The sequence below is a fragment of the Lactuca sativa genome, chromosome 5 (genome assembly GCF_002870075.4).
Source record: "Lactuca sativa cultivar Salinas chromosome 5, Lsat_Salinas_v11, whole genome shotgun sequence".
In the NCBI taxonomy this organism is placed as follows: Eukaryota; Viridiplantae; Streptophyta; class Magnoliopsida; order Asterales; family Asteraceae; genus Lactuca; species Lactuca sativa.
This window is the reverse complement of record NC_056627.2, coordinates 264,338,224-264,482,402: the sequence shown is the minus strand read 5'-3', so window position 1 is coordinate 264,482,402 and position 144,179 is coordinate 264,338,224. Positions and strand designations below refer to the sequence as shown.

Sequence of the window (144,179 nt, the reverse complement as noted above, 5' to 3'; positions counted from 1 at the left end):
ATCAGCAAAAAACAAAATCAAAAATAAAGCAAGAGTAAAATCAAGACTTATAGCTTGGGAGAAAGAGACCAGTTGTTAGAGAAAAACTTGACAAACACACTTGAACAAACGTTAGAATAAGTTTATATTGCGGAATTTAAAGTTTAACTCAAAGGATCATAAAGCTCAACAATAATAAAAGTTAGAGTTAGATAGTTAGATGATTAGACGCGGAAATATAAGGAAATATAAATGACAACAAGTATTATATCAAGTATACACTTAAGTTGATTCTTAACAAGGAATGCAATCAGACCAGGTTAGTAAGTGAGATCAAACTTAGTGATTAAGTCATGATTCACTTGCTCCGTAGGAGAGATTTAGATCTATTATATTTCAGATCATGTTTAGTTGAGTTTTGAGAGTAAGAAGTAGATGAGAGAGTAAGTTATGAATTTCAAGAGTATGAGATTGAAGATGCATAGATGTATATTCATTCAGAAAGAGAGAACTCATTTTTATAGAGTCTCAAAGATTACAAAGGTCCTATTTGTTTAAAGTTACCATGCAAGGCACATTGGATAAAAGAGAGTACAATAAGAAAAACAGATAAAACAATCAGACTAAGTGCTGATGACGATGACTGAGGTTGCGGTACTTGACTGCGGATGAGAGAGTGGTTGTAGATAAGTTAGAGGTTGAGGTTTGAATGAAGTTTAAGAGGGTCACTTCTATGTTTCAACACCAACTTTTGGAGAGCTTCCTCAGCTCCAAGACTCTCCAAAGATAAACCTGTGGATTCAACAGTTTTTGCATAATCAATTTTTGCAAAATCACAAACAATGTCTCTCAAAAATGTGCTGGCCCTTTCAAATGCAATTTTCATCTGGGGATCCTTCTCTGACTTGTTCCGAAACACACTTGCTATCAGAAAGACTTCATCCGGGTTCATACAGGGAAAGTCAGCTTAGGTTCGGACATAGTCCTGATTTCTTCTACTGAGAGTATACTGGATGAAATTTGCTTTCATGAATTTTTGAGGCTTGAACTTCTTGACTGCAGTGGGCCTGTCATTCGACCAGATTTTCTCAATTGTAGACCCATGCTTGGCAAAAATATGTTGTGTCTTTCAAATTCTAAAGGCAACCTCTTATCATTGAAAAGATTGCGGTCAAAAGATTCAAATACTGTGAAGCATTTTGCGTTGGGAGAGATGGGAATGTCCCAATAACCGTCATGAGGGGGTTCTACGTATGTGAAGTAAGACTTGTAATCGTCATCAAGTAATCTTCTGTGTGTATTGACCCAGGAGTTGATGAGGGATTCATCCATTGTGATGTCAAAGTCATTTTCCCTCCAGATCAAGTCAACAAATTTAGCTGATTTCCAGTTAGCTTTCTTTTGTTTGGTTGCGAGTGAGTCGAAGGAGTGTTCGGATGACATATGAGAGGCTAAGTTTTTGAAATGGGAGGTGTCACCGGTCGTTTCGCATAGGGATGAGATTCTCGAATTCTTTGTTGTTGCGGTGGTAACTGATGGCTTGGACTCTTTTGAGGAGAGGGAACATGTGTTTTCTTTTGTGGAGATGGTTGTGGAGTAGGATCTATTCTTGAATGATGGGATGCTGATGACTAAGATTTGTTTGAACGGGAGAATTTAGATGTTGGTGCGGATGAGAATGTTGATGAGAGATGCAATCCGAGTCTTGGTCTTCACTTCCCCCTCTTGAGGATGGAGCAGTTAGTACTTCCTCAAGCCATTGCTTAAGACCATCAATCTTCGCACACACTTCGTTGAATTGAGCTTTGAGTGCATCAGCAAGTTGTTGAGTTTTTGGAATTGTGGTGTTGAAAAGCAGTTTATGGATCTACTTGGTGAATTTTAGAATTTCCTGGCCATGAAATTTGGATAATAAAGAACGGCGTAAGTTGTTAATGGTTGACTGCAGGACTGAAATGGTGGACTCATACGCATTATGAGTTTCTTCGACAAGTTTCCTGGATTGAGTTGATTGATCTGCAATTATCGATTAAAGTTCTGACTTGATTGTGGATACCTCTGAGATGAGTCACTTTGTCGTTGCCAAGAATTACTGATGATCAGCTTTGCGGTTGGTATCCAGGGCTCGAATACCCATTTCAACTTTAACTGAGATTCACTCTGTAGTAAGACGTTCTCTGGCTTCTAGTCGTTCGACACGGTCAATGAGGGACTGCAGTCCAGGCAAATCTTCTTATTACGGTTGAGTAGATTTCACGACAGCTAAGATCCGATCAACTTTGTCTTGCAAACTCAAGAATTCTTTTCTCAATACAGCTAACTTCTTTTTGTTCTTCTTCTCCTTAGGCTTAGAGGTTGAGCGCTGAGAACCGCTTGATTCTTCATCTTCATCAAAAATCATGAGATCATCAGAGGGATCAGGTTAGTTTACCTCATTTATGTCGATGTCGTCAAAACCGAAGGTTGGGGCAAAACTAACTTCAATCTCGGTTCCATCATTTTGTGATTCTCTAACATTTTGAGTTGGAGGGGGCTGAGATGGACCTGCACCACCATGAATGGACTGAGTATTGCAGATTGTCTCAGCCATTGCAGACAACCAATCCTGGACCTTTAGAATTATGGTTATAGTGTTTGCATTGTTTATTGCATCAACCCAATACTTGGCTATAGTGAGAATTTCCTGCTGCTTTTGTTGAAGTTGCTTGGTTTGTTGATCTTTCCTTGCTTGAAATGACCTACGGAAGGTGGCATACTTCTTGGCTTTGAATTCAGTGGTTGGTTTGTAATGTCCCCAAGAATTATCAGATTCATTACCGTCAATTCCTTGAATACGCACCGAGTGTCCCTCAGGTCCACGGATCCTTGCACATTTGTGCTCATCGTGCCTAAACCACCTGTATTAGATGTAAGCAGAGTAGGATTACTAGAGCTTCCTCGGTCTCCTTGACATGTGGTCAAGTGTGGCCTCGTCTTTGTTCTGGCATGGGCTGAAGAATTGCCATGCGGTTGGGAAGGTGTATTGAGTGTTTGGATTACATGATCTAGAATGGAGCGCAACTCCTATTCCTCAAAGAAATGAAGTTTGGAAGCCCTGGAGATCTTAGGGCGAGAAGAGACAATTAAATCCTCTTGGGATTTAGCTGGGGTGAGTCTCCACTTTTGGATGAAACAGACACACTTGTTGTGGCTAAGTGGTCATGAAGGGTTGAAGCAAACGGGTCTGCGGCAACCCCAAGGACTAGCGGAGCCTTTTGAGAGACTGTGGTATCTATCCGGTCATGCATTTGGCTAGAGGTGGGTTTTGTTTTTCTTTTCTTGAGAACAAGAATTGGTACGGAGTCACTATCAGAGTCATCATCTATATTCACTGTAGGAATGGGATTGGATTCATCATCTGAAGACACAACATGTCTAAGTTTTCGTTTCTTGGAGGGTTCAACTTTTTTGGATGCTTTACTTTTCATGGATGTTTCACCCTTTTGGGGTGTTACATCTTTCCTTGCCTTGCTGTAGGGGCCTTTCTTGGGTTTAACCAGCTGTTTGAGCCTTTTTGCTAAGGGAAGATTGGATAAAGTAGTAGAAAATGGAGCTGCGGAACGCTCTGGTTGATTGGGTGTTGTAAAGGCTAAAATGTTCTAACTGAGTAGAGGCGGGGTAGAAAGGTATGGGTCAATACCTTCCGTAGCCTCTATATGATCTGTCACTTCTTTGGTCTCAAGTCCAACAGTAGTTAAAATGTGAATGGGTAAGCGTCTAATAGGTCCAAAAATATATTGATCTTTAGAAGGTACGTACTTTTTAAGATCATGAGTGACGAAGAAGTTGATGTCATTCCCCATGCTGATCTTGGCAGCATGATGAAGATCGGTGATGCAGAGAGACCAGAACCTTGCAAATGTGAGCTCGGTTGGGTTTTCCTTTGGAGTTTCCTTAGGGATGTAATGGATAAAATCATCCCATAGGATTTCACCGTAGTTGATATCGTTGCTCGTGAAAATGCTCCATACTAACTCGAGCAATTTGAGGCCCATGTTGTTAGTGCCTCCGGTTATCCCTGATAGACTGCGGGTCACAAAGTGGCACACGAACTACCATACCGCTGGGAGTTGATTCTTCTTGAACTCGCCAATGCCCTCAATCTTCTTTTGGTATCCCATCTGGTAAACTGTAGAGATGATGTATGTCACACTTGGTGAGATGAATTTGGTAGAGGGATGCACCAACAGATTGATTGCAGTAAGAAACTTGTATTTGTTCAGGATAACTAAAGAATCATCCACCAAGTTCAGATGAACCTCTTGCAGGTTGTTGAAGGGTCGATATGTTGAAAAGGCATATTTGAACAATGTTGAGATGGGAACAACATCAGTGAATGAGTTGAATGGTCCAAATAGCGGATGATTGGAAATGAACTTGATCATGAGACGGATGGGGTCATTGTAAGCAGAATGAGCGTCAAATACTACCCTAAAATTGCTAGATGCAATTGAAGGCGATTGGCTCGTTGTAGCAGAGTCGGAACCAGTTGGTTGAACAGATGCTGATGCCTTCGATTCTTTCCTTGAGACGCCTGATTTCACCATTTTTTGAAAAAAATTGAAGAACTTGCAAAAAAAGTTTGAAGTGCAAGGGGGTGAAGAAGATGAAGTTCGTCTTAGAGAGTTTAGAAGGCGTAAAGCTTTCTTGGGGAGGAAAAGAGGGTTTATAAGGGGACGGATTTCAAAAAAGCATCGTTTTTACCCTAAAGAAAGCGATAAAGGGTGAAAACCTTTTTTATTTAATTAAGAGAATCATTATCAGCCACAAAAGTATTAACGAAACATTTTTTTTATTTTCCAAAAATGTGGCATTTAATGAAATGTCAGGCCCAAAGTCCCACGTCTGAAGAACGTGTTGTGAGCGGCGATAGTCCGTTGAATAAAGGTGGAATTTGTATTGGATTTGACATTTTAGGTAAAGGTGAAAACACAGTCTAAGGAAAAAGATTTCTTTTATGGGAAACTATTTTATTTTGGCATCATACCTAAAATAGGTCTGACAAAATGTTTATTTGAAAAGAAGAACTGAAACGATAATGTGCTACACAATGAATGTTTTTTGAGAATGTTTTTCTTATTTAATGAAAGATCATTAAATAACACACAATCTTTCAAGAATTTATGAAGTAGTTGAAAGTTCAATCAATGTGATTGCGGATTGAGAGATCATTGCGGATGGATTCATCCTTGAAATAGATGGTTAGATGATTGCAGTAGAAGAAACTAAGAGGAACACGTGAACAAAATCAAAAATAACAGACAAAACGGAACCTGGGATTATAGGTATCATATGGAATTGCGGCACATAACATATACTGTGGTACATAAGATGTACTGCGGTACATAAAGTATACTACACTATGTATGATATATATATTCAATTGGGACCGCAATGTTGACCAAGTATGGTCTGCGGTACCTATCCATTCAAAAAGAATTGTGGGTCCCGGTTCATCATTCCTAACATTTGGAAAAAACTGTTGAGTTTTGTAGAGTCAAGTGACTTTGTGAATACATCAGCAATCTCTTCATGAGTGTTAACAAAAATTAGTTCAATGTTACCTTTCAGAATGTGGTCTTTAATGAAGTGATACCGTAGTTCAATATGCTTCGTCTTAGAGTGATGAATAGGATTGTGGGAGATCGTTATTGCACTCTCTGAGTCATAGTAAATCGGTATCATCAATATCCTATATCAGTAGTCCATGAGTTGCGTTTTCATCCTATATCAGTAGTCCATGACTTGCGTTTTCAGCTTTTGCGGTAGACGGTCAGACACAACTTTGTTTCCTTGATGACCAGCTGACGAGTCTTCCACCCAAAAATTGACATCCACCTGAGGTGATTTTTGGATCCAATCTACATCCAGCATGATTCAAATCAGTGAATGCTTGTAGGCTGAAGTCGTTTCCTATGGGGTAGTAGAGGTCAAGATCTTTGTTGCCCTTTAAGTATCTGAGAATCTGCTTAGCTGCGGTCTAAAGTGATACTTTCGGATCGGCCTGGTACCTTGCACATACGCTTGTTGCAAAGACAATATTTGGTCTACTTGCAGTGAGGTACATCAACGAGCCAATTATTCCTCTATAAGTTTTGTGTTCTACTGATTCTCCGGAAGGATCAGCAAATATTTTATATCTGAAGGCCATTGGAACCTTGGCTGAGGAACAGTTGTCCATTGAGTATTTCTTCAGCAATTCAGAGGTGTATTTATCCTAATAAATGAATATCCCTTGAGGGACCTATTTTATTTGAAATTCTAGAAAGAACTTAATCTCTCTATTCATGTTCATTTGAAATTTGTTGGTCATGAGCCATGCAAATTCATCCACCATCCCCTGATCTGTGGATCCGAAGATGATATCATCCACATATATTTGTACAAGCATAAGGTGATTACCGTATAAAGTGGGATCAATCACTCCTATTTTATATCCAGAAGTGACAAGAAACTCTGATAGAGTCTTATACCACGCCCTTGGTGCTTGCTAGACCTGGCAATCCGTATCTGCATGTCGTGTATTCCTGTCAGACACGAATTTACACGACACTAATTTGGTAAACACGAACACGACACGAATTATAAAACATGTTAGGGTTATCAAACACGAACACGACACGTAAAAAATTCATGTTACACGTGACACAATACAAATAGACATGTTTTTTTAGCCGTGTTACACGAAAAAACACGAATAGACACGTTTTAATGGCTTTTTTAAGCTAGGGCTATAAACTATTTATTGACTTTTATGAGATTGGTCCCTAATATAATATAAATACACAATTTAACCCTAAAATATATATGGGTATATACGTGTTTACGTGTTTGTACGTGTCACATGTCAACACGAATTTCTATTGTGTCTTATACATGTCTAAACAGGTAAATTCGTGTTTGAAATGTGTAAGACACGAAACACGAATTTAAAATATGTATCAGACACGAATAAACACAAGACACAAATTTCTAAAACACATACATGGAAAACTCATATCGTGTTCGTGTCGTATTAATCGTGTCGTGTATCAAATTTCCAGGTCTAGTGCTTTCTTTAGACCATAAACTGCTTTCTCAAGCTTGTTGTCGTGATCTTGGAGTTCATGACATTCGAAGCCAAGAGGTTGTTCAAGATAAAGATCCTCTTTTAATTCACCATTTAGGAAGGCACTCTTTACATCCATTTGATGTACTCTGATGTTTTTGTGAGTTGCATATGCTAAGAAGATGCGTATGGCCTCCATTCTGGATACAAGGGCGTAGGTTTGGTCATAGTCAACATCTTCAAGTTGACTATACCCCTTGGCAACTAGTCTTGGCTTGTTCCTAATGACGACACTGGATTCATCCAACTTGTTCTTGTACACCCATCTAGTATCCACGATAGTGTCACCTTGCGGCTTTCGAACGAGTTACCACACCTTTTTTCTTTCAAATTCTGCCAGCTCTTCTTGCATTGCTGTTATCCAATCGGGCTCCATTAAAGATTCTTTGATCGTCCGGGTCTCAACCAAGGACATAAACGCTGCCTAGTGACAGTGATCAGATAAATATTGAGGATCGAGTTTGGATGCTTGCTGATGGGTTTCTGATGATTTGACTCGGTGGGTGGTCCTTCGTCCATACGTGTAGATGGGGTTGCAGATGGTCAGCGGCTGTGGTAGAAGGAATGTCTTCAATATTAGAAGACTCTGCAGTTGGAGACGGCAGTTCTCGCTGGACTTGATAGCAGCCCGCAGAGTTATCTTGGACTGTTGGGACATGATCAACATTTTCTTGAGCAATAAGGAGAGGTTCCCCCTAGATTGCGGATGGGAGTTCCCCTTGAACCTGAGAAGGTTCCCCCTGGATTGCAGATGGGAGAGTGATAACCCTTGGGTCGGTTCTTGTGTCAATGTCTTCAATATTTTCATCATCTGAGTCCAAAAAGACATTTGAGGGCTGAGATCCTCTGCGGAGAGGAACTGGAGCTACATCTTCAAGTACTGGAACCTTGATGGTTGTCTCCTGATCCGGAGATGAACTTTCCCCTCAACCGGCGAGGTGGAAATATTGAGTTATACTTCATCAGATAGAGTAGGAACAGAGACTTCGGCATGTTGCTCTTGAGCTTCCGGTGACACAAGAACTTCGGATAACTTAGCAATCTCTACGGGGTCAAAGAGATCATCATGGTTTACTTCAAATAATTTTAATGGATCCGAAGAAGCAACAATATCACTTTCCAGGATTGCTTTGGTTTCGGTTGATGGAGTAGTGTTGCGGACGTAATGGTCATCGAATTTGACGTCGAAGCTTTCGACTATTAGTCTTGTGCATCTAATAAGAACCCAGTAGGCTACCTTGTTTGTTGAGTAGCCCAGAAAGATGCCTTCATCATACTTTGGTGCTAACTTGTTAAGATGATCTTTGTTGTTGATCACAAAACATCTACACCCAAAGATGTGGAAGAATCAGACATTGGATTTGCGGTTGTTAAGGCCCTCATATGGAGTTTTGCTGAGACGCTTGCACACAATGCTTCGGTTTTTTAGAAAGCATGTCGTGGCCACTACTTCGGCCCAGAAGTAAAGAGGAAGATTGGCAAAGTTAAGCATAGATCAGGCTGCTTCCACCAGAGTTGGGTTTTTTCTCTCTACTACCCCATTCTATTGTGGTGTGTAAGGAGCTGAGAAATTGTGACTCATACCCTTTGAGATCAAGAAATTGTTTAAGAGATGATTGGTGAACTCGGTTCCGTTATCACTGCGGATGCGACATACTGGCAACTTGATCTGCAGTTCGATCTCCTTGATAAAATTGATCAACACATGCGGTGTTTCTGACTTGAGTCTCAGAAAAAAAAAACCATGTGAAACGAGTAAAATCATCCACAATAACCAGTATGTATTTCTTATGATGGACCGCAGAGATCAATATGTAAAAGTTCCAGTGGTTTAGAAATAGAAGAAGTCGGATGACTAGCTTTGGACTGTTTGCCACATTCATAGGCTGGGCAGAGGGTATCATTGTGATATTTTAGAATTGGGAGACCTCGGACAAGTTCCTCGGTAACTAGGTTGTTGATATAGCGAAAGTTGAGATGAGCTAGCTTGTGATGCCATAGCCAGCTAACTTCTGATACTGCTTTGGATAAGAAACATAGTTGCGGTGTAATGCATGTGTTTCCGGGCTTGCCATTTTTAGCAATGTAATGTTGTAGTAGTTGAAACGAGGTTTCTGAATATATATAGAACGCCCAAATCTGACTTCGTATGAGAAAGTTATGATTTATCGAAGTTTCGACTTACCGGTATGCAGCATGAAATACTCGATTTGAGATCGATCGGTTTTTAGCCGAAGCATTCTAAACGAGGATCGAAGGTCTCGTTGTTGGTATCGAAGCGATAAAAAGTTAGGTGAGAACGGACGTCAAACAAAGAAGTTATGAATTTATAACGAAAGTTTCTGTCCCGGCCTATTAAAAATAAATAATAAAAATAAATTCAAAATTAGCCGACGGAGTCTAAACGAAAGTTGTAGAGCGTAGTCTCACCTTCGCGTGGATATAAAGAACGTCGAAAATGGAGTTCGTATGAAGAAGATATGAATTTCCGAAGTTTATTAATTAATTTGTATTTATTTTTAATCTTTAAATCCGGCATTATCCGAAGGGGAGTCAGCGGTCCGATCTGAAGTACGCCCCGCGTACACCGAGGATCTCGACACTCGCAGCAAGTGGCTTCGGATGACGAACGCAGTGACGATTTCGGACCTGTACGCCCCGCGTACAGGCGTACGCCCCGCGTACGTGCGAGGCTTAGCCTCTATAAAAGGCTTGCGAGGGCAGCCGGGAGTTTTGTTCATTTTCTCTCTTCTCTCTCCCGTTTTGCATCGATTTGCGTGCCAGAAATAACCCGAAGCCCCGGTATCATTCTCGAGCCCCGAGGCAAGTCCCGAGATCCCGAAGATCCTGAGAAGTGCGGTTCCCGAGTCGAAGCTTTGCCCGCGAGAAGTTCGATTTTTGTGAAGATCTTCCAGATCTGCTGAGGATTACTACTTCTGCAAGTCGTAGTGTTGTCCGATCGTCTTCTGATCAAGTGAGTGTATACTACCTTTCATAAACACGATAATAATACAAGTATGGTTCGAGTGTATTAAGTATATTGTTGTTTATATGTGTGAGTGTGTAGTTACTTTCTTCTAACGCATGATTATGAAGTATTTTATACGAAATACGTGTTATGTGTAGAATTTGCTGTTATGTGTGTGAATGTATGTTCACCCTCTTCCATCTCATAGATCTGAATTGCTTTCTATGAAATACGTGTTACGTGGGTATGCCTCATCTGTTATGTGGAATATATATTGAATGAAAATGATATACAGGTTTCAAACTATGTATGAAAGTATATATTTTATCTACTAATATGTTGGGTAGAACATGGGTAGATAGTTGGTGTGTAATAAACAGATGAGAGGCCTCGATGTTGTTGTTGTTGTTGATCTAGTTATTCAGGGGAGTATGGATAACGACCACGGACTCTTTCTAGACAGTCCAGTGGAACGCTAGCAGGTTCATAACCTGTAGGTGTTGTGAACGATGTGTTCACCGGTGTACTCTATCCCCCTCATGGTTGCCTTTAGGATATCTATTGTTAAGGAAGCCCCTTAGCAGTGATGTCCGTCCCGATGAAAATCCTAGATTAGGTCCCTTGAGATAGATGTTATTTTAGGGACGTAAAGTGAGGATAACGGGAATGGGTAATCGGGATAGTGATTGGATGGTGAAATTAAATATAATTTATTTATTGTGGGTTGAAAACCCTATATGCTCACCAGGCTCCCAAGCCTGACCCACTCAGATTTATTTGTATTACAGGTAGTGGCGCGAGGGCATAAGATGGTTGAATCATCAAGTTGTTTTGTTTACAAGTCTGTATATGTATATATTTGTTGAATGACTTGTAATGTTATCGTTTATGCTTTATGGTCTGTATCGGAACATGACATCCCGAGTTTTGATTATATAATGAAAAGGCATCTCTTGATGAAATGCTTTGATAAATATTATTTTATCATGTTTTATTTTGGGAAAAATTCCGCAACACTTTTAAATCAAAAGGATTTACTCTGAAATTATTTTAAAAAGCATAAATGAAATCGGTCTTTTCTGGCCGAGATTTTGGGGATGTCACATGCGGTTTCCTTATGATCAGAGAGACGTTCAAAGGATACATGGTACCTTCGGATTTGGATTTGATCAAGTAAATGCTTCTATCGCTTGTCATTACATAGCAGAATTCACAATCAAATTCAACCTGATGGCCTGCCTTACATAGTTGGCCAACACTGATGAGATTGTGTTTAAGACCTTCCACATAAGCGACCTTTTGGATAGAGAAATTTCTAATAGTAAGAACACCATAACCTCGAATTATTCCATTCACGTTGTTTCTGAATGTGACTTTTCCACCATTGCAAATTGGCTTGAAATCTCGAAGGTACTCCAACCTTCTGGTCATGTGCAAGGAGCAGGCATTGTCGATTAACCATTCTTCTTCTTGTTCCTCCTTGCACATAGCATGAGAATTACACGGTTAGTTTGGGCATCCGAACGAGTTTGGAGCCTAGGACAATGGATGATTTTCTAATTGATGCATGAGTCGAGGTTGCAGGAATAGGTTTCGTGTCAACTTTTATGCCAAGTCCTGGGTATTTGTGAATTATTGGAGTGTTGTGAGATTTAGAAAAGTTACGAGGTTTTTGAAAAGAGCGAGATTTGACATGAGATGACCCTTTTTGATAACTACATTAATATGCATAAATTTTATCATTTACCCTGACACTTTGCTTGGCCAGCAGTCCGGGTGAAGATAGCCCTGTCAAAAATACCCATTACCCAAATTACCTGCCCGATTTTTTCGGGTAACGGGTAAATCGGGTATCGGGTTAATTTTTTCGGGTAAGTGGGTAACCCGAATTTTTTTCGGGTCGGGTAAAGGGTAAGTTGTTTGGGTTTCGGGTATACACGATTACCCGAAATATATATAAGAAATAATGTCCCTTTATGAGTTTATCTAACCCTCCCAATTCCCAAATCCCAATTTCCCTCGTTCAGGCTCGTTCTACTTTCCCCACGTCAAAATACCCTCGTACCTCATCCGCTTTTCGTTGGTATTCGTCACCAATGGATGACTATATTGAAGTAGAAGATAAGACGATTGAAGTTGACAACCCAACCAATGATCAAGTTCCACAAGAAAAATAGAAAAAAAAATAAAGAATTCAACCCAAGATCGAAAGTTTGGAAAGAATACTTGATATCTCAAATATTATTGAGTAAAAAATCTCAATGTTCAAAGTTTAGCATGACATACTTATTTCATTACATTTATTTTTAGGTGCCATTAAAAAATTAAAAAAAAAAATCGGGTAATACCCGAATTACCCTTACCCGAATTACCCATACCCGAATTACCCGAATTTAATTTGGGTAGGGTAACGGGTAAATTTTTTTATATGAAAAACACGAATTACCCGACCCGAATTACCTGAAACCCAAAAATTTTACCCGATCAACACCCCTAGGTGAAGAAGTAGGCTTGTGACCAGTCCGAGAGAAGTGAGATCTGACCGTGGTGCTATTGGGATTTGAAAAGGTACGTTTTACAGAAGTGGGAGCACATGTAGATCTCTTGGAAAGTGATTTCTTAAAACTTTGATGTGATTTTAAAAGTGTTGGAGTTGGTAAAATCCCCTTCCATTGTAGGTCATCTGAGGAATAGATTTGAAAACCATTGCTTCGAAAAGACATTACTTTGTTTTGGGTTGTGTCATATGTTTTTGAAATCGTTTTAGAAACTGTACATTCTCATTTGTTTGTTTTCTTGACTGAAGAATTTTTTGAAAAGTAATTTGAGAAAACAAGCTTTTCTGGACTCTTAGATTTTGGAATTTTGACTTGTTTTTTATTTTTAAAAAAGATTTCCCGGTTTTTGCCACGGGATCAAATTTCCTCTTTGAAAGCCTTTTTAGCCACGGTTTTTGGAGAACCACAGTCATTGACGTCCAGCTGCGGTTTCCTAGAAACCTTTGATAATTTTTGAAAACGAGGACTTGATTCATCCGAGCTAGAGGATTCAGTGTTTTGAGAGCATTGACCTACTTCAAAGTTTTCTATGGGTATTTCATGATGAATTGGATGAATAGTCATAGTGCTCTTGACAATGGTCTGCGGTAAGGAAGATTAGACTACCACAGAGTAAGTCTACGTTGAGACTTTTGTGAGACACTTGATGATAGGCAGATGGACAGACTGTTGTTCATGACTGTAGTGAGAGATACCGCGGTATAAGGGCAAAGCTGGAAAATCCATTGAGACTTCGGGTCCTTCCACAACAATCTACTCATCAACAACTGATGAAGTCTGAGAATTGGGATAGATTGTTCCATAGATAGGAGTTTGATCACTTGAGTGACCCGAAAATTCAGGCACAATTTCCTCAATGACACAATTGTTACTCAGATCATGAAGTCTACCGAAGTGATCTTTGATATCTTTGGGAAACGTTTTGTTATTGACTAGGAAGTGGAATTCTCGGTCAGGAGGGACATAGGGACGGTCCTTGTTAAATCGGGGTGATGAGTCCTTTGCGGTAGAGTACCCATTTGACCGACCCCAATTGTATGTGTTGTTTACGGTTCCATTATTTTCAAGGTTTTCAATAGCTTCACTTTCATTCAAGAGTTTTTATATTAAAAGATTTAAACGTACAATTTCATTCTGAGCTAAATCTCTTTGGTTCAAAGCTATTTCTAACTGTGTTTCACTCAACATTCTTGCATCTTTCTCTAACACTGAGTCCTTTTCTAACATAGCTACTTTGAGTCTTTTGTTATCCAGTCTTCCTCTTACGTGAAACATCTCTTGGGACGCTATGTTCTTCTCATCTGGAGCTTTGTTATAGTCTGTAAGGACGGCAACACACGTGTCATTAAGATTGTCTATGAAGGGTTGACAGTCATGCATGCTATAATTTAGAGTTTGAATCATCATCTTTACCTATTCGACGATGCTTAGAGTCCCATCCTTTCCCATGTAGCAGTAGTTCTTTTCCAGCTTTGTACTTCCATCCTCGTCCGCAGTTGCCAGCATGCAAATCTTGCCTTTTCCCTTAACGTTGTTGATGTCTTCATCCTTATCTCCGGATGACCAAACTTGATGGTCCCTTTTTACATGGGCTAAATATGCCCTTGATTTTTTTTCCTTTTCATCCAATTCTTGAGCCATTCTAAGATAGAATGCTCTATCTTTCACCACATTTGCTTTGCAGTCTTTGGCAAAATGGTTCTCCTTGTTGCATTTGTGACAGATTACAACATCATTTTTATCTTCTGAAGAGGTACCAGATTCAGTTGAATTGATGGGCTTTGGTGCCTCTTTGGGTTGAGTGGTCTGAGGTTGTGGTGGTGGGTGAGTGTTTTTGGAGAAACACGAATGATTGTTTTGAGGATTGATGTTGCGGTTGAAGGGGGGTTTGTTGAACTGCTGATTTTTTCGAAAATAAGAGGGTGTTAATCGGTTGAACTGTTGGCTAAAAAGAGCAATTGCATTCTGGAATTCTTCTTCATCATCATAGTCTGAGTCAGCTCTGTATGACTGCGAAGGATTGTCATACGAGGGAAAGCAAGATTGAGTATGTGGTGCTTGTGCTATGAAAGCAAGTGGTCCTCTGAAGTCAACACAATCCTTAAGTACGATAGATTCTTGTGCTTGCAATTCACCATAGAGCTTGTAAAGAGATAAAGAATGGATCTTTCTCTCTCCTTGGACTATCATTTTATCAGTCGTCCAGTGTCTTCCCAAACCATTAAGAAATTGAAGGTTTGTCTCATGGTTTCTTCCAACCGTGCCAGCATTAGATAACTTAGTGACAATCAGATTGAACCATTTGAAGGAGTCTTCCAAACTTTCATCAAGATGAGCTTTAAAATTGTTGAACTCATTGACTGCGGTTGTGAGCTTCTTATCTTAAGCTTGTTCTGTACCCTCATATAAGTTCTTGAGAACATCCCAGATCTCTTCTACTGATTTGCAGTTTATGATAATGTTGAAGTTTTCGGTAGCTACTCCACATGAAATCTCATAAAAGCAATAGCGTTATTTTCCATTTTCTCGAGATCATATTTGGTGGGACGACTCAGGGCTGGTTGACCTCCTCCTAGTCTGGTTGTGGCGCCATCGGTTTGAACAGGTGTAAGAACAGGGATATGTGGCCCTTCTTCTACAGATCTCCACACATCTCTACCAAGTCTCATTAAGTATCTCTCCATCCTCCGAGACCAATGATGATATTCGTTTGCCACCAATATTATAGCTCTACTGGTGGCAGTGAACCGAAGTTCTCTCCTAAACTGAGATTTATCCTCAAAAAATTTCAAAGCTTAAGAAAAAACTTGAAGACAGTCAGGTTCCATCTTTCCTTGTTCTTAACTTTGAAATTTTAAGTAAAGGAACCTAAACTTTCCAGGATCCTAAATCAATCACTGATTTATGAACGTTCATCTTTTAAATTGACATCTATAAAGAAGTTTTGAAGATTACAATTTAATCATCAAACTTCTGAAGAAACTTTCAAACTACTTAAAAAGTTAGTTCTTATCAAACCATTTTGTTTTAAAAATTGTCCACTGTTTTTAGGATCCTAACTATGCAAAGATCTTAGTATTGTATTATCCAGGAAACAAAGAAAGACAAAAGAAAGATTAGCCATTATATTCAAAATAAAAGGCTTACAGCCTTACATTAGTCGAATGATTACATCAAAAAACTACCCTAGTCACCTAAAAAAAGGCCTAGACCTTATCCTGGTCATCATCGACTTTCTTCTCCCCTCCCTCAGTAAGCTGCAGTACAGGATCCTAGATGGGGGGAGCAGGCTTTCCAGTCATCTTGGCCAGTGCCTCGAGCCAACCGTCCACGTCCCAGGCACCAACATTTTTAAGATCCTCTGTAAGATGGATATTGGCCTCCCAACAGCCACCACATCGTCGACCTTCACGTCAGAGATCACCTCCTCCTTCTCGTGTATGTGCTCCTCCTCTCTCTCGGCCTTCTCCTTGATGAGTAGCTCCACCCTCCTCTGAAGATCCTCGTTGGTCGCCGTCCACATCTTTTCCTGACCCTGGAGGGCTTGTTCAGCCCTCTCTGCCCGAATCCTTAGGTCAGCGGAAACAAGATCAGAGACATATGATAGAGATGTAGTGAATCAGCAAAAAAAACAAAATGAAAAATGAAGCAAGAGTAAAATCAAGACTTATAGCTTGGGAGAAAGAGACCAATTGTTCAGAGTAAAACTTGAGAAACACACTTGAACAAACGTTAGAACAAGGTTATTTTGCGGAATTTAAAGTTTAACTCAAAGGATCATAAAGCTCAACAATAATAAAAGTTAGAGTTAGATAGTTAGATGATTAGATGCGGAAATATAAGGAAATATAAATGACAACAAGTATTATATCAAGTATACACTTAAGTTGACTCTTAACAAGGAATGCAATCAGACCAGGTTAGTAAGTGAGATCAAACTTAGTGATTAAGTCATGATTGACTTGCTCCGTAGGAGAGATTTAGATCTATTATATTTTAGATCACATTTAGCAGAGTTTTAAGAGTAAGAAGTAGATGAGAGAGTAAGTTATGAATTTCAAGAGATATGAGATTGAAGATGCGTAGATGTATATTCATTCAGAAAGAGAGATCTCCTTTTTATAGAGTCTCAAAGATTACAAAGGTCCTATCTATTTAAAGTTGCCATGCAAGGCACATTGGATAAAAGAGAATACAATAAGAAAAACAGATAAAAGACTAAGACTAAGTGCTGATGACGATGACTGAGGTTGCGGTACTTGACTGTGGATGAGAGATTGGTTGCTGATAAGGGAGAGGTTGAGGTTTGAATTAACTTTAAGAAGGTCACTTATATGTTTCAACACCAACTTTTGGAGAGCTTCCTCAGCTCCAAGACTCTCCAAAGATAAACTTGTGGATTCATCAGTTGTCCTTTTCCGGAATCCCCGAGTCTTCACTGTCAAATCCATGGTTGATCTTTTAGGAGGAAGAGAAGACGAACTCTTCTCCTTTACCACCAGCTGATCTTCTGACTTGGTCGTATCAAGATCAGTAAGAGTGAATCGGGCACTGGAGCGAGTGACTTTGGATCCTGTATATCACAAAAGACTATTAATGATCTTTATCACAAAAAAATAACTAAGGGTCCTTACATGTCGACATGAGGTCAGTGGCGGAAGAGCTCTCCCGCAAGGAACTTTGATTGAATCGGAAGGATCTCTCGACTTCATACAAGGCCAAGAACTTCTCAATCTTCTCTTCAGAATCCTCAGTGATGGGAACAAGTTCCTCGAGTTTGAAGGCTGCAAAGAAATAAACAAAATAATAATAAGATTTCGGGATCACAAGGAAAAGCATTGAAATCCTACCATTCTTAACCCATTATGTGGGTAAGAGATCCCCATTGGTAACAGAGTCACGTTTCACAAAGAGGTATCTCCCTTTCCAAACTCCATTGTTGTGCTTGGTTTTCAAGACTAGAGGGGATCTAAGAGTTTTGACCTTGAGGAGGAAACAAGAATTACCAAAGGTTGTGAGGTCATACATTCAATACAGTTCAGAAAGGCTTATTTTGAGGCCTTTTGCATGGTTTGCATGGTCGATCCAATATAGGATCCTCCACACAATTGGCATGGCCTGGATATACGAAATCCTAGTCATCCTAAAGAACTCGGAGATGATCCCAGGGAAAGGATATCCCAAGCCCAAGGAAAAGGGTACTCAGGAAAGCACACGCAAGTGGGAGACATAAAATCAGGCTGAATGAGAGGATTGAAGGGCCTAAATACAGCTTTGGGAGGAAAGGCTCCACTGATTCTTAGATACTCAATGTCATCATCGCCAAATGAACATGACTCCTCATAAGAGAGGATCCATTGGTCGGTAAAATCATCATCAGGAAGGGCCAAAATGCTTTTACGAGAGACAACCATTTTTCGACCCATGGTAGAAAGAATAAAAGCCTGGAAGAAAAAGAATTGCCTTCTAATCGCAACATAGCATGAGAAAAGCAAAGAAGAACGGATAGAAGATTATGAAACTGATCACTCGTATTTATACTAGACCAATGAATATGATTTTACTAGTAATGGCTAGTAAACTATCTGTCGCATTTCAAATTACCTAGCTGCTAAGGGTTAAACTAAAAATTACTATTCTCTCTCCTTTTATCTATTTACTTTAAGTTATTCCTTTAATATTTATGAAACTAACTCCTACATTTTCAGGAATAACTTGGGGGCAATTGTTAGGGCCAGGATCCTTACAATTTTTAGGATCCTCAAATATCCAGGATCCTCGGCTACCTCAGGATCTCGGCTAATTACCATTATTATTTTTATTAATATTTATAACAGTCATATTTTCGCTATAACTAACATGTATGCAGAAGTAGTCAAGGGAAGACCAATTTTCAACAAAGAATCATCTCAACTATGCAAAAGACCCAGAATACTTGGCCATAACGTTCGTGAAGCTAGTCATAGAGGATCCCAGGAATATTGGACATCTTGTTAGCTAGCTTAGACTATAAATTGAAACTTGTATTCTGCAGACAACACACGGTTCTAGAACCTAAGCTTACACTGCGAAATTGCTTACTTATTTTTACTAAGAACTCCTTGTAATCACCATTTTATATCAATAAAATCATCAAGGCAGGTGATCAATATCACATCGCAAGGTTTTGTGTTGGAGATCCTAGCAATGATCAAGGGCTTTTTGTAACATCCCAATTTTCAGGTATGAATTTCAAGAACTTTTATACATCATTTAAGACCTACTTGACGAGTTGGAGGCCCCAACTCGTCGCGTAGAAACTAATCAGGCTGCGTGGTTTATGGAACCTACTCGATGAGTTGGAGGACCCCAACTCGACAAGTTGAGGTTGTGCATGAAACCCCTAATTTTTAGGGTTTGCACTCTATTTAAAGGAACTTAAGTCCCCTCACCGGCCTCCTTTATCACTTTACAGTCCATAGAAACCCTAGTTCGAGCCCTATACCTTCTTGAGTGTGTGTCAGAGCCTTGGAGAGTGATTTTGGTGTGGTTGTGAAGGAACTTGGGTCTTGAAGAGGTTGGAGAAAAGGGAGAAGCAGTAGATCCGACATCTACTATGTGTTAGCAACCATTTGGAGGTAAAAAGTATTTACCTTGGTTTTCCATTTCATAGATTTCCTCTTATGAGAGTATATGGTTATTTTTGTTGCTAAATGGAGTCATTCTCGGGTTTGAGCTTGTCATGAGGACATGGTCTCAGATCTGAACTCCTCTAGGCCCCATGGACATAAAATTGTCGACTTTATCTAGTATTGACCCTTCTTCATGCCCTAAACCTCTTCCTAAGCTTAGTTTTGGTAGTTTTAGCCTCTTGAGGCCTTACATGCATGTAAATTTGGCAACTTTACATTATAACTATACCCTAGGGGGCTAGATCTACAGTTTGGAGCCTTGGGTTCGCTTAAAAGTGTCTGGATGAGAAAAGGGCTGAAGGAACTACACGAGCGGCTTAGCCAACTCGAAGAGTTAGATAAGGGTTTTCCCGCTTTCTGGATTCTGAGTGAACTCGGCGAGTTGGTGAGATAACTCGACGAGTTGGTTAAGGTTTTCCCGATCTTCTGGACACAACATGGACTCGACGATTTGTTTGGAAACTCAGCGAGTTGATTCGAGTTTTCACAATTTCTGAGTTCTGAAGGAACTCGACGAGTCAATAAGCTGGACTCGACGAGTTGGGTCAACATTGACTATTGACCTTGACCCTGACCGTTGACTTTTACTTTGACCAAGATTGACCAAGTTTTACTTTTAGGGGTATTTTGGCAATTTGGGATTTTATGGAATTAGTCATATGGTGGTTATAGGCGGTTGAGTTCGGAGTTGTGATTGGGAGTTGGATATTATCACTACAACACTGCTTGTGAGGTGAGTTTTCTTCACTATACTCAAGGTTCTAAGGCACTAAGGTCGGCCTTTTGGATTGTTATCCGGCTTTATTATTAGTGAGATCTGTTAGATAGGTATCCTAGTAGATAGGATGTTTTTATGTGGTTATGATCGGTTAGATCGGTATCCTGGTAGATAGGATGTTGCTATGCTTAGTGATCTATAGATCGGTTTGACTGTCTGTAGACAGTTATGTGATTATCTGATATATGTGCACATGACTAATTGATGGTTGAGGCTTTTCTGCTTTGTGAGAGAGCCAAAATACCGGGGCATTCCAACCCGATGGTTGTGTGCCGAGAGTATTCCATCCCGAGGATGATTGGACTCATAGTATGTAGGCATTCCAACCCGATGGTTGTGGGCCGAGGGTATACCATCCCGAGGATGATTGGACCCATAGTATGATGGCATTCCAACCCGATGGTTGAGGGCTTGGGGCATTCCAACCCGATGGTTATTTGGCCCTATAGTATGATGTTATTATATGTGTGTTATCTATTATGCGGGTATTTTGGGGGAACTCACTAAGCTTCGGGCTTATAGTTTTGGATTTAGTTTCAGGTACTTCAGATGATCGCGCGAAGGCAAAGGCTTAATCGTGCACCTCCTCACAATTCATGATTTTTATTTCTCGGATACTCTGATATGAAACTATTTTGAAAACATTTTGTAATAAGTAATGGTTTTTCGATGCTTGAAAAAGTTTTAAATTTTTATGAATTTTATGGAGGTTACAAGGTGGTATCATATCCTTGGTTTGAGCGAATCGGATGAACACTCGTGTGAATCCAGTGTCAAACTAAGAAAAAGATTTTCAAAATGATTTTCAAATATTGGTATTCAAAATACTAAAGGAGGATGCAGAGTGTACGATCAACCGGAGCTAGTAAGTAGACCCCAAACCCCAAAATTCTATGCGGTTATTTGATACTGTGATATGTTAGATCAACATGCTAGTGATAGGCTAGGGATCTTCAGGAATTGCATGATAGAACTGTCTGATTATATGATGCCTGAGAGCCTAGGGCTTTCTTTATATGAAATTGACATCATTACTGTGGTTGCTTAGTGTATGCATCATAGTTGTACATAATTAAGATCTTAAATCCTGAGAATGTTTGGTTTGGACTTATTTCCTATTCTCGTTTGATGAAGGGCTTAGGGTAGGATCAAATATTCGAATGTCTATACACTACTAGAAAAACAGCCTTTTACGACGCTCATTGCGCGTCATAAAAGGCTTAGACGACGCGCAAATGCGCGTCAAGGAAGGCCCTGTCATAAAGAGAGATGACGCGCATTTACAACGCGCGTTTACAACACGCAATGCGTATCAAGGAAGGCCCTATCATAAAGGAAGACGACACGCATTCGCGTGTCGTAACCTTACGACGCGCGTGTTAATGACACGCAATGCGTATCAAGAAAGGTCATGTCATAAATGAAGATGACACACATTTTTGCGTATCATAATATTAAATGTTTTAAATAAATATTATTTATAGATTTACTAATTTTCAAATTAAATAATACATTAAAAATCTCATACTACAAAATAAAATACCATAAATAACAAAGATAATTCATTTCACTAATATGTCAAATACAAATAATTATTCCAAAAGTGAGTAAATGTTATAAAAAAATGAACTCATTTATATACAATTGCATTATAGGATTTATGTAAGAATATAAAAAAACATAGAATAAAGAGATAAATACAGTTAAAGAATGAACAGCAGGTCCACTGAGAAGACGTTGTGCATGTCTCATAACAACTGCCAAGGCTACTGGTGATGGTAAGCCACGAGCATTAGAAGGCAATTTTGTTGCACTACTATCTGATGGGTGATGCCCTGTAAAATATCAAATAAATCATGCAAATAATTAACAAGGGATATTTATCATCAAGAAATATTTTTATCAATACTAAAAAAAATAGAAATACAAGAGGTGTATCACATAATGAAACAAAAAAAAATGAAAGAACAAGTGTCACCTGCATATTTGGTTGTGATACACCAATGGGGGTTTGACTTTGACCCCTACCCCAATGGAATTCAATGCTGGCTATTTACCAGTGGTCCCACCAGTATTTTCCAATTTGTGACCTGAAATAGATCAAAAATATAATTAAAAAAAACAAGTAACAACAAAAATATAAGAAAACATTGGAAAGGATTTTGGTATTTAGTCTTACAGACCTTGACCATTCTGGTATAAACTTGAAAACTTTGTTAATGAATGATCTACAGAAAAAAATAGATTTTTTTTAATGGTAATACTGAATTTACAAACAATAGTAAATTAGAAAAAATAACCAATAAGTTTTAGTAGTTTAAACCAACTTAATGTCAAGTATAGATTAAGGCTATAACCTAACTACAGTTAAAAGCATGAGGTATAAAGTGAAAACAAGGAAGTGGGAATACAATACGATAAGCACATACTCATAAAAGCAACTACGAACTTTGTCACATCCATGATGAATTGATATAAGTAGGAAAAAAAAGCATCAACAAACTGAATCAAGCAACTGAGGGCATACATGTCTTTTTAGAGATGAATGTGGTTAGATTAAATGAAAGAAGCAAATACAAACCAGACAAGAACATACACTTATGGTATAAAATATCAATGTTATTTGGTATAAGAACAAAAACATTCATCTCATTTGCATTATTTAACAAATCATTGTGTCGTGTCACTCTCTCCTCATGTTACATACACCTATTTTTTATGCCGTCAATGACCATGACCTTGTCAACTGCCATATCATACTCATCTATTTAATTTTTACCCCTTCCAATTTCATCAGGTATTAAGTATTAAGTATTAACCAACAAACACCTACCTTTAGTTTTTCTTTCTTCTAGCAACGCATCACAGACCAATCCAAATTCCAAAGTTAAAAAGCTTAAAGGTCCTTGTAAACCAGAATCTATTAATCAAGATTTTCATACACCGTTGTTTCAAGAGGAAAACTGCAGGTAATCAATGTCCTACTTTTTCTGTTGATGCTATACTACCATTATCTCTAATATAATCAAATTAAATGATTGGTAAGTATTTTGAGTTACTTACCTTACCTCTTCATCATCATCAAGACAAAGACATGCAATGACATGTAGACTACTGATCCACTTTTAAACAATGCTTCAGGTACCTATCATCCAGAAAAACAACAAAACAGACAAAAATTTACACCAATCCCATCACAAACAAAACTAGTTGCTATTATCACAAATAACAAATATAATATCCTCCAGACAGTATTAAAATGTAGCAGCATCAAAACATATTATAAGATGTAAAAGTTAATAATACGAAGAAGTAAGAAGTAGACACCCACTCAGATAAACAAGGGCAACTCAGGCCTACTGTAGACATTCTCCCCTTCATCCTCTAAAACAAGATAAGCCGCGACAAGTGCATCCAGAGCCCCAATATACAACGAATTTTAAATCTTCCAATACACCTCCCTCACCTTCCTGGCCAGATGAAACAGCCCCTGCAAATAGTAATAATACGTCTCCTTGTTTTTCATCATCCATGAGATCCTTTCCTGTAGCAACGAGGTTGATTTTGCCAATTTTATTGGCCTATGCATCACATCAGAACATCAAAAAAACAAATCCATATCAACATGTTGCAACATAGTAATAGTAGGGAATGCAAAAGAACAAACATGAAATATATATATATATATATATATATATATATATATATATATATATATATATTCCGTCCCCAAAGGGTACAGTACTATTTACTTCCAGAGAGTGATTTTGCACTATTATGATAAAACATCTCCTCGCATTGATTTCTGAAATAAAGAGAGAATATTACCTGTAAAGTAATGTTCCAAATGGACTTGTAAAGTTCAATTATCAAACCTGTCATATTATACCAAGATTAAATTCAAAACCAAATTTTAGCTTGACTATCCATCATTATACCGTAACTGAGAACTAGGGACAAAAATAGCCTCAGGGGTATTTTGGGAAAGTTCCATTTTAATTAAGTTTTTGTATGAAAATATGATTGCAGTTCGTGAATTACCATAATAACACCTCCATTGTTGGTGTAATTCAGGAAAAAGCCTACAGGAGCATTTTAGGAAAAATGCTTTTATTATTTTTGTTTCACGGTTTTAGACTATGAGTCAAACTCTTTTTCTTTTAGTATAAAATATGCTACGTTATAGGTATTTACAAAGAAGTTTTTCAGCAATAAAAGTCTAAATGGGTCCCTCAAGCTCACAAGGTCATCAATTTCTTTAAATACACCAGCAATATTCCCAAACCCCGGCTTTATTTAACAACTCTCTTAGGTTCCAATATAGAAGGCATGAAACCATTAAGCAGTATTAAAAGTTTAAACAACCATCTTGGTCTTAAATCCCCTGTTTCCTATTCAACAACTCTCTTAGGTTCCAATATAGCATTATAATAATACATTGTCTGATTAAAAATTACAGTCCTGCATTTCCCTATCTCAGTCCCTAAATTTCTTAATAAAACAAGCATCCCCAAAAAAAATTAATAGCAATCTCCTCCTACAACTATAACCATAAAAAAAGGATTCTCCATAATCGAACCAAAATTTCCTGCAAATCTTTTAAATCCACCAAATCAGATCTTCCTATCTTTTATTATTAAAATATCAAAATCCAAAAAAAAAACGATAAATTAGTAACCAACACAAATTATCCAACCTAGCATTAGATCCATGATTCGTGGTTTTACTTTTACTATGATGCAACTCTCATTACCTGGGGATGTAGGTGCATACCAAAACACTGAAAATTCATCATGTGATAATATTTATATATGTTTTAAACTACACTACAGAGAATACCGTTTTTCAGGATTTAGACAAAATATATTTCAAACAAGAAGCATCAACTTTGGCGTTATTGCTAGCATTTGAAACGCCAAAAATTGAGAAATTAAGCATGGCATGGATTGAAGACTACTACTCTAGAGAATATAGATTAGAGATTCAAATACAGCCACCTTAGGTACTAGTTGCTTCTTTTAAATCATATTCTCCTAAAACCTAACCTCATTCACTCACTATTTCATATTTGTAATACCATGTATATTTTTTAATAATTTGTTGAAGACACTGAGGAGATTGCTATCAGTTAAGTGGGGTGGGACACCAACTTTACCAATACCATAGGAAGAGGAACTATTACTGTAACTCCATAATCAACAAAAGGGTTGTTTGGGGATCAAAAGATTTCACAATTCTAACCTGCATTTTAAAAAAATAAAAAAGAGTTAAATTAAAGGCACAAGAAAAAAAATAGGTAAACTCAAGTGAATAAGGGTCTCGCTGAGAACAGTTGCCTTCTGTGTCCCTGAGAACATGTACAAGAACAAAACTTCATAGTATTAAACGAAACTGCCAATAAAAAAATATATATTATGTTAATAAAGCAAGTAAATTACCTAAGTGCCCTTGCTATCTTTTTTCTGTTCTTCAAGAGGATCAACACTTGAAGCTTAACCAAATCAATTTCTAGGTGGCAAGTTTAGCAAGTTTGGTCATATAAGTGGTGTCAACTTCCCCTGCTTCAAGGGCACTAATTGCAATCGAAATGACATTAAATACACCAACAATATTCCCAAACCTCAGTAAATAACAAGAAAAACAAGTTCAAATAGTCTTTCTGTTTTCTGATTACGTGTGTAATTTATGTTACAGTGAGTGATACACGATGCTTGCTGTGAAATTACAGTTGCCTTTACCAATCAACCTCTTCTTCGTCTAAGGAACTGGTGAGTTTTTGCCAATCAACCACCACAATGATGCTGAAAACCCTAATCGGAGAAAATTGTTGCAAAATAGTAAAACCTTCGGAATTGTTGATTTGAGGTCAATGAGATTTAATTACCTGGTTGAAACTTGGGATAAGGATATCGGAGATGCCTTTTGGGTTGGAGCGCGAAGCTTGAAGAGACATCAATAGATTCAGATTTGACGTATATACCATACCAACATATTAGAACAGTGGATAGAGAGGGAAGCAGTGGATTGGCATTTGTCAAACAACGATTCAAAAGGAAGTATGGATTTCTTTGATGTATACGGCATTGTTCCGGGATATATTGATAGGTGAAGGGGATACGAGAGAGTTAAGTGGAGGTGTACATGAGGTTGCCGGACCATAGGCTGTCGGACGTGAGGTTGCCAGAAAGGCCAAGCGAAGCGAGGTGATATCATCGATTATTACAGAGGCTAGAGAGAATCGAGAGAATTTGAGAAGCATAATAAGTCGTAACAACGATAGGTACATTTTTCATGTTTCTTCTCTTTTCGTCTCTGTCTCAAGGGACTAGGGATTGAAATGTATTGATCTTCAGAGTGACACTAGAGCAGAGATCTGATGAGACGATTAACAAGTAAGGTCAAGAGTAGTGGAGAAGCAGATAGGAGAGGATGGAGAGGGGAGAATCGATTGTGAAGATTGAAAATAGAAATAGGAGTTATACGTGTAGCAAGGAAGTCACAACCCCTAGGGCTTTGTCGGGAGTCGGTTCCACGTTATTATATCGAATATCTGATATCTTCGTGGTATATTTTAAGTATGGAGGTTACAAGACGATTTGAGGCCAGATCCAGGTCGGGATCAGGAGGTGGCAGCCAGTATAGGCCAACGTTGACAGAGGATCGTGTTAGGGAGATCATCTGAGAGGAGGTGATTGAGATAGTCCAGGGTCAGATTCTGGAGATGTTTAGGTCTATCAAGACCACAATGATGGAGTACTTTGATGACAGATACGCAGCCATTGCTGAGACAGCTGCGGTTGCAGTGTCCATAGCCGTGGCGGTTGTAGGTGCGGGGGTAGGTCAGGCCTTTCAGTACTGGGACTACGATAACATGAGGCCCTCGTCCTTCGATGGGGTTCAGTACCCGATCATAGTCATGAGATGGCTATCGGACGTGGAGGGATGCTTTTTCACATGCTCATATCCTACTAACCAGAGGGTCAGGTGTGCTCTAAACCTGCTGAGGTCCGGAGCAAAGGACTGGTGGAGATTTATGACAGTTTCGTTTTCTAATGAGCAGAGAGTTGCGGTTACTTGGGATTAGTTCAGGGAGACGTTTTGCGCTTGCTACATTCCACGGGTTGAGTGAGAGCGGCTGGCACAAGAGGTTTGGGAGATGAGATAGGGTACGGAGTCGGTGACGGAGATCACCCGCATGTTCACTGAGAGGGTGATGTTTTGCTTGGAGTTTGAATCCGAGTAGGCTCAGATGACTCGTTCTCTGTGCATGATCAAGATTGAAATCAAACAGTTCGTTGCTACTCATCGCTGTGATACTTTACTGGAGTTACAGGAGGCCGCTAGGCGGCGTGAGCTTGAGATTGAGTTGCAGTTGAGAGAACAAAGTCAGGACCCGACACAGTCACAACCTGCGTCAAAATGATTTAGAGCCGCTGACTCTATGAAAGGGATCCAGAAGGGTCGTACTTGTGGGAAGTCCGGCAAGGTGCATGATGGGGTTTTTCTTCTTCAGGGTGCCACAAGTGTGGCAAGCAGGGCCACATTGCTAGGGATTGTAGGCAGCAAACTCCAGCTTCTGGGGTCAAACTTTTTTACCATTGTGAGCAGGAGGGCCATATGAAGGCGCAATGTCCCTTACTAGCTGCCAGACCGGCGCAGGCTGCAACGCCGGCTACACTGACGATTATTGATAAGGGTCAGGGTAGAGAAGAGCCCCCGAAGGCTCAAGGACATGCTTTCCAGCTTACGGCTGAGGAGGCCAGGACAACACCGAATGTGGTGGTAGGTATGTTTCTATCCTTTATCTTATTAATTATTTTTGTTTTATGCTTATGTGTTTGTACCTATGTTAGGTACGTACTTAGTGAACTCCTTACATGCGTTGGTATTATTTGACTACGGGGCGAGTCGGTCACTTATCTATCAATCGTTCATAGGGAGTTCGGTTTGCTTGTAGGAGAGCTATTGTCCGTTGCGAGTCACTATCACCAACGAACACGATATTTCTGCTTCTTCAGTCTATCAGGGTTGCGTTCTAGAGATCTTCGAGTTATCCTTCCCGATATACTTGATTCTGATTCCCATGGGGGATGTATGTGTGATTGTGGGTATGGACTGGCTGAGTCGTTTCGGTGCCATGATGGACTACGAGGGTCAGCGGGTGGTAGTTCGAACCCCAAGTGGGGGAGAACTGGATATCTACGGCGAGGGCAGCAGATTGGGTTTTGGGTTTTGCTTAGCTGCCAGGGCTCGACAGTATATTCATCACGGGTGTGCGAGTTATTTGGCGTATGTGGTGGATACGTGGGTTAGGGATCAAGTTTCAATTTCGGATGTTCCGGTTGTTAGTGAGTTCGTTGATGTGTTTCCGGAGGAGTTACACGGAGTGCCTCCAGAGAGGCAGGTCGTGTTCAGGATCGACCCAGTGCCAGGTACAACCCTATCTCCAAGGCGTCGTACCGATTGGCACCAAGTGAGATGCAAGAGCTGTCATCTCAGACGTAGGAACTGTTGGGCAAGCCGTTCATCCGTTTGATCAGTTCCCCGTGCAGAGCACCGATTCTCTTCGTCGGGAAGAAGGATGGTTCACACCGGATGTGCATTGATTACCAGGAGTTGAATAAGTTAACGGTGAAGAACCGTTATCCACTCTCGAGGGTATATGATTTTTTCGATCAGTTGCAAGGAGTATTTTTTGTTCTCCGAGATAGACCTGAGGTTTGGATACCACCAGGTCAAGTATAGGGAAGAGGACATGGAGAAGACCGCATTCCAGGCTTGTTATGGACATTACAAGTTCGTGATGATGCCGTTTGGGCTCACCAACACATCGGCAATATTTATGGACCTGATGAATCAGTTACGCCGACCGATGCTAGATCGCTCAGTCATCGTGCTCATAGATGATATCTTGGTGTATTCCAAGACAAAAGAACAACATGAGGAGCATCTTCACGAGCTTTTTGGAGTTTGAGGCGAGAAAGGATTTATGCCAAGTTCTTGAAGTACGAGTTTTGGTTACAAGAGGTTCAGTTCCTTTGAAATCTCGTTAACCAGGAGGGGATTTTGGTCGATCTGGCCAAGATCGAGGCAGTTATGCGATGGGAGGTTTCGAAGTCTCCCTCGGATATCAGGAGCTTTTTGGGATTGGCAGGGTACTACCGGAGATTCATACAGGATTTCTCCAAGATTACAGTATCCCTCACTCGTCTGACGAGGAAGAGGGTGGATTTTCGGTGGGGCCCTGAGCATCAAACTGCATTCGAGACTCTGAGACAGCGACTCTGCGAGGCGCCCATTTTGACACTCCCTGAGGAAGTTGAGGATTTTGTGGTGTTCTGTGATGTATCTATCACCGGATTAGGAGTAGTCCTCATGCAGAGGGGATGGGTGATAACCTATGCTTCGCGGCAGCTAAATCCGCATGAGTCAATATATCCCACACATGATCTAGAGTTGGGAGTGGTGGTGTTCGCTCTCAAGATCTGGAGATGTTACGTCTACGGGGTCTGCTATACCATATACACGGATCACAAGAGTTTGATACACATTTTAGATCATCCGAACTTGAACATGAGGCAGTGTAGGTGGCTGGACGTAGTCAAGGATTATGACTATGAAATCCTCTACCATCCGGGTAAAGCGAATGTTGTGGTAGACACCCTGAGTCGCAAGTCAGTTGGATCTTTTGTTCCAGCTACATATATGAGGATATATGTGGATTCTCCACTCATGAGCTTGATTAGGGAAGCTCAGGTTGAGGATGTCTGGCAGGAGAACTGGAAGCTTGAGAGGATCAGGAGCGAGATCACCCAATTTGTGTAGGATAGTCGATGATTGTTGACCCATTGTGCTCGAGTTTGGGTTCCGATGTCTGGTGGGGTCAGACAGATTTTACTGGAGGAGGCTCATAAGTCTCGCTTCTCTATTCACCCAGGGGACACCAAAATGTACCGAGATCTGAGTTTGAGTTAATGGTGGTCGTGCATGAAGACGGAGATCACTTGGTTTGTTGAGACGTGCTTTATCTGCAGGATGGCAAGGCCGAGCACCAGAGGCCGCATGGCAAGCTACATCCTCTGGAGATTCCCATGTGTAAATGGGAGTAGATCACAATGGACTTTATCACCAATTTGTCGAGGACGACGAAGGGATATGATGCTATATAGGTCGTCGTGGATCGATTGACCAAGAGGGCCCATTTCCTGGGCATTCGAGAGAGTTCATCGGTTGAGAAGTTGGCCGAAGTATATATCCGCTAGATCGTTGCTCGCCATGGGGTGCCGGTCTCTATTGTCTCAAACCGGGATGTTCGATTCACCTCTCGTTTCTGCAAGTAGTTCCATGAGGAACTGGGCATGCGGCTGCATTTTAGTACAACTTATCATCCGCAGACAGACGGTCACAGTGAGCGGACCATACAAACCCTCAAGGATATGTTGCGGGCTTGCGTTATTGACTTCGGTAGGAGCTAAGACTCCTACCTACCCCTTGTAGAGTTCTCCTATAACAACAAATTTCACTCCATCATTAGTGCTCCACCTTATGAGCTGTTGTCTGGGCGGAGGTGTCGTACCCCAGTCTGTTGGGGCGAGGTTGGAGACAGGGTGATGGGTCAGACCGAGGTGGTTCTGCAGACTACCGAGATAATTCAATAGATCAGGAAGCGGTTGCGGACTGCTCAGAGTCGGCAGAAGAGTTACGTTGACCGGCGCTAATCTGAGTTGGAGTTTCAGGTTGGTGACATGGTACTACTAAAGGTCTCACCCTAGAAAGGTGTGATTCGCTTCAGGAAGAGGTGGAAGTTGGGTCCCCGCTACATTGGACCCTTTTGGATCATTTTCAGGGTTGACAAGGTGGCGTATAGATTGGATCTCCTGGAGGAGCTCAGTCATATTCACAACATTTTTCACGTCTCGCAATTGCGAAAGTGCATATTAGATAAGGACACAGTGGTGTCATTAGATGATATTCAGGTCGATGAGCGCCTGAATTACATGGAGAGGCCAGCGGTCGTTCTGGAGACAAAAGTGAAGGTTCTACGTAACAAGGAGGTACCTTTGGTAAAGGTATAATGGGAGCATCGAAGGGGATCCGAGTGGACTTGGGAGCCAGAGACCGAGATGCGAGAGCATTATCTGGGGTTGTTCACCACAGCAGGCTTCGAGGATGAAGCCTAGTTCAAGTGGGGGAGAGTTGTCAAATGCCAATTTTTAGGTATAAATTTCAAGAATTTTTATACACCATTTAAGACCTACTCAACGAGTTGGAGGCCCCAACTCGTCATGTAGAAACTGATCAGGCTGCATGGTTTATGGAACCTACTCAACGAGCTGGAGGACCCCAACTCGATGAGTTGAGGCTGTGCATGAAAACCCTAATTTTTAGGGTTTTAACCCTATTTAAAGGACCTTAAATTCCCTCACCGGCCTCCCTTATCACTTTAAAATTCATAGAAACCCTAGTTCGAGCCTTATACCTTCTTGAGTGTGTGTCAGAGCCTTGGAGAGTGATTTCGGTGTGGTTGTGAAGCAACTTGGATCTTGAAGAGGTTGGAGCAAAGGGAAAAGCAATAGATCTAACATCTACTCTATGTTAGCAACCATTTAGAGATAAACAGTATTTACCTTGGCTTTCCATTTCTTACATCTCCTCTTATGAGAGTATATGGTCATTTTTGGTGCAAAATGGAATCATTCTCGGGTTGGATCTTGTTATGAGGACATGGTCTCATATCTGAATTCCTCTAGGCCCCATGGACATAAAGTTGTTGACTTTATCTAGTCTTAGCCCTTCTCCATGACCTAAACCTCTTCCTAAGCTTAGTTTGGGGTGTTTTAGCCTCTTGAGGCCTTGCATGCACGTAAACTTGGCAACTATACATGTTAACTACACCCTAGGGGGCTAGATCTGTAGTTTGGAGCCTTGGGTTCGCTTAAAAGCATTTGAATGAGAAAAGGGTTGAAGGAACTCGGCGAGTTGCTTAGCCAACTCGACGAGTTGGATAAGGGTTTTCCCACTTTCTGGATTCTGAGTGAACTCGGAGAGTTGGTGAGATAACTCGATGAGTTGGTTAAGATTTTTCTGATCTTCTGGACACAACATGGATTTGACGAGTTGTTTGGCAACTCGACAAGTTGACTCGAGTTTTCATGGTTTCTGAGTTCTGAAGGAACTCGACGAGTTGGGTCAACATGGACTGTTGACCTTGATCGTTGACTTTGAATTTGACCAAGGATGACCAAGTTTTACTTCTAGGGGTATTTTGGTAATTTGGGTTTTTGATGGAATTAGTCATATGGTGGTTACAGGCGGTTGAGTTCGGAGCTGTGATTGGGAGTTGGATATTGTCACTACAACACTGCTTGTGAGGTGATTTTTCTTCACTATACTCAAGGGTCTAAGGCACCAAGGCCGGCCCTTTGGATTGTTATCTTGCTTTGTTAGTAGTGAGATCTGTTAGATCGGTATCCTGATAGATAGGATGTTTCTATGTGGTTATGATTGGTTAGATCGGTATCCTGGTAGATTGGATGTTGCTATGCTTTGTGATCTTTAGATCGGTTTGACTGCCTGTAGACTGTTATGTGATTATCTGATATATGTGCATATGATTGATTGATGGTTGAGGCTTTTCTGCTTTGTGCGAGAGCCAACAGACCGGGGCATTCCAACCCGATGGTGGTGGGCCGAGGGTATTCCATCCTGAAGATGATTGGACTCATAGTGTGTGGGCATTCCAACCCGATGGTTGTGGGCCGAGGGTATACCATCCCGAGGATGATTGGACCCATAGTATGTTGGCATTCCAACTCGATGGTTGAGGGCAGGGCGCATTCCAACTCGATGGTTGATTAGGCCCATAGTATGCTGTTATTATATGTGTGTTATTTGTTGTGCGGGTATTTTGGGGGAACTCGCTAAGCTTCGGGCTTACAATTTTGAATTCTGTTTCAGGTACTTCAGATGATCGCGGGAAGGTGAAGGCTTGATCGTGCACCTCCTCACATTTCATGATTTTGATTTCTGGGATACTTTGATATGAAACTATTTTAAAAACATTTTGCAATAAGTAATGGTTTTTGGATGCTTGAAAAAGTTTTAAATTTTTATGAATTTTATGGATGTTACACTTTCCTTGTAAACCGTTGTGTCACTTTCCTTTATCATTTGTAGTTACATAATCTATACATCACAACCTCTCATTCAATTTCGTTGATTAACACTTACGTAACTTTTGACCAAAACACTTAATAAGATCACAAATCTCGGTGGGATTCTTATCGGTTAAAAACACTCCACTTAAGGAATTAGGAAGTCTCATTTCCCAAGGAGTCATGCCTTAATGAAGTAATGGAGAAGTTGGTAATCGTTGATTCCATACTTTGCATAATGGGCATAAAGTTTTTTGAACCTTTCTCAGTATGTATGAAAGGCTTTTCTCTTGTGTTGCTTGATCCCAATAATCTCTCTTCTTAGGTTTGAGGCTTTCATTTATGGGGAATATTTGTCTAAGAAGAGGCATGAAAGGTCTACCCAAGTGTTGACCATCCCAGGTGGAAGATCATAAAACCAGTCTTTAGCTCCGTCTTGCATTGCAAAGGAGAATGCCCTAAGCTTGATTTGATCCCCCGTCACATTGTGTGGTTTCATGCTAACACACACAACATGGAATTTAGTGAGGAATTTGTAGGGATCTTCATTTTCAAGGCCTCTAAAGGTTGGGAGTAAGTGGATGAGCCCAAATTTTAGTTGAAGGTTTGTGGCTACTGGATAGATGATGTAAAGAGGTTGTTGAGTGACCTATTGCCTTGCCTATTGGCGAAGGGTTTGCTCACCTGGGTTTGGTGGAGGAAATTGTTGTTGGTACCTTCCTAGTTTTCCATGGTAGAAGTAAGAGTTGAGGTTTCTATGGGTGTAGAGTCTGGGATGTTGTGAGTTGGTGGGGAGGGTTGAGTGGTGTTTCTGGATGAAGTTGATTGAGACGAGAGTTAGGGAGTTTCTATTTCGGTTTTAAATACACTTGAGAGGGGTACGTCCTCCCAAATGTTAATGAGCGGAGGGGTGGATGGCGAGAAAGTCCTGAAAACATGATGCTTCTTGCAAAGCTTTACTTGCTTTCGTAACCTCTTTGCAATCTTTTATATCTTTGTGTCAATCGGTAGTGATGTACCTATACGAAAAGATCTAGGCATAAACAATTAGTAACACCATGTCCCCGACACATACACCAATTTGTTAGGAGTGTCAAAATCAACAAATAATAGAGGTACAAAATGACTCCAAATACACTACTATATTGCACTAAAAGGTAACACAAGGCAAGCACGGTCGATTCATAGAGAAATGAGACAAATACTTATACTTGTTTGGATAAGGAACAAAGTAGTCATAAAGAAAAGGGGGCAAGAATGCAATGATTTGAAAAAATGATTAAAGAAACAAATAAATAACTAATTAACTAAAGTGAATTTATATTTTATATATAATCCAACCTTATGCTTGACAACTTAGCAATGTGATTCAAAGATCATATGGTCTTCGCTTAATTCTACCTAAGTTGGTACTTGAAAGTGTTAATAAGCTCTAACACTTCCCATTCACCAAGTTGTTAAATTCAAAAAAAAAGCTCTTTGAAAGTAACCCAACCTTCTAATTTATGTCTAAACAAGCTCTTAGATAGAAATCAAAAGGTTGCATTAATTTTGATGTGAATGTTCCCAACAACACTCAATACTCCTCACAAGCTCGGGAATGTAAGAGTGTATGAATAAGATTTACACTAAATTCATTCAATAGAAATCATTTTAGTGATTTTTACTTGGTCAAATTCACAAAACAATTACAAATTTTGCAATTTAGATAACCTGAATGATCTAACCCTAATTCAAATGACCAATAATAACTAAAATTAGAATCAAAATTCGATTGAAGCGAAATCAAATTCATTAGACAAAAATTTAAAGCAAACATCAAGTCTTATGATTGAATCACAACCAAGAAGTCAAAACATAAAGTCGGAGAAACTAGAGTTCTACCCACACATAGCTACAACAAAATCACAAATCTAGAAAATGAAATTAAAATGCTTACAAAGATGAAATCTAATGTTCACAAGTGTTAATGAAACTCAAACTGCTCCAGAAAATCGCATCCTCTACTCCAGAACTCGGTAGATAAAATAATGAAGTCAGTGGCCTAATTTTATGAAAGATGAGAAAATGACACTAAACCTATGTCCATGTTTCCACGACCCGTTGAAATTTATACTGCAGAAAACACGACTCATGGAGACTCACAAAGTAGGATGCTCAAATTAGTTGAGGCTTTAAAGTACATTGTTGATATGGATCCAAATCCCCATTCGTGGAAACTCATGTTTTAATTTTCACAGCCGTGGAAGTCTCTGTATGGGTACATTCTTCAATTTTTCTACGATTTCTTCCTCCCTGATCTGAAAGTCGTGAAATCTTTTCTGCATCTTCTAGTCACCTCCCTTTGCGAGATCCCACCTCTAAAAGTCACCGAAATATAATAGAATTGTACGAGTGAAATTATATCATGAAATGTCCTGAAAAACATATAAAATGCATGAGTTTAAGTTTAAATGCAATGCAATGATATTGAATAAAAGTGCAAAATAAGAGCATAAAATGCACACACACACACACACAGATATATATATATATATATATATATATATATATATATATATATATATATATATATATATATATATATATATATATATATATATATATATATCGTGAGGTCCAATAGAGAAACATTATTAACAAGGAATCAAGAAACCAATCGTGAGCATCGAAATTTAAAGCGATCAATGCCCAAGGGAATGTATGTGCACTTGTACATTGGACGCACATACACCGGATTATACCATATAACCCACCTCTTTACTAAAAAAATCCACCTCTTTTTTCGTTTAAATTTTTTTAAGCCACGTTTTTTATCGGAAAAAAATGAATATATCGTTGTTCATAATTTTTCATCATCTTTCCATAGAGATCCGTATTGATATATAAAAAACATTTTTTTTCGAAAAAAAACTCACTTTATTTTGTTGTGTTTTCAGTATTTAAATTTATTTTTATCCAAAAAAACTAATTATACTAAAAATTTTAATTTTTTTGTCCTCTATTAATTAACATCAACATCGATTAAAAAAACAAAAAACATCGATCGGTTCAGATTCACAATATCGATCGGTTTAGATTCACAATGTGAATTTGAATTGTAAATATTTCAATTTTAACATATATAATGTGAATCTGACTTACTATTATTCATATTGTGAATTTGTTGTGAATCTGGTTATGAGCAGATTCACAATATAAAAACTAAATTTCGTTTTTTATACATAAATATAAATCTATGTTTAAAGAGTACCAAAAAAAGTAAGTTTTATTATAATCTGGTCAATTGTAAAAATCTACAAACCTTCATTTTGTCGTTGATCGTTTTAAATTCCGACGTTTTATATTGATTCATTAGTTGTTTGATTAATAATGGTTCTCTATTTGAACTTTCACTCTGTGTGTGTGTGTGTGTGTGTGTGTATATATATATATATATATATATATATATATATATATATATATATATATATATATATATATATATATATATATATATATGGCTAGGTTATTTAGTTTCTTACATTTATTGTGTGTTAGAATGCACCAATAGAAATTAGTAAATTAAATAATTATTTAATTAAATAAATATAGATATCGAATGATTTCCATAATTATATGTATATTAAATAATATCCATAATTATAATTCTTTTTATGGAAACTAATCAAATCCGTCATTAATGTCAATAATAACAGTTTTTCAGAAAGAATTTCGCATCTAGGTTTTTATATATGAATCTGTATTTTGTTTCAGGACTCACTCACTTAAAATACAATAAAGTTGCATGGAATATAAAGAACGAGAGTGTATTCTACTATAATACACTCTCATTCTGCTGGAATACACTCTCATTCTTCTAGATATTAATTTATTTTGAAAGAATATTTTTGTTGACATTAATTACGAATTTAATTCATTTCCATAAAAATGAGTTATAAGTATGGATAGCATTTAATATACATATAATTAATACTAAATTTATATTGGTGCATTCTAGCCCACAATAGATGTAAGAAACATTTGAACATATATATATATATATATATATATATATATATATATATATATATATATATATATATATATATATATATATATATATATATATATATACGGTGAGGTTCAATAGAGAACCATAATTAACCAAGGAACCAATCTTTTTTTTAACTTTTAAAACTTATTTTTTATCAAAAAAAAAATACATAAATTCATAATTTTTTATCCTTTTTCCAATAATATAAAATTCGAATTTTTTTTTACGTCAAATTCACAATGTGAATCTTCGAAAATTCACAACGTGAATCCGAAAAATATTTTTCACATTCATAATGTTAATATATGAATTTAGATATTTTTAGATTTTTTTTTCGATAAAGAATAAACTCTAGAAATTGAAAAAAAGATTTTGGTTCCTTAAAGAACCCATAATTATAGTTCTCTATTAAACTTTTTCATATATATATATATATATATATATATATATATATATATATATATATATATATATATATATATATATATATATATATATATATATATATATATATATATATAATCAAAGTCAATGTTAAGTTTAACTACAAAAATATTCCATAGAATTGAAAAAAAAAATTATAAATTATATGAAGGGTATTTATCAAGCATTTAATATAATTAAATTATAAATTTGGTAATTTACAAAAACACTTTTGAAAAAGATTAACATTAGAGATGGTTTTGAGAAAAGATTTTTATTAAATAAAGGTGAGTATAAAGTTAGTTTTAGAAAATATAAAAAAAAAAAACTTTAAAATTTGCATTCACTGAAGATAAATTTTATGAGTCGTATTAAAAAGATTATTTATTTCAATTTATACCATCATATTCACCTATTGTACTCTATTAAAACTTTTTAAAGAAAGAACATATGGGAGGATAATGAGGGGGTATAATTGGCAATAAAAAGAAGAGATTCTCATGCCCGACAAAAAACGATGGATACGAGAAGCTCAAATCGAATCTAAAATGCGAACCCATTAAAATCATTTTCGTCAACAGATACTTTTGTAACGGAATCTAACGGCTGTCACTTAATAGTTTTTTAAAATTAAGACATCGTACCTTTTTTCTTTTTCTTTATCGTCATTTAGGCGATAAAAAGGCATCGTGTTTTCGGGGTTATTATTATTATTATTTTTCCATAAAATCATTTTAAAGGTTTTTTTATATGTTGCTATGTTTATTCTTCTTCTCTTATAGTACAAGATAGTGGTGGGTTACATACGACGGTGGAGGTACCATATTGTTCCTCAAAAAGAATTGTTATATGTGTGTGTGTGTGTGTGTGTGTGTGTGTGTGTGTGTGTGTGTGTGTGTGTGTGTGTGTGTGTGTGTGTGTGTGGGGGGGGGGGGGGGGGGAAACAAAAAAACCCTAAAAATGCATAAAAAAATACATAGAGATAACAAAAAAAAATTTGAATTTTTGTGTGTGTGTGTGTGTGTGTGTGTGTGTGTGTGTGTGGGGGGGGGGGGGGGGGGGGGGGGAACAAAAAAACCCTAAAAATGCATAAAAAAATACATAGAGATAACAAAAAAAAATTTGAATTTTTTTAAAAAAAATCGCAGCTTTTTATAAAAATTCGCTGAAAAAACAAATAAAAAATCAATTTTTTTTATAAAAAAAAAAATTCATTTTTTTTTCACCGATTTTCTTTAAAAACCTGCGATTTTTTAATAAAAAATGTCAAAAAAAAGTTTTATGATCTCTAGGTATTTTTTTTTATGCATTTTTATGATTTTTAGGGATTTTTTAGGGTTTTTTTGTTTTCCAAATAACCTTTCCATATATATATATATATATATATATATATATATATATATATATATATATATATATATATATATATATATATATATATATATATCTCTATTCTAATAAAAGAATAAGTTTATTCTCATTTTGACATGTGTCATCCTATTAGGTCCCCTAATTAATATCATGTCACTTGTCAACTTATTTATTCTCCACTAGTTTATAACTCGTGGGAACCACGGTTATACAATTAATTAAACTTTTAAAATAAAAACTAAAAATTATTAATCAATTATTTTAAATAAATTATTAATTAAGAGATTTTTTAGTTATATAAATTTTAATTATTGATTTAAATAAATATGTGAAATTATATCATTTTATAATTTGTATTAAGTTTATTTTAATTTTTATTCTAATGTTATTAATTTAATGTTATTTAAGTGGAAAATTTAAAATTTAAAATTTAAAATTTAAAATTTAAAATGAAAAATCAATAGATTACAAATGGCATGCATTAATTAGAAGATATCTCTATACTAATAAAAGAGTAGTTCTTTTGCCATGTGTCATCATATTAGACCTCTTAATTAATGTGTTGTCACTTGTCAATCTATTAGTTCTCTATTTTAAATTTATTAGACATCATCATTAATGTGATGCTATTTGTCAATGTATTTATTCTCTATTTTAAATTTTAAATTTAAATTTTATATTATTGTTTTCATTAATTAACAAATAAAAAATGTCTAATATATATTAAAAATTAATTTTACATATTTATTTGAATCGACGATTATAATTTTATATAACTAATAAAAACATCTTTTAATTAATAATTTATTTAAAATAATTGATTAATAATTTGAAGTTTTTACTATAAAAGTTTAATTAATTTTATAACCGTGGTTCCCACGGGTTATAAACTAGTAATATAATATGGTGACACATGGTAAAAGGAGAATAAAATATGCATTAATTCGGGTGCTTAATAAGATGACACATGTCAAAAGGAGAATAAAACTATTCTTTTATTAGATAGGAAGATTTCAAATTTCAAAATTTAAAATTTTCATTGTAATTACATTAAGTTAATAACATTAGAATAAACATTAAAATAACATTAATACAAATTTAAAGGTCACATATTTATTTAAATCAACATTTATAATTTTATATAACTAAAAAAATTTCTTAATTAACAATTTAATTAAAATAATTGATTAATAATTTTGATTTTTTTGCTATGAAAATTTAATTAGTTTTAAAACCGTCGTTCCCACGAATTATAAACTAATATATATTGTAAAAATTTTGAAATCACCAAACTAGTACGGCTTGGAAATTGGAAAATTTGGCAAGAGTGATGTGGAATTGTGGATTGTGGCATAGGGTTTTTAACTTTTGTTTTTGGGGGCAATGTGCGAGGGTAAGTTGGTCATTTTGTCCTACGAGACTTTCGTTAGATAAGTAAGTGCGTTTCCAAGAGACAAAATTCATAAACACAAGATAAAGATGTAAAAATGACATGTAAATCAAGTAATAGAAGTTGTACTTTTTATGGGAAGGCGTTACCAAAGATTCTTGTGACGTATAAAATGGAAAGGAATGGGGCCAAGGTTCATAGTTGGGAGAATCAATAGGGCACGTGTCATGTCGAGAAACAGTGATTCCCACTACCCCATCAAGCACTCCCTACAGCTTGCTGTACTCAATTCATTCAACCAACATTTGACTTTTGACACCCTAAATTTTATATACAAAATCTAACTCATTCAAACAACGTAAAATTATGTAACTTTTAATTTCATCCGTAGCCGTGTCAATGGGTGTAGCAATTTGGATGATGGTCAACACCCTTCAAATTTTTAGGGCCTTGTTTTTTATATATACATTTTTATATTAGTTAGCTTTTAACCACTAAATTTTAGTTATAAAGCTTCGAATCTAAAAAATAATACACATCGTGAGTTGATGAATAAATATAGAGATTTTTAAGCTTGAAAAAACATTTATTTGAGAAGGAAATCATTCCACATTGTTGCTCAAATAAAAAAAGGACGAAAAGTCTGTATAAATAAAAAAAAAATAAGAATCAAATACAATCCATTTAAATAAAACGAGTTAATTAATTAATTGACATGCTTTTAAAACAAATATTTTTTCTTTGTTTTTAACGAAGCCATAAAAAAACAAGATAGTTCAAATTTTATTATTAGTGAGCCTTTATTAGTTCCAATTATATTATTAGTGAGCTAAGTCTTGAGTCTAGTTTTAGTTTGTTTAGACTTGTTTTGTAAAATGAGCTGATATTAAGCCGAATTTGAGCATGGTGGATTATTCACAATCCGAGCACGAATTTTATTTATAAGGCTTGAATAAAGCTGAGCTCAAGTTTTTATAATTTTAAACGAGTCAATCTTGAGCTTGATTATCGTCAAATCTCTTTTTTTTTAATCTAGGGCCTGGAATCGATTTAAATCAGCCTTGATTTCACCGATATTACATACAAGACGTGAATTCTCAGAACTTTTTAGTATATATTTAATATTGTTGGACTAGAGCCATTTATTGGTTTTTTAAAAGCGACTAGTTCTGTATATTAATTTCGAGTGATTGAAAGTCGATGCCAACAAACTTCATTGAATCAAAATTTAAAAAGGGCCATTTTAAATAATATTTGACACCATTAACCATCCGATTTGCCAAAAATAATATCATGTCTCATTGTATAAAAGAGAAACAACAACACGAGAAGTTAATATATATTTTGATTTTATTATATTACAAGATAATATGATAAAACATTTATATATTTATTTTATTCTTTTGAAGAAAAGACAAAACTATCCTTATCAATCTACTCTTGTAGCATGTGGATGGATTGGATGATGTGGTGTTGTCATGTGTGACCTCCTCACCAGGGTATCTTTTGTCCCATTCCCATATTCCCTTTCTTTCTCATGGGAATCTTCTTTAACATTATTTCTTACATATCTTGTAAAAAATTAAAAATTCTAACAAATTGGTAAAAACAAAAATAAAAATTACAACAATTTGTTAATTTCGATCTGTTCCTTGTGGTCTCGACCCTTGATCATAGACACATAGCATTAGGTGTTATTATTGGAATATAAGTTAGATGCATTACAAAGAATCACGTGTTTTTTTTTTGTTAAAAATACATATAAAAACACTACACATGAAAAGACAAAATACAATAATACATTGTAAGAGGAATTTGAGTACATGGGACCATAAATACTTGGAATTATTGAAAAATTCCCATGCGAGAGAATAAAACCTTTTTCCATGAAAATGAATACGTATACATACATTGAATCATACCAATACCATATATGTGTGTTAATATTGATTTGATATTTCTATTAGCTTTGGTGTTAAAAAGAACTTATGATTTATCATCATGTTTGAAAGAAAAAGTACTAAAGACACTTGTACTTAAGATTTGAATTTAGTAGATGATCCAAATAGATATCCACAAATAGTTTATAAAAGTCATATTCAAATAAATTCATCGGTTGATAATGTGTTATTGTTTTCTTTTTCAACGTCTTTATTAAGTGGGTAGCACAATGCATGGTGTACTTTGAGTCCAATGAATTCCACTCACTCACTTGCTTTGATTTATCTTTTAGCAACCTTCTATTTTCGTAGATTAGTTACAGTAATAGTAGCACCCTTATAAAATATCTAACACTATATAAAACTCATTTGAGACATAAATTATGTACTATATGTCCTATTTTTAAAAAAGAATCGATGTCTTCTTTGTTTGGATAGGATAAGAAAAAGAATTACTATGGGATCCACTCATGATCTCACTATCTTGTTGGGTTGAACGGTTGGAAATAAACAATCCAACGAATTATGTTGTCTATATTTATAAAATAATCTTTGAAGTGAATCAAATCAATAAACAAAATCCATATGATATAAAACTTTATATCAAAAGTATAGTACTCTATTTTAAAACGAACAAAACACCATTATACAAGTCATATTAGTCAAACAAATATTCGTCTCTTATCCGTTCAATACACTCTAACAGCTTTCACTGATTATTATTATTATTATTATTATTATTATTATTATTATTATTATTATTATTATTATTATTATTATTATTATTATTATTTCTTTAGACAAAATTACATAAAGTCACAAATATTCATTTATCAGGCGCACTTGAAAACACTGAACTTAAGTGATGGTGTATTGGTGTTGGTGTTTTTTGATGTGACACTGAAGAAAACAATTTTTGGTTTTCCTAACGTTTGTCATGGATTTGGAAAATTAGGTAAGTTATTAGAGATGCTTCTTGACGATTTAGTAGACGGATTGTCATCTTCTAATATGTAAGCCGGTTTCGATTTAGACACAACCGCTTTGTTTATCATCATATTGAGTTTCCCCAACAATTACGCATTTACCCAACAAAGTTTCAAGAATCTTTGTTCATTATCCTGAAAATCATTCATCTTTTTTTTTTCAAGTAACGGGGTGTGTGTTGTTTATTATATAAATTAAAGATAAAAAAAATCAATTTACATGGGTAACAACTGAAACCAAAGGGACCATCTTCATCAATAAAAAAAAGGTTAGGGCTGAATTTGTGGTTTTTTCTATAAAACACAAGGACCATTTATGTAATTTAGTTGATTAACAAAGAAGCAAAAAAAAATTAGGTAGAAACAAGTGGAACTGTACAAGAAAGATAGATTCTCGAAAGTGTCGGCCGGAGGAATCGGTTCGCCACATACGATTACGATTTACGAACGGTGTGGCTTCGGTTGTAACTGGTGGGTCCCACCCTAAAGATTCCCCTTTCCAAACAAAAGCCACCCGTCCATTTCCCAACTTTTATATCCCCTACAACACGCACTGTCCCCTAAAAACTCATTCCCAATCATCAACCGTCCTTTTTACCCATATTACCCTTACTCACCCAACACATTTACCACAAAAAGGGTATTCCTGTAATTTGCACTCCGATCATGACCAAAGCTTAAAAGATGATTACGTACATAGCTTTACACTTGTTGGTACCAACAAAGATATTGGATTAAAAAAACAAACAAATTGTAAAAAATAAGTACATGATAAAAAAGAAAGATAATATCCAGAAACAGAAAGAAAATTATTGTGCAACAGGAAAAATGATTGAAGCATGGATTCTTCTTTTTACATGCTTACACAAATCATGAAGGACAGCCAGCAAAAGGGTAACTTTTTTTTTCTCAAGATCATGCATGTAGTAGTGACTTGTACGTCATGCATTAGACGTTGTACCTGGTCAAGATTTGACCATTCTTGAACTAGAAGTAGGGATTCCAAGAAAAAAAGGTTGCCAAAAGAGGAACAACTCAAGAAAAGCAGAAGACTGCTTTCGGTTCTTTAAACCACTAGGCGCAAGTGTGTGTTTGTTGGTGTATGAGAGAGATTTATGAATGATGTTAAACAAAAAGTGGGTTAACATTCTATGATACATCAAAACATATATATATATACACATGATTTTTGTGAACAAAAATAGTACAAAATCTTAACAAGAAGAAAGAAAGCATCCATCCATTGTTGATTTGAGGTGGCTATTGGCTAAGGCTTATTTTTGTTGTTTGATGAAATGAGGTGACAGAAGCTTTGTGACTGTGAAGCCAATGAAGGTGTCGAGTTTAAATAGTTCCTTTAACTTGTCATCACATAAAATCCTTCGTTTGTCGGATGGATCCTGTGGAAATAGCAATGTACTTTCATTTATTTGTTTATTATAAAGTTATTAACATCCAACTTTATTTTCTTCTTATTAGCTATTACAATTTACAACCTTCTACTTTTGGACTTTTTCTTATTAAGACATTGTACTTTAAAAATATAACTAATTATAGCAATGTGCATTCAATTTTTTTTTCTAGGGTTTAGGTTGAAAATATTCACCATGTACTCATCTAGATTTAGTTACTAAACTTTTTTTTGGACACGCATATGATCATTTTAACTTTCAAACTTGTACTCCTTACCCCTCTTTGGCCAATTTTGCTTTACAAATTTGCCCAAGTTTTAATTTTTGTTACAAATTTGGTCTCAACTTTTTCTTTGGGGGTAAATTTGTATAACTTCTTTACAACATTTCTACAAAAAAAAAAAAATGGCAACTTTGTAGAATTTTTTTTACAAATACATGTAAAAACATTTCTTGACATTTTTTTTAAAACTTGTTACAACTACATCTTCGTAAACATTTTTACAACTTCGAAAGATTTTTGTAAAAAATTTGTAAATAGTTTTTACAAATTTTGTAAAAGGAAGTTAGAAAAAATAATTCTATGTGGTTGGAAAAAAAATTGAAAACAACCTTTGTTTTTACAAATATTTTACATCTTTTTTTTACGGCATTGTAAAAAGCTCACAAAAAAGCGTAAAAATTTGTAAAAACGAAGTTGTAAAAAAATTCTTGTTACAAAAAAAATTGGCTAAAGAGAGGTAACTCGTGAAACATGTGATGAAGATAAATTTTGAAAGCTAAATGATCATGGTTAAAAGTTGTAAGGCAAATTTCAACCTAAAACCTTTTTCTTATTAGGATATTATACTTTGAAAAATCTATTCAATTATAATATCAGTGATAATTGCTTTTGTAGTTGGATGACATTGCTATAATGGATAGATTTTTCAACGTACAATTTTGTAATACAAAGAAAAGAAAGTAAAATGCTAGAATAAACAAATCAATGGAAGTACATTGCTATTTCTTGCATTTTACCCTTTCAAATAAACTCAGATAAAAAGAGTAAGTACTAAATTCACACCTGAAGATCATTCCTTTTGATATATTCCCAAATTCTCTTCACAACTTCAGAACGAGATAGTTCAATTTCACCTGTACCAAAGAATTGCACCAGTGCTTCTGACATTGGAAGTGGAATAACAAATCCAGAACTCTTTGTTTTTTGCTTCTTTTCCTTTTGCTCTGCTTCATCTAAAAAAGAACAAATATAAAAAAGTTAGTATTTTATCTATAAAAATAACCAGCTACAAGTATACAACATCTGTTAATCTGTTATTAATACCTTCTTTCACTCGTTTATTTTGTTTCTTCTTCGCTAAAGGCTTGACTGAAACTGGAGTTTCTGAATAAAAACATGTAACTAATTATCTGACAAAGTAGTATAAATCACATGACTTGATTCATCTTTATCTTTATATAATATAAACATAGGATAATAGTTAATACTTAATAGTTAATACCCTGTTCTTCTTCTATTGGCCATATATGTTTGCTAAGTGCTTTATTCATTTTAAACATATCAATGGATTTCACACGGAATAATTCGTGTAGCATTTCATCACATAAGATTTTTCGTTTGTTTGCTGGATTCTGTAAATCTTTCTCTTTAATGTAAGCCCATATCTTCTTCACAACCTGAAGCATCAAACAAAGAGAACCTCAGTTAAAATTGTTGATTTTACAGAAAAACTTGAAAGCATAATGTGAGTGATGATATACCTCAGTTCTAGCCATTTCAGACTCTCCAGTAAACTTTTGAAGTTGAGGAGAAAGTGCACATGGTTTGCTAAAACCGCCTCCCTTTTTCTTGTGCTTACTTGATAAGACAATTAAAGTAGATTATGATTTATTAAAAAGAAAGATGTGGAGATTAATCAATCAAGCTACTCTGAATAGAAAACAGTTGATCAAGATTGCACAAAAGGTAAGTAGTATGATAGCCTTTGATTAACAAGATATATCCTAATATGCTCAAATGACCTTTTTCGATGATTTGTTGATCCATATTATCTTTGGTGAAAGTCTGCCTATCATTAAGACTTAAGAGAGTTCATTTATGAATTATCTTGGAGACTTGGACAATTCCTTTTTGGTAATCTCTAACACTATTTCAAGATAATCGAATCACATTCATGCTTTCAAGAACAAGATTCAAAGCTAGTTGCTTCACTGGTTTCTCTTTGTTTGACAACTATAACTTCATCAGAACACCATCTGTCCCTCTTAATGAGAAAAATTCAAAACAACATTTACAATTAAACCTAGACACGAACCAGCATTCGACAAACAAGACCAATTATATGTTACTCACAAAAGCTTGGGAATATTGATCAACAATTTCACATTTTATATCAGGGAAACTAATCAGGTTCAATTTCAAATGAAATAAATGCAGCTACACCAACCCTATAAATTAAACAATAACACATAAAGACGCTTACCTGTCTATCTTCGTCGATTCGGCATCACTTTCTTCCTCTTGTTGGTCATCATCTCCTTCCTTGGAGGCACTTCCACCATTAACGCTCTCTTCCACCTTCGCATTCCCCGATTCCTCAGCGTCTCCCTCCGCGTTATCATTCGTATAGTGAGACTCAAGATACAAATCAATTTGTTGTCTAATGTAGGGTTTTCTGTCGGATAAATCAATACCCAAATCTTGTTCCATTTTGCGGCGGACGGTGGCGGGAGTGGCGGTATCGAGGTCGGATGTTCGTAGAACATGGTGCAAACGTTCCAGGAGTTCGGAATCCGTCAACATATTGGATTGGATTGGTTTGGAAAATGGAAATGGAACAGTGGGTGTTTGATTTTGGGCAAGGGTTTGGCATGCAGACGAAGCAAGGGATGATTAGAACGAGGGGTCTGAATGAAACTAGGTTAAGTGGGGATATTCTCTAACCCTGCAACTCTGCACACATTCAAGAAACCTTTATTGGTAACCAACAAAAATGCAATTTTTTTTCTTTCTTTTTGGATCATCTCGTGTTTTGATTTTTGTTTATGTTTTTGGATAATGTTGTGTTTTAAAATTTTGTATTTTATTTGCAACGTGTGTTTATAAGAACTATGTCTTATCCCGTTGCATATGCAACATATAAAAATAATACATTACGAAAATTCATATAATATAACAAATAGATAAGATGGTGATAGTCTGATAGATGTATAAGGGCGAGAGAAAAAAGTACCCCACATGCATATGGTCTAACTCATATTTAGCAGAATTTTTGAACTTAGTGCTTCTAAATACAAGATCAAATCTCTATGAATAAATATATTTTTTTTATCATTTGGTTTACATATTACATGACTTGTAATGTGTTATACAAGTAATACAACAAGATTTATCTAGGATGAGGTCCGTAGGCAATTGCTACAATTATGGATAGAAGCGTCACACATGTCCAAAGATTGTTGGTTGAAGAAAAAGTTTGTTGAAAGCTACAGGATAACTTCCAAAACAAGAGATGGAGGATGAATGGCATTTTGACGCACTCTATGTCATAAGAAAACAAGGTACCATTCATGGAAATGATGGGAAGTGTATTGATAATGAGAATGGCCAGATATTGATTTGAAATGCATGAGTGACGATCAGAAGAAACTACGAGGCTAAGGAGTAGAAAAGGGCTAAGGAAGTTGTGTGATACTTACAGCCAACAAAACATTATTGTCGATCGTTTAGATTGAAAACACAATGACCATGTATGCATCTTCATGGTGTTCCTTGGAGGATAAAGTATTTAGTAGACTCGAACAACATAAAAGAAATTCTGCAACAAAAGATAGGGAGAAAATTGCACGTATTTGATCGAGTGTTGATGCACCTGAAGATCCAAATGACACTAATGCTGGTGAGCAAGTAGTTACTCAATCAAGCAAAGTGGGTGAAACTATCAAGCAAAGTAGGTGAAACTGAATCACTTCCTCCATAACATAGGTAAACGGAAATAATCTTGAATCCAGATTCTAAGTATGCTAATGTAATCATATCATAATAGTGTAAAAGAGACGAAGATGTGTGAAGAAGCACCACAAAACTCAATTTGGAATAAAGCGATGGAAGAAAAAGTTACAACATTTGAGCATAGTCATACGTGGGAACCGGCAAAACCAAGATATATCAAACCCATTTATTGTTAATGATTCATACAAAATAAAGTGTCGTCCGGATGCATTAATCGAGAGACACAAGGATTGCCTAATGCTCGAGGGCTCTCACAATGATATATATTATACTATGATGAAATGTCTAGTCCAATATCATAGTTCATTATTGTATGGGTCGTGCTAGCCCTTGCGGAAAGTGAAGACTAGAAATTGTGGCAGAGGGATATGAAAACGCTTTTTTGAATGGAGAGTTGGATCGAGGGTCTACATAATTAAATCAACCAAAAGGTTTATGAGGATGTAGTTAGTCCTATTTATGTGAGCAATCTGAGAAAATATTTTTAATGGATTAAAGTAGACACCAAGATTTCGGTATGGTAAGATTGCTAAATTTCTTACTTGAAGCAGTGATTCAATGACGCAAAGTAACTCAAGTTTTTTCATCAAATAAAGAGAAAGAAAATTGGCAATTGTGTTGGTCTATATGGATGACTTGATCATTATTAGGGATGACATAATAGAAATTCATGAAATAAGAGAAAATATACCAACGTCGAAAAATATACTTTAGGAATTTGGCATATTGTAGTGCAATCCAGTCTCAACATTGATCGATCCAAATGTCAGGATCTATGCACACAAAGGTGAAGAGTTGGATGATAGAACGATGGAGCCAAATGACAGGATATGTGCACATGAATACTAGTTACGGGTCTAGGTTGGGTCGTGTAAGAAAAAAAAAAGATCTAAAGTTCCTACAATTGTACCTAAACGAGGTCTTATATCTTGATATATTTTCACAAATGTATCATTACTAAAACTTGAGTAAATTACATGAATGGTCTCTGTGAATTTGGGTAATTTGCATGATTGGTCTCTAACATTTTTTAACTTGGACGGTTCCTATGGTTTGCTTTTGTTACGTCGTTGGTCCCTAACATATATAAAATGACTAGTTTACCCTTACATTTTATTTTTAAGATTTTTGAAAATCTTTATCATTCATTTATATTTTTATTATTATACAATTACTAAGGACGTACAACCATCCAATGCACATGTATAACCATATTACCGCACCACCTGGTCCCTTATGTATTTTCCAACCAAATAGCCTCCTCACCTCATTTGGTTTCTCTAGTGAGCTCAAAGAGTAGTTGAATGGGCCTACCCTCACCATTCACCAATTACGGATTACACCACCTCTTCAATCCATAAATCTATTTCTCCTTCACCTTTCTAATTTTACTAGTGCAAAGAATAGTTCTTATCTACGACACTTCTCGGAATGCCACACCCATAATACCCTCACCTTCTTAGTAAGAGAAGGAGAGAGAGAGAGAGAGAGAGAGAGAAAAAGAGAGAGAGACATATGGAAGCTATGGTTGTCTTCCATTCTTAAGAGCTTCACCAACTCTTTGAAAAACCTATTATAGGTCTAGATAGATTCATCAAGCTCGCCGGAATCCATGTGGTTAAAAGCTTAAGAACTCAATCATTGATCGAAGTCGAGTGAGATGTTTCTTGTGGTTGGCCTTCTTCGTATATCTATCACTTCCCCTGGCTCTCATCCTTTATTTTACAATAATTCATTTATATATGGTTGTCTTCCACTCTTAAGAGATTCACCGGCTCTTTGAAACACCTATTATAGGTCTAGATAGATTCATCAAGCTCTCTGGAATCTGTGTGGACGGAAGCTTAAGAACTCAACCATTGATCGAAGTTGAGTTATGAGATGTTTCTTTTGGTTGTCCTTCTTCTTAGATATATCACTTCCTCTGGCTCTTATCATTTCTTTTATAGTAATTCATTTGATTATGGACGTACTTAAGCCGATAATGGACTTTCAGGCAGCTGAGTGAGGGGTGAGAGATGAGTAAGGGTTGGCGTTTTGGGGAAGTAGAACTTGGATAGCATTGTCGATTTGCTTCTCATATGGGGTTTCAAATATCATCTTCTTCATTGATCTTCTTCTCATATGGAATGCATGGGTTGTTTTCAAGTGAACTGAATCTCTTACAAGAGATGAAGATGATAGTTGTAATAATGGAGGTTTCCAACAAGACCTGCAACTAAAAACCAAGTTTCTGATTGAACTTTCATCTTTCCCCTTTTTCCTTTCCTCTCGATTTTTCAATCTCACACATTTTTTCCTCTTCTTCCGAATCTAGATCAACTATCCTCCCAAGTTGAGATCGACGATGCCTCATTCTTCTCTCACTGGAAACCTAATAATTGTTTTGCCTACCGTTCCGATGAATAGAAAACCCAACATTGTTCTTGACCTTACGTTCTCAAACCCCATCCCAGATCTCAAAAGAAATTCTGACGATATAAAGCCCAACACAATTTTGCAGTCAATCAGTTTGTCTCATCTTTATATTCTTTGATTACAATCAACATTCAAGCTTAATTTTACTTGTTTGATTCGTAGTCAATCAGTTTGCTCCCAAATTGAGATCGATGATGCATTCTATCTTCATTGTTCTTGTTTTTCTTTTATGAACATAAGGTAAAATAATGTTTGATTGTGGGATTGTTCTTGATAATCAACAAGGAAATAGCAAGGTTACATAAGGATGTGTGGTTGTTACGGAGGTGGTGGTTGTTGTCGGAGATAGCGGTGGTTACCGGTTTTAGGTGGGGTTTGTGTAGAATAGTGCGTCCCATTAAATAAATATAAAAAGAAATAAATAAATAAATACATCAATAATAAAACTAATTAAAAAGGGAAATATCCAATAAAGTCATAATATTTTTTGTCAGTTTACGGTTTAATCCCAAATTAAATTTTGTTTACAAAGAAAAGACAAATTATCGGCTAAAACTTCGGAATAACCCTTCGTGGCCGGTTTCACTGATTTAGCCACTATCTCGTTTTTTTCGTTAATTGATCCAAATTTTGGGGCTTTTTCATTATTTTTTTTCTAATAACCAAAATATTGAGACTTTTCTGAAGATTACCTTTAAACTAATGTATATTATGATGGGTATTATGCAAAACATATAAAATCATATGTGTGCATGCAACCCCAATACTAGATCTATGTTTTCTCAAATTGAACATACAACTTTGAACAACAAAATAGAAACCATAGAACACTAGCATATAATCAAAATATACAAATAGGATTGGAGAAACATACATTTAAGATTGTTATTATAAACAATCTTGAATCCTTACTTGAAAACCTTTGGTAGCAAGTGTCACAAGTGTCGTGCCTCTAATGGTTCACACTCAAACCCTAGCAACCAAGGGACGTAAGAAGAAAGAGGAGAATAGAAGCAAAAAATTGGAATTTCCTCTAAGGAATAAGGCATGGACGAAATTAAACCCGAAGAGGGGTTTATATAGGTGTTAGGAAGATATTGGATAAAGCATGTATCTTCAAGATAACATTAATCTCTTAACTTCCTCTGTAAGGCATCCACGGCACCCTTAGAGCCCAAGGAAACCCTAGAAACATTCTATATTTCGTTCCCCCTCTTTATAGGAGGTTCTAGAATTCCTCAATGCTCAACTATTGAACATTGTCACATTTAGTCCTCCTATTTTTAATTAATTCAATTAATCCCAAAATTAATCCAATTAATTTTTAGTTAATTATTAATTAGATAATATTATTTCCAATTAATATATTATTCTCATAATATATTAACAAATTATTTATTTTGATTTCTAATTAATTTTATTAACCATATAATAAATTAATAAATCATTATCTCTCTCTCTCTCTCTAAAAGTTATCATATTCAATTGCTAGGTTTGAGGGCAACCCAAAAGGACTACGCTACCACCAATTCAAGTTTATACCAGTTATAGTTATGGGCTTAGACACCTAATCCAACATATTATATGATCTAAGTTAATATGTACCATTCCCCATCTTCTTTATTGCGCTCTTTCTAGGCTCACTGTGTGTTTTCTCGTCATCGTCTAACCCAACAACAAAAAGCTCACTCATAAGCATCGTTAACTCCATCGATTTTCCAAAATCATCTGCTCACAACTCTAAGATCATCTTTTAATCTCCAAATAAGGAAAGGAGAAATGTTATTTTTTACCCATGTTGATTTTTTAAGCACGATGGTTCATTCTTCATGGTTTTCTAGCCCTTTTGTAGGAAAACGAGGGTCAAGTAAGACTTGAGCCAGGGTATCAGTCGTTAAACCTTGTGGGATTCATCTTTTGTTGTTAACAACAGTATGGCCAACACCATTAGTGTATGGGTTGGAATCATTGTTCGATTCATGGGTAGCTAATAGGAACATCCGAGTGTTGGAACCATGGTTCGAGTCATGGTTAGGTAATAGGAACATCCACATGATCAGCAAAGATTTTCTCCTTTCTTCAATTGGAGATTGTGTAACGACCCAAAAATCAAGGGTAAAAATTTCATTTTTAATATAGCTAAAACATTGATACCATTTATTTAAAACATTTCAAATCATCATTAAGTAAAACATTTATCAGAGTCCATCCCAAAATCATTCATGACGGAAATCGTAGGTGTGTGCACTGTGATCAGTTCGATCCCTTCCTTTTCAAAACGATGATACCTGAAACAATAAAGAAAACCTGTAAGCACGAAGCTTAGTGAGTTTCCCAGAGCATACCATACACACAATCCACATAACATATATCCTGTTAGCTATAAAAGCTACATGTACCACATAAGTCATGCATACATAAAACCTAAGAAAGCCATGGGCTACCCCACATGGACTTACATCCAATGTCATGGGCTACCCCACATAGTCTTTACCTAGGACTGCCATGGGCTACCCCACATGGTCTTTACCTAAGACTGCCATGGGCTACCCCACATGGTCTTTACCTAGGACTGCCATAGGTTACCCCACATGGTCTTACATCCAATGCCACAAGCTCCCCCCGGGGTCTTCCATGCAAGTATCACAAAGACAACTAGCATAACACATATCATATAAGCACTAGCATACCACTTAGCATAAAGCTAACTACCATACCACATATCTCTACTACAACTAGTATACCACATAACATAAAATGGGCCGGCCTTGGTGCCTTAGACCCATTGGTATGGTGAGAAGACTCACCTCGCACTGCAGAAGCTTCCCGCATGAATTCTTTAGTTGTTGCCCTGCCAGCTTCCCGAGCTGTCACTACCAATCAATATGCCCAATTAGAAATTGGGTCCCATACCATAATCCTTAATCCATCCATGGGGTAAAATGACCCTTTTACCCCTGGCCCAATATGATCCCAAAACTAAGGCCCAAACCCAAAACAAAAGTTCAACATTATAATGTCCATAAAACCATCAATGGCCTAATTTTCCAAATTAGGCTCGCACCATTCTAATGGACCTTATACTAAAGCCCAATATTCTCCTTAGTCAATAATCCAGACCCCAATTGGCCTACGAAGGCCCACAACAACCTAGTCTAAGAATTGGCCCAAACCGAGGCCCACAAATGTGAAGTCCATTTCTATATTGGGCCATAAGGCCCAATAGGACCAACTATTCCAATATTGGCCCAAGATACATTCAGACCCAACAAACCGCAAGTCCAGACCCAAAACCTTTAGGGCCCACAGGTCTGAAGTCCACTAAGGCCCAAATCCTCCTTAGAGCGTACGCCCAACATACCTCTTCTGTATGCTTAGCGTAATGGACAAATGGGTTGTACGCGCAGCGTACTACATAGTACGCCCAGCGTACAAACAGATCCAACCCAAAGTCCATTAAGTGCTTAATGCTTCAAACCAAGGGACCAAATTACATATCTGAGCTCTACTTAACGTCTTAATCCACAAAGTCACTAACTTGGTGACTCATATGACCCACATGAATCCAAACTCAAAGTATAGCAATCTACTTCCATGAAAATGACCATAACTCTTGCATGAACCCAATAAGACCTCCAAGATGGAAACTTTCTTGCCTAAGGAACTCAAATAGCTTTATGGGTGGCAACCCTAAGTCTAGAAATGAATTTGCACCATAAAAATCCGTTCTTGAAACCAAAAAGGGACGATATCCATGAGAACCTAGATCTATGTAGTAGAAGCACCAAGATGAGAACTTTATACCTTCAATAGGCTGGAAATGATGTGAAACCTCTGGATCTACAAGCTCTTTTCAATCCCTTGCTTCTTCTCTAGACACCTTCTTCTTCAAAGCACCCAAAATACTCCTTTAATGGCCCTCCAAGCTCCAAAATCACTCAAATGAGGGCTAAGGGGCGATTTCTAGGGTTTAGAGGGGTGGAGGCTGAAGATATTAGGGTTAATTTATGAGATTAGGAGTTTAAATAGGGTCCAAGACCCTAAAATAGGGTTCAGATCTAACTGGAGTACACCCAGCGTACATATGGTACGCCCAGCGTACTCCGGGGAACATTCACGATCCTCCTGCTCAGTACGCCCAACGTACCGCCTTCTTCACTAGTACGCCCAGCGTACTCGGCTAAGCCTGAAACTACTAAACTTTCGAAGGCCATAACTTCTTCGTTATAAATCCATTTTCGACGATCCTTATATCCACGGAAAGGTGACAAGAAACCCTACACTTCTAAAATCTCAAACCTTTCTTAAGACCTTCCAAACAAAATTCCATTTTCCACAAAAGCCCGAACTGCCACTTTACCGAAATACCCCTCGGCTCCAAAACACGAACTGAACACCCGGATCACTTCTAATACATCACCCGCACCCAAAAGGGACTAGATATTACCTTACCAAGAGCCATAATCCTTATAATAACCGACCTTCGAGCCACCGTCTCAAACTAGGAGTCAATTCAGAACAGAGCTTTACAAATTGAAAGATGATAGCAGAGTTGTGAATGGATGATTTTGGAAAATCAATGGAGTTAACAATGATTGTGAGTGGGCTTTCTGTTGTTGGTTTCGACGACGACAACGAAAACACACGGTGAGCCTAGAAAAAGAGCAAGAAAGAAGACGAGGAAACGTATATATTAACTTAGTGTAACGTCCCAAAAGTTAAAAAGAGATTTTTGGATTTAAAAATTCAATCAATAATTAAAACCTTTATTTCAAACCATTAAGGGCCTGTTTGATTTACTTCTTACTGGGTCCAGTAAGAGATTATTTCTTACTCGGTCCAGTAAGAATGTTTGATAGTGGCCTTTTTACCCTCTTACCCGGTCCCCATAGTTCTTACCGAGTCCTCTAAAAAAAGATGTTGACTGAATCGTATACACCCTTATTCCCTCGTTTGTCCTTCTCCTTCTCATTAGCTCTATGCGAACCACCTCCATCGCTCTCCTTCTCCTTCACCGCTCTAGACTTCTCTGCCACTCCTCTTATAGTCTATCGATTTCCTCCTCCAATGCCACCAATACAGTATATCAAAAGGAGCCTTAACCCAATATCCATCGAGTCTCTCTCATCGCTCTCAATCTCTTTGTTACTGACCATATTTTCTCTGTTCTCCTCTCACTGTTCTATACTTCTTCTCTATTGATCATCACCATTCACGACCATCAGCTCTCTTCAACATTGATTTTGCTTCTTCGTCGTCGACCATCAGCACCATCTTACATCGACCATGCTTCTTTTACTTCTCTGTTCCTATGTTGTTCAACGGTTCGATGCTTCTCCATGAACCAACATCTTGATTGCCCAAGAATCCATCATCTGTGATGGCTCATTTTCTCAAAGCTACTAAAGGTCTGATTCAGTTTTTCTTGCCCTGATTTTTTAATTTGAAAAAAACTTGAGCTTAATTGGGTTCGAAATAGGGCAATTTGTTTACTGGAATGATGTATGATTGTGGGGTAAAGGCTTCAGGGATGATTTGGGATCATTATTTTTGGTGTGAAATGATTATTTTTTGGTTGTGAATTTGAGTTTAATGATCATGATTCATAAATATGATTTTTGTTTACAGTGTTTATTTCAAAAGTCATCGACAAGCTTGTCAATGGATCTTGCTGTTTACTTTGTTTATTTACAGATTATATGACATTTGTTGATGTTTTAAAGAAAAACAAATGTGGTTGTGAAAGAAAAATAAGATTATGGTTTATAACTTTTGGCCAATTCATGCTACTAATGATAAAGGTTGTAAGTTTGAAGAGTTATGTAGGAAAGGGCAAACATAAAGCAATGGTTAGGTGTAGATCTAGTGTGATTGTTTACAATCATATATAGACTTTGGTAACATTTGTTGTGTATAGACTTTGATAACATTGTGTTTACAGACTTTAAAATTATTTATGCTTAATTTGATGTTGTATGATTATTCATCAATTTTATCCAAATATTTTATTAAACAGATTCATTTTACCCGGCATAAAACAAAATAAAAGGGTAAAATGGTCATTTTTTATAGTCAACACAGTCAATCAGATGCTTAATCAAACAATATAGTTTCAGTCAGAAACAAATACAGTTAGAGCTTCAGACCCAGTCAGGTCCTGGCTCAGTCAGATCTAACTCAGTCAGCAACTATCAAATAGCCCCTAAGTAACATTCATTTGATTTAAACTATACAATATCATAGTTAAGTTTACAAAACTGCGGAAACGAATATCTTCGATGCCTGTGTACAGTCTTGTCGAACCCTTCTCACAAACGACCTGCAAAATGTATAATCCACAACTGTAAGCATAAAGCTTAGTGAGTTCTCAAGTATACCACATATTCCACCATACGTACAATGCATCCAAGCAAACCTTGGCTCTATAACCGAACAATCATATCTCATATCCGCATTATATATATATATATATATATATATATATATATATATATATATATATCAAACATAACGGGCCCAGCCCTAACTCCGTTGCCAAGGGCCCCACCCTGGTCCTCCTTATCGGTACCATTGACTACCCCCATGGTCTTTTATACAGTTGTCATGGGCTACCCTCATGGTCTTTCATACGGTTGCCATGGGCTACCCCCGTTGGTCTTTCATACAGTTGTCATGGGCTACCCCCATAGTCTTTCATACGGTTGTCCTGGATTACCCCCATGGTATTTCATACCATACATAAAGTCATATATAGTCAGGGATCAGATAGGCAGTCGAATGGATGACCCACCCGAGAGTAAACAATCAGACAAGAACATCACAAGCATGCATTAGACCAAGAGTTCTCAAGCTATCCAACTTAAACTACATAGAACCTAAAGATAACATTACCACCTAACCATATAACATAAACGCATAACATATTCTAGCATATCCATACCCTTAGCAACTAGCCTTCCCTAGTTACCCAACCATTGACCACTTCTCAATCAAGTCCTTCACTGGTCAGTCATACATATCCCGATAGCTGGCCTACCCCAATTACCCTAACCAGACATAATCCCTAACAATATCATACTATCAATAGATACGACTCTACCAATCTAGCATACCAAGACACTGAATGTCCTAAACTACACACCCATAACAAAAGGAGTTATCCTAGCCACTAGAATACTTATCTCCTAATAGTACCTCTATCCTATCATGTAAATGATATACAATGGGATACATGGCATAGTTGAGAAACTCACATGAACTGAAGAACCGAAGAAGCACAACAAGTCAACAACATCCTCACACCTTGCACTACTCAAACCCGCAAACCGAATAACAAAAAGACAGATAAATTCTCAATCAGCAACCCAAGACAATCGCGGTTCTAAACTTCACCACGTCGTGGCTATCCATTGGTCACGTCATGGCCGATGGAAAATGTCATTTTTCTCATTAAGAGATTAATCCTAGAAAATCTAGGCTCATACTTCCATATCTACTTCTTCTCAATGACTTAATGGATAAAGATTCCAACTTTATTCATTAAGACTCTACTCCAAGGCAAGATCTTAAACCCTAAATCCATAAATCTCTTAATATGACCAAAACTTGAACATGGGACCAATAACACTCAATCCAAGACCTTTTCTCCATTAAACATAATTTCATGACCACAAGAGTACCATGACAAACTATGGAGTTTCCTCAAACTACAAGAGCTTCCAAAAAGGAACCAAAACCATTCATTTGAGACCTTAAACATGAATCTTGAAAGCACAAGGTCAAGGTGCAATATTTTTACCTCCAAAGGTCCAAAAACTTGAAGAAAATGATAGATCTAGTATTGCTCTATGCTTCCTTGCACCAAGAATGAGTTCCTTCCTTCAAAAGCTTCACTAAGACAAGAGTAACAACTTCAAAATCAAATCACCAAGCTCAAACCATGAAAGAGGGGCTAGGGTTTCGTTTTAGGAAGATAGAGGCTGAAGAGGATGCCTTGAGGTGGGAGTTAAGGTGCTTAAATATGGAAGAAACCCTAAAATCTGTGGGCTTGGGCTGCCATACTCGCCACGTCGTGGTGCTCATTCGAAACACACATTCCTTAACATCTATGTCACGTCGTGACACTCCATACATCACTTCATGGCATATTGTTTTCCTCAAAACCCATGCCTTAGACTCCTCTATATCATCCACTGATCCATTCTGGGAAATGGGTGTTACACTTAGATCATATAATATACATTAAAATTTCAAGGTAATCTTCAGAAAAGTCCCAATATTTTGGTTATTGGTAAAAAATAATGAAAAAGACCCAAAATTTTGATCAATTAATGAAAAAACCTCAAAATTTTGATCAATTAACGAAAAAAGACAAGATACTGGCTAAATCTATGAAACCAGCCATGAAGGGTTATTCCGAAGTTTTAGCCGGTAATCTGTCTTTTTTGTAAACAAAATTTAATTTGGGATTAAACCGTAAACTAACCCAAAATATTATCACGTTATTGGATATTTCCCAATTAAAAATATAAATCAATAAGGAAATAATAGTATTTTTAGGTCAGACATGGACCAACCGTGCAACAAAAGCATATAAGGACGGTTCGAGTTAAATAAAAAAAAAGTCAGGGACCAACCGTGTAAATTATTCTAAACCATAGGGACCATTCGTGTATTTTATTTCTAATACTTTATAAATCATTTTTCAGTTATATGACAACAAACTATCACTAAAAAACTTATCACCCATTTTGTTGTGTACAACAGAATTTATCAACTTTAATTCTGAAAATATGCATTCCATACTCGTTGCAACAAATAAGACCAACGCACGTTTCAAAAGAAGATAAACCTTAGGAAAGATTTATTGATTTTGTTCTTTAACCATCTTTTTGGCAAGTTCTCCAGTGTTCTTCAACTCATTAAAGATTCATCTTTTCGCACATCCTTAATGTAGTTTTTAGTTTCCACTCCAAGAACTTGTTGATCATCTTATGTTGGAAACTCTTCCCGAATAAGTGTGTCTATTTCCATTAGTTTATCAAAATCAATGGATTTGAAAGACGTATACAAACAAGTTACATAAAGAAATAATTTTGTTTTACCTTCATAAAGCGTTGGTTAAGCTCTTGAAGTTGCATATCAATCATCACCTTAAATACATCAATGTGATGGTGGTGCAAATTGGTAACCTGGAAATAAAAAGAAAATTTTATACGCTAATGACAAAACACAATAAATAAATCAAGTTGGTAATATCACACATTACTAACCTATGAACCTCTTCGATGATTGATTCCATTATAATTTGCATCTTCCATATCCACGATTTGAACATCGTATTTATCACAAAACAAAGTAACATTCCTTAAAAATGGTTCACGTCCTACATCCCTAATTTCTTGAATTGCTTTTTTACAACTACTTGCTTGATTCATGATGTTTATGATAGTTTGGTCTTTTCTTTGTAATGTTGTATTCAAATGATTTGTGACTCCCAGTGTATAAACCATCAAATGTAGATAAAAGAACAAACAACTTTAATGACTTTAAGATGTGAATTGCTTCATATTTCCGGTCATGATCACTATTATCTTCACCAAGGTCTTCAAGTACTTTAAAAATGGAAGAATATATGTTATTGATATTTAATAGAGATGCAACATAAGAATCCTATCGAGTATTAGATGGTCGTTTGATACCCACTTCTTGGTTCAAATCGCTACAACTCTCAAATTCACCTAAATTTTACCATATAAAAATTTAATTAGCAAAACATAACTAAAAATAGTATAATAATAAATTTAGTACAAAAACAAAACAAATCTTCAGCCAATACCTCCATAACTTTATTTGCTTGTTTTTTTTCGTAAATTACTTATAGGAAGATCCACCAATGTTTAACAGCTGAGAAACAACATCCAAGAAATGATTAACCTTCGAGTGATTTTTGCAACAAACACTAGCGTTAACTGTAACTGGTGAGAAAACAACATCCAAGAAATGATTAACCTTCGAGTGATTTTTCCTAAATTACTTAAAGTGTATATATTTTGTTTCATTTGTAATCAAAGTCTTCAACTCATTGAAGAACTACTCATCATAATCCTACCCTCTGATGCTAGTATGAATCAAATTCCACTTTGAGAGCATGTCATAAATGGTAGCCTTTAGCAACAAAGCTGAAGTGTTACTAACATCTCTAAGTCTAATAAACCTTTCTACAACCTTCCATTTCTTAATACTTTCCAGAAAGCTTCATGGCATCCTAATGACCTATAAAAAACGTAACTTTATGGACATGCATATCCAATGCATCTCACACACCAACTTAGGTCAAAATGGTGAGAAAATGAGGCCATGTTCCATGCATGGCATCAAAAGTTCCATAACAACTTTTGAATCCGGATCTAAAACATATAACACTCTTGGGGACCTTTGAGAGTAATAAAGTTGCAAACTTTGTTTCAAACTCTCTCACAAAAATCATCAAATGAACCATCTAGTTAAGAGGACTTACAAAGGTCTAGAACCTGCATACAAGGATATGGTGATGAACTTGTTTGATGCCTCCTTGTTTCCCAAAACTCCTCTTCTTCCTTTAAAAGGTGACACAATCCCAAAAATGGCTCAAAATACAAAAGAGAGTGAATTAGGGTTGATGGAGGTTGAGGGTGGTCAAAACCTTATCCCCATATCCTTTAAATAAGGCCTAAGGCCCGAGAATTGGGGTTTTGAGCCCCAACCATGGCAATGAGCTGACCATGTCGTGGTGACTAGGAAAATCCCAAAACCACAATGTTGCAAAGCATAAGATTTATACCTAAAAATTGGGTGTTACATGGGTCAATCATGGATCAAGGAAGATCCATAAAATCCAAGAATGTTTGTTAGTAAGTATATGTATAAAAGCCTACTTGATCCCCCACTCACGGACACATGATCTCACTCACCTTTTTTATCTCGACACTTGAGCACTTTTACATTTGCAACACAATTAGCTAGCACTTGTAACCTCATTTTTATTACTTTAAGTTCTAAGGTGGGTGATTTCATCTCCTCCCAAAGTTTTATGTTGGATATCCAAAAGGATTAAGGGCTTTTCTCGTACATAACTATGTTCTTACACTTATTTTTACTTATTTACTATGGTTTGATCGATTACAACATTTTCTCATGTTTACTTGATTTTTTATCTGATTTCATTGTCAAAACAACCAAGTTATTTTGTGTTATCTTGATATCTTTTTTAGTACCTTAAGATTTATTGTCTAAATTCACTCATTTCACAACTTTAACACCATTTTTGTCCCAAATACTTCAAATATACATATTTATATTTCGAAACAAATAAACTTGATTAAACAATATTCTGAATATTGTTTTTTTTCTTCCCAAGATCTTGGGCACCACCAAGATCTTCAAATATACATACTACTGCGACGATCGATCATCCTCCTTCCGGTAAGATTGTTTTACCTCTATTACTTTGAAGATGGTTTAAGGGTTCCTCCTTCGCCCTTTTTTGGGCGAATCATTAAAGCTTATAGGATCCATACATGTGATCTTAAACCAAATTCCATATCCAAAATAATATGCTTCAAATTGTTGTGTCATGCTTCCCTTATTATGCCCACTATTGCCTTGTTTCAAGACTTCTTTCGGATTTGTAGCAGTGGTGCATGATTCTACTTTCGTTATCGAGGGAAGATCTTTATAGAGGGTCTTCCTGAGTCTATTAAAAAATGGAAGAATGAATTCATTTGGCTCAATGTCCCCCGTTTTCCTTATCGTAATGTTTTCCCTGGTACCGTTGTTGATTTAAAAAAAACGGATAGATCCCTGATCTTGCACACGATATTTCGAAGATTTCATGGTTGCATGTGTCGATGAAGAAATTTCAGGAGGCGGTGCTAGGGCAAGTTGGTATGAGCCATCATTGGATTCGTATGGGCGTGGTGCATGTCAATTGAGAATAGGAATGGCAGCAAGGCGGGACATGGTTTCCCAAACTCGCCCCGATATCTTTCAGGTATCTTATCGGGGCGCCCCATCGGGTTTCGGGTTTTTCCTTCGGGTTTCGGATATCTTATCGGGTTTACAACAATTCATAACGAAATCTTTATTCCGTTTTAGGGTACCCCGATGTCTTATAAAAAATACATGTTCTAGCCTCCATTTTAAATTAAATATATGATTAATCACTTTAATAAAATAAATTGGACGTTATATTAAAAATTATTTGATTTAACGTTTAGTGTAATACGTTAAAGCATAAAAAATGATCATTCACACCAGATCGTTTATAACTAAAAAGATTGTTCACGGTAACAATTTTATCTTTGAGTGCGTGAAATTAACATCAAAATGATTCGAACATTATATATATATATATATATATATATATATATATATATATATATATATATATATATATATATATATATATATATATATAGGCTTAGGTTATTTTATTCAAACTAATTATTGTACATCTATCGTATGTTATGAGAATTACTAAGAAAATAAGTTGTTTAGCAATGCGAATAGGTTCAACCTTACAACAATATCGTCATTTTCATGCACTCTCGTTAATTATTATTTTTTGTTCTCACACATCGTTTTTCACTCATTTTTCATTCTGACAGAATACGACCTAATAAAACATTTTGACAGAAATGAGAATAATAATAATTAGTGTATAATAACCTTATAGACGATTTAATTAGTGAGAATGTGTGTTAATAACAATAGTTATGTAAGATTGAACGTATTTATATTATCAAACAACATATTTTCTTTATCATTCTCATAGCATACGATAGATGTACAACAATTAGTTAGAATACTTGAACCTAGCTTTTATATATATATATATATATATATATATATATATATATATATATATATATATACACACACACACACACACTAGATTATGACCCGTGTTAAACGCGGGAAACATAAATTAAATACATATCACATTACTAAGTAGTTTTGTCTTAGGTTGAATTTTAATTAAAAAATGTTAGTTAGATTCATTTTTAGAGTTTTTTAACCAAACTTATTATATATAAATATTTAATATTTATATTAGAGCAATTTGGTTTTTTAATACAGTAATTTTTAACATAAATGATCTATGTGATCTTTGTTTTATCACAACATAATGTGACTTCCTAATTAAAACATGTTGTGTAGTAGCTTTATGAATGGATTTTGTTCGGTGTACCAACCCTCATGGAGGCTCATATGGCTTTTTTCATATTAGCTCTGTAAGACCAAAAGCAACAATAAGTTGTTACATGTACCAGCAACATTAAATTTTGCAAAGAAATTCGATAAACATTACAAATAAAGTGAATTGTCATAACCATATCAATTTCAAAGTAACTTTTTCTTATAAAAATTAAAATATGATTTTCCAGGCTACACCCAATCACATATACATATCTTCCGATCAAATAAATTATTACAAAAAAAAACATGTTATGAACAAAAATATAATATTAGTTTCATAATTTGCTAAAGGTTAACACTAATAAATAATAATGAACTTTCACAAATCTTGCATTTTGGTCACTACATCCAACTAACAAATGAAATTCGGTTTAGAGGATTGATTCAAGAAGTGCATCCATGACTTCTTGTAGCTGAATTTTGGGAAATGTTAAGACCTACTAAGATATAAGAGAATGGTTTGTGAAGCTACAGTTGGTTTCTATAGGGCAATGCAAATTCAAAACGTTAGCACATATCTTTCCTATCTGCTTCAATTATCAAATTTAGATCAAACTTGTCAAAATCAAATTATAAAAAAAAATAAAAAAAAATAACCAGATATGTAACCTAACAATCAAACAACATATTTTTCATTGAAATAAATATCATAAATCAACAATTTACACTTTATATTTTATTCTTAAAATATATATTACATGTTCATCTTTAATGGCCATTAACACCTCTTTTTGTCTTATTGTTGTGACACACATCTATATCAAAAATAAGAGAAATAACTATAAAGAAGAATGTTGACAGAGTGATACTTCATTGAAAACGCAGCAAAATTCTTCATAAAGCCGCTATGATTCTTGTATAGACCGCTAGAAGGTCTATATAGTGACAACCGGTGTAGTATCCATGAGAACACACCACTTAAAATAACAATTTTGATCAATGTAAGTGAAAAAATCATTTAGAATGTTTACCAGTTGTGATTGTTTCAAATTGGATGTGAACATTAACATTCTTGTAGAGAAATGAAACTTCAAATGCACCCTACATAGTCAAATCAATAAACATGACAACACAAAAAGAAGCCTAACTTGGCATATAACAAAATTTCCAATAAATTTCAAAATTTTAACGTTTAGCTGAACAATTTTTTTAATTTATCAGAGTTTTATTTTATTACAACCTTATATGAGTATTCAAGAATCTAAATCAAGTGAAATAAGTAATTGTTCATTTAAATCCAGCAAAAAAATTACAATATTGTAAAATTGCATATAATTTACATGTTTGCTTATTTTCTTGGAGGTACCCGACCACATAGATATGTACTATTATTTGATTAGTTAGTGCATAAATTACATTATAGAATATGAAATTTAACGATTGTTCAAATTCATTTATACTTGATTTAACAATAGAAAACGAACAAATTTAACGATTAATCAAATTCAATGGTAAATGTTTACTAATAAATTTATCAATAAATTCACAAGGAACTATAAATAATTGTTTTAGAATGGTTAAAAGATTTATAAAAGTTGTAGTTTGTTAATATTTATATTGAAATTGTAATGAAAAACATTGTAACAATGCTGACAAATTCACATTCAAACGGAATAATAGAGTAAAAAATGATTAAAATTCTAAATTCATATGAGTTTAAACCCGAAAGACAAATAGATGAATAATTCAACATTTCATAAAACCCAAAATGTATTCAAATGATCAAAATTTAATCCAAAAAACGAATAGTATGAAACAAAGTAATCAAAAACCAAATAGTATGTAAACATAAGATAAAATCAAACGTACTCAAATCACCCAACTACTCATATAAAATCATGAAAATCATATATTATTTTTCTTTCTTTGGAATTAAAAGTTTTGGCTTGCCTTCTCCGGAAGTACGATCTGTCATTGATGTTAATGATCGTTTGGTTGAAGACATTGTTTCCAGATTATCAACATCGTAAACATCTTCCAAATTGTGTTTTAATTTTTCATGTCTAGACACTTTTTTAAAGGATGTCCACTTAGTTAGTGGACTTGTTGCAATACTTTTATCAAGATTCAAAGCGAGTGTGACGTTTTCACTAGTAAACGAAACTGCATCCTAAATATAAAGAATAAATTCATATGTCAATCTAAAAGTTAATAATATTTTAAAGTATTTAAAATATTATATTTAGTTATATTGTATTTAAAACCTTTAAATTTAATATGTCTTGACATCCGAATTTCGCCGATAAAACGTTAAATGAATCAGATTACGGTGCTTATATTTGTAGTACATAAAAATATGTTAGTTGATCAACTAAGATATAAAAAACGAATCTAATACGTGTAGTGTTTGTAGTATGTTTCGTAAAAGAATGTTACTTGTTCGATGTTAATTTTTTTTTTCCATTTCAACAGTGATTTTATTATCAACATTGAAGTTTGAGATTCATAACCATCAAACATTGTTCTTCAAACTATAATGAGAAATTTGAATTTTCAACGCCAACTTTTTATCCAAAAGTAATTTCAAAGAAGACAGATAAATCTTCATATTACCCTCCTAAAAATGAAAAAATTAACGGTTATAAAAATAAACAAAAAGTAAAAATTAGTTTTTTGTAAGTGAAGTTAATATCGATAACCTCATTAAACTTTTGAAGCAACTCTTGTGTGTTTTTTTCCAGAAGTTTCTTTGTGTCACGATCAAATAACGTAAGTGACACCACGTCGGTAAAGTCTTGTACTATAATGGTGATTTTGAAACTATAACCATTGATATAAACAAATTCAATAATATAAAATTAGAAATTTTTTATCGAAGATTATAATAATATGTATAAAAGATTTATTGAAAACCTTGGAACAACAGATACATCTTTGTTCATGCAAGTTGAAGTGTAATAATAAAAAACTTCTTTATCATGTTTTTGATTCGTGCCACTAGCTTTGTCATCATGCATTAAATCGACTTTTATGGTTTTTCCTTGACAAACATAGGTCAACACATTAAAAAATCGATATAAAGGGTATAATTTTGTTTCTGTAACTAAATGAATGAAATTAATATGCTTAAAGTAGATTGATTAATTTTTTTCATGACCTCTCAACAAGAACACAATAATAACAAATAATAAGAACATAGTAAATGCAAGAAATTGAAGAAGAATAAGGAGAATAGAGTAAAGTAAGAGCTTGGAAAAAAGAATTGGAGAAGAAGATTGCTCAAGAAGAACACTGTAAATCATATGACTCAATCCAAAATCATAAGAATAACAACTTCAATGTAATCGTATATATATATATATATATATATATATATATATATATATATATATATATATATATATATATATATATATATATATATATATATATATGGTGTTTTTTAATAAGGAAATCATTATCTTCTAAAAATTTTGGGATCCTAAGATATCATCTTGGAGATTTTCGGCTATTCATCTGGACAAAAAAAAAGATATCGACTATATTAATTCAAAACTTCAAATTAATTGACTTTTTTATTTAATCAGTTTTAAAATTCAAACAATTATCTTAAATTGATTCATTTTATGTGAGATATACTGAGAGATAAATTATGAATAATATTGACTTTAATTTTGACTCGTAAATAATTTGTTTATTTAGTGGGATTACATTAGATTTTATAGGTTAATAACTTAATTATTAATATGCTTGTTTAATGAGTTTTAAAAATAATAATAATAAAAAATAAAATGTAAACATGTTTGAATTTGGAAATCAAAAACTAAAAATAAGGGAGTTAAATTAGGAACAATATTAATTAGAGAAACTGATATCATGTATATAAATAGAACGATATGTTTCAATTGATAAAATAATTATTGGATTTAAAGATTCTATAAATATTATAGATTTTATAATTAAATGTAATTGTATTTGAATTTTATTTGTAGACGATGATGTCAGCAATTTGATCTAAGGGTGGAAAACTTAGGATTAAAACACAATCAAGGGCTCTGATTGCTTCATTGGTGAATTAAAGGTTCTCTTATAATAATAATATATATATATATATATATATATATATATATATATATATATATATATATATATATATATATATATATATATATAAAATATCGGGATGATAATAACTCAATCCCTGTCCCGAACCCGATAACGACCTGTTGCCCGACCCGAAATGATCGGGTTTCGGGTTTCCCCGTCGAGTTCGGGCTTTTTTGTCATCCCTATTTGAGAACCATGTTTTATTTCTTATCTTCTCACATTTCTTGTCTATTTGCTTCCTCATGTTATTTTTTGACCATAGTTTTGTTGTTTTTATGGCAGTCATGCTCCTTTTCTTTTGTCTAGCTTTGTTGAAGGTTAGATTTTTGCTCGGATTTTTGTTAGTTTTTTTACCACCATTTTGTTGTTTTTGTTGTTTTTATTATTCACTAAGCTTGCAAAGCTAAACTATTACTCATTGTGCCTTTCAAAGATCAAATAGAGCCTATAAGAGTAGAGTTGGTAAAGGTAAAGAGGTAGTCCGGAGATAAAAGAAATGTTAGGTGTTTGGTAATGCCCAACTCGGATATTTGCATAGTTTTGGGTATACGATCATTTTGGTAACTACTTGTATTCTAGCATGTTAATATAAATGTACACCTACTTGTTTTGTGGGTTGAAAAATTAATCTTGTTGGTTGTATTTTGTATTAATTTGCCGGGTGTTACATAGTTCTCTATGACTAATCTTAGAGGTCTTAATTTCTTCCTTGGTATCACTTTTACCCGTGATCAACATGGTATATTCTTAAGTCAATATAAGTATGACTCTAAGATCCTTGAGAGGTTTAATATGCTCAACTGCAAACTTGATCATACCCTAGTTGACATGTTGGCCAAGATTATTGTGATGCCTCCGGCACACCGCTCATGGACCTAATTCTCTATCGGAGTCTAATCGCACTCTAGGAGACCCAAACATCAATACTTGGTTTAGCAAATCTATCTTTATGTGAATGATCTTCATGAGCCACACCTCACGATTCTAAAACGGAGCTTCAAAATCTTCTTTCATGAGCTTCATCACCAGCCCAACACATATTATGACAATGGTAGTGAGGTCTACATGTCTTCCAACCTGGTTGAAAGATTTTAATCAAACATACTGAGATCAACATTGACTTTGTTTGGGACAAAATTACGATTGGTCAAATTCGAGTGTTGCATGTGACATCTTTGTCTCAATATGCCAACGTATTTACCAAATGACTTTCATCCTCTCTCTTTCAAGACTTTTGTTCCGATTTAAATGTTTGGAATCATCGTCTCAATCAAACTGCAAGGGTGTTTGTGTAGTTAAAATGACACGCTACTATTAAATTTTTGTAAAGGAACTAAGTAAGATATAACTTTCTGTCATGTGAGAAAGATATAACCTAATTCATTTGATTTATAAGGTACTGACATGTGAATTTGGAAGTTAAACATTGTAATATTCAAGAGTCAAAAGTAGATAATTAGAAAATATTTTTTAAACTATATATAATAATAAATAATCTTTATCACAACCTGAAGCAACAAATAAAGCAGAACCTCAATTACAACTCGGTGCCAGTTATTCCTAACAAGTAATGGGCTTTAAGCATGATAAATAGTGAAAGAAAATTCCAATTGTAATGATTAAATATGCACAAAACAATCCTCATATAAGTGAGGTCACATAAATTTAGGATGTTAGTGAAGTGTTAAAAGATATACATACCCTCAACTAAATCCAATAAAAAAGCATGTGCCTTGACTCAAATGTGCAGCATTAGCACCACTACCACTTTCAACCTGCATCAAAATAATGACATACAATAAAGTTCAAAACTTTAAGTAAAAGAATGAAATAATTTCATGCATAAAAACATACCTTAGTGTCAAGAAACTTCATTGAGTATACTTGCCTTTTCATGAAGCTATTCTCGCCTCTTTTTAAGCCACACAATGTTAGTTTACATTTTACAAATCCTACAAGATGTCATCTTCACTATAATCAGAATCACTTCTATCAAACTCAACATTTTGGGCTTCTTCCTTTAGATCTGATGCTATGTTCCCTGGTTTTAAAACATCTTTCAAATCCCTAACAATATATGGATCCACCAATTTCCAAAACCATTCTGAATTGCTTCCAAGTAAACCTATCCAAAACACTCTCCCCTTGCGTTTGACCTTACAAGTCAAAGACTTTTTCTGTAAGGTTTTAACAATTCGGTCAACTCCATCTTCACTTCCTTTGACCTTTAATAAAATATCTCCAGATGATGTCTTGTAACCCCCATACATGTACCAATATGCAAGAACCCGAGGTGATAACCACCTATGGATTAATTTAGGAATTGCAGGTTGCCCCTGTGGCCAAAACTGGTCTGCATAAAACCCAAAATAAGAGTGGGGTATAGTGGTAAACTGTTCATTAGATGAATCCAACCACTCATGGTACTCATAGGAAATATGTCTCTTTAACACCTTATGTACACCAGAGTCCTCATTGAACTTGAAAACAAGTGTATGATTCTTTCCTTTTTCATCTGATTCAATCTGTACACCACCCAATAGTAATCCCACCAAAGCTTCTCGTTGTTCTTTACTAAGCTTCAAGATTACAGGGTTCTTAACAGCTTCTTCATTCGAACTCAAAACATGTTCAAGATTCTCAATCAAATCGGGTTCAATGTGAAACTTTTTCTCCTTCATTAAAGTATAAATCTTTTCTGCTTTTGCATACTCTTTACCATCTAAATACCCTCTTAAAATGGTGTTGCAAGATTCAGTGTCAACACCCACAGCCTCATGACTTTGCATTTCGCGTAGTGTCTTTTCTGCTTTTTGTAAATTCATAGAATCTACAAGTGATTTGAGATATATATTGTAAAGGGTACGATTAGGAGGACATTTCTCAAGGGACTGAAGGAAAGTATACTCCAACCTATCGTGCATGCGTAATGTTAAATACATGTTCATTAAATCAAGAAACGGGGGCATTAATGTCTTTTTACCACTTTCGATGAATTCTTTCATGACAGATTCTGCAAGCTCATGAGAGTTTGATTTACACAAAATTTCTATGATTTTATGAAATCCTGCAATGCTGGCTGAACCTAATTGTTCTTGCATGCCTCTAAATACCTCGAATGATTTCATATGTTCTCCAATTCTTGAATAGACTTCCATTTTATACACAAAAGCTTGAGAGGGAATTGTGGGAGTGATATTAAGAAGCTTTTCCCATGTCTTTTCGGCTTCATTTATATCCCCTTCTTTTGAACAAGCTCTCAAAATAGAGATAAGCACTTCTTTGGTCTCATCAAATCCAGATAACTCCATCTCGGCTCTTAGTGATGTGATTCTTTCTTTATCTATCTTATCTTGATGGCTATGAAGCCAAATAAGCCCACTGTAGATATCTTTATGAATCTTGAATCCAGATGTTACCATTTGATGAAATATGAATTCTGCTTGATGAAGATAGTGTTTTGAAGAGTCCTCAGGCTGAGTTAGAAGTGCTTTGAAAAGAGAATTGTGCAGGCTGAGGCGGGGACTATAACCTCCTAATTGAATCATTCGATTGTAGATTGCAAATGCTTCATCTAAACAACCACGATTTGATGAACTAAGGTAGGAGATTATGAGAATATGGAAGGTGTATTCTGTAGGGATTAGTCCGTGATTGATTATATCATCGAATATCTCTCTACATTTCAAGTATTTTCGCTCCTTGCCCATGTAATCTGCTAGCTTCGTAGCAAGAGAGAAATCAAAACGAAACCAGTGCTGTTGCATCATCCATTTGTAGACCTAAAATGATCCAACAAAATGGCGTCACACATAAAGCAAAATAGTTCAATAACTGGAAGTTAATTATCTATAAGAGCGAGTAGAAAACAAGCACAAAATCTTGCACAATCAAGAACTATACCTGCAGTGTAAATAAAGGAAAACGTGAACTGAAAACTGAAAAGAACAAAAAAAGATGAACTCTTACCCTAAACCCAGTCTCATTTTCACGAATCCGCATACAATGGACAGCTACATAAGTCATATCTTCTTGATTAACCCACTTCCGCTGAGCATTCAGTATTCTAATAAGCGTAGCAGGCTTATGCGCGGGGAGCTCCTTACACAACCACGCCAACTTAGACCTCCTCCACTGTTCAGGCAGCTCATCCAACTCTTTCACATCAAGAGACGGAGATAAATGTTTATTCTTGGAATCAACATTCGACACGAAAGAGGCATCGAAGTTAAAAACTTCGTTATCTTTATCAAAATCCAAGTTTTCGTCTTCGCCCGCCAATTGCTCGACGAAATTACTGACAGATGACTGTTCCGCGGAACGAGTACAAAATAGTGAAATTCGAGGTGGGTTTACAACATGGGGTTTAAAGAGGGGGAAAGTGCGTTGGATGAGGAGATAACGGCGGTGGTGGCGAGGGAGGGAGGTAGAAAGAGAGCGGAGGAGGGATAAGGCTGTGCGCATGGGTGTCGTGTAGCTTTTACCAGGGGAGGGAATAGAAGAGAGAGGAAAGATGAACGGTGATAGCTCCCGACTGGTGGTGCTCAGTTGCATCTCCTTGGGTCTTTGTGCTGGGAATCCTTGGCGGGTGTGAAGAAGATAAACGGTGGGGATATGGTCATGAAGGCTCGAGCTTCGAATTAGTTTATCAAGGGCTGACCCAAGCCCGACCAGCTGTTTAGACGACGAGTTCATATCAGTGGGTTTGAAAGGAATTATGAGTCATGATTAATGAAATTATCAGAACCCATAGTCTTCAATTAGCTGTAACAAATTGGGTTAAAGAATAGGGTTTTTGCCATACAGGGGTTTGGAAGTATTCCATATTTACCAAGTCATTTTACTATCATATTTATATTAAAAAATTAAATTATTAATATAATTATATTTAATTTATTAATTTAAATATAATATTAAATTATATTTTTTGAATTATCACATAGTTAACTCCCAAATACGTTGCCATTAAATTGCCACAAAATGTAAGAAAGTACATTGTCATAGTCATTAAAACAACCACAGTTCATTAGACTATTAGACTACACGGAGCGGACAACGTCATTAGGCGTTTTTCTCATGTGGAATGCAAAAAAAGGCGTTATGACGCCTTCAACACCACCTACATATTGCGTTTTTGGGCGTTATGGCAAAAGGCGTTACCGTGGTAATAGAAGGAAATGGGCTTTTTTGAGCTGTTTTTGATTGGAATGTCATATTTTTTACCGTTTGCAAACGGTCACAATTTTAAAAAAAATATTATTATTATAAATACACAAAAAATTATCTTCATTTACCTTCATATTTTCAACAAACTCTTTCAAAAATCATCATTTATTTCAATATCAAAAATTTCATTTTACCTTAATACTCTATTTAATTAAAAAATGGAACTTTTGATCCATTTCATCCATACAATCATGATATCGACGAGTATGATATGTTCGTGGTTATGATGTATCAATATGTTACTGATATGATACCATCAGAGCTAACTCCACTCTATTTAATTAAAAAATGGAACTTTTGATCCGTTTCATCCATACAATCATGATATCGACGAGTATGATATGTTCGTGGTTATGATGTATCAATATGTTACTGATATGATACCATCAGAGCCAACTCCACTACTGACCAGACGTACGACGTTAAACAGAGATCGTGAAGAAAGACATAGACGTCTACTACACAATTATTTTGCGGATAACTGTGTCTACCAACAAAACGATTTTAAAAGAATATTTCGTTTGCGAAAAAATGTGTTTAAACAGATAGTCAATGCAATCGAAACCAGGTACCGTAATTACAGTTGTTTCAAAATTTTAATATATGTTATTTAGATTATTAAATAACTATTTTAAAATTTTATTATAGGTTCTTTAGATTATTAAATAAAATTTTATTATATGTTTAGGTATGAATATTTCCAATTGAGGTATGATGCGAGAGGTAAACGAGGTTTTACAAGGTTGCAAAAATGTGTTGCTACAATCAAGCTTATGGCTTTGGGGGAATCGCTTGATTCTATTGATGACTATATGAAAATGTCAGAGCGAACTGCATGAGAAAATTTGTATAGATTGGTGAGAGGTGTTATTGAAACCTTCGGTGATAAATACTTGTACATACCTTCATTGAATGACATGCAACAACTATGTGTTGCGCATGAAGAACGACATGGTTTTCCAGGAATGCTTGGAAGCATTGACTGCACAAAGTGGATATGGAGAAATTGTCATGTGGCGTGGAAAGGTCAATACACAAGTGGTCATCTTGGATCGTCTTCGTCAGTATTAAAGGTTGTTGCGTCACAAGACTTATGGATTTAGCATGTTTTTTTCGGAGTTGCGGGTTCGAACAACGATGTAAACGTTATTGATCAGTCACCAATATTTCAGGACCTTTTGACAGGATAGGCATCAGATGCTCCTTTCACGGTAAATGACCATGAGTATAAGTTCGGGTATTACCTCACGAATGGAATATACCCACCATATTCCACGTTTGTGAAGGCGTTTCGACACCCGATAGAACCAAGAGATAAATTTTTCAAGAGAAGACAAGAAGGGTCACGTAAGGACGTGGAATGCGCTTTCGGAGTTCTGAAAGCAAAATGGCACATAGTTGAACGTGCAACATGAGCATATGAGTTGGACAATCTACGTGATATTATGTATGCATGTATCATTATACATATCATGGTGATTGAAGATAAATGACGAAACATTGTGGAGTATTCGTCTACGAAGCATGCACACATTCAATTTCAACCAGGGACAACAAAATACTTACATTGAGTCGTTGATATCTGTCACACCCCAGCCAACGGCGGAATCACCGGGTGAGTGACAAAAATCGAATATCACAAACATAGCATATATCAAACATTAAACAACCACTTAAAGTTTTACATCACATACGACATAATTATATCTTACTTTGTTACATGTTTCATGACAAATCTTCAACGATTCAAAAAGAGGACATAAAACATAATTTAGAACAAAAATATAAGACGATGATTCCATACTCCTCGCGTGAATTTCTTGCCTTAATTTCCTGAGAATACATGTTAAAATACGTCAACAATAATGTTGGTGAGTTCTATAGGTTTTGACTCCATATATTCTAAAAATAACAAAAGATTTTTATAAAAAGAATTTAATGTAGAGATAGAAATCTTTGTCCTTTTCAAAACATAATTTGTCAATTTTTCGCCAAGAATGATTATTTTACTATTGCATGTGTTGAACCAACTTAATAGTAAATGAATCTCTCTTTGTCAATTTTCATATGATAATTATATTATCAATGGTCGTTTTTATTGATTTAAGAACAAAGGAATATTAGATGATGTCATAACCGAACTCTTGACACTAAACTTTATTATTGCACCGACACCATGATAGGGCGCGCGTGCTAAAGTCATTCACCCCGTAATAACGCGGGGTAATGTTCGATAATGCTAACGCCAGCGCCAAAATTCATCTCGTCAGACGTAGTTGTAGCTAGCAATTCCAGGCGGGCGGGCGTACCGTATAAGATCAATGTTATGACACTTATACCTAGCGTTAGTCGTTCCGTCGAGGATTAACGGTTATTTGACAGAAGGTCTCTACTAAGTATTGTGAACTTAGCCTTTGCGAAATCGGATATGAATACTCGACGGATTGTGTTCGGTATTCTGAAAGGTATGATGAACCTATTTGGAATGGGTATAATAAACCCTCAAAGAATAGGTATAATGAACCTATACGGAATGGGTATGATAAACCCACAAAGAATAGATATAATGAACCTATACGGAATGGGTATAATAAACCCACAAACAATAAGCATAATAAACCTATGTTGTTCATTCTAGATTCACTAGTAACGCGAAGTTATTCGCCATTTAAGAAAATGATACTCATAATTCTTGAACTTCAATACTTATTGTTCTTTGATTCGACTTTGATATTATGATAACAGAGTAGTTATTTTATACTATGATGTTTAATGTGCAAGGAACCATAATAACAATTTATACGGAAATGCCATCTGTTACCCTTTTAGTGTATGTATATGTACATTTTGTATTGGGTTTCACAGCCTTAACAGTACTTGTGCAGGTTAATAACTTTAAATCTGTTTCTTTAATATCCGACATATACATGCACAAATTTGGTATCTTGATTTAAGTATAAACATATGGTTATTCAATCTGGTATGACTATATAGTAACGATTTATTACTATTTCTGTTATACTCCATAAGTAACTGGTTCCGTTTTCGTTTATTGTTCTTTTCAGCATTATAGAGTATGAGCATATTACACCATAGTACCTTGAACTTACAATTTCACAGCTTTTATTTATCTCTTCTTAACAGTTTACTTCATACCCTTATATCTAGAATATCAATACTTTAATAACCCTTAATTGTTTTGAATATTTAACTTATATGAACTTGATACTCAGTAACATTTCACAACTTATATTTATAGTTATCTCTATAAAATAAGTTGTTATAATCATACTTACGTACATATAATGAAATCTTAGTTTATCAACACTCTTCTTGTATATATATATATATATATATATATATATATATATATATATATATATATATATATATATATATATATATATATATATATATATATATATATATATATATATATATGTGCTTAGCGATAGTTGTTTTACTTTAATTCATTTGTTTTGAACCATTTTCATCATGATAATAAGACCGAACTACATGTAATCTCCCCCAAACATTGATAATAAGAAATAGGGGCCGTAGAACTCACGTTGGTTTTGAGAGTCGGAAGTGTCAGGAAGCTCCTGTTCTAAGGGGGATTTGGAACGGGAATCTTGGAGTCGACCTAGACATCACATGGCAGAAAAATAATGGAATCAGGAACTATATACACTTGACTAGGACCAAACCCGCCACCGGGATCGTCCGGTTGGAACTGTTCAGGCCACCGGCGACCATGGCAGGTGCCTAATGTTCACGGTGGTTGCTGGACGAATTTTGATCAGAGAAGGTAAGGAATTTACCTGAGATCGATGGAGGAGCAAGGAAAAGATGTGTGGAAGTTGTTTGATAGTCGAACAAATGAAGGCAGGAGGGAAAAATGGAAGTAGTCGCTGCTTCTTTTTCTCTGGTAAGCTGCGCCTACAGGCCTGTTTATGGTCAGGGATTTGCTTCAACTGGAATCGGTGGTGATCAGGGAGCTTTTGGGTTGGTTTGCCATTGGAGAAAGAGAAGGTACAAGGAACTGGGTTTGAGATGGGGAAAACAACTCTAATAGCTGTTGAATCTCTTCTCTGTTTATTGGAGAAGATACGGAAGTAAGAGGTATGGGCAGGTGATAGAAAATGAGTGGGGCCTTCAAATAGGAATGAGATATTATGAAGCTTCTCTACATCTCTTTTACAGCTGTGGATTTTGGCAGAGATTGAATTGTACAATCGAGATTCATGAAGGATATGCACATGTGCTGAATTGTGTGTGTAGTTTAGTGCAATCGTGAGAGGGAAGGAAGATGAGTGAGGTGGTGGATGAGAAACTGTATCGTCCTTGAGATATTTGATTGGGTTTCTTCACATGGCTCATTGTACTAATGCAGATTATTGAAGATATTGAAGTACTTGACACAGTTCTCATAGATATTGAGTACATGTTGTATCTGTGAGCTTGTAGTTGATAGAGAGGTAAGAGGGTGACGAATTGTAGTAGTACTAGGGGATCATCTTCCTGATTTTTAAGACTTATAATATTGGTGTTGGCCATATAATCCAATGGAAATTTAATAAAGATTTGCTCCATTCTTGCGCAAGATATTTGTATGTGTATTTTTATTTTGTGTGTGATAGCCATCGATAAGAGGGGTGTGAGTGGGTATAATCTGCTATATCAATTTCTTGCACTAATTGATGCAAAATGACTTCATGAACTATTTGTTTTATTGTATATATATAAATATACACTTGAGAATAAGTTTATGTCACTTGGTATCAAGTATATATACGCATAATATATACTCATCATTTTATGAGTTAAGTATTTTCAGTATGTTAGCTAAAAATTCAACTTATGTATTTTATATTGAACATAGTAAATCATATATAGCATACATATATATTTATACATGCCATGTTCATATTACGTTAATTTCATGCACTCATTGCTATACATCGCATAAATTTATTTTTCATATGTTTATAATCGACTAGGTGTGAGACCCGTGTATTACACGAGTTTATTAAAAATAAAAATTTAATATTAATATATATAAACAATAAATATTTTATAAAATAATGTTTTTCCTTAATAAAATGTAATCTTTTGAAGTATTTATGAATGAAATCAAATCATTTAAAACATTTATGAGAATTTATTATCAAATTAATAGAATGATAACCTTACATATATAACCCATTAGAATTTTTTGAAAAAAATATTTTAAGAAAATCAAGAATTCCCCAAAAAATGACAAGTGGAAAATAACAATTTTAAAAATCTTAGAAAATGACATTTGTCAAAATGAAGGAGAAGATGACAAGTGACAAAAGTATTTTCATTTATTAGGTAGGATTAACAGTTATAATATCTTTTAAATATGTTAAATACATAATGACGAAACATAAATTTGGTTTGGTTCTAGCAGCGTCACACGAATTTATCGACCACTTTTGATCTAAATTTTACGGTTGTTACAATATTCTAGACCAGCGAAAACACAAACAACTTCGAGAGGACTTGGCATATCATATCTATGATGACACTGAAGTTGAGTAATTTAGATCGAAAATGTAATTTGTTTCGTCTTTTTTTTCGATTTTAGGTTTTTAAATGTGTTTTTATCCTTAGTTGTAATTTTTTATGTTGTTTTGAATTTACGATTTAAATTTTTATTTTTACTTTTTAAATATTACTTTTAATTTATATTATAATTATAAATATTATGACAATAAATAAAATAAATAAATTTGAAATATAGAAACTAAAAACATCAAAAGTAAATAGAAAATAAGAGGTGTTATTACATGTTATTTGATGTTGTCTATTTTCACATTTGGTGTTATAACACCCATCTATGACTATGATGATGATGTGACGACTTTTGGGTGTGGTAACATATAATAACTAGGCAAATACCAGTGTGTTGCGCAGAATACAACAATATATTTGAAATCCTTACAAATATATGTTTTTTAAATATATTAATGATGTTTTAGTTTACTCTTATATAATAAATCTTATAATAAGTTGGTATAAACATTGTTTGTTTTAAATTATATGATAATGTACACATTTTTTAAAATTCTATAATCTCAATTGTCTTGATGGCCTCTACCCACGGATTACTGATGAATAAAATTAAAAATAATATATGGTTTAATGATATTTATAGTTATTGTTATTATTAATTAATTTTAAAAAGTTTATTTGTTTAAGATTTTAATTTCTATCATTATAATTATTTAAGACATCAAACATTTTTCTTTTGTTTATAAAGGTAACAATATAATATTTGTTTATAATGTTACTTTTAATTATTGTTGTTGTAAGTTATTTTAAATAACATGTTTAGAAACTCTTAATTATTTTAATTTGGTTTCAGAAATTTAACTTTTATTAAATTTATTTGATGAATATTGCTAATTTCTTTGATTGTAATCATTTAAAACAACAAACATTATTTTTGTTTTTAAAGATAACATTATGATTTTTTATATAATATTACTTTTAATTATTCTTATTGTAAGTTATATTTAAGCTACTTATGTGAAAATTTTTAAGGATTATAAAATATAGTTTCATGGTTTTTTGTTGATTTAGGATTACAATTTAGGTTTAATACTATAATTTTTAACTTTTAACTATTTATAGAATAGTCTTTCGATTTTTTTAAGTTTAACTGAAATTTTGGTTTAAGTTAATCGTTTAACATTATATTGAATTTAATAATTTAACTATTTTGGATAAAATCATAAATTATACAAAAATTATGACTTTAAAATGACAGTTGCTTACATACAACAACATATCTAAACTAATAAGTTAACTATAATATTTTAAAAAGTTAAAGTCATAATTTTATAAATAGAAGTAAAGTATAATACTTTAATATTGTAGTTTAGTTAATTTATGATTATAAGTTAGTTTTTGTATTAATTAAACATTATTAACCAATTTGCAATAATTATTATAAAGAAATTGAAATTTCATGGAGGTTTCAAATGCATGTGGTGCAAGTAAAAATGTCTCATTTATAAATATATATATATATATATATATATATATATATATATATATATATATATATATATATATATATATATATATATATAGACTAGACGAATATCCGCACGTTGCACAGAATAAAATTATATAGCTAACCTTTTACTAATCATATGTCATTGAAAATATTTATGTCATTTATATTAACTAAAAAATAATTATTATTATATTTAGACATTTGGTTAATGTAACATTATAATTAATTTGAACAATAGATAATATAACACTTACTAAAATCGAATCATTTAATGGTATCAACTCAAGTTTTCTGTATGTATAAAATTAGTTATATTTCTTATCTATTTTAATTAATTAATGGATTTATTAACTTTTAAAAAAATTGACAAAGTTTTATTTTTTATCATGATGATTATTTAAATTATCATTCATTTTTTGTGATGTAACAAAATTTAATTTATAACTTTATGTTATTTTAACTATTATTATTAAAATTAATTAAAAACACTTAACTGGATTTTAGTTATTATAAAAAATAGTTTTTGGAGATCTTTTAGTTAATTTTACATTTAGATTTATGTTATTTTACGTTTATTGTATTTAATATTTTCCTTTTAACTCTTTTAAAAAATATACATTGAGTTTTTTAAAACTTTATTTGATATTTTACTTTAGGTTTTAATTTTTACATTATATTTTTAACTTTGTTTGATATATTAATTTATATTATGCATTTAACACTATATTGAAGTTATTGATAATTCAAGAAGTTTTCCATTTATGATAATATTTATAGTTAATAACTTATTTACGTTAGAAAATATATTATATGAAAATATGAAAAGTTTAGAGTTTTAAATTGATGTGGTGAAAAAAAAAATATTTCTTCAGACGAATATAATTATTTAATTAAATTAATAAAATTTTAGAAATTATGATTTAGTATTTATACATGCAAAACCAACGTCAGCAGCAAAATAAAACATATAGTTAACCTATTCGTTTTATTAACTGTAATATGTTTATATCATTGGTTATTTCTATTATTAATTGATTATTGTATAGACCATTTTATGCTGTGTAAATTTTATATCAAACCTATATTGATTTCTATATATATATATATATATATATATATATATATATATATATATATATATATATATATATATATATATATATCAAATAAAAAAGTAGTATGAACAAATAAATGTTATAACTTCTGATGATTTTATAGACTATTTTAAGTTGTGCAATTATATAGAATACATATGTTGATTTGTATATAAAACAAATAAGAAATAATATGGAAATATACTACAACTTTTAGCGCCATAAAAACATTACAACATTTAATATAATATTTACATCAAACAAAACTTATTAAATACTTATAAATCATTTAAAATGAATAATTAGAAATTAACATACATTTGATATATAGAAACATTGTTATAAAAGATTGCATTGAAATAATCATTAATGCGACAAAACTCGTTTTTTTCAACTTTTTTCATATTTTAATCACAAATATTTTCAAACATATTTTGATCAAAACTTATTTATATAGTTCAAATATAGCTATAGTGTGTATAAGTAAGTGGAAAATAAAAAACATTGAACATTAATAATCACAACTTTGAAAAACTCTTGAATATAGTGGAAATTAAAAAGGCATGAAATTACATTAAATTTAGAATCAAAATTACATTTAAAATACAAAACTCTTGATTTATAATAGGAGTGTCAAACATTTGAGTTGTATGTAATAATGCAGTATAAATATTGACAATTATATTTTATAATAACAATATTATTGGAATATATCATTAAAATAATTATTTTTACACTAAGTTGTAACTAATTTGATAATTATTTTAAGTATACGATAAGATAGATATAATAAGTTGTGTTTGAATTGAATTAAATAAAGTTTTTAATTTAATAATAATTATAGGTAATTTTAAATGATTTCGAAATAATTTATTTAAGTAATTTTATTTCATTTATTATTATTATTATTATTATTATTATTATTATTATTATTATTTCAAATCACAATCATTTTTTAATATAATATAATCTATTTTGTTGTTTTACTTTATTTCAAACTATTATTATTTTTACTTAATTAAAAACTATTTGTTTGAAAACTTTTCTTTATTATATTTAAAAAAGTTATCATTCTTCAATACTTTTACTTTTATCATTAAAAATATAAAATATTTGAAAGGAATCAAGGGTCCAAGTAAAATAGTGATTTGAAACTCAAAGTTATAGCAATTGTTAAGTATTAAGACTAATCTTAAAAAAAAACATATTAAGAGTGGGTTAGGGAGTGGAGAATGTTACATTTGAAGTATATTTTTATCCAATATATTTTCTTATAAAAGTATTAAAATTTTATTTATTTTTACTTTAAGTTTACAATGAAGAACAAATAGGAAAAAAATTGACTAATTTAATAAGATATAATAAAGTACTTATTTTTATTACTATAAAAATATTTTTAAAAATGGAATACATATGAATTTTGCAAGAACATAATGAATGTATTTTTATAACACAAATAATCTTTGGTTTTCAACAATAAAGTCATATCATATTTAAAAACATTTGTTCTAATTCGTCATTATCACCAACAGTTTGGAATAATAATTGTAAACTCTTTTTAACAAAATCAGTTATCAAAAGTTATATCGATGTTATTTACAATAAAATAAAATGATAGAAACTAACATAGGATATAACTAATAGCATAAAATACATGTTGAATAATGTTCTCTTTGATAGAAAAATGGATTGTCTTAACATAAAAGAGAAAAACGACATAAAGATACATACATGTTAACAAAGTTAATTACTCTAATCGATAAATAGCTTAAAAGTTAATTTACCAAAAGTTCATGAGAAGTAATTATCAGTCCCACTTCATCATCTTGAAAGATCCATAACACATAAAATTAAAAAATTATCTCAAGTATACCTTTACACACATACCCAAATTTGAAGCTTGGTTAATATATAAAACTTTACATATACCAAATTAGCATTTACATAGCATTTACACTTTGAAAAGTTGTAATTGCTCTTTTAAATCCATGGAACCACTCTCATAACTCTTCAAACTCTGTCAATGTTCTTATATAGGCTAAATATTTCATTTAACCCGTCAATTAAATAACATGATTTGAAGAGTTTTGGAAGTTACAAATCATAAATTAAATTATATAAGTGGAATAGTCTTTGGAGTTTTAAATGCATAAGGTTCAAGGAAAAATGTTAGTTTTATAAGATATTAGGCGAATACTCGCGCGTTGCGCTGAATACAACAATATATTTAAATTTTTTACAAATATATGTTTTTTAAATATATCAATGACATTGTTATTAGCTTTTATATAATAAATCTTATAATAAGTTTGTATAAACATTGTTTGTTTTGAATTATATGATAATGTAAATATCTTTTAAAATTATATAATCCTAAGTGTCTTAATAACGTATACCTGCAGGTTACTTACGAATAAAATTAAATATAATATATGATTTAATGATATTTATAGTTGTTGTTATGATTAGTTAATTTTAAAAAGTTTCTTTGCTTAAGATTTTAATCTCTATCATTGTAATTATTTAAAACATCAAATATTGTTTTTGTTTTTAAATACAACAATATAATTTTTGTATATAATTTTACTTTACAACTATTGTTGTAGTAAGTTATTTAAAATGACATATTTCGAAACTCTTAATTATTTTAATTTAGTTTCAAAAATTTAATGTTTTTAAAATTTATTTGATGAATATTGCTAGTTTCTATGATTGTAGTTATTTAAAACAAAAAACATTGTTTTTGTTTTAAATAAAATATTATAGTTTTTTTTATATAATATTACTTTTAACTATTTTTATTGTAAGTTATTTTTAAGTTATTTATTAGAAAATTGTTAATGATTACAAAAGATAGTTTCGTGTTTTTTTTGTTCATTTAGGATTATAATTTATAATCTTTAACTATTTATAAAACAGTCTCTCAATTTTTTTCAAGTTTAACTGAAATTTTGATTTAAGTTAATTGTTTAATGCTATATTGAAATCAATAAATTAACTATTTTTCATCAACTCATAAATTATACAAATGTTGTGACTTTAAAATAATAATTGCTCACATACGACAACATATTTAAACTAATAAGTTAATTATAATATGTTAAAAAGTTAAAGACATAATTTTATAAATAGAAATATAATATGAGATTTTAATATTGTAGTTTAGTCAATCGTTTGAATGACTTTTGCACGCGAGTTACAAATGAATAAAATTAAATATAATATATGGTTTAATGTTATTTATAGTTGTTGTTATTGTTAATTAATTTTTTAAAATTTATTTGCTTAATGTTTTAATATCTATCATTATAATTTTTTGAAACATCAAATATTGTTTTTTTTTTATTTTAAAGGTAACAATATATTCATTTATCTAGAGTTATTTTTAACTATTGTTATTGCAAGTTATTTTAAGCTACTTATTTGAAAACTTTTAACAATTATAAAAATATCTTAAAGAAATATTTTAGTTAAATTGAGATTACAATTTAGTTTTTGCATTTATCACTATAATTTATCACTTTTAACTATTTACAAAATATTCTCTGGTTTTTTAAGTGGAACTGAAATTTATATTTAAGTTGATATTGTAATGTTATATTTAAATTAATAATTTATGTATTTTGTCCAAACTGTTCAAAAGTCGTTGCTTTAAACTGATAATAGTTTACATACAACAACATTTTAAATCTAATAAATTAAGTATAATATATTAAAAGTTAAAGACATAACTTTCTAAGTATAAGTAAAGATATTATATTAAAATTGAAATTTAGTTTATTTATGATTACACATTAGGTTTGATATTTATTTAACTTTATTAACCAACTTATAATCATTATTCGAAAGACACTACAATTTATCATTTTTAACTATTACAAAATATTTTTTGGGTTGTTTATGTTCAACTAAAATTTATATTTATGTTGACCATGTAATGTTATATTTAAATTAATAATTTAAGTATTTTATACAAATTGTTCCAAAATTGTATCTTTAAAATGATAATGGTTTACATCCAATACTATATTAAAACAAATTAATTAAGTATAATATTTTAAAAGTTAAAAAAAAAAAACCATAACTTTATAAGTAGAAGTAAAGATATTATTTTAATATTGAAATGTAGCTTATATATGATTACAATTTATGTTTGATATTTATTTGAAAAAACATCATAAATGGTCTTTGTGGTTACCTAAAATCTGAAGTTTAGTCCCCGTGCTTTAAAAACCTCATAGATGGTCTCTGTATTTTCAAAACTTTTGATGTTTGGTCCTCTTTGCTAACTCCGTTAGTTTTCTACCGTTAAATGAAGGATATTTCCGTCATTTAACTATCAAAGGACCTTTTATGAGGTTTTCTTTTATTTTATTTTTTTAAAAAGGAAAAAAATAATTAAATTTAATATCCAATGGGTCTTTCTCTCTCTCTCTCTCTCTCTATCTATCTATCTATCTATCTATCTATCTATCTATCTATCTATCTCTCTTACATACACACTCATACCTGCAACAATCTCACCATTTCCTCTTCAAGATCCTTGTTCGTTATTAACTCCAAATCAAACACCTCCACCGTCCACTCCTCCTGGACCACCGACTGCACCCACCATGGCAAATCCACCACCCCACCGTACCCAATCCCACCATGCTCAACAATCGTCGGACATTTCATAGTCAAAAGCTTCAACCTTATCGTCGGCATCCCCCCTCGTTTACTCAACCTCCTAAGGATTAAACCCCACTGTCGGTGAACACACCTCCGATGAAACATCATTCCCTTCAGCAACCCACTACCCTATTATCTCATCCATGAATCGATCTCAAAGAAACCCAGATTGATGTTGATTTTTCCGACGAATCTGAGTCTCCTACCCTTTTCCCTTCAATCGATTTGCAGTCGTCAACTCTTTCATCTAGGTAATGCATAAGTCGTTCTTGCACCCACTAACTTGATCCACATCGGGTATACACCCTTTAATTCCTCCTTCTCAGATCAGCTCATCTGAATTCAGTTTTGTTGACCTTTTTACAGACACACCTAGACCAAGTTTTCTAGTATGTGCAACCAACAATAACCCATTTAGATTTGCATCTTTGTGTGTCTTCTTTCTCCCAGCCCCTAAATCTTTTCTTCTTTTTCTCTTTAGGATTTGATTGATTCGATTCCATATATGGGTATCTATTGGGCGAAAACCACTCCACATCTGGGTATCTATTAGAGCTTCATTTGTTTTTTTGGTTCCAAATCATTCCAGAAACGAAAGCCACACATGAAATCTGGGATTATTCTGGATCTTGTCCCAAAACAGCCCCTCTTGATGTGTGAATTGTTTGATGCAGGTGGGTATTTGGTGTATAAATAAGAACAAAAACAAGAAGGAGGGAGAAAATGGGAAAGGAAGGGTTCAAAACAATGAATAGGTTTGGGTTTTATTTTTCTGGTTTCTTTGTATGTTTGTTTGCAGAAGGGTTGGGATGTATTTAATTCTCTTCCATAAATGATTTCAGATTCAAAAAAGAAAAATTGTTCCAGAAACGATTCTGAATTCACTGGTTTGGGGTTTGTCAATGTAGGAGAAAGGGTGGGTGGAAGGCTTCCAATGCATTGTAGACGGCATATGATTGATCCTTGACAGTTACTTTATCGATTATCTTGGTAGTGGTGGTGGTATGTTTATATGTGTGTTCTTGATTATTGAAGAACAAACCAATATATGTGTTGGTTGCTTACGCGAGACAGAGACCTTTTATATATTTAATTATTTTAATTTTTTCTTTTTTTTTTTTTAAATACGAGAAAACATCATAAATGGTCCTGAGGTGGTGAAATGACGAAAATACCCTTAAGTTAACAGACAAACTTAACGGAGTTAGCAAAAAGGACCAAACATCAAAAGTTTTGAAAATACAGGGACCATCTATGAGGTTTTTAAACCACGGGAACTAAACTTCATATTTTGGTAACAACAAGGACCATTTATGATGTTTTTTCTATTTATTTAACATTATTAACCAACTTATAATTATTATTAGAAAAAAAATTGAAAAGTCATAGGAGTTTCAAATAAATGTGGTGAAAGGAAAAATGCATGAGAGTTTCAAATGAATGCGGTAAAAGGAAAAATGCTTCTTATATTTAAGTTGACCATCTAATGTTATATTCAAATTAATAATTTAAGTATTTTATACAAATTATTCCAAAATTGTATCTTTAAAATGAGAATGATTTATATCCAATACTATATTAAAACAAATAAATTAAGTATAATATGTTAAAAGTTAAAAAAAAAAAACATAACTTTATAAGTAGAAGTAAAGATATTATTTTAATATTGAAATTTAGTTTATATATGATTATACTTTAGGTTTGATATTTATTTAACATTATTAACCAACTTATAATTATTGTTAGAAAGAAATTGAAAAGTCATAGGAGTTTTAAATGAATGTAGCGAAAATAAAAATGCATGAGAGTTTCAAATTAATGTGGTGAAAGGAAAAATGATTCCTTTATAATATAGTATGACCTGTTGCCCACTCCCAGCAGCCTTAGGTGTGGACAACATGTTATTACATGTTATCACACCCAAAGTGTTCACTCCATCATCATAGTCATACTTTTGGTGTTATAACACCCAATGTGGAAATGGACAACATCAAATAACATGTGATAACACCTTCATTTTCTATTTATTTTTATTTTATTTTTTTGAAGTTTTTAATTTCTATTTTTCTAATTTGTTTTATTTTTTTTAATTTATGTCATAATATTTTTTTTAAAACATATAAATTAAATATAACATAATTAAATTAAATAATTAATTAAACATACCATTTTAAAAATAAAAACGACATTACAACGGAGAAAAAAACATTGACCGAAAACATAATAAATTTAAAAATATAAAACCGATACACTATTATTCACCTAAATATTTCCGCTCGATCTTCGCCTTCATTTTTCGGAGCACCTCCACCCGTCTCGGTGGCATATTCTCTTTGCTAGTTTGAAGAATTGTCAAATCTTTCGCAATGCGATCTTCGTCGGCTTCACGATGAAGGAACTTCAAATGCTCCCGTTACAACTCATATCTTTTACGCGCGATTTCATTGTGATCATCAAATTTTTGTTTCATTTCCACTTGCTCTCGATGTCTACTTTTGTCTTCCTACGCATGTCGTTGAGCCCGTCTCGCTTTGTCGTGACTTATTGGATGTCGAGGCGGGGAGATCTCTTCGATGCCGTTGAAGTCGTTCGATATCTCATCCGTGTCCGCATTGAGGTTGATGTTTGTGCGTGCGTCCGAAACATCGACCGAACCCGAGCCGCAAAACTTCTTCGATTGTTGTTCCGTAACACATTTGATTTCATTTTGGGTATTCCTTGACAATCCCCCAAATCTTGTCATGCTCGAAAACATGACTCGTATCGACATGATATTGCTCCCTCGCCACTCTATAAACGTCAAAATCAGTCGTACTACTTTGCTTATGCGATGAAAGTTTGTTGTAGATGGAATTGAACTTAGTGCACTTCTTGCTTATTTGAATCCATATGCTACTCAACATATCGTGATTGCGATAATTTGCATCCTTCTTCAAAATGGTCCGAAATTTCCCGATCACAACTTCCTAAAAAGCACCTTTTCTCATACCATTTCCTTGCATTGGATTTTTTGATGCCCCGCACCATATAACCGCCAACGCGTATTCTTCCTCCGCATTCCACCATATTGGAGGTTCGTCTTCCGATTGCTCCACCACGACTGCTTTCCCTTTCCTTCATGCTTTCCATTTGTTGGCCGTTTTTTCAGATCCCCCTCGTACTTGCGTCTCGGGTACCGTTTTCTTGCGTGGATGGTGGTTGTGTGGTATTTTGTTGCACTGTAGCGAATGTGTTGAAAAGGTTTTGTGGAAGAGTTGTAGGGAATTGTGGTGGCCTGTGGGGCAGGATTGAAAAAGTTGTCTTGAGTGTTGAGGATGTTCACGTACAACTCGTATTGTGCAAAACCGAGAGGCGGAGATGTATTTGTGTTTGGAGGAGGAGTGTTGGGGTTTTGATTCATAGTGATGGAATGAGAAACTGTTTGATGATTTAAAATAAGATGAGAGAAATAATTTGGATTGTAGGTAATATATATATATATATATATATATATATATATATATATATATATATAGAGAGAGAGAGAGAGAGAGAGAGAAATACATATATAGAGAGAGAGCTAGGTTCAAAGTTGATTAACATCTATTGTGCGGACGTGTGAACAATGCTATTCTGTGAGAATGACAAAGAAAAAATGTTGTTTGACAATGCGAATACGTTCATTGTCATTATCACACATTCTCACCAATTAAATCGTTTATAAGGTTATTATAGGGTTTTTTTTATTATTCACATTCTGTTAGAATGTTGTTAGGATGTTTATCGAGTCGTATTCTGTAAGAATGAAAATGAGTGAAAAACGATGTTTGAGAACAAAAATGAATAAAAATTAGTGAGAATGAATGGAAATGACAATAATTGTGTGAGGTTGAGCGTATTCACATTACTAAACAACTTATTATTTTAGTAATTCTCATAGAATAGCATTGTTCACATGTCCGCACAATAGTTGTTCATCCACATTATAAACTAGGCCTATATATATATATATATATATATATATATATATATATATATATATATATATATATATATATATATATATATATATATATATATATATATATATAGGTCTAAAAATTAGAGTTAAAGGTGAAAAAATAAATTTGGTTTTTTTACCGTTTTTAAACAGTTCAAAATATTACGTTGAGAATTCCGATCAAAATTAACCCGTTTCCGACCGGTACCACACTAACGTTTCGTAACATAACGTCGGATAACGCAGGCGTTATACCGATGTTTTTTTTAGTGCAACGTCGTATTAACGGGAAGTCCCGTTGTCTGCTCCCACCCGTCTTAACATTTCCTTTACATGAAACAAAGTACATGTCCTTTAAATCTAAGTACATTGACATTACCAATAAAACAAGTAATCTACATTGCCATTCCATAAATAAGTACATTGCCATTTAATTAACATAAACAGAGTACATTGTCATTACATCACCATCTACTAAAAATTACATAAGAATGACAATTACCACATGATCAAAATGCCTACACACTAATTACAATGCATTTTCTAAGACAACTTAGGCACTATTATCATGATCGTTAAGAGAGCAAACAACAAACTAATATAGCATTTAGCAAAGCAATCACTTGTTTATGTTGTGGGATAATTAGCTTCGTAAAGTTACTTTTGTCATCTTCACCTTCATAACAAAGACTTGGCGGGTCAAACCACTTTAAAAACTTGCATTTTCATTTAGAAAATAGCCAACAAATATAAATTATTTAACAAAAAAATGACGAATTTACGACGTCGTCACCTAAAAGTCAGGATAACCCCAAAACCTACACATAGGGTTATTCCATGTTCGTGAAATCAATATTAGACATAACACACTACGGGGTGAGTATTAGGCATATTTTTAGGTTATACGTTTTTGTGTTGGTCACCCACCACGAATAAAAAAAAAGTTTAATCCATAAACCGAAATAGATGTTCATCCAACCCAAAAAACATAATCATAACCATTTAACCCGAAACTGCCAAACTGTTTAACTGAACGATGTTCAAACAATTTATTTATTTATTTTTGTTTAAACTTTAAACCAAATAACACTCACCCCTATTATTTGGAAATTTCATGGCATTTACTAGTATTTAACTTTAATATAACTACCACCCACCGTCACCAACATCACCATCATCACAGTTATCACCGTCATTTTTTCCATCCTAACCATAACCACCACTTTCTCCATCGCCACCACCACCCAACACCACTACCTATCATCACCATCACCCACCATTACCTGCAACAACATTATTTATTATTTTTATAATTTATATAATATATATCTTTACATATAAATTATAAAACAAAAAAATTAAAAATTAAAAAGACAATTCTATCGTTTTATATTATTTTAATTTCATTTTTTTTCAACAAAACAAATATGACCATTCAATTTCAATTTATTTCCTACCAAGTTTTATTCGTGATAGATTATAATTTCTTGATTCCACATTTTCTGAAACATTCGGCGAAGATAGTCCAAACACCCCGACGAGATTGACTTAAATTTGGATTGTGAAGAGTGAAGATAGTCTTACGAATGTTCACAACCAACCATGTTCGTTTTCAACTGTCCGCTGAAATGAACCTCCTTAAACCCTACCGGAAAACTCTTCACTTCTCCACCCTCACCTCCTTGCCGCCACCACCGACGGCGCCTGATGTTCATCTTGTCGGAAAAGCCATCACCATCCTCAAACGCCACCATTTAATCAACCTAGATCCCCTATCGTCCCAATTTACCCCTCAATCAGCTTCTTATTTACTCCTCCAAGCTCAATCTGACAAAACCCTAATCCTATCATTCATCAATTGGGCTCGCCGGCGTCCCTTCTTTGATCTTCAATGTAGCTGCCTCTCTCTTCACATACTCACCAGATTCAAGCTCTATAAAACAGCTCAAATCATCGCCGAAGACGTAGCCATTAACACCCCTGGCGATGAAAACGGAGATTTAGTTTTCACATGCCTTAAAGATACATATTCCGACTGTACTTCAAGCTCTGCCGTCATCGATTTGTTGGTAAAATCTTATTCTAATTTGAAGTTGGTCAAAAGAGGTTTAAACACAATCCATTTAGCCATATCTCATGGTTATATGCCAGGTGTATTGTCGTATAACTCTGTTCTCGATGCGATTATTAGGTCTAGTGAGCCGATTAAAGTAGCAGAGGAAATGTATCAACATATGATAAGAACTGGAGTTTCACCAAATGTGTTCACTTATAATATACTGATTCGTGGCTTTTGTGGGGTTAGGGATTTGGAAAAGGGTCTAGGGTTCTTCGCTGAAATGCAGAAAAATGGTTGCTTGCCTAATGTTGTCACTTACAACACACTAATCGATGCTTATTGTAAATCAAGACGACTTGACGATGCATTCAAGCTGTTCAAGACAATGCCTAATAAAGATTTAGAGCCGAATTTGATTTCTTATAATGTCATACTTAACGGATTAGCTCGAGAAGGGAGGATGAATGAAACAGATGAAGTTCTTGAAGAGATGAAACACAAAAGAATCATCCCTGATGAAGTCACTTATAATACTCTTGTGAATGGGTACTGTAAAGAAGGTAACTTCCACCAAGCACTTGTTTTGCATGATGAAATGACACGAAATGGATTATCTCCTAATGTCATTACTTACACTTCTTTGATTAATAGCATGTGTAAAGCTAGAAATCTACACAGGGCTATGGAATTATTAGAACAGATGCGAGTAAGAAAACTCTTTCCAAATGCTAGAACATATACAACATTGATTGATGGCTTCTCCCAACAAGGATTCATGGATGAAGCTTATAAGCTATTAGATGAAATGAAAAAGAAGGGTTTTTCTCCATCCATTGTGACTTACAACACTTTGATCAATGGCCACACTGTAAATGGGAAGATGGAAGATGCTTTAGGAGTTCTCGATGATATGAGTAAAACAGGATTAACCCCAGATGTTGTAAGTTATAGCACAATTATAACTGGTTTTTGTAGAAATCAAGAGCTAGATAGAGCTTATGAAACAATAAGCCAAATGGTCGCGAAAGGTGTTTTACCTGACACTATCACATATTCGTCGCTAATTAAAGGTCTTTGTGATCAAAGAAAACTAACAGAAGCTTGTGATGTGTTTCAACAAATGTTAAGAAACGGTTTGCCACCTGATGAATGTACATACACAGCTTTGATAAATGCTTATTGTGTGGAAGGAGATACTGTAAACGCCCTCCATTTGCACGATGAAATGCTTAAAAAAGGTTTGCTCCCTGATGTTGTCACTTACAGTGTGTTAATTAATGGTCTTTCCAAGAAAGCAAGAACCCTTGAAGCAAAACAGATTCTTTTCAAGTTGTATTATGACAATGGTGTTCCAGATGATGTCACTTACGAGACATTGATAGAGAACTGTGGCAACATGGAGGCGAAGAGTGTGGTGGCTCTAATAAAAGGGTTCTGTATGAAGGGGTTAATGAATGAAGCAGATAAGGTGTTTGATAAAATGCTTCAGAGAAAGGAGGAGCCTGTGGAGGCTGTTTATAATGTTATGATACATGGGCATTGTAAAGGTGGGAACTTGAGGAAATCTTTTGATCTTTATAAGAAGATGGTGAGTCATGGATTTGTTCCTCATACTGCTACAATTATTGCTTTGATTAAAGAACTTTTAAGAGGCGAAATGGTATTGGAATCGAGTGAAGTTATAGAAAATGTGTTGAGAAGTTGTAGGATTAGTGATGGTGAAGTTGCAAAAGCTCTTGTTGAGATAAACCATAAACAAGGAAACATGGATGCTGTGTTTAAGATTCTTTCTGAAATGGCTAAAGATGGACTTCTTCCAAATAGTGGCAAAACTGCCTATGCTCAATGACATTTTGTAACAAGTTCAAACATTTTCATGGTTTATCATCTTTTATATAGATTGTTATGAATAACATGACTAATAATATCATCTGAGATTAAATTCCCCAAACTTGAGTTAGTTTACATACATAACTGGTTGCAATTACACACTACTACTTATTACGGAAAGGATTAAAAATATTTTCTAGAACAAAGTTACAACAAGAGGAAAGACAAGAAAAAAAAAAAACTACAACCTTACAATTAATTTCATCTTGAAGAAAGTCTCTGGTAAAGATCATCAGCTAACACCTGCCTCAAACTTTCTCCAAAATTGTAGTAATAATTCTCACTCTCCAAAACCCTAGCAACACCACCACTCTCCTCCGGCTCCTTCCACACTTCTGGTTCAGGTTCCCTTGCAATCTGACACAAATTATGCAACACACAACAAGCAACAATCGTCTGAGGTGCATGATTCAATCCCACATTCATATCTTGAAGAATCCTCCATCTTCCCTTCAACAATCCGATAGCTTCCTCCACCACTTTTCTCCCTTTCATCAATCCCTCATCGAAAGTGTTCTGAGCTGGATTCCCTGTCCGGTTCCATGAAAATGGAGTTAGCAGGAATGATAACAAGGGGTAGCACCAGTCTCCGACGATGTAAGGCCTAACAGGATGCCCTTTCACGTTCACAACTTTCTCCCATACAATGTCGCCTGAAATCAACCTGTTGTAGAGCAAACTATCGCGGAAATGGGTAGCATCGTCAAATGCGCCTGGAGCTTTCACGCAAACATCCCAGAAGATTTTCTTGTGATCTGCGACTACTTGGAGTTGAATTGATCGGAATCCGTGTGAGTTAGTGTAGATGCTAGGGTTAGGGAGGTTGGAGGGGAGGCTGTGGAGGCGGATGTGTGTGTTGTCAATGGCGCCACATATGTTGGGGAGGGATGTGATTTCGGCGAACGAGGCTGTGGTTTCCTGGAGACGGCGGCGACCGGCGGGGATTTTGATGAACTCAGGGTAAAGTTTAGTGGATAAGAGGCGGGTGACCATGTTAGTGATTTTGGAAACGAGGTAGGGTTCAAGGGAGTAACGTTTAGCGACGGTTTTAGCGGAGAGGCCGAGGGAGAGACGGGAGAGAACCATGGCGACAGCGTAGTCGGAGGGAAGGGAGAGGTTTGACTGAGCGATGTAGGGTTTGAGTTTGTCGACGACGGTGGTGAAGACGGGGTACGATAGGCCGTACATGGAGCGCCATTGGGCGTCACGTAATGGAGCTTCCATTGCCCAGATGCGTTCGGTGGAGAGGGCGCGGAAGGCGGCGACGGAGTATTGGGAAGTGGTTGAGGGAGATGGAGGTGGGGATGGGGAGGAGCGGGGTTTGCGGGTAGTGGAGATGTATGAGAGGACGGAGGCGATGGTGAAGAATAGAAGAGGGGCGGCAGAGGTGGACGTGAGGAGGGAGGAAGGGGTGGCTGAGGTAGCGGAGGTGGAGGAGTCGGAGAGGATGGAGGTGGTAGGGTCGAGTTGATTTTGAAGGTGGAGTAGGTTGGACAGCATAATCAAGAATGATTGATCCATCTTCTTCCCAAAATTTACACTCTTTCAAATCGAATTGATAGATTCTAAATTCTCCTATGTGAAACCCTAATCGGGTTCATGGAGGAACACGGCTATGAAGTCGCAGAGATCGCCGTTGAAGATGGATGGCGACGGCGTTGGGGGAGGTTTCGGGGGTGAACGGCCTTTTGTATAAATACGGCAAGGTGTACTTTTAAACCTTCTAGTTTCATGGATTTCACTTTATGACCCACAGAAATCATCATTTGTGCTTTTACAATGAAAAGCTAGGCTCAATTTATTTTGGTAAACCTTAAGTCGGTTTTGGCTTGTTATTTGGGGAAAACTCCAAATTTTGTTTTGTGGTTTGCTGTTTTTTTATTGAAATAAATCGAACAAAAATCAATTTGCATCCGACATTCAACATGAGATTTATTTGTAAATTTAGTTAACTTGAAACATTATTATATTCATTCCATACGTTTTAATTATTGAAAAATGGGTCTAAACCCCACCCCATCCACCGTTAGCTCTTTCTATCTTTCTTCGTCACTTTCTTGTATCACAACACTTAGGCCACCCGGGGTGGAGGCGTTATGAGCCTCACTAAGAGTCGCTAAGATTTTGGAACACCGTTCTCTAGCCCTCGCTAGGGGAGTCGCTAAAAATGCCTCGCTATAGTTTAGCGAAAAGAGAGAGAAAGACTTGCAATAATTTTAAATCTGTGATTGGTTACATTTTTTATTTTTATTTTTTCAAAATAAAAATAACACTAACATTAGATGCTACAACTCCTATCATTTTGTCACCACTCTTTTCATCCTATATGACTAAAAAAAGTTTTATGTGTCAAGGTGCTAAAAGTGTTATCAATTTCTTTAGGTTTTAGCCTTATTTTGTGATTCTTTCCACTATAAAGTTCGAATGCCCCTCTAATTTTGTCAACCTCTCAAACTCTTAGGTTTTTTTTAAACGACAAACTAACTAATCTACTCCTAAATAATCACTTATGTTTTCCATGGCCTCTCATATGAGAGGTCACTTACTCACTCCTTACCGCTAGACTATTGACCATTTGGTCTCAAACTCTTAGGTGCTGGTTGAGATTGTATTTCAAAATAATTTATTGATTTATATTGACATTTTTAAAAAACCAATAAATAAAATCTTTTTTTTTTTTGACAAACTCAAATTCTTTTAAAATAGTTTTGTGAGTTTTAAAAATAAGAGTTTAAAAAACATGTAAAATTGGTTTTTTAAAACTCTTTTTAGCTTTTTAACCATAATAATTTCAAACAAAAATTTTAAATTAAATATTTTTTAATTTATTGATTTATTGGTTTTTGTCACCATAAAAACTAATCTAAACAATTTTTAAAAAAACCCATTTTGCTACGGACCCACCACCATAAGAACACTTTTGGAGTTCAAAACACTCATTTTGCCATAGGTTGGTGTACCCCGAGAGAGTAAATTGGGCCATCCATTATACATTTAACAAGTCACGAACCACAATCACCATCACCATCACAAACAACAAATGAGTGTTGGTGTGCATAAGACGACCACAAACGAAAATCAGAGAGGAAAGAAGAGAGACACTTGAGAGAGAAGAAGGGTATTGGTCGTGGTCATTCGTCCTCCCCACCACAAATCACCACGACTACGAAAGTCCGGGCTGGTCACGGACAACGCTCGTGGCCACGTAGACCACGAACCCCTTCGTCCTTGGTATACAAGAGGGCCTTAGATGGGATCAAATCAATATATATATATATATATATATATATATATATATATATATATATATATATATATATATATATATATATATATATATATATATATATATATATACTAGCCGTCTACCCGCGCAAAGCGGCGGGCGGCGAATAATTTGATCTCTTTAGAGTTAAAACCATTTTGCGTTCACTTCGAGAAATGAATATTAAATGACATTTTTTTTTTCAAGAGCATTATCATACCATATTAATGGGGTGTTTGGCTAAGCTTTTTTAAAACAACTTATTAGGTTCCAGATCACTATAAGTTAAAAAAATGTTTGGATTAAAATAACTTATTCTGGTGGGGAACCTCTAATACGTCATTTTTTCATAAGTTACCCTACACTTACTTATTAACTTATAAGCTAATAAACTAATAAGCAATAAGCTTTTTTGCTAAACACCCCCTAAATGGTTATTACTTCCATTTATACATACCCAAACCACTTGTACTGTTTATTGTCCTCTTTTTTTTCGTTTTCCTTAATTCCTTTATTAATTTAATGTCCTACTAAGTAAAATACTAAAATATATAAATAATAGTTTATAAAAATAAACCTTTAGAATATCAGGTGTTGTGATTCAAAAGTCGATAAATAGGCCTTTGAGAAGGCCAAAATACTCAGGTGTCAACTTGTTCATTGTGATTTTAAACCAAGTTTGGTCATAAATTAAATCATTTTCAACGATGGTATGTAATTCAAGGATTCATATTGATTTAGGTTCTCGAAACCTTAAAATATTGAACACAATCTATATAGAACCTTATAATAAGGACAATAATCACCGTAATCAGGAAATCCATGTGATGAAACTTGATATTATAAGGACCAATGATGAAAAAGGTTTCATTTTTAGACTAAACAAGATGAAAAATATACAAACTACCTTAATAATATCAAATCTTGTGTTTAACCGTTCTTTATTACAAAAGTAAGATGCCAAAATATACAAACTAATAATAATACAATGCTCTAACTGACCCTCTTGGTTGAGTTCTTTGAACCTGCAAAGCCAACACATTAAAGAAACATAGTAAAAACCTTTTTAGGAACAAACCTGATATAATAAAGCCTTCACCCAATATATTTATAAGATAAAAATACAAAAAGTTAAAAATGATAAAATCAATTACAAGTAAGGATTAAAATAAAAATTTGTTAAGAAAGAGCCATCTGCAGGAGGGATATTTGAATCAACATGTATTTTCTGATGGTTTCAAATTTTGAATTATCCGAAATTTAAGGAATGAGATAGAATTTGTTGAGAAATATAAGGATTCAAAACACAGGTTAAAATTTAATATTATTTTATTGATGACTACTTGTACTATTAGCTTAATGATTTGAACGTCTTAAAAAAATAATATTATTATATTCAATCTATTTTTAGAAATAGTGAGATTTCTTTTATAAGATAGTAAATATATATATATATATATATATATATATATATATATATATATATATATATATATATATATATATATTACAAATTGGAGATTTTTTAGACTACATGGACCAAATTTATAGTTTTTTCTTTTATCTGTATTTGTATGTATTTAAGTAAATTATAATGTTGGTTCTCGTGCTTTCCTCAAAACATATGGTTGAAGGCGTGCGTCTTTTTATCTAAACACCCGAGTTCGATTCCGATCTATTTGTGTTCCTTTTAAGCAAATTTTCTTTTTCAAAAACAAATATTTTTCATAATTTAATTGCCCATCTCATCCTTTATAGTCTCCTTTCAAGACAAATACTTTTATATATCTTTTATTCTATAGGAAAAACCTTAGAAAAACCCAATACATTTTCATCTGATCCTTAAAAAGACCACTATATTTTTTTTTTGTATATTTAAACCCTTATATTTTTTAAAATGTCTAATTTAAAGCTTTGAGTTCAATAAACGCTAGATAGCAAAAAATGCTAGGTAATCCATTCTCAACGGTTTGATGGTTACAATTAATTATATTAGAAATTTTCAAAAAATTTAAGGGTTTTGATGTATTAAAAAAATAATATAGTGGTTTTTTTTAATGTTTAGATGAAAACATATTCGGTTTTTCTAAGATCAAAAAGACTTAAATGAGACTTTGAGAAAATATAAGGGTTTTTATGTGCTAAAAAATAATATAATGGTTTTTTTAAGAATCACTTGAAAATATGTTGGGTTTTAAGAATCCCTATTTTATATTATAAAGCAGATAATTCAAATTAATGTAGGTAGAGATAAATTGTTATTTCAAATCATATTGTTCCCTAAATTAATGACAATTACTACAATAGTTATAAATTTTACAATAGTTATAAATTTTCAACAGCTTTTTTGTATTCCTACTTATACATATTTTATTACTATAAAAATGGTTAATCATTTTAGTAGATATATTCACACACAAATCACATATAAAATTTAAAAAGAACATGAAGCAAGAAACAACTGATCGACAACCTTTTGAAGTGTTGATTAATTAAAATGATTGAAGGATGGTAAGATTATGTTGGTTTTATTAATGAATCATGTATGATCTTTTCATTAATGGTTTGTAGAACCTGAAATAAAATAATAATAAATGTTACTTTTAGGAGATTGATTTATTAAAAAGATTTTTCTATGATTATATGTAGTTCCTAAAGAATTTAGAGAAAGCTAAATTCGCTTATAGCTTTTGTTTTCATTATTGACTCAATCAAAAAGTTACAGGGGGATGAAAAACGAATAAATAATGCTAAGTAAATCAAATCTAACTAACTAAACAAAAGATACGGGAATAGTTATTTGAATGAATATAATGAGATAAGGGCTTCTTAGGATAAGGATTAGATCAATCCCTTTACTCCCCCTCAAGTTGACACATGGAGATTACGAATGTTCAACTTCACCAATAGTGTTTGTAACCTGTCTGAACTAAGAGGTTTAGTAAGTAAATCGGCTAGCTGAGGTTGTGAAGAAACACGAACCGGAGTAATTTCTTTGGATTCAACTCTTTCCCTGACAAAGAAACAATCCATCTCAACGTGCTTGGTACGCTCGTGAAAAACTGGATTATGTGCAATATGTCGTGCAGATTCGTTATCACACATGAGAGGAGTTGGCGTGGCAATTGGAACTCCTAGTTCAGAGAGCAACCATCGAACCCACAAAACTTCACTAACAGTGGTCGCCATGGCTCTGTACTCAGCCTCAGCTGAAGAACGAGACACAACTGATTGCTTCCTCGATTTCCAGGAGACAGGTGCACCACCCAAAGGTAACAAGTATCCAGTTCTTGAACGTCGGGAAATGGGACACCCTAGCCAATCGAAGTCACTATAGGCCAAAAGTTTAGGTGTACCGTCTTTTGGTAGTAATATCCCCTGCCCCAAAGTGCCCTTCAAATATCGCAAAACTCTCTGTGCTGCATTCCAATGACTCTGACGAGGATCTGATATAAACTGACTCAAGACATTTACTGAATAAGTAATGTCCGGCCGAGTAGCTTGCAAATATAACAATCTCCCAATCAAACGCTTGTACAAACTGGCATCCACCTTTTCTTCCTTGTCGCCTTTGTCAAGCTTTAAATTTTGTTCCATGGGAAATTTACTAGGCCGACACCCAAGCATACCTGCATCGTCAAGTATGTCAAGGGTATATTTGCGTTGACTGCGGACCAGACCCTCTTTTATGCGTGATACTTCAATGCCCAAAAAATAAGTTAAACTGCCAAGATCTTTAATACTAAACCGATCATTGAGACTGGACTTTGTATGTTCAATTTTCTCGAGGTCATTGCCAACGATGATCACATCATCAACATAGATCAAAGCTGCAACAAAAACTTCTTTGTTTCTATGAATGAACAAAGAATGATCTGCATGTGTTTGTTGGAAGTCAAGTTCAAGTAGGGCAGAAGTGAATTTGTGATACCAATTCTGGCTTGCCTGTTTCAGGCCATACAAGGACTTCTTTAGCTTGCAAACCCTTGTATCGCCGTCTTTTCCAAAGCCTTGAGGGATTTTCATATAAACTTCTTCCTCTAAATCTCCATGCAGAAAGGCGTTGTTCACATCTAACTGGTGTATGATCCAGTTATTTTTGACTGCTATGGTGAGTAAAATTCTCACAGTGACCAGTTTGGCAACTGGTGCAAAAGTGTCATGATAATCTACACCCTCCATTTGAGTATACCACTTCGCAACAAGTCGTGCTTTGTATCGTTCCACTTCGCCATTCAGTTTAAACTTGATCTTAAAAATCCATTTGGATTCGATAGCACGCTTGCCAGGAGGAAGATCAACTAGGGCCCAAGTATCGTTTGCTTCCAAGGCACTAATCTCCTTTTTCATTGCAAGACGCCACCTTTCATCTTTTGCTGCATGCTTAAAAGATTTTGGCTCATAGTGGGTGGCTATGGCCGTTAAAAGAGCTTTGTGAGCTTTTGAGAAATTCTTATAAGAAAGGAAGGCGGAGAGGGGATGTACCGTAGAAGCGACATGATCGGAAGCGGATGGAGGATGAGTGATGGACGGGGGTAAGTTGACTTCATAATCATTGAACCGTAAAGGTTGAATTCGCACACGAGAAGCTTTAGGAACTTGGTCCATGTTCGTGTCTTCATGCACGGAAGAAGAATGTGGCGAGGGTGGTTCCGTGTGTACGTGAGTCGTATGCTCACTTTCGGAGTCAGACTCGTGGGGTGTGCTAAGGTCAAATGTAGCCTCATTTTCGTGCCCCGTAGGTGGTGCAGATTCATGATTGTGAACCGTATTAGAGGTCTCCAATTAATTTTCAAGCACAAATGTATCATCTTCCGTTACATTTTTGGTAACCAAATCAGAAGCCATAGGAAATTTGTCTTCTAGGAAACGAACATCTCTAGAAACGACTATTTTTCTTTTCTCCATGTCATACACGCGGTATCCTTTTGTTCCTGGAGGGTACCCTACAAATAATCCCGGTTTACCTCGAGCCTCAAGTTTGTCACCTCCTGTCTCTGTGTTTCGATAATAAACTAAACATCCAAATACTCTCATATGATCATACGTGGGTTTTTGATTGAAAAGTACCTCGTATGGTGTGACTCCTTTAAGAACCTTGGTTGGCATTCAATTTATGAGGTAGGTGGTTGTTAAGATGCATTCACCCCAAAACACCTTCGGTAAGTTGGCTTGAAAACGTAGTGCACGAGCTGTCTCAAGTAGGTGCCTGTGTTTGCGTTCCACCACCCCATTTTGCTGTGGGGGTGTGGAGACACGTAGTTTCTAAGACTATCCCTTCTTGAGTACAGAAGTCACGAATCCTGTTGGAAACGAACTCTCCACCATTGTCACATCTTATCAGTTTAATTTGTTTGCCAAATTGTGTTTGAACCATTTTATGAAAATCAATGAGACAGGTACTTACCTCATGTTTGTGTTTTATTAAAAAAGTCCAAACGGCTCTACTAAAATCATCAACAATAGTCAAAAAATATGATGCTTTACCAATGGAAGGTGTTCTATATTTGCTCCACACATCACAATGCACTAGATCGAAACAAGAAAAGGTTTTTATTTCACTAACTGGGAAAGGAAGTCTAGTATGTTTTGCTTTTAAAACAAGCATCACATTTATTGAACTGTTTTTCTGTTGTAACATTGATAAAATCTAATTTTGAAATTTTCTTGATGGACGGGTGGCCGAGTCTCTTGTGCCAAACTTCAAACTTTGACATAAGTGCCTCACTGGTCTTCATCTTTGATACCCCCATCCGATACAACCCTCCACTCCGATTACCCGCTCCAATCAAGTGCTTCGTCCCCAACTCCTGCATGACAAAAAATCCAGGAAAAAAGGTTACTGCACAATTTAAATCATCCGTGAGTTTTGCAACGGAGAGAAGGTTGTAATTAAAATTCGGTACAAACAAAACTCCTTTAATTTTGATTCCCCCAGTTAAGGTATGTTCACCCTCCCCCATAACCGGCACTTTGTCTCCATTAGGGATGACGACAGGTGAATCTTTGGAGTTTTGTGTTTTGTTGAATAAGAAATCAAGTCGGTGTGTCATGTGTTCGGTGGCACCCGAGTCAACAATCCACCCATCGAAAGTATCGTTTCTACCTGCCATGTTTGTCATAGGTTGTTTGTTGTTGTTTGTTGTGTCTAACCCTTCCTTGAAGTGCTCGACAAAAAGATGGTACTGTTCATCAGTGAGTCCAGGAATCAGACTTGGTCCAATCTTGACACAAGCAGCTTTGGACTTCTCTTTATTTCCATGCCACCATTCCGGGTACCCGATTATCTTGAAACATCCTTCCTTGTTGTGCCCTTCACGCTGACAGAAAGAGCATTTTACCTTTTTATCGTTATCCGACTTGACAAATTTTTGCGTCGGTTTGCCTGTTGTTTGTGTCGTCGTTTTGTTGGCAGGTTGTCGCTGGCCACGCTGTTGACTATAATTTGCTTGGAAGGCCGACGAGTCAGCACTTGCTCTTTTCGCTCCTCCGGATAGCGCCCTTTGTTGTTCATCTTCAGCCAACAAATGATAAACAGTACCAATCGGAGGGGTAGGCTTCATCGCAAGGATTTGAGTTCTGATGACATAGCATTCGTCATCCAGACCCATCAGGAACTCGTAAGTCCTCTCCTTTTCCCTTTAATCGCTCAGCTTTTTCTCGATCCCACAACCGCAACCTTCGCAGGTGCATCGTGGGGATGGTAGGACCATCTGCAGTTCATCCCAAATGGACCTAAGTTTGGTGTAGTAATTGGAGATCGAATTCCCATCTTGCCTCATCACGTTAAGCGATTGTTTCAGCTCATATGCCCGAGGCGCCCCTTCTTTCTCAAACCGTTCTTCAAGATCTAGCCAGATTTCTGATGAAGTATTTGCATACCTGACACTTGTTCTTATCTCTTTCTCCATGGTGGTGGTCAACCAGCCCTTGATCATTGCCTCAGCCCGTACCCATGCCTTATACATTGGCGACGACACCTCCGGTTTCGCAACAGAACCATCAACCAGTCCCATCTTGGTTTTTGCAAGCAGAAAATTCCTCATCTCCTGCTTCCATTCATTGTAGTTACTATCATTCAACACATCATTAACCTGCATCTGTTTTGGGTAGTCTGATGCGTGAATGTAGTAAGGCGAATAGACATCAATCGTCTCCCCACCTTCAGATTTCTTGCTGCCGTCTCCCTTCTCTCCGGTCATGGTGGATACTCACCCAATCGGATCTATGTCTCTGATACCATAAAGAATTTAGAGAAAGCTAAATTCGCTTATAGCTTTTGTTTTCATTATTGACTCAATCAAAAAGTTACAGGGGGATGAAAAACGAATAAATAGTGCTAAGTAAATCAAATCTAACTAACTAAACAAAAGATATGGGAATAGCTATTTGAATGAATATAATGAGATAAGGGCTTCTTCGGATAAGGATTAGATCAATCCCTTTAGTTCCTATAGTAAATAAACATATGAAAAAGTTTGATGTGATGTATAGTAAATTTGATTTAATTTATTTTTATAGTTTATTTATAAACAATAAAAGAACATTATTTATGATATTTAGCACAAATAGTCTAAATCTTTTGTAAATAAACAAAATTGTATTGGGAGTAAACTTTAATTACAAAATTATTTTTTATTGTTTTGTAAATTAGCATTATATATTTAAAATAAGACAAAACTTCATGAATGGTACATGTGATTTCGTAGAATATCGACTTTAGTTTTTAAATTTTCATGTTTCATGAAAGGCCTTTATGGTTTCAAGTCCTATCATGGTTCGTCCTTGTCCATATAAAAAGACTTTTATACATTTTTAATTTTTTTATCCTTTTTTTTAGTTAATTAAAAATTATATAAATCTCAAATTATTATTATGTAACGTCTGGTTCGTGGTATGTATTTAAACTTATACTTTATTCAATTTTATAGAGTAACTCAACGAGTTGGTGGCCCCGAACTCATCGTGTTGAAATGGTGTGGACCGCGTATCTTAAGTGACAAACTCGACGAGTTGGCTGGAAGAAATGAAACTCTAATTCTGGGGTTTTGCACCATATTTAAACAACTTAAACCCCACAAGTTGGCCTAATTTCCAGCCTCCATTGTCCTAAACCCTAACCTCGAAACCCTAAGGCATTTTAAGTGTTTGTGAGCTATTTTAAGTGTTTTTTGTGTGTATTTGAAGCAATTGGAAGAAAAGGAAGCTTGGTGATACAAGAAGGAGCTGCTAGATCTCGAATCCTTGCTTTATTTTCGACACATTTATGGTAAAAAGTCTCGACCTTGCTTAGTTTATGCTTAGATCTCCTTCTTTGGATTATTTTGTATGTTTAACCGAGATTGAGTGTTTGATGGGAGTTGGTTGTCCCATTGAGATAACCCTTTCAAATCTATGGTCCTCATGGGATGTTATGGCATAAATGTGCCAGCTTTTTATGGTTCTAAGAGCTCTATGCATCCTTTAAGCCTTTTCGTTGGCCTTTTAAGCTTCTTTTGGCCATGCATGTGAGTAAAGTTGAAGACTTTGCGTGACCTTTTAGTCTTTAAGGTCCAGATCTGTGTTTATGAGCTTTATCTTGAAGATATGGTGGTTTTTGGATTAAGACATAAGCCTTTTAGGATTAAGGTTTGAGCTTAATGTCTTTGGGGTGGTTCTTAATGGGTAAAGTTGGAAACTTTACCCTTATAGACGTAAGATCAGTCTAGATCTAGAATATAGGGCTTCGGTTTGAAGAGTAGTGGCTTAATGCATTAAGTGGGTTGGCTGATCGAAGAACTCGACGATTTCTTAAGGGAACTCAGAGAGTTGGGTGAGGTTTGTCCTAATTCTGTTGAAAAACGAGGAACTCGACGAGTTAAAGGGAAACTCGGCGAGTTGGATTGAAATATCGTGATTCTGTGCTCAATGGAAACACGACAAGTTGTAGGATAACTCGACGAGTTGAGTCAACTCAGAGCGTTGACTTTGACTTTGACTTTGAAAGTTGGACCTTTAAGGGGTTTTGAAATATTGATCGGTATCTAAGGAATTGTTTCTGTTTAGGGGTTGTGTAGAGTTGTTTTCGGGGCCGGGGATTTATCCAGTTATATTTCAACATTCGAGGTGAGTTTCTTTATCGGGTTTAGTGGGTCGAAGGCACCAAGGCAGCCTATGTTTACGTTATGTTGTTAGTATGCTATTTGTCTTCGTGACTCTTGCATGTGCTGTGTTTATATGTTTTTCCGGGTCAATGCCTGATGTCGGGCGGGGCCCGATGGATATCTATATGCTATGTATCTTTGTGATTATTGCATGTGTATGTATTTATTTGTTATATGTTATTGTATGTTGGATGGGGCCTGTTTTACCGAGCTCAACTCGATGCCGGACGGGGTCCGAAGGCGGGCGGGGCCTGATGCCGGACGGAGTCCGAAGCCAGGCGGGGCCCACTAGTTGTTATTGTATGATTGATATGTGGTATTTTGGGGGAACTCACTAAACTTTGTGCTAACAGTTTTCAGTTTACGTTTCAGCTACCTCTGGTTCTAAGGGGAAGAGCTCAGGATGACTGCATCGCACTCACCATTGGGATTTTGTTATGATGTTGTACTCTGATTTATGACAATTGATACGTTGGTTTGTTTCAAATGTTTAGATGATATGGAAAATTAGTATTTTATCTAATATTAAATAGAAAATTTTTGGGACCATATTTTTAGATGTTACATATTAAATCATAAAAAGTTTACCACCACCATTACCACCCCGTTCCACCACTGCCCATCGCCACCATCCAACACCATTATAAAAACATGAATGATCAGGATACAATTAACAAGTCAAATTACAAATCATTAGCTAAAATCAACACTCAACAGTCCAACAATTATGAGCCAGCATGATAATTGAAAAACCAAACCATAACCAAATTAACTGATATTGTCGAACCATTAAAATCGAACCAAAAACGAAATTATGTTTTTGGATTTTCATTACCTGAATCTAGTAGTTTGGTTTCAGTTTGCCTTATGAAACCGAACCATAAAAAACCGAACTGATAAACATATAATTTTGAAAAATATTATATATATATATATATATATATATATATATATATATATATATATATATATCTTTATACCTTAATAAACATTTAGCCTTAAATGCTGAATTTTAAGAGATATAAGCCTTAAAGCATCATATACAACCATTTTATGCATTGAAAAAGTAAGAATCTTATTTGGTCAAAGTAAACCTTAAATCTCGATGCTCTTGGCCAGGTCCATTCCCTATCCGGTTCAACAATCTCCCATCTACGTCGCCCTTTCTTCCGCCCTAAAATGGTATAGCTCTGTTAATCTTCTTCGACATTTATATAACCCTCCCCCACAATGAGAAACCATAACGAGCATAATCTCGAAACACCTTCATCGAAGACTATCGCAACCATCATCCGCTCCACTATTGACCATCATAATCACGATCTAGTGGCAAAGAATCACCATCGACCACCATTACCAACTAACCACCATCTTGGAACCCCTACTGCCTCCAACCACCATGACAAAAAAGCCTTACCACCATTGTTGCTCTTTGTCTTTGCACACTCCACCAAACAACCGACTATGTTCCTCAGAAGCTTCAAATCTCTTCACATTTGGTACGGTTATGTTTTATATCAACATTCCTTTTCTGTTTTTTGGTGTTGTAATGATATTTTACTTCTGATTTATATTTCCTCTCTATCGACCCTTATCAAAGCTAGGCCCTTGAAGTAACATCTAGAAAGCTACATGACATAGACATACCCTTTGATTTGCTCTTTTTTATCCTCGACTTTGATGATCTAGAATTATTGTATTGGCATGTCGCTTAAAGGAGTCGGTGTGAATGAAATATGGCATAGGGAAACAAGCCGACATGGAAAAAAGAAGTATTGCTTGCGTTGTATTGTCAAGAGAACCAGGCTACCAATTATGTTGATTCTTTAATTTTGTTTCAGACAAGCATCCAACTTCTATGATTTTGAATTTAAGGTAGGTTGTTTTTCATTACTTTACTTCCTTTATTTGAGATTACGAATCATTTTGTTGTTTTCATGCATTGGATTATAATATGAAACCGATGAACTTTGACTGACCCTAGAACACAATGTCTAGGCTGGTTGATGAAGAGCCTATAATAGTAGTGTCCGACAACAAAATATTGGAGTGACAAAAGCTCCAAAACCAAACAAACTTGAGGGCCTTGAGCATATCAAATCATTAAGCATCTTTTTATTGCTTTGATTACAGGATCTGATGTGCACACCTTGACTTCTAAAGAAACTAACATCCCCACCACCTCTTTTTTTCCACCCTTAAAGTTCGATTTTCCCGTTTCGTAATTGTTTTAGATTTTTTACTAATTTTGCTCTAACGATTTGAGTTTTAACAAGATTTATTCATAATAGGTGTTTTAAAGCTCTCACAACTTCAAAGTTCTAACCGATTCATTTCTTACTGATTTTGTTTATTTTTTGATGCTTTAGTTTTTGATCATTTGATTGTGGATATCGATTGCAACACACCTATAAATCTAAAAGCTTGCATTGCATCATCCACCTGAAGGTTATTCCTTGGCTCTATCAAAATATAGAGTTTAAGGATTTTCAATTTTATCTAAAAGCTACCGTTAATAGCTAGTTTTGTCGAAGATGCCCTTAATATACATAAGAGTCCGTGAATATACGCCGGGTTGTTGGTTTAAAATGCGAAAAATTATATATAAAAGCTTCAAAATTAGTTATTTTAACGAATTGGTTAAAAGATATTGAGATGACATCGCACCAAGTCTTTCAATTGGAGAAAGACCATGACTGACGTGGCTTGCAAATTTTCATTACGTGGCCTTTCAAACACCTCCATGTGGAGGCTCAAATGAAACTCGATGGGGAGGCTCAAGTCTAGGGTTCACTTTGATCATAATTAAAGCCCTAAATTACCAACTGATCAAAAATTCCGAAATCTACTCAAATTGCGGAGAAAATCGCGGGCTTTTAAATTCAGAATTCGGATTCTGCTATACCACCATCTCAAATAGTTGATTCGTCTTGCAACCATGACTGAGGTACCATCTTATTTCTGTTATGAACGTAGTATAATCGTGTCTGATTAGCACATAGCTTAATTTACCTAATCATTATCCTTTTCGTTAAAATTCATCGTGGCAGTTACATTCTCATCGCCGTTGCTAATGAATAATGATAAAACAAAGAACCAAGCAAACGAAGAAAAGAAAACAATTCATGTTAAATAACTAGTGGCATTTGCTCATGGAATCCTGTTTGCAAGTTGGAATGGACTAAATTGCAATGAATGTTCCAAACCACAACTCGATGGGAGAGAAGGCTGTATCTATATTGAATAAGATATATTGAATTAAATCATTAAACTAACCTGGAAAGGAATGACTTCTTAATTGGAGTTGCTGGTTTACATTTGTTAATTTATACTCCTTTGATCCTTTTATACATTTGATTTATGTATAAGTTCCAATAGTGTATACTTGCTCTATGATTCTATCTTACACATTATGTTGTGGTTTAAACTTTGAACATATAAAGTTTATATCTTTTACTATCTCTCTGACATCTCATTTCTTTATATTCCGGTAGTGGGTTGGCCAGAGAAAAAAAAGGTGTGATGTGTGCAACATCTTCATATCCAATAATTCTCCCATCATCAAGATACATGAGCAAAGCCTACGTCACAGAGAAAATGTTAAGAAGCTGTCTAACATGACAGAAACGAAAGATGCTAAAGATAAAGAAAAAAAGAAAACTACCCGTGTTCTCAAACAAATTGAAGAGGTGAATATTTTATTTTAAAGAGGAGAGTAATTATTCTCAATATCAACTCTTGTCTCCCTGGACTCCCTTATATTGTTTTTCCGGATTATTCTTAACACAAGCTCCTTTCCAAATTGGTGGCAGAAAGCAAGTCATAGTTATCAAAATGACATATCAACCTTAAAGGCCAGAGATTCTGATGCAACTTCATTAGGTGCTCAAACAAGTAGTGAAGAGATAGGTGATCAATTTACAATGTATGGAGGTTAGTACTTGTGTCTCCTAGTTTTTTTGGGTACCTTCATCTATCTTTAGTATCTTGTAATTCGTATACAAACTAGAATATATATATATATATATATATATATATATATATATATATATATATATATATATATATATATATATATATATATATATATATATATATATATATATATATATATATGCCAAGAAAGCTTAAAGAAGCCAAAGCTCAACTCGTTCATGGCAACCAACGATACTTTTGCCACTTTTGGTGAGGCTCCTAATGATAATGAGTCCCTTCTTATACTTTCTTTCTGTACTTATAACTTCAACCAATATGGGACACTTCTAGTTCTATGTGGCATGTTATGTATTACATGGCATATGTTCAATCTATATAATTGCACTTGTGATTCTTTTATTAAAAAGAAGTTAGATATTAAAATTACTTTTACGCATGCAATCTATGGACTTTTTGATATAATACATCACAGTAGTTTTTTGGAAAGAGAAAACAAGATAACAAGTGACGATCCTTTATTCTGTATTGTTTTCTCATAAAAATTATATATATCTTTTTATCGATGACAGAATGGGAGTATGACACCTCAGCAGGTTATTTCTACAACCAAACTAATGGTTGTTATTATGATCCAAAGTCGGGCTTCTTCTACACGAATGCTTTAGGTACTAACTACAAAACCCTAAATCCCCCTTTTCTTCAACTTCCTTCATTCTGATTGATCGAGTGCAACAGGTAAGTGGGCAACACTGAAAGAGGTTCTTGCTGCTGCAACAAAACTTTCTTCACAAAACAAACCCAATCTTGCCACATCCAAATCTCCTTTCCAAAATGGTCAACACCACAAAGATAATGTCACCAAGTCAAAGAAGCCATCTAACATGGTAGAAAAGAAAGTTCCTAAAAAGAAAACATCCCGTGTTCTCACACTCGCACAAATCGAAGAGGTGAATGTTTTATTAGTAATTATTCTCGATAATATCAAATCTTATCTCCCTTCTTATATTATTTTTTCTGGATTATTCTTAAAACAAGCTCCTTTCCATATTGGTGGCAGAAAGAGAGTAATGCAACTTCATTAGCTGCTCAAACAAGCAATGAAGGGATAGGTGATGGTGATTGTGGTCATCATCTCTCTACAATGTTTGGAGGTTAGTAGTCTACTTATTTATGTACTTACAACTTTTCTTATTTTAAATAAAATTTTTAACATTTTTTCCATTACCAACATCCTTGTAATCAATCGCATGTTAGATATCTTGAAAACTACTTACTTATATATATATATATATATATATATATATATATATATATATATATATATATATATATATATATTCTAAACTTATGTTGTTGTATGTCTTGTAGAAAAAACGTGTTACCCGATAGACTTGATGCCAATGCTAGATGATGATGGTAATGCTTGGTTATTAAACATTTGCACACTTACACACGTATCAATTTTTTTTATGACTACAAACAACATAGGTATTAAATTATAACCAGAGATAACAAGATAATAACAACCAATGAGGATGAATCTTTATTTCTGCATTGTTTTTTATTTATTATGATTGTCTTTTCGTAAGAATGATACATACAGATTTTCATCATTGATGACAGATTGGGAGCGTGACACCTCATACGGTTATTACTACAACCAAACTAACGGTTGTTATTATGATCCAAACTCCGGCCTCTACTACCCCCATGATTTAGGTACTACTACCCCTCACAAACCCTAATTTTATAAATCTAAAATCCCTCTCCCCCTTTTATGATTTCTGATTGATTGAGTGCAACAGGTAAGTGGGTAACATTGAAAGAAGCCCTGGCTGCTACACCCAAACTGGCTTCCAAAAGTCAACCCCAAACCCAACCCTCATCATCTGTACATATAAAGAAGAGAAAACAACCAAATTCCAAGCCAAAACTGGTGTCTGAAGAGGAAGAGGCTGCAATTAAAGCACGTGAGGTAGAAAGGAAGAGAGTAGAGGAGAGAGAGGAATATGGTAAACTCCCAATTAGATTCACTTATGCAAGGAAGAAGAGGAAAGACTTGACTGACTGACCTCAATGTAATATATTTGGTTAACAAGGGTTATACTGTCTATTATGTATTTTTACAGTTAGGTTGGTATAAATAGTTAGTTGGCTTCTTTTGACAAAATCAGTTAGAGTTGAAATCTGGGAAGTACTGGCCCGGATTTTTGTGTGTAGTCATTCCATTTCCAGTTCAACTCTCCATTCGAGTCATTTCTATCTGTTCTTAATGCTACTGTATACAAAATATTCACTCTCTGTCTTTATAACTTATAAGCAATGATGTATTTTTTATTGTGTAATGTTACTTGAAAAACTAGATATTTTTGAAGTCTCACAACCATTTTTTTAAATTTAATTTAATTTGATTAATAATGAGACCATAAATAACAAATTACGTTTTCTAAGTTTAGCAAAAAAAGAGGGGGTGATGGTGACAATGGAGTCCAGTTACAGGTGGCAATGAGTCGACTTGGTTAAGTCAGATTCAATCCATTTATTAAATGGGTTTAAGATCACAACCAATCACAACTTGTTAGATAAATATGTCGTCGTAAGATTAATCTATTTATGTATTTTGGTATTTCCAACCCAACATACTAAATGAATGGGTTGATACATTTAAAATTAAAAATGCAAATAGATTAAAAGAAGATACACCTATTTAAAGAACATAATTTGGAACGGGTTGTTGGGTTAAAAACCCGCTAATTTGGGTTGAGTTGGGATTGAGTTTTCGGGGGCCGCGCTCGTGGTAGGGTCTAGGGGCAGCACCCATTGTGGGGTACAACGAGTAGAGCCCCTGACGGTGGTCAAGGGGCAACGCCCTGAAACCTAAATGTATTTCTACATCAGGAAAGACTCCATACATTCATTTTCCCGCCAAAACAAGTGGTGACATCATTTGGATGTAAGAATCGATTGTATCTTATACCTACCTTTCTAACTATCATTTTTTGTGCCAAAATGGATGTAACCACCATTTAACCACCTTTTTTCCTTGTATAAGAACATATAAATTGTTCTTGAAAAAGGTTGGATAATATATACTCGAAATTATCGTCAGATTCTATTTCTCAAAACACAAAATAGCAATGTACTTTCCGTGTTTCGAATTTGGAAGTGACCTCACTTCTAAATTGTCATTTTTGGATTATCCCAAATCAGATTTCATGATACATGAGTAAAAGGGTCGAAATCACATATTTCTAAAAGTGATTGCAATCACGATCCTAGACATTATCCAAGTACATATTGATATTCTTAGACCCAAAATCTAACATGATATTTCCATTTCCCTACAAATAATTTATTATTTTACATCAAGAGTAAATTGCATTTTTGGTCATCCTGGTTTGCAAAAAAACTATTGATGGTCCAAAACCATTTCAACTTGCACCGCTAGTCCAAAACATAATTTTTTTTTGTGGTTTTGGTCTTGTGAAACTTAAAAAATAAATATTGTTATACTATTTTAATTTGTTTTTATATTTTTTTAATATTTGTTTTAAGATTGTATTAAGTTGTAATTTTTGTAGTAAACTGTGAATGATTGAATTGATATGTCTGTTAAACTGTGATTTTTATATATTAAACTGTGAATAAATGGGTTCCTTTGTCTATTGCAGCTCTTCAATATTGCAAGGTTTGGGGGAGAAAGGTCGCCTTTGATGATGATACTAAGCATCCCATTTTGGAACTGCGTTGCGTCGCTAAACCCTTGATTGAAACCCCCAAAGTTGTAAGTGTGAATATGTTGTATTAAATTGTGAATGTACCATGAATAAGTTGTAGATGCATTGCATTAAGATGTGGATTTTGTATTAAACTGTGAATATATGTTAGTTTATTTTCTTTTTAGTTTTTTCTTTTTGTGTGTGTGTGTGTTTATGTGTTAATTGAAACGTAAAAATGATGTATTTGTCATCATTCACTAAAAAAGAAAATTTTAATAATTTATCATATCATATGCATCCATTTTTTTAAAATGAAAGACAGGGTCGGTCCAAACGTATATGAGACTCGGGTCGAAAAGAAAAAAAGGGTCCCTTAAAGACAAATATAATAAAGATTAAGAAATATATCATTTATTCTTCACTATAAACGCGTTCAATTAACAATAACAAACAAACCAAATTGTTTATCTTTTAAGCTAGTTTGAGTTTGAATGAACTTAAGTCCTAAAAACCATTTAGGTAATAACTATACACACACACACACTACATGGAGAAATTTTATGCCCCATGGAGATGTGGGCCCTGGGCGGTCGCCCGGGTTGCCCACCATCTAGACCGGCCCTGATGAAAGGCTATGATTTGCGGGTTACAATTTCCAAAATGTTAGAATGATAAAAACACCCTTAATGATAAAGAAAAAAAATGATTCTTAAAACTCCTAACCTTTAAGAGTTCTTGTTTGAACCCCTCCCTATATGTGTAAATTTTTTTGACTATTAGTGGTCAAATGGTTTTAAAAAAAATTATTTATCGTTGAAAGAGGAGAAAAAGAGAGGAGAGAAAGTGCAATGAATAAGCATTGCATGGTGACAACATCCACCCTCACTGCATCCGACAATGTAGTCTTTTTGGTGTGGTGAAAGTGTCATATCACCCCACCGCACCATGTGATGAGGGTAACTCCTCCAACCTAAACCAAGAAAGTACTCCGGTAAAACATTTTTGACTTTGAAATATACAAAAAAAGGTTCAACATCAACCATTTTTAAGACGAATAATTGTATTTCCAACACAAAAAGTCATCTTGGTTATTTATTTCGTTAAGAAAGAAGGTAGGCGTGAGTAAAGGCAGCAACAATAAGACAGAGGGAAAAATATGGCAATGTTCCATTTTGTAGGGGGGTCAACAGGAGGTTTCTTAATAGCAAACGGAAGAGCAAATTCTAGGGTTCAATTTGGATCATAATTTAAAGCCCTAAATTACCACTCTCCTGATCAAAATTTTCAAAATCTACGCAAATTGCGGAAAAAATCGTGGGGTTTTGAATTCGCAAATTGGATTTGCTATACCAACATCTCCAGTAGCTGATTCGTCTTGCAATAATGACTGAGGTACCATCTTATCTCCCGACTCTGATTCTAATGCATTATATCAAAGCAATTTTAATTGATCGAGGGTCTTATATTATTCTTTGATACGAACATAGTATAATCGTTTCTGATTAGTATATGCCTTGATTCTACGCAATCACAATTCTTTTCCTGTAAATTGTCGTTGCTAATGATAAGATAGAGTACCAAGCAACTGAAGAAAAGAAAACAATTCGTGTTAGATAAATGCATTAAAATGCAACGAATGTTCCAAACCACAAATCGATGTGGGGAATGATTGGATCCTGTGAAGAAGATATATTGCAGTAAACTAAACTGGAATGGAATGACTTCTCAATGGGAGTTTTTGGGGCTCTTAAAATACTTTGTCATTGGCCATGGTCTTTATACATATGATTTAATGTAAAAGTTTCAATAGTGTATATGTGCTCTATGATTCTGTCTTACATCTTAATGTTGGGTTACTTTTTTGCTGTGTTCATACTTTGAACATACACTGACATCTGATTTGTTTGTATTTCAGTATTGGGTTAGTCAGGGAAAAAAATGGTGTGACTTGTGCAAAATCTTCATATCCAATAATCCTTCAAGCATCAAGAATCATGAGCTTGGCACACGACACAAAGATAATGTCACCAAGAGGTTGTCTAACATGAGAGAAGAGAAAGTTGCTAAAGATAAAGAAAAAAAGGAAACTGCCCGTGTTCTCACGAAAATTGAAGAGGTGAAATATTAATTATATTTTCATGAGACACCTCAAATACTATTTCCCTTCTTATATTGTTCTTATAATTAAGCTCCTTTCCAAATTGGTTGCAGAAAGCGAGTCTTAGTTATCAAAAGGACATATCAACTTTTCAGAAGGCAAGAGATACTAATGCAAATTCATTAGGTGGTAGTGGAGGGATAGGTGATGGCTCTACAATGTCTGGAGGTGAGTAATATTCTCAATTTATTATAACCTATAATATTCCGCATTGTCTTATTTATTTATTACAATTATAATTATTTTCTTGTCATAAAAATGATCTTGATGACAGAGTGGGAGCATGACACCACATCTGGTTATTACTACAACCAAACTAACGCTTGTTATTACGATCCAAACTCTGGCTTCTACTACACTGATGCTTTAGGTACACTCACAATCACAATCACAAACCCTAAATCTAAATCCTTATTTTTTTTTATCAACTTCCATTTTTTTATATTCATTCTGATTTTTGATTGAGTGATTGGAACAGGTAAGTGGGTAGCACTGCAAGAAGCCCTTGCTTCTACAACCAAACTTTCTTCTGGACCCATACAAAAGAAACCCAATATTGCCACGTCATCATCCTCATCATCCTTGCCTTCCAAAACTCAACCCCCAACACAATCTGCTAACAGGCCATCATCTATTTACATAAACAAAAGAAAACGACCAGATTATTCCAAGCCAAAAGTCGTGTCCCAAGAGGAAGCCGCTGCCCTCAAGGCACGCGAGGCAGCAAGAAAGAGAGTCCAGGAGCGAGAGAAATCCTCACTCGGTCTTTATAAGCACTGATATACTTACTGTATTATTCTGTCATGTCATGTCCTGTCCTGTGTCCTGATCAGACTGATAGATAAACCGGGTAATTTTTTTTTTTTTTTAAAAGTCCTACAAGACTATCTTTTGATTTTTAATTTGATAAGGTGACCATAAATAACTAAAATGATATGTTGTAAGTTTAGGCAAAAAGGTAAGGGGGGCCTGGTGTTGGTGGTTCGTCGGTGATGGTGACAATGGAGTCTACTTGGTTGACTTTAGATGACCATTTTTGGTCACATAAATCGGCTACTCATTAGTCATTTTAATTCCCCTACGGACCCCCCCTTCTATCCTTCCACGTTTCCCTACAAATAGTTTTATATTTTATATCACATTTGGTCTGATATGGTTATATTTTATTGAAAACATCGATAACTTAAATGTCAATTGAGACAAATTTAAAAAGGTAAAAAAACAAGGAAAAAGTTTTTAAGTTGAATTAAATTATTAGTGTTGATGGGAATGAAGCATTATTGGAGATGCTTTGCTAAAGAAAAAGGTAGTGGGGGGAAAATATATTACACGAGTGAAAAAGCAATCGACTTGTAATGAAAGGACGATATAAGATCTCATATTTTTGTAGCATGAATATAAAAAGCTATGGACATGGAAGGGCGGTTTTGTAGCACTTTCTCTTATTGATTAAATAATTTCATGGGCCCACCGACTATTATACTTTTTTAATAAAAATTGACAAGATCTTGATAAAATCCAATAATAGGCTAGCTTCTTTTCCAAATTGCTACATTGACGGTGTAATTATATATCAAAGACTCTGAGTATATAATTTATAGTTTATGAAGCTGTATATTTTAAACTATAAATTGTTATGTATGAAATATGTGACATTTTGAAAAATGAAGTCATTGTCTTCATTGATGGTGATGGTCAAAGAATGAGTGTTAATAGCCAAAGAATAATAATCTAAGTGGAGTAAATAAGTTGCGTTAAATATAATGAGGTTCATCATTGATGGAGGGTCTACAATCTACATACCAATAAAACAAAGAATTAAGGTAAATAATGGACAATAAACATATCTTTACTTACAACTTGTATAGGATTTTCATATTTATGAATTAGCCAATACACACTACTAAAAAATTATGGTATCGAATTTCATCCCCTTTATGAATGATGATTATGTTAATATTATCTGAATTTTCAAACTTAATAATATATTTCTAGTTGTAATAAAATTCTTTACTTTATACATAATGCCAAGGACATGGAGGATGGTTTTGTAGCATTTCCACATTCAACATTCAACATGTACACATTTATTTGACTAAATAATCTCATGGTCCCATTCCCATCAAAGTTTCTTGTGTGTTTGGACATGGAATAAACATTGACTACAAAGTCAAATGAAAAAAACAAAGCAAAGTTAGTGGGTTGTTTGTAAATTCTATACTTCTATGTCGTGTTTACATTGTGAATTTATTGGGTTTTTCTCCTAAATTTGAACACAAGCACAATTTGATAAAATAACGATAAAAACTTTTTAATCAACGCATTTTACGTCATTCTTCCACACAATTTTTTTTTAAGTAAATAAATAAAACGATCACAAAAAGCATATGTATATACTCGTTTATTTTACAAATTTTCATTGTTGGATTTTTAATCCAGCGATCATAAATTACACATTGTACGAACATAAACATTCAACAAGATCCACGTTACGTAATGTAAAATTTAAAAACACATTCTGTAAATGTGATGATCAAAAAATCAGATTAAAATTGATCTGATGAATTCTTCCGGTGTGATCATGAAATTCATTGCTTCATAAGAGAATCGATCCCTCGGGAGATCTCATGAACACTTCCTGCATTTTGATGGAACCTTAAGCAACCCATTAATCCTGATTTGTACGGCAAGGTCGTCTTCCTCCCTATCTCCTCCTGATCCGCCGCCGCCGTGTCATCCGCCGACACATTCATTGAACCACCACTATCAGTGCTTCTGAAGCTAAACGTCGTCTTGACGTCACGATCACTCTTCTTTAACATCGTGTATTTCTTCAATGGATCCTTCCTCGTTGATACGCTTCCCTCCGACGCACTTCTGAACAGTAGCAGATTCTTGAGGTTCCACTTGTTGTACCAAGTTAAACCCGTCGGTGATGATTGACCCGTTGTTGAGTTTTTCTGGTTGTTTAGAACATCAGAGACTCTAAATGGCGATAGAGATCGAGATGTTTTGCGTCTGGTGGTGGATTTCGTCGTTTGTTCTCGTCCGCGAACCGGTGGATTTTCCTCGGGGTTAGTCTGCTCACCAGATGTTTGTTTTAATGCCTCTGAAAAAGGATCGAAATCCTTCTTCTTACTCCGTGGAGACAACGCTTCTTTGAACCGTAATTTAGGGGATTTGGGCGATCGGGGTGAATGTGAATCATTAGAGAAATGCAGACGTGGCGGTGGTTTTAATGGCTTGATCTTGCCGCCATCAAAGAGCTCGTCGGCGGCGGAGATAGAATGCCGTTCCAAATGGCCGAATGCAAAATCCGAATCATTTTCTACATCTTCTTCTTCACAATTATCATCGTTATTTTGTTTGCGAATCCCTGGTTTTTCTTCCCAGGTGAAAGGGATGGTGGACTGAGGGCTTGAAGGTGCGGTGACGTATGGAGAAGTGGAGGTGCTGTCGTAGTTGAAGTCGATCGCCGGCGACGGCTTTATCAGTTGTACTTCCATGTAATGTAAGGAGATGGAGATGGAGATGGATGATTAGGTTTCTACATTTAACAAGTGAATATGTAGAAGAGTTGCAGAAAGTGGGTAGGAAGGAGAGGACCCCAGCTTCTGACTGCAAGCCAAGCCGAGTCGCGCCAAGCGAAATACATGCACTCTTTAGAAATTGTGAACTTCTAGTTTTTTTATTTATATTTTTAATATAGAGAAAATTATAAAAATGGTTTTTATTTTTTGGTTTCAGTTTTAAAAAAAAGAAAAAAATTATAGTGGTCCAAAATTATATCTTTTGTGGTCCAAAATTATATCTTTTTTGTTGTTGGTCTCTGCAAGACTTGAAATAACTTTATATTTTTTATAATTTCTTTTTTTTTTTCAAAATTTTTTAATTATTTTAGTACTTAATTTTTTTTTTAATTTGACTATTTAACAAATTAGTTTAACAGGAATCTTCCGATTTTAGTTTTGTTTTTAAGAAAAAGACTCAACTTTTATTATTTCGAAAAACCCTTCAGACTTTTTTTTTCTTTTTAGAAAACCACTCACATTTGGCAAATTTTTAATCAATCTTTTTGTTTTGACTCATAATTATTCTATTTTTCTTATTGTTGTTTGATAAATACACAATCATTGAGGAAGTTTGTGAGGGGAGAGTAGCTTCAATCTCAATGTCTTTAATTCACGAAACGAATCGGTTAGTGTATCTCGGGTAAGAACCCGGATATACAACCCTAATGATAAAGTAAGTATGTGTGGGAGTGAATAATCAAGAGCCAAAAAAGAATTTTAAAATATTCAGAGTGTAACATTTATGTATTAGTTGTTTTTAAACATGAAATCGAAGTCTATGTTGTTCATTTTAATACATGAGTTATTTTCATTGACCAACCAAGTTTAAAGTTTAATTTATTTTAGTTCGGACACATTATTAAATATAAATTTGGTTCGATCCGACAATCGAAGATTTAGAACTAACTTCGGGTTAATAAAGTTCCAAACAAAACAAAACAAACCAACCAACCAAAACCAAATCTGTAAATACATTTTTAATGCTTTTAAGTTTGTAGTAAAGTCTAAATACTTTTATATTTAATTATAAATTATGTGTAAAGTTTAATGCTTTTAAGTTTGTTACTTCTACGTGTTTCCGTAAAACTTTTTGACTTCGCTATTAGCTATATGTACGATTGAATTTGATTGGACTTGTTTAGATTATTTAAAAGTATTGAGCTTGAATCTTATGTTTATGTATTGTCGAATAAATTGCTAAAGTACATCCAAATACATATTTTAAAACATGGTTTTTCAAAATTTTGATATAAAGAATAAAAAAACTTTAATATTATATGTGATTTTTGAGTTCTATAATTGGATGAAATTCGGTGTTACTAGGATTGAAGAAGCAAGATCCATAAGACATGGTTTACAAGAAAGGCTTTTTGTGCTTTCCAAATGGCTTTACACCTTTACTTATGAATGTACTCATTGTTCTTTCTCATTATGGCTCTTGCTCATGCTTCCAATCACCTTTTTCTTTATTTATTTTTCTTATAACCACAATTTCATAGAAGTGGTCCATTAAGTTAATAACCTCTAAAATAAACAATGTTGTAATTTAGTTAATCCTTTTCAAAGTAAAAGAACACGAAAACGATCCATTTTTTTTAAGTTCAACAAGACATCAAAAAAGAAAAACCCATCGAAAGCAACACTCAAATTCAAGACACGGATGCAAAACTACAAGCATTGATTACTTGGAACCCGGAAACTTTCCACGCAAAAACGATGAGAAAAGTGCGATTGCTCGAGCAGGTTGGTAACTTGGCACAAAATGTCCGGCTCCTCTAACAGTCACAAATGTCAAGTTTTCATATCCAACCACGTATCCACCAACCTAATCACAATCAAAACAATAAAAAAAAAAACAAAATCATAAGATTAGTTGCACATGATGTTAAAAATACTATGTTAAGTTGTAATTGTCAGTTTCTGACCTCTCCTTTCAAATACCATGGGTGCCATGGTGTCTTCACTGTTGTATTAAGTTTCTTTATTGCGTACATTGTTGTTGTCACTGGCACAGAACTATCAGTATCTCCACTGCAATTTTATAAATGATCATATATATGCATGTATAAGAAAAATCTAGGTATATATATGTGTAGGGGTGGTTAATTTATAAATGGATATATTGGAAAATATTTGTAATTCTTTAATTACCTGAAAATATTTTTGGGTATATATATATATATGATGATATGATGATGATTACCTGTAAAGCCAAACACGAATGCCGCTAGCCATGAGCCTTCGAATGGTTGGCAACACAGTAAACGGTTGGTCTTTCCAATTGGCAAACAATTCGCCGCTACATTTACACACATAAAATAATTGTTATCCCTCTTTGATCTAATTAAAAAACATTATTTTACAAGTTTCGAGAAAGCATACATACTTGCAATCTTGCCACCTTCCGGGAAGCCCCGTGAGGTTTGCATGAAGTGATTTTTGAACTTCGGGTAAGTTCAAGTAACTTTCAATGTATTCTAGAGAACATGGATCAAATTCTGATTTCTGGTGAGAATCAACACAAATAATTAACTCATGTTATGATAATAATATAACATAAGATTTGATTTGATTGGTTAAAAAGAAAAAAAAAAAGAATAAAGTTACCTCTGAAGAAGTTCTATTTAAACACAAGGGAGCATAGATATCGTACGGATCAATGTTTCCAACAAGGTCATACTCTTGGTTAATGTACGTTTTACAAAGTTTAGATAAAGTAGCATTCCACGAAAAATCACAGTTCGTGACTATTCCTTTATGGATTTCGTCAGAAGTAATAGAACGCGACCAAAAAAAATCATGTGTTCCCGTTTGTTGAGTTTCGTCATCCATGAATGCATTTCCAATCTTTAACATATATATAAAATATATTAAAACTTGCGAAAAGAGAAATAGAAAAAAGTTACTGTTTTGTGTGATCAAGCTTACCACAATCCCTTTGAGGTTGATAAGAGTACGATTAGCGTTCTTGTTGCTTTTAAGGATAAATTCGGCAAGTTGAGGTATGTAATGACCGGAGTAACTTTCTCCGGTGAGGTAGAAATTTCTGGTTTTGTATTCAGGGAACCTTTCAAGCCAATTGATCAGAAATGTATATGAATCTTTTGCAGTTATTTTATCTCCGGTGGTTTTATAATCGGAGGTAGTGTTGGAGTATGAAAACCCAACCCCAGCCGGTGATTCCAAAAAAAGTATGTTAGCCACTGCATATATTATAATTGTAAATAGTAAGTTTGTGAGATTTTTAAAGGTTAGTTGATTTAATATGTTTTGAATTGTATTAAATTTGTGTTTAATTCTAGTAAATTAGTAGCCTATGTAGATTCCGCCGGAACAAATATTAAATAAAAAATAATAAAATAATAAAACAAAAAACTTGGATCAGTATAAGGCTATGTTTGACGTACCACAACTAGCTTATTTTTCGAGTTTTTCTAAATTGTCATATTTGGCTATAGATACTTGGATCAGCTACTTTTTCAGCTGACAACTAGCTTTTCAGTTAATACGCAAAATATAGCCTAAATGGTATCATGGTATGGCTATAGATATATCGAATTTTTGTTAAAATATAAATCAATATTTTTTTGAAAACAACAAATAGATATATAAAATAGGAGAAAACATTCTAGCAAGTGACTAGAACCAAGATATATAGGGGTTTGTTTTCTAAAAGATAATAAACTTTACCATGTATACAAGTTCAATAATCAAAAAATGTATAAGATATCATTTTTTTTTTATCTGGAAATCAAAAATCATTCTATATTTTCTTGGTAATTATTATTTTAATCACCGATCAAAACAAGTGTCAAAATCAAAATGAAGAAAGATGATTAAAAAGAAAAATTAATAGTATTTATATATAATAATCTTATGATTTTATATGAACAGGAGAATAAATATGAAAAAAAGTAAAAATATATTTAATTTTCTTTGTATCGGTCAACTAAGTTTTACACCCTATCAATTTCTAATTATTTTGTTAGCACATGAGGAAATTAAGTTGTAACGGCCACACAATAAATGTGAGTACAGGAAGGTTATTTTGTCGTTATATTATTTTCATTTATAATCATAGGAAAAGTTTGTATCAAGATAATATTTTACCTTTTTTTTAAAATTAAATTATTAAATTAAATAGATGGCATCAAATTACGTAATTAAACATTTAGTTGCTTTTTTTTTTTCAGTTTACATAATACAACTGATTCTTTTTTTTTTTTTTTTATTTTTTTTTATTTTTTTTTATCAGTATATGCATGCATAAACTAAGAAAATTTTGGTATATTAAAATGTGATCAGATAATGAATTCAAACCTTATTGTATAAACTAATAAAGTATAAAATATGATTACTCGATATGCATTAATCTCTACCTTAAAATACCAAATAATCGGCAATCATTCAAAAATAGATCTCATAAACATTTTATGTATAAATCAAGGTAACAATAAAAGAAAAATAAGCATAAAAATCATTATACTCATTTATTTACCTTCTTTTCGCAAGTAGAATATAATTATGAATAAAAGGAATATTCATTCACTCAAAATGTCTACAAAAATGACTATTTTTGTATCAAAGGTTTTTTCATATAAAAAAAGATATATTTCTATAATAAAATTTTATGTTCAAAGAAAAAAAAAATATAAATACAAACACACACACACACAATATATATATATATATATATATATATATATATATATATATATATATATATATATATATATATATGAAAAATGGATATTAATAGAATATCACACAATATATTTTTATGAGTAATATTTTATTGAAATAATTTATTAAAACGTGATTTTTTTTTTGAAAATAAAATAAGTGAAGAATTTTTTAAGTAAATATTTATATTTATATATTTGAAAATACAAATATATGGCTAGAACATGTCCTTTTTTTTTTGTCTTTATTGAACGCGTCGCGCGCGCGCGCACACACACACACACACATATATATATATATATATATATATATATATATATATATATATATATATATATATATATATATATATATATATATATATATATATATATATGTGTGTGTGTGTGTGTGTTTTGATGACATATTTTTAGCCTTTAATTTTATGTTTTTCTTTAAAAAATTTCGTATACCATTCATTTTCACAAAATAACAGACATGTAATCAACTTTTTTGATGAATAATGAAAACTATTTTACCTTTATTCCAAGCATACATGTTGTTGGATAAAGTTTTACCATCTTTGTTGACTCGAAATGGTCCAAGCTCCATCATTAGCCCCCCTCCCACCGAAGAACACCCAGGCCCTATAATAAATTCAATTATCAATATGTAACTAAAACACATAAAATAAAACATCTACATACATATATGCTAAATGTGGTGCTTTCGTACCTCCGTTAAGCCATAACACGAGTGGTTTTCTAGAGGATGCGTGAGTGGACTCGACAAAATAATAGAATAGAGCTTTACCATGTTTTGGATCCACTGTCACATATCCTGAATACTGATTAAATTTTGGTCCTTTTGGTTGTCCTGGCAACCTTAAAATCTTGTCAGCCTCCTTCTTACCGTGTTGGGACCCTTTATAAACAATAAGATCCTCGACTTTCAAATCTTGACTAGCATAACTCTTTTTAGAATTGTGAATCTTTAAGAATTTCACATAAGGATGAAACTGAAACTGATTCCCTACACATTGAACAAGGACCAAGAGATATACTTGAATTACAAATATAAAAGCGGTTTTCATTTTTTATGATGGATTGGATTGTTTAGACTAAATTTGATTTTACTGAAATATTTTAGAAGTTGCTTACTATTTAAAATGATAGAAGTCTATTTAAAACAAATTGTATGTGTCATTGCCATCTAATGTCATGATGTCATTAATATTCTTCAAAATGAGAAAAAACATGACGGGTTTTGGTTGACTGGATGTATCATGTGACATTATATTTGAAAAAACTAGTCAATAGCTAGACTGCTTGTAATTTGAAACTGTAGTTTTTGTTTATGTATAAGTGTTTGACAAAAACTAAAAATTAAAAGGTCCTAAAAGCTATTTGAAGTAATTTTTATATTCAAAACTTTTTGTTTATATAAAAGCTAAAAGCTCTTATTATTAAACAAAAAAAATCATTTTTTACAAGCTAAAAGTTAAAAGTTTGTAAAAACTTAAGATTTTCATAATTGACATAGTATAATATATTTCTTGTATTTAATGTTGCAAAAGATACTACTATACCATATATGATTTTCATAATTAAAAATATAATTGTATTTCCCGTATTTAATATTAACAAGGTTATTTATTATATCATTACTGTTTTGCAAAGTCAGTTTCATTTAAAATCATCCAAAAGTATTGAATTACTGTTTGAAGTTGAAATTTAATTTTCATTTGAAATTTTATAAGTTAATGAAATTAATGATTTTATGTATAATATCTGAATGATTGAAATTTTTTAATTTTTTAAACTTTATAGTACAACATAATTAGAAGATATTATACGCTAATGACTTTTGAGGGTAAATAAGTTTTATAATTGTAAATTTAGTTAGTATTTTTATACATTTTACCAATGATACATAAAATGTTTAAAAAAAACAATTACGACTTACAACCAAAGGTTTTTCCATTGACTTCATCCACAACTAAGATGTCGTTTGTTTTTTCGAAGCAAAAATGCATGAAGTCTGCGGACTACATCTACAACCATCTGTAGCAGACGTCGGGACCAAACGGCTGCAACATGTAATAAAAAATTTGTTTGTTTTTTAACCTCTGCAGACTGCTGTAATAAGTTAAAGTAATGTGTGAAGAAGTTTGAAACAGATTGTCAAATGTTGCGTCACGCAGCACACAAACTATAGTTTTTAAGTGAAGTTTTTTGAAAAAAAAAACAACTACAAAGGGCCAAGTGTTGTGCGTATGCTCCGCAACACAACAATAAGTGGTAAGAAATGATTTTTTAGAAAACACAAACAACACCTTTAAGACAATCCATACGGTGTAAGGCTACTAACCTTATAATTATCTAACATAACTTTTGCAATTACCCACGTACGCAATAAACAATATTTTTTCAAAACATAATATATATATATATATATATATATATATATATATATATATATATATATATATATATATATATATGCTTATGTTATTTTGTTTTTACTAACTATTATGTACCAAAATGCATAGATCTGGACCAACAGATGAAATTAATCAATGAACATGATTTGAGAGTGTATTATATTACAATGAGATAACATGTACCATATAATCACATAAAATTTAGCAAAAGGGTATTTTGGACAATTAACTACATTTATAAAAGGAAATTTTAACTAATTCTCCTAATTTTAAAAATCTAAAATTTTTAATTAACTCAAAAACTAAGAATGGTTAAAAGCATGTTACTTGCAATTCCTATCACTTTATATATTCTGGTAGAATACATAGAATATGACATAATATATATATATATATATATATATATATATATATATATATATATCATTTTGGCCTAATACATAAAATATATTCTAACAGAATACATATAATACATTTTGCTAGTTATGAAATACTATGATAAAATACCCTTACAAACTTTAGTGATTCTGACATAATGCATTACACATGGTCATAACCAAAGAATTTTGTAAGAGAATACTGACCTACCTTATTCTAAAGTCTTTGCTATTATGAAAGAATATTTGCAGGTTATAAATAACATTCATTAGATAAATTACTTCGAAAACACATATCAATATACATAAAATGTCCCTTAATTTTCATTACATATGGAATGAGAAAATTGCTTGTAGTCTTGGGACTTACTTCAAACTTATAACACTAAATATCAAACATTTACAAAGTCATGAATCATCCACAGCAGCATTAAGCAATAATTGCAAACAAAATAAAGATGTCAAGACCCAAATGACAAAATCCAAATACATATCTGATAAGTAAATGCATGTGAATCTCTTAAAGCTAACAAACTTACAACATGTTCTCGTAAATTTACAGAAACTATATTCAAAAAATCATATTTGAAAAATAGAAACTGGATTCAAGAAACATAAATCAAAAATCAAAACGAGAATTCCATAAACAAAAAAGAATTTGCAAAAGATTTTTTTTTCAAATGTGTTCTTTTACACACAACACACGTCTAGTTTGAGGCCTGATATCTTTACTTTTATAGTTTTGTAATTGAAAAAAAAACACAGAATTCAATACAAAGTCCTAAGCTAAAACCTACGAAGAAAATCAAAATTTCAAAATTGAAAGAAAATGATCAATTTCAAATAGATTTTGATAACAATTAAAGGCAACAATGCAAATTTGTATAACATCGTGATTGATATTTGTTATTCATAAACCAATAATCAATAGAAAAAACACAATGGATTATAGAAATCACTTACGTTTTGATAATCGGCGATTATGTTGTTGGTATACGGTGGCAACGACAGACATATTTTAACCACAAATAAGGTGAAAGGCGGAGGACATCCACCGTCCCCCGGTGGTGCGTTGACGTCGTGGGATCGGAGCACACGCCTAGGGTTTTGAGTACAGATCATGTCCGAGATACATCGTCGACAGTTGCACGCATGGAATAGAATTGAGTAGCTGTGATGGTTATAAAGAAGAGATATTAGGTCAACATATATTTATTTTGTTTCCTTAATTGCAAGTGTAAAAAACCAAAAATATCCTTTTTGATTTATTTAATTATTTAATTATTTACTAAATTATGATTGGTGCATTTAGGAACACAATAGTTGCTAGAAACATTTGAACCTAGCTCTCTCTCTCTCTCTCTATATATATATATATATATATATATATATATATATATATATATATAGCTAGGTTCAAATGTGGATTTGACATCTATTGTGCGGACGTGTGGATAGTGATATTCTGTGAGAATGACAAATAAAATATGTTGTTTGGTAATGTGAATACGTTCAATCTTACATAACTATTGTCATTATCACGCATTCTCACTAATTAAATCGCCTATAAGGTTATTATAGATTTTTTTTATTATTTTCATTCCATAAGAATGTTTATTGAGTCGTATTCTGTAAGAATGAAAATGAGTAAAAAACAATGCGTGATAACTGTTGTGATATGTTGGAGACGGTAGAGCTGAGATTGTTGATGGGTTCAGTGTAGATGTCCTCTTCGACGATCTAGTTAGTGATTGTTCTTAGAGAAGAGAAAGAATATTCATTGGAAAGAGAGTCCTCCTTCTTCACGAGGAAGAAGGACCCTTTTATACTTGGTTCCAGAGGCATGTGGACCTCAACGAATTCTGTTGGACATTCCTTCATGGGGCGTGACGTGGTGGACTCCTACGGGAAGATCCTTTGTCACGTCCTTTTTGCATCCTTTCCTCATTGGCGAAATGAGGATCTTTTAGTTATTACAGAGATCGTGGCTATCTTCTGACGAGCACGTGGAACGCTTTGAGTGGTCCCACGCTCGCCGGGATGTTATCCTTTGGTGAGGAGATTATAGCGCTGCTCTGCACCATAACTGTCACGCCTATGTCTTTCGCGTTGGCGAAGGCCCGACCTTAGCTTCGGACTTGGCCCGACTGAGTTTAGCTCAGGTTAAGCTCGATACTAGTTTTGACTTCTCTTTTTGACGTTCCCTCTGAGGGATACGTTAACAATAACAAAAGTGAATAAGAATTAGTGACAATGTATGAAAATAACGATAATTGTGTAAGGTTGAACTTATTCACATTAACAAACAACTTATTCTCTTACTAATTTTCATAGAATAACATTGTCCACACGTCCACACAATAGTTTTCCATCCACATTATAACCTAGTCACACACACACACACACACACATATATATATATCTATATATATATATATATATATATATATATATAGAGAGAGAGAGAGAGAGAGAGAGAGAGAAAGAAAGGTTCGAGTATTCTAAATAATTATTGTGTGGTTGTAGGATTTAATATGAGTTAATCATTCCTAAAAGGTATTAGTGTAATCTTACCATATAATTAATATGAGTCGGATTAATTAAATATGTTAAGTATTTCAATCAAATTCCTAAATATCAGACAATTATTTATGAATCTTATCAACCATAATATATATATATATATATATATACACACACACACACACATTATATGCGTTTTCTTCTATTGCATATTAATCATTCATCATCTTCATATCATATTTCTTCTTCTGAACTTTTGTTAATGGAAATATTTTTTTCTTCATCTTTATCTTTTTCATCTATTATTTCTTTATTTATTTTTCGTTTCATGGATGTTGTTAATCAAATTCATTGTTTTAATTATATATATATATATATATATATATATATATATATATATATATATTATTTTCAGAACCTAGATAATGCTGATAACAAAAACAAGGACATTCCTGATAACAATGTTAGTAATGTCAAGGAATCCAAAGTGAAACAAGATTTGAAGAAAAAAAAAGATGTGATATTTGTTTTGATGTTGGTCATGATAGGAGGAACTATTCTCATGCATTGGTCAAGAAAGAGTAGAAGTTCAATAATATTTTCAATTTAGGCGTATAAGCTTTTATGAAGTTTTATTTCAGTAAAATAATAATATGGATTCATGAATTTTAGGGGTTTTTCCTTGTAAATTTATGTTTTCATTCATTAAATATTAATAATATATCATGTTTTAATAAATTTTATTGTTTTTTTATTAGTCTCTTCATTAGTTATTTTTATAATCAATTGAGTAACTATCTTGTAGTTTGCATATGAGTTTATTGTTTATAGTTGTCTTACTAGATGATCATATGCAAGTGAAATAATTTTGATGTTGATTTATTTTGATACAATTTGTTATTTATCATATGCTGACATAATTTTTGTTTTAAATGTATTTTTTTGTATTCTTATGGCATAATTGTGTTATATATATTGTTTATGCAAAGATTCTCGTAGAATTGTTCTTAGTAAAATATGCAGAATGCCAGTGTGTAGTATATTTGTAGTAAAATATACATAACAAACAAATGTACAATTTTAATAAATCATAAAACTAAACAAACTTTTATGTTTTTATGCAAACCCGCCCTTAAAAGATATCATTTAATGTTATTATTGTTTCACTTATTATGACAGAATAAGAGAGTTGTATCTTGATTGTCTTCTTAATATCTGCGTTTATGCCATAAATAATCAGTAATCATATATAAATTCATATGAAATAATTTTGTTTATTAAAAATTGCTGAATAAATCATTGAAAAGTCTTATCTATGGAATATGATGTATTGTAAAGTCTTACCTATGGAAAGTAATATCTTTGGAATATGAATTTGTCAAATAATAACAATATCATGATCAATAATAGGATTTGGAGTTGATTTTTATCTTTACAATGTTTCTAAAAATAAAAAAATAAATCATTAATAACAATGACTGCAGATATCACGCCTTTTTAGTTACATATCAATCATAGGGTTTCCCCTTTTTTAATATATATTTATTTGGCTCAAAGTTAAGAAGATTTAATTTACATTGCTTTCTCCAATCCTTTGGTGTTAAATTGTGCTGTTTATTATCTTATGGATAATGAACTATCAGCTAGTGATGATCATATTTATGATCAACATGAATATCCTATTGATTATGTAGACGATAACGAAGATTTCGAGTTATCTGATCATGATTCTCTACATAATATTGATTTTGTAATAGGTGAGAATAACTATCTAGATCGAGGTGATTTATCTTTTCAAGTTTATTTACGTGTTAGTTTTTATAACAATAATGTTGAACTTGTATATTGTTATTTGCATTATGGAGAAATTTTAACTTACAAAGTTGAGAATCAATTAGAACACATTCAAAATCATATTGATGTCAATTCCGACTATCATTTCGTTGAAAGTAGTAATCATAACCAAGGTGATGTCTTTAAATTATTTATTTGTTTTTTATATATGTAGTTATTCTATTACACTAATTCTATTTACAAGATGCAGAAAACGAGAGTGAGTTCATTGATGATGAGACATATGATACTATAGTCGATGATAATATTGATTTACAGAAAGGTAAGCACACCAATAACAAAATATTTTAGAAAACTATATTAATTCGTTGCGATTGTTTGCAATTTTCACATCAACGACATTCATTTGTTTCATCCTATATGTATTATGTGGTATATAATTTAATGTTTTTTTTTTTTATGCAGAACAATCACATGTTACACATGATTACGTTTCTCCTGGTGGCTCGCCTTATTGGATTCTTATTGTTTCAGACCACATCAAACCTAAAATCAACTCAACAGTTGATTCATATGGTGCAACATTATCAATGTATAAAAATTATGCATCAGAATCAGGTTTTGATGCTAGGTAAGGAACAATTAGAAAAACGAAATACGACATTATCACACAACGACATTTGTTATGCAATTGGGAAGGTAAACCAAGAACCGTTAAAGTGGATACTCTAGACCCTCAACATTATAAGATTCAAAGAAGGAAAGACTCATTTAGGTGTGAATGCAAAGCAAAAATTATTTTTATTCTACTACATGGTACTAATAAATATATTTTTGTTGATTTTGTTGAACAACATACTCATGAGTTGTTTGGTAAGGACAATATGTTATTGTCTTGTACAAAGATGAAACTTGATTATTCTCAGGAGATGTTCATTCACAACTTGTCAAAGCAAAATATTAGTGCCTCAAGAGCACATAGATTGTATACCAGACTTCAGGGTGGGTCTTATGTTCGAGGTGGTTTGGTTTCTGATTTCAAGAGCAGTAGGAGAAATCTTAATTCTTACATAGGTTCCAGGGATGCCAAATTCCTTGTTGTCAAGATGCTGGAAAGGAAAAAAAATATCTCAACCTTTTCTTTCGAGTTTAAAGTCGTGCAGAAAAAATTGAATGCACATTTTTGGGTGGACGAAATCGTAAAGTATAACTATAATGCTTTTGGAGACGTTGTATCCCTTGATGCCACATTCAACATGAATAAGTATATTTTACATTTGCAGTGTTATCACATTTTTTTTATTACTTCCAATAATATTAATTAATTTTAATTTTTTAAAACAAGTATGATATGATTTTCATACCGTTCATTAGGATAGATAACCATAAGAAATGTGTAACTTTTGGTGCTGGACTTTTGAGTAGAGAAGATGGTAGTTCTTATTCTTGGCTACTTAGAGCATTCCTGAAAGCATTCAAAAAACAACCTACGCTTGTTCTCACATATCAGGATCCAACTTTGAACAAAGCTGTAAATGAAAGTTTTTCCAATGTCATCACATAGGTTTTGTATGTGGCATATTACAAAAAAATTGCCAAACAAGGTGAACATTTATTTTTAAGAGGCGTTTCTCTAATGTCATCACATAGGTTTTGTATGTAGACCGTTGCGTTTCATATTTGAGCCATGACTCTGCTAAGTTAAATTCATACCTTGAAGAGCTAAATAAGTTGGTTTTTTTTGTATATGACTGTCCAGCGCCCGAGATGCCCTCAAGATAATCATTCTACAACCAGATTATAGGTTTGGAGTCAACTAATGATGTGCATGACATTGAGAATCCATCTGATATTCGTAATAAGGGAACTGACAGTCATGGTAATAGATTAAAATCTAAAAAAGAAATGCTGGAAAAATAAAGTTTGACGCCTAAGCGAAAGTGTACTTCATGTAAACAGATGTCTTTGCATGATAAACAAAACTATCCTCTAAATAAATGTGTCGAAGTAGTTTAATTTTTATGTAGGTTTTTTAAATTATGATATTACAATAACATTTTTGTTTCATGTGTTTTATTGACATTTATTTCAATTTTGTGAGTGTTTTATGAAATTATTAAATATGGTTATGCAATATTGCACACTTTGTTCTTATTCATTACCCCAACGTGTTACACCAACATTACAATCATTTATAATCATTAATTTTTACAAGTACTTTGTAAAACCAACAACATATTATTTCCCAAACATTGAATCAACAACACAATAACATATTCCATCAGAGCTATATATTCATACCAATAATTACTACATACGTATAAAATTTTCTTATAACTACATATATTCTAAAATTCAAAATTACACAATGTTTTGTTTATTTCAAATTTATAGCAAAACCATATATAAACACACTCATATCTACAAAATACTATAGTTAATCACAAAACGTAATGACCATAATTTCATACACAAGTAAATTCTTTCAATTGATGACACATTTTGATTTTATTATTTGTCATAACATATTTTGATTTTTACATTCTTTAAGAATAATGCCATATGGAGACTAATAATTTTTATAAATAACAACATAAAACAATTCATAACCAAAATTTTAATGTATTCTCATCATTTTCATTCTTTCAAAACAATGGCATATTATTTTGTTTATTTATATTTTAAAAACTCTATAAAACAATATAAAAGAACACACAAACATAATCTTAATATATTTTCATTATAATAAATCGAAATTATAGCGCAAACATTAAAGGAAATGACCTTTAAACATTTAAACTTCAAAACATAAATTACTTTCATACTTTTCATACCCAAAAAAACATTCTAACATCAGTTACTTTCTAATGTTTCCCAAGCAAAGACAACAATACCAAAATAAAACATGCTACCATATATCAAGAACTGAAGTCTCCTAACTAAAACCGTTCTACCATACTTAATTAATCAAAACAACTTGTCCATACTAAAAACGATGCCTTCCACGTCTCTGCTTCTCCCTAGCTTCCTTTACTTCATTCATCAGAACCATCTTCTCTAATGGATCAAGCCTGTCATAGGCTTCTGCATCTCTCTCCAACATACTTTTATACTTGTTGTAGTCAGATTTCATAATCCTTGCCATGTATTTGACTCTTCAATTATTTAAAGCAATTACATCACTTTGTTTTTTACCTGTATAACCGCAATCCCAACGCCCATCACCTTCCCCCATATACGATTCCATATGCCTCATAATATACACTCCATAATCTGATACTTTATTTGCTACTTTCCATGTAAATTTCATGACACGAGATTTAATTTTGTTGAAAACAGTTGATTTTTGGTAATGCTATGATTTTAAGTAGCTGCCAAGCAATTTTTTCTGTGATACAATACAATACATTTATTATACATCATTTGTAACAATACAAAAACAAGTCATATAAATATACTGATATGTAATTCTTAATCTTACCATAATACTGGTTTCCTTCCATATATACTCTCAAAAGTGCCTGTTTGGTTGACATGATATATAATGTAGTAGGTGGGTACCCATAGATCAAAGCATATTAAATAATATTTACTTCCCTCAACTAATGGAAAGAAAACCTGGTATACAACAAAATTTTATAACAATAAGTTATATCAGTATAATAAATATTATAACATATAACACAATTATTAATCAAATTACCAGACCAACATCTTTGAGACTTTGTTTAATTGGTAGACTTATAATGTGGAGTTTCAACATCGAGTCAAATAATGATTGGGTTATAGTGTATGCAACCGATACATCCAGTATCTCATCTGCCTGTATACATAAATGAAACAATAAATTATTCATCATAAAACCCAAATTATTATTTAATAATAAACTTCAATTTACTACGTACCAAAAAGTTTGTATCAAAGAAAACTCTAGCAACCGATCCTACATCCATTAGTTCCTCAATTTTGTTGAGTAATGATGTCCAACAATCGATGATTATAGCATGCATAAACGTGTTGCTTTTAAAACGATATGCTAATCCTTAATGCAATACGTGACCGCTCCCAATGTTCCAAATCTCGTCCCTGCTCAACAATTATAATCAAATCCATTATACAATTATGTTTTATAAGGAAATCAATATAATATATTTTCTCAATTACCCATATTCTCTTTTTGATGCAAAAGTTGAATTGTATAATGCCATCTCATCCTTCTTCACTTTTTCACCTATTCGAACAATTCTTTCAACAAACGGTGACTTTCCATGTACAACTAACTTTTGTCCTCTTTCCCCCCTTTTCCATTATCTTCCCCTTCCACACCTTCTGCAATCTCCTTACCTACATTTCTGGTTTTATATTCTCTACCTACTGCCACTGTTTCCAAGATTTCTTTTTCCTTTTTTTCTTTTCTCTTCTATAATTGTTCAACATAACCTCATCTGTAATTTCTATGGCTTTCGCCAACACTTCAGGATGCTCCAAGAATTGTGAACAAGTTAGATGGTCTGTACTATCAACTTTTTCCATATTAGAAGTATTAAAACTTCCACCATCATCCCTTTTATCCCCATAAACTACCAAAGCTGTAACCGGAGAAATTCCTCCTTCATTACCACCATCGTCTGCTTCTTTGTTAGCATCATCATCAAAACCATGTTCTTTATCTTTCATTCCTCCACTTCCTTCATTGAATAATTCATTGTTTTTTTCGTATCACTCATTCAACAACATACTATCTGGAAAATTTTCCATTCCAGCTTTCAAAGCCATTTGTATAGTCTTCTTTTCGGACAAAATTATTCCATAGGTATGCTCGATAACAACCTCGTAAGCCTGAAAATGGTAGATCAAATTATGAGTACCAAAATTCTAATAGAATTAGTTGTCAACAGAATAATTATACCCTTGTTACTTTAAACTTTTACCTCAAAATCACACATCTACTTCAATGTTTATGAATATAACATATTTTTTTTTATTATAAGTTTATGTCTTACCTCCTTATCCCCATAATCTCGCTTAAGACCATCCAATATTTCATCTTCATCCATCATTTACTCATCAACATAAACATCTTCAAAGTCCTCATGTAGTTGCCTTCCAAACCCTCCTATACTAATCTCCAACTTCTCTATATTTTCAAGAACATCACCTGTAACATGTCAGACAAACGGTACCCTTTTCATTAACTTCACGTTTGAGAACTTCATGTTATACACATACACTAGCTACATCACAAAAAAATGTAGAATTATTAATTCAATATATATAATTCAATATACATTAAAGTATAAATCTACTTAAGACAACAAGATTCCTGTCAAAACGAGTATAGGTCCACTATAATAGCATGTCTTATCATCCCTTCTCCACAGCTGTTTTCTGCTAACCAAACAATCTAGAATATACTTACACCAATCAATCTTCGAGAAGTCTTTCACCAACACCAAATTATTAACAACATTTATTTGATTTGTACCACTCAATGTTGATTCCACAAATGTGTTAATGAAAAGGGTAAAGAAATTCAACCTAAACAGAAGATTGTCTTGCTTTGTGTTTTTTATCCTCTTCAGGTATTCTTCACCATTAAACCCTTTTTTCCTATTTATTTTTCCATTCTTGCAGAATTTCATTGTCTTTTTCACAACTAGGCATGTTCATGAAGTCTTCCCCATAATTCATTAATTTGGTAACCCCAACATATCATGCACCGTCTCTTTGGTAATTGTAATCACAATATTTTCTAGAACTAGACGGCTACTTTGTGGATCATAATGATCTAAGTGATAGTAGTTAAGTAACCCTGGAGTAGAGTCCATGTCAATATTCATAAGTGATCCAAAACCCATAGACACAATCCCATTTTTCTGTGCAGGGGACATCACTTTCATAGCTGCACTAACCCTTTCAAGATTCATTATAGTTGCAAGTCTTCTCAAACCTTTTGGATGCTCTTTACTCACTTTTCTAACCCTACCCTCCATCTTTTTCTCATTCACATTCTCATATTCTTTTTCCTCTTTTTTTCTCTTTGGAGATTGCTTTGATTATGGATCATTCACTACATTTTTACCTTTATCAACAACTTCCTTAACTTCCACATTCATACCAATGTCTAACTTTTCATTTTTTTCTCTTTGATCTACTCATACTCTCCACAAATTATCCATTCAAACTTCTTGGTTTTTTTCTTTTCAGGCCTTGCTTCTACAAAATTCTTCTTATCCTTTTCAGCTGTTGTTCTTGCATAATACTTCATTTTTACCCTTTTTACATTTGTACTATCAATATTAATCGTCTCCTGTTCACCTTTGTTAGCAACTGCTGAATCACATAAACATACTTAGTTATGCTCCACTCATTATTACACAATAGTTATTTAATAACCCATTAACAGTTATTTAAATATACAATAGAAGTTTTATCAATCAGTTTGTTAGAATATTTAATTATATAGTAATGCTAACAGACTTATATATTATACAATTACAAGTTCTACTAGAACAATACAAGTTCTAATTGTACACTAATTCTAACAGAATTATATATTATAAATCAGTATGTTAGAACACTTACTTGTACACTAATTCTAACAGAATTATATATTATACAATTACAAGTTTTACTGGACCAAATAAGAAAATAAACCAAATTAAGAAATTACCTGAATGTCCAGAAGCTATATTATCCTTTCCAGGTTCTGATCTTGAAGAATTTTTCCTGTTTACCTTTGTTTTACTTGATCCAACAATATTTATATGAATCTGTTCACCTTGTTCACCAATTGCTTCATCAAATAAAAACATATAGTTATTTTGAAAATATTTTAACAATATATATATTTTTTTCAACATTAAATTATAAGTGAATAAAAATACAATTAATATAACTCATTTTGATAGAATGATAAAATGTACAATAATTCTTAAAGAATATCATATAATAACATTATAACATATTCTAAAATAATTTGTATTATGAATCATAAACCAAATACATAAAACTACTTGTAGGTGGAGAAATGATCTTGTCTTTTACAGGTGTTGATATTTTAGAATATTTCATTTTGACATTTTTTTTCACTTGTAGTAACAATGTTTATAGGCTTCTGCTCAGCTTGGGCAACAATTGATGAATCAAATAAATAGAGTTATTTAGTAATATTTTCCAAAATAATGATCCATAATTCAACCACATACAAGAATTTGTATGTTTTGATTCCGAAATAATGCCATACATTTACGATCACTTATTTTTAAAGAATTGAAAGTCAAATACTAATTACAGAAGCCATAACATAACCAATAACCCCCCCCCCACCCCCAACCCCCAAATCACAGCCATAAAACATAACAAAAACTAACTTTGTATTCTTCAAATATACATAACAAAACCACAATCACATCCTCTATTATTATAGAACCACAATCACATCCCCTATTATTCAAACATTCTAACCGATTTTTCGTTTTCTGTTTGACAAAACCCTAATAAAAAAATTACACCTCTTTTGCATATATTTTATCAACTTTGTTTCTATATAACTTCAAAAACACATAAAAATACTACATTGTTCAAACATTCAAATAGAATTTTAAGGATTCAACCATAAAAATAAAAAAAAAAACAAAAATTACCTCTAGGGGGAGAAATGAAATCATCATCGTCTTCATCTAGATTCAACACCGTTGTCGGTGTGTTCTTAAATTTCGTCTTGAAAGCACTCGACCTTGTACTCCTCATTCTACTCCAAATTTTCTTCTTCGAAATATCACAATGCAACTTCAGTAAACAACTCTTGGAGAATCGATAAGTATATACAAAACAAGAACAAAATCTACCAATTTTTTTTTGTTGATTCTAGTAAATATTCTTTAATTTTGTGTTCCGATAGAAATGGTAGTCAAATCCGGGTTTCTGCGATGTTATTGAGATTATACGGTCAATTGAGATCAATATAGGTAGTTTCTTGTTTTAATGGTGATGAGAACTGTATACAAATACCCTTATGGACCAGTTTTCATTTAATGTGATGGTTTTTTATTTTATTTATATTGATTTAATATTATTCAGTTTGTATTAAAAATTTAAAATTTGATTAACCGACATTTAATCCTACATCCATACAATAATTACATTGAATACAATAACCTAAGCATATATATATATATATATATATATATATATATATATATATATATATATATATATATATATATATATATATATATATATATATATATTGGGAAGGGTTACATGGAAAACAAAAAAAAATCATAAAAATGCATAAAAATAAGACTTAGAAATCACAAATCTTTTTTTTTTACTTTATATTCTTAAAAACCACAACTTTTTTTTTTATTTTTTTTTATTTTTTATAAATTCGTTGAAAAAAAATTTAAAAAATCGATTTTATTTATTTATTTTTTTGGTTCTTTTTTCAAAAACAATTTCAACGAAATTATATAAAAAGTTGCGAATTTTAAGAATATAAAGTCACTAAAAAAATTTGCGATCTCTAACTATTTTTTGTATGTATTTTATGATTTTTAGGGTTTTTTGTTTTCCATAAAACCTAAACCTATATATATATATATATATATATATATATATATATATATATATATATATATATATATATATATATATATATATATATATATATATATATATATATATATATAAGTTTCAAATGAGAACCTTTAAAGGTTAAGAACCCTAAGAACCTTTAAAAAATATTACTTCATCTTTCTAACATAAATATCATCAGAGCATTCTTTCACATGATTTCAAACATATCTTCATCTTTGCTTCTTCATTCATCAGATAACATCCACCATTTCCGCCTACCTTACCACCAACGACTTTGCTCCGACGACTTAGCACCGTCGTCTCCTATGTTGATAGCACCACCGCCACAACCATCTCCTCCGCCGACTTCTGTTACTGCTATAAATGACCACCTCCTTCTCCGATCCTCAGTGAATATCCATATCTACATCAGATATTACTAGATCCACATCATAAATCACCATATCTAGATCAGATTTGACTAGATCTAGATCAGATCTGACTAGATCTACACCAGATTTCCAGTGAAACATCCATACCTGACTATATGGCCTTCTATTCGAGATTCCTACATTACCATCGAACCACCGACATGTACCACCGCAAGATGCGTCATCATTATCGTATCTTCACTACCCCTCCAGATCAGCTTCGCCTCCATAATTTTGTGTCATTTCATTATTTATGCTCGTGATTCCAGATCTGATTTCCTTTAGATGTAGTTTAAAACCTTCAGATCTGATTTCCTTCATGTTGTCCACATCTAAAACCTCTGAATCTATTTTGTTTATTTGAATTTTGTTCTTCGTTATGAAGCATGTTCGCAACTGAAACTCTAATCAATATAGTTGTTTACTTTTGTTAAACACAGTTTTTTCTACTATTAAGTTGTTAATCCGTGTTTATTATGTTTTCTTATAATGTTTGCATCAAGTTTTTATTCACACTTAATGTTTTATTGTTGCTAAGTTGTGAATTGAATTTAAAATATGTGTTATTATGTAAATGTTTTCTCAAATAATATGAATTTTGATTTTTTAAGCTTTGAACTGTGATGTTTTAATGTTTCAACTATTGTTTAGTTCTATTTAAGTTATTTACTGGGAATGCGTGAATTAATATGTTTTTATGTTATATATACTATGAATGAGAGTCCTAAATCGATTATTAAACTGTGAATGAGAGTTCTGAAAAACTTTATTAAACTGTGAATTTATGTGGTGCACACAATGTATATGATGAATTTTGTATATATACTAAACTATGAATTGTGTATTTATTATATTAACATATAAATTGTGATTTATTATATTAAGTTGTGAATTTTGTATACTAAACTGTGAATTGTGTATTACGTTGTGAATTTTATTCACGACTTAATATATTAAATTCACAATTTAATACATATAAATGTCTTCATATATTAACGTATAAATATAAGTTTTAATTTGTAAATATGACTGTGAATATAAATGTTTTTGTCTTAAATTGTGAATTTATTATATTAAGCTGTGAATTTTGTATATTAAACTGTGATTTGTCTGTATTAAGAGTTTCAAATTGATATTACTGTTGTGAATTTATATTTTTTGTATTAAACTGTAAATTTATTTTAATAAACTGTGAATTTTACGTATTAAACTATGATTTTTATATTTTAAACTTTGAATTAACTGCATTAAGCTTTGAATATTTATTTAAATTATGAAATTGATTATATTAAATTGTGAATTTTTTATATTAAACTGTGATTTTTGTGTTTCAAAATGTGAATTGACTGCATTAACTATGAACTTTCTGTCTAAATTGTGAATTGACTGTATTTTGCTGTGATTTTTTTTTTATAATTTGTGTTAAAATATGAATGATTTATGTATAAATTTTTGTGTTAATTTTCTTATGAATATATGTATCTTTTAGTTGTATAAATTTTTTAAGAATCCACTAGTTTTTATGATTGCTTTGCATTAAATTCAAAACAAATGAATTAAAAGGCTTTATTAGACTATGAATGTAGTATTTAAGTTGTTAATGCATGACTTTATTTACAGATCTGATTTGGAATAAATGACGGCTACTATGTTAATACAAGTGGTTGGTGGCGGCATGTGCTGGTAGAGTTTGAGTTTTTGACTTCTTTGAATTAGTGAATTATTGTAAAACAGTTTGTATTAAGTTGAGAATTTTTTGCATTAAACTGTAAATGGTGTAACATGCCAAAATTCAAGACCTAAAATTTCGTTTTTATTAAGTTATTATAAAACTGACAGTATAAGAAAACATCCATAATAACACCTCATGTAAAAAAACAAAGTGTCAGTAATAAAAACATGTTATCATAAATAATATCAGAGTGTAATCCCAAAGATCTCATGTGTGGAAAACATAGTGTGATACGTTGCGATCGAGCCGACTCCTTTCCTTGAAAATGAAGTACCTGAAACCAAAACTAAAAAACGTAAGCACGAAGCTTAGTGAGTTCCCCCCATCATACCACATAATCACATACTGTCGGGAAAATCTGGGTGCCCGGCCTACCCTGTTAGGCATATCTGGGTGCCCAACCTACCCTTTCAAGCATATCTGGGTGCTCGACCTACCCTACCAGACATATCTGGGTGCCCGACCTACCTTCCGGTTTATTTCAACCAGTTATGGGGACTATTTCACCCCTACCACTACCACATAATACATAGCATAAACATACTGTCATACATAACTATGAGCTATACATATCATTCACATATCATAATCAAATAAAATGCTATGTGCCAAAACATAGTCTTGCCATTATGCCACGGGCCGCCACGTGGTCTTTCTTACCAAGCCGGGGGCCACCCCCTTGGTCTCATAGTAAGGTGCCAAGAGCCACCTCATGGTCTTCCATGCAAACATCACAGAGACAACTAGCATACATATACTCTACTTAACTAATCAACATATAGTATGCCAGGAGCCACCTCGTGGTCTTTCATACATAATAGCATACAATGTGCCACGAGCCACCTCCTGGTCTTTCATGCATAATGCATAAGGCTAACCCCAGGGTCGTCCTATCATACACAACTAAATAGGCCGACATTGGTGCCTTAGACCCATACAACCAGTGAGGAGACTAACCTCGAACTGCAAGTCCCATAGACCCAAAACTCTAGCTGTTGGATGACAGGTTCCCGAACTGTCAATATCAAAACATCACCCAATTAATAATTGGGTTCCAACACAAAAATCATAAGTCCATGCTTGGGGTAAGTGACTGCTTTACCCCTATCTTAGATTGATTTAAGCCCAAGGCCCAATCCAAAGGCCTAAAAGTCAACTATGAGTCACAACCCAACATAGTTGGGCCTTTAATTATAACCATGTAAAGGTTTGGGCCCAATATCATATAACCATTAAGGCCCAAACTATGGACCATCTATGGCCTAATTTTCCAAATTGGGCCCACACCCTCATATGGGACTTACCCTAAAGCCCATCTAAATATTCTGTTCCATTGATTGATCTT

At 33.7% G+C, this 144,179-nt stretch overlaps 9 protein-coding genes and 1 long non-coding RNA gene across 13 annotated transcripts; 3 read left to right on the top strand and 7 right to left on the bottom strand.

Annotated features, from left to right (window-relative positions):
• Nucleotides 1-44,492: 44,492 nt before the first annotated feature.
• LOC111877943 (upstream activation factor subunit UAF30) lies at nt 44,493-47,883 on the bottom strand. Its single transcript, XM_023874449.3, has 6 exons — nt 47,300-47,883; nt 46,578-46,674; nt 46,319-46,493; nt 46,141-46,200; nt 45,880-46,049; nt 44,493-44,801 (listed from the first exon to the last, which is right to left on the bottom strand). Exons 1-6 carry the CDS (start codon nt 47,617-47,619, stop codon nt 44,676-44,678), a joined length of 948 nt encoding a protein of 315 aa, XP_023730217.1. The 5' UTR covers nt 47,620-47,883; the 3' UTR covers nt 44,493-44,675.
• A 21,253-nt stretch (nt 47,884-69,136) lies between these two features.
• Nucleotides 69,137-73,253, bottom strand: LOC111877924 (pentatricopeptide repeat-containing protein At2g15820, chloroplastic). 3 transcript variants are annotated; one of them, XM_023874434.3, is made up of 4 exons: nt 72,502-73,253; nt 70,387-72,314; nt 70,234-70,307; nt 69,137-69,609 (listed from the first exon to the last, which is right to left on the bottom strand). In XM_023874434.3, the coding sequence occupies exons 1-2, from the start codon at nt 73,225-73,227 to the stop codon at nt 70,485-70,487; spliced, it is 2,556 nt and encodes an 851-aa protein (XP_023730202.1). In that variant the 5' UTR covers nt 73,228-73,253; the 3' UTR covers nt 69,137-69,609; nt 70,234-70,307; nt 70,387-70,484. The 3 variants fall into 3 exon arrangements, with proteins under 3 accessions (XP_023730202.1, XP_042758796.1, XP_023730198.1); XM_042902862.2 differs by lacking the exon at nt 69,137-69,609 and adding an exon at nt 69,632-69,807; XM_023874430.3 differs by lacking the exon at nt 69,137-69,609 and having other exon boundaries at nt 70,124-70,307.
• A 2,019-nt stretch (nt 73,254-75,272) lies between these two features.
• LOC111878513 (uncharacterized) lies at nt 75,273-78,110 on the bottom strand. The gene is made up of 3 exons (XR_002845817.3): nt 77,580-78,110; nt 77,327-77,401; nt 75,273-75,591 (listed from the first exon to the last, which is right to left on the bottom strand). It is a non-coding gene; the product is annotated as an uncharacterized LOC111878513 (long non-coding RNA).
• A 13,908-nt stretch (nt 78,111-92,018) lies between these two features.
• Nucleotides 92,019-94,560, top strand: LOC111877902 (pentatricopeptide repeat-containing protein At5g39710). The gene has a single exon (XM_023874409.3). The coding sequence runs from the start codon at nt 92,137-92,139 to the stop codon at nt 94,456-94,458; it is 2,322 nt and encodes a 773-aa protein (XP_023730177.1). The 5' UTR covers nt 92,019-92,136; the 3' UTR covers nt 94,459-94,560.
• On the bottom strand, nt 94,525-96,399 carry LOC111877913 (protein ALP1-like). Its single transcript, XM_023874419.3, has one exon. It carries the CDS (start codon nt 96,018-96,020, stop codon nt 94,701-94,703), a length of 1,320 nt encoding a protein of 439 aa, XP_023730187.1. The 5' UTR covers nt 96,021-96,399; the 3' UTR covers nt 94,525-94,700.
• An 8,006-nt stretch (nt 96,400-104,405) lies between these two features.
• On the bottom strand, nt 104,406-104,966 carry LOC111878230 (uncharacterized). The gene has a single exon (XM_023874736.1). The coding sequence runs from the start codon at nt 104,964-104,966 to the stop codon at nt 104,406-104,408; it is 561 nt and encodes a 186-aa protein (XP_023730504.1).
• Nucleotides 104,967-109,557: 4,591 nt separating this feature from the next.
• Nucleotides 109,558-113,209, top strand: LOC111877887 (zinc finger protein ZOP1). Of its 2 annotated transcripts, XM_023874392.3 has the most exons (9): nt 109,558-109,854; nt 110,402-110,596; nt 110,720-110,840; nt 111,413-111,508; nt 111,579-111,790; nt 111,901-111,994; nt 112,212-112,259; nt 112,467-112,562; nt 112,649-113,209. In XM_023874392.3, the coding sequence occupies exons 1-9, from the start codon at nt 109,846-109,848 to the stop codon at nt 112,912-112,914; spliced, it is 1,137 nt and encodes a 378-aa protein (XP_023730160.1). In that variant the 5' UTR covers nt 109,558-109,845; the 3' UTR covers nt 112,915-113,209. The 2 variants fall into 2 exon arrangements, with proteins under 2 accessions (XP_023730160.1, XP_023730165.1); XM_023874397.3 differs by lacking the exon at nt 112,212-112,259.
• A 2,543-nt stretch (nt 113,210-115,752) lies between these two features.
• Nucleotides 115,753-117,651, top strand: LOC111877878 (zinc finger protein ZOP1). Its single transcript, XM_023874386.3, has 5 exons — nt 115,753-115,954; nt 116,478-116,678; nt 116,774-116,888; nt 116,995-117,090; nt 117,199-117,651. The coding sequence occupies exons 1-5, from the start codon at nt 115,946-115,948 to the stop codon at nt 117,498-117,500; spliced, it is 723 nt and encodes a 240-aa protein (XP_023730154.1). The 5' UTR covers nt 115,753-115,945; the 3' UTR covers nt 117,501-117,651.
• A 1,435-nt stretch (nt 117,652-119,086) lies between these two features.
• Nucleotides 119,087-120,346, bottom strand: LOC111877870 (uncharacterized). The gene has a single exon (XM_023874381.3). It carries the CDS (start codon nt 120,224-120,226, stop codon nt 119,309-119,311), a length of 918 nt encoding a protein of 305 aa, XP_023730149.1. The 5' UTR covers nt 120,227-120,346; the 3' UTR covers nt 119,087-119,308.
• Nucleotides 120,347-121,679: 1,333 nt separating this feature from the next.
• LOC111878505 (serine carboxypeptidase 1) lies at nt 121,680-126,047 on the bottom strand. The gene is made up of 8 exons (XM_023875017.3): nt 125,690-126,047; nt 125,494-125,601; nt 123,221-123,495; nt 122,900-123,139; nt 122,679-122,797; nt 122,496-122,591; nt 122,218-122,323; nt 121,680-122,117 (listed from the first exon to the last, which is right to left on the bottom strand). The coding sequence occupies exons 1-8, from the start codon at nt 126,045-126,047 to the stop codon at nt 121,974-121,976; spliced, it is 1,446 nt and encodes a 481-aa protein (XP_023730785.1). The 3' UTR covers nt 121,680-121,973.
• Nucleotides 126,048-144,179: the final 18,132 nt, after the last annotated feature.

Coding starts and splice junctions, on each gene's coding strand:
- LOC111878505 (XM_023875017.3), bottom strand. CDS start 126,047: ATGAAAACCGCTTTTATATTTGTAATTCAAGTATATCTCTTGGTCCTT. Junction 123,496..125,493: donor CATGTATGCTTGGAATAAAG/GTAAAATAGTTT, acceptor TAATATATGCAG/TGGCTAACATACTTTTTTTG. Junction 122,118..122,217: donor CATGGTATTTGAAAGGAGAG/GTCAGAAACTGA, acceptor GATTGTGATTAG/GTTGGTGGATACGTGGTTGG.
- LOC111877924 (XM_023874434.3), bottom strand. CDS start 73,227: ATGAACTCGTCGTCTAAACAGCTGGTCGGGCTTGGGTCAGCCCTTGAT. Junction 72,315..72,501: donor AAAATGAGACTGGGTTTAGG/GTAAGAGTTCAT, acceptor GGATCATTTTAG/GTCTACAAATGGATGATGCA.
- LOC111877913 (XM_023874419.3), bottom strand. CDS start 96,020: ATGGATCAATCATTCTTGATTATGCTGTCCAACCTACTCCACCTTCAA.
- LOC111877878 (XM_023874386.3), top strand. Junction 116,889..116,994: donor TGGCTCTACAATGTCTGGAG/GTGAGTAATATT, acceptor TCTTGATGACAG/AGTGGGAGCATGACACCACA. Junction 117,091..117,198: donor CTACTACACTGATGCTTTAG/GTACACTCACAA, acceptor TGATTGGAACAG/GTAAGTGGGTAGCACTGCAA.
- LOC111877870 (XM_023874381.3), bottom strand. CDS start 120,226: ATGGAAGTACAACTGATAAAGCCGTCGCCGGCGATCGACTTCAACTAC.
- LOC111877902 (XM_023874409.3), top strand. CDS start 92,137: ATGTTCACAACCAACCATGTTCGTTTTCAACTGTCCGCTGAAATGAAC.
- LOC111878230 (XM_023874736.1), bottom strand. CDS start 104,966: ATGACCGGAGAGAAGGGAGACGGCAGCAAGAAATCTGAAGGTGGGGAG.
- LOC111877887 (XM_023874392.3), top strand. Junction 110,841..111,412: donor TCAATTTACAATGTATGGAG/GTTAGTACTTGT, acceptor TATCGATGACAG/AATGGGAGTATGACACCTCA. Junction 111,509..111,578: donor CTTCTACACGAATGCTTTAG/GTACTAACTACA, acceptor CGAGTGCAACAG/GTAAGTGGGCAACACTGAAA.
- LOC111877943 (XM_023874449.3), bottom strand. CDS start 47,619: ATGTTGACGGATTCCGAACTCCTGGAACGTTTGCACCATGTTCTACGA. Junction 46,675..47,299: donor GAATCGACGAAGATAGACAG/GTAAGCGTCTTT, acceptor TGTCTTATCAAG/TAAGCACAAGAAAAAGGGAG. Junction 44,802..45,879: donor TCAAAAGGAATGATCTTCAG/GTGTGAATTTAG, acceptor CTATTTCCACAG/GATCCATCCGACAAACGAAG.